This window comes from Dioscorea cayenensis, chromosome 8, assembly GCF_009730915.1.
Source record: "Dioscorea cayenensis subsp. rotundata cultivar TDr96_F1 chromosome 8, TDr96_F1_v2_PseudoChromosome.rev07_lg8_w22 25.fasta, whole genome shotgun sequence".
In the NCBI taxonomy this organism is placed as follows: domain Eukaryota; kingdom Viridiplantae; phylum Streptophyta; class Magnoliopsida; order Dioscoreales; family Dioscoreaceae; genus Dioscorea; species Dioscorea cayenensis.
In genome coordinates this window covers 842464-981369 of record NC_052478.1, presented here as the reverse complement: position 1 = coordinate 981369, position 138906 = coordinate 842464, and the positions used below count along the sequence as shown (strand labels likewise).

Below are 138906 nucleotides of genomic sequence, written 5' to 3'. Positions count from 1 at the left end.
CTACCAATCACCCGCGATCACTAAAAAAATAGAGGGCAGACGCAAATCTGCGGAGCAAGAGGAGGAGGGGTCCACGCACACGACGCTAAAACCACTACTTACACTTTCAGAAAATGTGTCTTCACTTGTGATTCAAATTCTCACCATTTGTGAATGATTCTGTTGTATATGGCTCATATACAAGGGTGAATGGGCAAAAGCTGGAGCGGAGCGGAACGGAGCGACATGTATTTTGTTAAATTGTACCGGGTAGGGTTTGTATAAATATTCATGTAATATGTAACCCTAATCAATTATACCGCGACAGGTAGTTTGTTGAAGATGCACAAAGTCGTGTCCCCCTTGCGAGGGGACTGCGTGGTGAATAACTGAGGTGGTAGAATAGTTGCCGGTAGTCAGGATAGGGAGATTTGGCTGCATCGACTCGAACTAAGTATGACCGGGAGGTTAACTCAGTCAAGTCAACAATTAAGGCCATGTTGCAAGTGTAAGTAGTGGTTAATGGGTTTAATCAGTGTTGTTAAACCCGGATTGGCCTGGTCGGTTTAATCAGAAAAACCATGAACCGGTCATGAGGCTGATCCGGTTATACTTATCAAAGAAAACCGGCCAAAAAACAGGGTGATCCTGCCAGTTAACCCGAAAATCGGTGAACCCGGGCGGTTGATGGGTTGGAAAAAAATAATTTTTTCTAAAAAAAAAAAACAAAAGATAGGCAGGGAGAAGACAAGAGAGAGGGCGGTTGTGAGAGAGAAAGAGAGAGGAAGCGAGGGAGAAGAGAGAGCGCGCCTGAGAGAGAGAGAGAGAGAGAGGAAGTTAGGAGAAGAACAGAGATAGGGTGGCCGAGAGAGAGGAACTCAGGGCAAGAGAGCGACTGAGAGAGTCGAAGTGTTTTTATTTTTTATTTTTATGTTTTCTGTGAGTCTCAGTGTAACCCTAAAAGAGATATATTTTTTTAATATTTTATATTTTTTAAAAACCAATGATAAATGATAGTATATGATAAAACTAAAATTTTAAATATTAAAATTATATTTTAGATATTTTTAAAATAAAAAATATATAATTTAAATTTTAAATCTAATATTAAATTAATTGTGTTTTTTAATTATTAAAATATAAGTTATATTATTTTTTATTATTATTAATATTAATTATTATTATAAATTTTTTAATATTTTATTATTGACCCGGTTCGACCGGTCGAACCCATCGACCCTTGACCCGTTGCCTTGGCCAGGTCAATGCCTGGGCCGGGTCCGACAACCTTGGTTGCAACAACTAATTTTGGAATGTTCTAAAGTTAGTAGCCCCGGGGATTCTAAAAGAGGTATGGATTATTTTTGGGACGTTGAGGCACCTATATAAGCTACCTTGTTTTGAGATTATGCGATTGATGAGACCTTGAGATAGTTCGGACAATAGACAATCTAGAGAGGGTAGTGATTTTTATTTGTGAGTGTGAGTGACAAAGTGTTTGTACTCATGTATTTTCATCTCTTTTAGTGGATTGTTTATCTCCGGGTTTAGGCCCCCAAATGTAAGTGATCGAGTTGACGCCGAACTGGGTTACCAACTTTGTGTCCCTCTTTTTGATTTGGTTTGTGTGAGATTTCTATGAGTGTTTAAGTGTTCACTAAATCGACAAACCACACCAGCGGAACTAACACAAATCACTGAACAAGTGATATATTTCTGACTTCTTCACAGTTACATACAGTTAGACAAAATAAAATTTTGTCTCCTAATCAGTTGGCTTATAAATATGATATAATACATGTATCATTGTAAACCACAAAAAAAATTTACTAAAGATTAAGAATTTTAGCTATTGAGATTTCAAGAGAAAACCATCCATTTTCAGGATACATGTGAATTTTATATCAACTATCTTTGCTTTTAGTTGATATTTAATAAATATAAAAGAAAATAAAAATTACATAATATATACTTCTTAGATATCATTATGATCTTTTCCACATATAAATATTTTTTATTTGAATAACTACTTCTTTGTAATTACTTTTAATATTTTTTCATACAATTAAAATATTTTTATTTGTCTTCCATAAATAATAATAGTAAAAATTTGGTAAATTGAAGACGAAATCTATGTTGTCACTGCTTAATTTAACCAGCGGTGTAAACACGGGCTCCCTCATTTTGTTTGGCATATATGCATGTCTGTATATACATACATTTTCTATGTGGCCATATATATTGGTAGTGGTGGGCACAGCTCGTCCGGAAACCCAGCCCAGCCTGTACCCGGTACATGCAGAACCGGCCCACCGTGCCAGTAACCTGGCAGGCGGTTCAACGAATTGTAACTGGCTGGCCGGGTCAGACCCGGCTTGGAACCGGGTTGCAACCCGGTTCCCAACTCGGCAGGTAACTCGGCGGGTTGATAGCCGTTGTTCCGCAACGGCTTTAATAGCCGTTGGGGATTTTTTATTTTTTTAATTCAAAATTTAAATTTTGAAAAAAGTCAATTTTGTTTAAATTTTTTATAAACTTCTATATATACCCCTCATCCCCACATTATTTAGTTTTTACCAATTATTAATCTTTCCAAACTCTCTGAGTCTCATGCTCTCTTAATCTCATTATTTCTCAACTCTGCTACTCTCAATCTCTCTTATTCTTATGATTTAACAACTCCTAATAAAGGCTAATTGATTAAAATATTGCACTTCTTCAAATTATTTCTCAAATTACGAATTTCCTTAATTATTTACGGAAATAAATATTTAAAAATAAAAACTTAATATTAAAAAAAATAAGAGGCCCTCTTTCTTTTAAAAAATAATATTTAAATATTAAAAAAAATATAGTGGAACCTTTAATTTTAAAAAAAATATAAAATACTTAATTCTGTAAATAATTTTGGAAATACGCAATTTAAAAAATAATTTAAAGAAATGCAATATTTTAATAATTAGCCCCTAATATAATCTTGTAAAAAAAATATTATTCATCTCACATAAAAATTAATCTACACCAAAATTGAAAAATATAACTGAACCTAATCGCAATATATATAGTGGATTATTCACTATATATATATATATATAGTGGATTACTACTAAACTATCAGCGGAATTATTCACCAAACTTCACTTAAAGTATTTTACCCTCCGTTTGGTTCACGGAATAGGCATGGGATTGGGAATGGGAATGGGAGTGGTGGATGGGGATTGGGGATGTAAATAAAAATATAGGGATATGAATGAAGATAGTGTTTGGTTGGAAGGAATAAAAAGTGGGAATAAAAAAAAAAGTAAGAAAGAGAAATCATGTAAAATTACTTTTATATCCTTTAATGTAAATGAATAATATTAGTATAGTACCAAAGTTAATTATATTTAAGAATAATTAATTTTTTAATTTATAAAATAATTTAAACAAAATTATTCATTTTTATTATTATAATTAAATATTTTAAATAAAGTCTAATTTAATTATTATATGTTTTATTATAATTATTAAAATAATTAATCCATTTAACTACTATCTAATTTAATTTTTATGATTAAATATTTAATTAAATATATATTTTAACTACGGTTTCATGAAAATTAAAATGGACAAAATTTTTACTTTCCTAAAAAAAATTTTGAAGTCTATTTTAATTATGATTAATAAAAGTTTAAAAATATTTTTATTTAATTATACTAATTAAATATTTTAATGACATAAATTAATTTAATTATAGGATGTATTTAATTAAAAAAATGATTTAGTTATAACATGGGGTGTATTATAGAAATAATTTTTTTATTTATTAAAAGTATATTGGTAATTAAAAAAGCAAAAAAAGGGAAGGAATGCAGTTGCAGTTGCCGGTGAAAAAGGGAGTGATCATAATTTTTTTTATTTATGATTACTCCCTCAATCCATATAATATTTACTGGAAGCATGCAGTTGCCGGTAAAAACCCCACCCACCCTTTTGCTTCCTGTCGTAAATCACCGAGCTCATTGTTTTGTTTTTTACGGCAATCAAATCAAGACATAGTGAGTGGGAGTATAATTAAAAAAAAAATAACAATAATTTTCATCCGTGCATTGTATGGTTTGAAGAGCATGAGTAGGATGCAAAAGGGCACTTTTCCTGTCTATATAAACACCTTCATTGAGCCTCATTGCTTTCTCACACCATTCACAACAAGCATACAAGCCATTACTATCGCTGCTGCTAGCTGTTACTGCTACTATTACTCCCATTCTCCTTTTGTGCACCATGCAGGAAGCTCCCAATACCTCCACCATCCCCAACGAGCACAAGAAAGCACTTGAGTTCATTGAGGACGTGACAACCAATGCCGGTGAGGTCCAAAACCGTGTGCTGTCAGAGATCCTGAAGCAAAACTCCAAGACCGAGTACTTGCATCGCCATGGCTTGAACGGTGCAGGCGATGACATCGCCTCCTTCAAAAAGCTCATGCCCATGGTCAAATACGAAGATCTCCAGCCTGACATCCTTCGCATCGCCAACGGTGACAAGTCTCCCATTCTCTGCAGCCGCCCCATCTCAGAGTTCCTGACAAGGTATCTCTTTTTCGCAATTATGTATAAATATATAATATATCTAATTAAGAGATTGGTCTAAATATACCATACCATACATGTTGATCGATGCATATTAAGAGGTTGAAGTTTATGTATATGCAGCTCTGGCACGTCTGGTGGAGAAAGGAAGCTGATGCCGACTATTGAAGACGACCTTGATCGGCGGTCACTGATTTACAGCCTCTTGATGCCGGTGATGAACCAATACGTGCCGGGGCTGGACAAAGGCAAGGGAATGTACTTGTTGTTTGTGAAGTCAGAGGCAAGGACCCCTGGAGGACTGCTTGCTCGTCCAGCGCTCACTAGCCAGTGCAAGAGCCGGCATTTCGTTGAACGATCCTTTGATCCTTACAACGTTTACACCAGCCCAAACGAGGCTATTCTATGCTCTGATTCTTATCAATCCATGTATGCTCAGCTGCTTTGTGGGTTGCTCGAGAACTCTCTGGTTCTTCGAGTTGGTGCTGTGTTTGCCTCCGCTTTCATTAGAGCCATAAATTTTCTTGAAAAGAACTGGCCACGGCTGGCACATGACATCCTTACAGGGACATTAGACGAGGAGATCACGGACAGCGCCGTGAGAGAAGCTGTGATGAAGGTGCTCAAGCCGAACCCAAGCCTCGCCAGTTTCATTGAAACTGAGTGCAGGAAGGAATCTTGGCAGGGAATCATTCTTCGCCTTTGGCCTAATACTAAGTACGTTGACGTGATTGTCACCGGAACTATGTCACAGTACATACCAACCCTAGACTTTTACAGTGGTGGCCTCCCCTTGGCTTGCACCAGTTATGCTTCGTCTGAGTGTTACTTCGGTCTTAATCTTAATCCAATGAGAAAGCCTAGTGAGGTCTCCTACACTCTCATTCCCACTATGGGCTACTTTGAGTTTCTTCCCGTCCACAGAAACAACTCCAACGATGAGACTCTAGACCATCATGACCTGGTGGATCTTGTAGACGTGAAGCTTGGCCAGGAATATGAGCTTGTTGTCACCACCTATGCCGGTAATTCCTATGTGTGCATATAATAGTTTCAATCATATCATTCTTCCTAAATTTTGATGTTATATATATATATATATATATGTTGGTTCATTGTGTTGATATATGTATAGGTTTGTATCGGTATCAAGTTGGTGACGTGCTTAGGGTTGCCGGATTCAAGAATAAGGCACCACAATTCAACTTCGTTTGTCGGAAGAACGTGGCATTGAGCATAGATTCAGACAAGACGGATGAAGTAGAGCTCCATGCGGCGGTGAAGAATGCTGTGAACCACCTGGAGCCATTTGGAGCAACTCTATTTGAATACACTAGTTATGCAGACACAACCACAATCCCAGGGCACTATGTCTTGTACTGGGAGCTCCGGCTTGCTTCCAGAGCAATCCCTCCTTCTGTCTTTGAGGATTGTTGCCTTGCTATTGAGGAATCACTCAACAGTGTGTACCGCCAGGGAAGGACGGCAGATGGATCCATAGGACCATTAGAGCTTAAGATTGTTGAAGATGGGACTTTTGATAAGTTGATGGACTATGCCTTGAGTCAAGGGGCATCCATTAACCACTACAAGGCTCCTCGTTGTGTGAAGTCTGAACTTATTGTTGAACTTCTGGACGCAAAGGTGTCGTCAAACTATTTCAGTCCAAAATGCCCTAAATGGGTTCCTGGGTACAAGCAATGGATCAAGGACGACTAGAAAGTAACTGTGGAGAAACTGGTATTGGTTATCTTTGTCTTAATGAGCTTATTATTATTATTATTATTATTTTTTTACTGTCGTTATTGTTATGTTTAATTAGAGCATCGAGCCAGGGCTGTGAGGCGAGGCCGGCACTGGACTACAAAACCAGCCATTTGGCGGGATGGGGTGGTCCGGCCCACCATTTGGCGGGTTGAGCAGGCCGGCCCACTAAAAATATTAAAACATTTAAAAATTATATATTTTATATATTGATTTTTTTTTTAACAAACCAAACCAAACCAAAAGATATTTATTAAAACACAAAACATAATACAAAAGACATATTTCAAAAAATATTTTACATATAAGGTTATAATAAATCACACAACTAAAACAATAAAACAAGTATATAACAATATATCCAACCAAGTTAACCAATTAACCCAACATTCAAAAGTCCCTATGAATTGAACAACTGTAGATAAAAAAAAAAATTAAGACCATGATATTACATAAAGCACCTAAAACATTTATCCTCATTTAATCTTTTTTTTTTTAAAAAAATTTAGTAAATTAAAGGGGCGGGCTAGCCCGCCCCGCCAAGCCCCACCCATAACCCTAACCCAAACGGGTTGACCCGTTTCGACAGCTCTACTACTACAAGAAAAACTACTTTTTGCTATGACCAGTGACCGTCGCAAATGCTTAAATGGCGTTTAAGTTGGTTTCTTTTGTTGAAGGTATTCAGAAGCTAGATGCTTGTGTCGCAGCCATGCGAGTATGTTTCTTATGGTCAGATGGAGAATGTGCATTATAATTAAGTCAAGAGACTTGGTCATCAGTTTGTTATTAATGCAGTTCCTAGAATAATGATTTGGTGAATAGGGTTGTTAGTTGAACGTTACCTTTATCTTGTAAGCCTGGTTAAAAGGCATATGATCTTTGTCTATTTGAATAAGAAAAACTAGCCAATATCTTCTAGCATTGGTACCATCTCTATATTATACCTACCGGCTTAATTATTACTTTTTGATCTCAAACAATTATGGTATCAAAGCCATCAGACCACAATAACAGCTGGTAGTAATGTCGTGAGTGCATCACAACCATCTCTACCTATTTTCATTGGTGACGGTATGAGTTTTGGTCTATTGATAGTAGACGCAATTAGCATACGCTCCAATTAAAAGTGTGCTCAAAAGCAAGGTATCGATCCACAGAAAAATAGAGCGTACTTGTACTAATTCTAATTCTGAAAACTAGCTTACCAAAAAATATGATGTGTGAACGTGAATAGAAGAATGAAAAATAGAAATCACAAATACGGAAATAGAATCGATCGAGTAAACAAGGGGAGAGGGGATGCTCGAGCATAAAATCCCTCTAGGGTTTTATAAGTTTAGAACAAAGGTTGTTAGATAGCAATCCTATTAAACTGAGAGAAATCCTAAAATATACTACTCCCTCTTGCAATGGTGAATAGTAACTAATCCAGCACACTGCTAATACAAACATCCAACGATTGCAATGCACTCTATGAAATCTAAATGTGAATTAGCAACAATTCAATAAGTAGACAACACTTCTTGCAAAGCGATTGCCCTTAATATCATACAAAATAGAAATATGATTTCTCATAATATCTATTCAATTCCCTATACATGCTAATTCACTGAGGAGGTTTGTTATGATTCTATTCCCTATTTCTACGCTTAGTTATGATTCTCTTAAGTCAAGGCATGTCTATGCTATGTGCGTCTTTCGACTCGTCACACAAGCAAATCATACATGAAACTACGGTTTTTGCCTCGATAGCATTAAAGACATTGATAACACGTGATTGAATTCAGATAATACGGATTGCAATTACAAAAACAATTAAAAAACAAATATCCACAACCGATGTCAAAATACATGAAACCCTAGAGTTCATCTACACCAAAGCATCTACAAAATTAGTTCTCCATTAATAGAGAACAACAATACAATTCATAAGGTGCAATAAGAATAAATGAAAACATAGAAATCCCCTTCTTAATTATGCCGTTGAGATTGCCGCTAAATCTTTCCAAGAACCTTCCAAAGACGCTACCAAGAAACTCCTTAATTAATGGCTAAAATCTTTATCCTCCAAGCTCTAGAGAATTTCCCCCTTACTTTCCCGTCAAAATAACAAAATATACCATCAAAACCCTATTCAGGAATATTTATACCTAGCCACTTACGAGCTGCTTACGGGCGTAAGACCACGGTCATAAGGAGCTGGAGATGATGGGTTGCGAGCTTTACGGTATTAGTTACGGCTATAACACCCATCGTTAGGTCAGCTATTTGGTGTTTACATTAATGTCCATGGATTTAATTTTTTTTTTGTAATGTAAAAATAGATTGCAAATATTTTAATATTTTTAAAAAATAATTTTTAAAATTTAAATTTGTTAAAATACATTTCAGAATTTAAAACAGATTAACAACGGAATTAAATCTGTTTTTGAACTTTGTAACGGAATTAATTGTGTTGCAAATATTAAAAACGGATTTAATTCCATTGCAAATGTTAGCAACGGATGTGTAATCCGTTTTAATATTAGCAACGGATGCAATCCCGTTACAAATATTATCAACGGATTTAATTCCGTTGCAAATATTAGAAACGACTTTAATTCCGTTGCTAAATCCGTTCCTGAATTTTGAAACGGAATTAAATCCGTTGTTACAAAATTAGCAACAAGCTTTTTAGAAATAGAAAAATTTCGTTGCTAATCTGTTTCTAAAATGAATTAGCAACGGATTAGAAACGAAAACTGTTGTTTGCAAATTACAATTTTCTTGTAGTGTATGGTCCAGCTTGTGAAAAAATTGTCCATAATCCATACAGAATAAAAATGTGATTTCTCTTAAAATCTATTCCCTACGATTGCAAAGAGCATGGAATTACTTGTTAATTCACTTAGCAGAATTGAAGGAGGAGAACTCTCGACTCCAAAGTAAACTATTGGTAGGGTTACTCACAATCCCCTCGATCCAATTGGGGCTTGCCTATGCTAGGTGTGTATTTTTACTCGTCACAAAAAAATAAAAAAAGAACACTAGGGCTTTCGCCTCAATAGCATAGTTATCAGACCCGACCCAAGCATTGACCTGGTCCAGGCTTTGGGTCTCGGGTCAATTGGTTCAATCATCTAGTTATTCGGGTCAATGATGGCCTAATAGAAATATTTTAAAATATTTTTTTTAAAATTATAAATTATTTTTTAATATTCGTGAATTATTAGTTATTAAATAAATAATTTGATGGAAAAAATTAAAAAAATAATGTCAACCGGGTCAATCAGTCCGACGGCCGGGCGGGTCCTGGTTTAATAACTATGCTCAATAGCAAGGTTGTCAAACCCGGCCCGTGCATTGACCTGGCTAAGCCAAGGGGTCAAGGGTCAATGGGTTCAACCGGGTTGAACCGGGGTTAATAATAAAATATAAAAAATTATAATAATTAATAATGAGCAAATATAATATTAAAACCATAATTATAATAGGAAAAAATATTATAATAATTAACAATGAGCAAATATATACACTAGTGTTTTCTAATTATGTCATTTATTTTTACATTTTTTTAATTATTTACAAACTTAATATATTAATATATAATTATCGAACCTCTCTCTGTATTTTTTATTTATTTATTTGTTTATTGGTTGATTTGGTTAGAATAGATAAGAAATTTAATTAACTAATTTTTATCCTTTTATATGGATATACATTTTATTAATAAATTATATAACTTGCCCGATCACAATTGAGTTTTTTTTGTTTTAAATTCTCTTATATTTTTTTTATTTAGTTAGAATATTTTATTTTTTATATTTTATAATAAAATTACACTCATTTATTATTTTATTTTCTTGAATAAAATAAATTTTAGAAAGTATTTAACATAACATATTAATGGATTTTATTTTTAAATGTTAATTTTTGTTTTTATGATTATGATATATATATATATATATATATATATATATATATATATTTGTAATTCTATTTGTTGATTATAAATTGAAAGTTAATATTAATAAATATATACGATTTTGTGGGTTTTAATGTGAAAATAATAATAAAGTTTTAAATATTGTAAAAAAAATCTAACATTGTGACTTGGTTGACCCGCCCGGGTCACCGGGTCAACACTAGGTTTTTCCATGCCCGGTTCATTGGGGTATACCCGGACCGGCCACATGGCCGGTTCCTGGTTTTTCCGGTTAAACCGGCTTGGCCTTTCCGAGTCTGAGTATCTTGCTCAATAGTATTGGAGATATCAAAAATACACAATTAGATATAATTAAAGTATAAAAATCTACAACCAATCTCTCTAATCTTAGCTAGGTGGGTTGATTCTAACTCTTGATTCGCCTCCAAAGCCCTGGAGATCCACCCCTTTTTCTTCCTTAAGCTTCGCCGTTGAATTAAGTTCCTAGCTAGTTTTTCAGACCTGGTTGCTAGGAGATTGGAACCAGTAGGCTCCTGAATTCCTCCGGTCCAATACTAGAACGTAATCGTCATAACGTATCTCAGATCATAAGTAATTGTTAAGTAAATTCTCATGCAATCACCCACTTCTTCCAATTGCACTTAACAATCATCAATTGTATTTTATTAATTAAATTGTAAAAGTAAACTTAAGAAACATTGTAGACATTTAGGCTATTGATTAAGCGAAAAGGAAGTAATAAGAGCCTCTTGCCTTTCCCTGAGGAATACGACCATCGTACTCACCCACGGGTATTACTTGACGACCCTTGCGCGCACTTGTGGTATTCACTGACTTAATCTTAGGTTGTGTTTGGTTGGTGGGATATTGTATCCCATAAATGGGGACATCCATGGATGAAATATTCATAGAAGGGGGATATCTGATGCGGGATGTATTGAGGAGATGGCATGCGCGTTCATGCGGAAGTGGGACGCGAAGTAATAAGGGTATTTTGGTAATTCGCCGGGCAGTGGAGTTTTTAGTTTACTTGGGCCTAGTCTGATGGGAAACGGGCCAACAAACACAAGTCACGAGTTTGCTGCGCAAACTCGTGAGTCATGCATGATTTCGGCCAAATTCCATCGTTTAGGCCTCGAAAACCCTAATTTTGCTATTTTTAGTAATAATTGATTTCGCCATTTCTTTGTCTAGAAATCTCTGATTTGTAAGCCGTTTATGGCGTTAGTCTTTATTTTGTTCACTCTTTTATTTCTTGCCGATATTTGAAAATTTACCAATTTTGGTATATTTTCGAATTATCTCCGTTTTAGGATTATTTTCATATCTTTGATTTTTTTTCCCTATTTAATGTAAGCCTATGGCAAGAGGAATTCAGTTTTGTAATAGTTATTCTCTTGGGTAATAAAATTTACTCTTTTTTTCCAATTCTTGGCTATCTTTGATAAACAGGTTTTGAAGGCTTGTACTGGGTATTCGTGCGCGAATCAACAGTTCGAGTATACCGCTGCATCAATATCCATGAAAAGTGTTTGGTTGGTGGGATTTAAAAGGAAGAGATAAAGATTGTTTGGTATTTAGTTAGAGTAATAAGGGTATGTAAAGTTTTGGGTATCCATTTTTTAGTGTTTGTTTGGATGGATATATATGGGAGTGGTATGGTAAGCCTATCCATAAGGAGGTGAAGTTACCCTTTTATTTAATTATTAATTTTTAAAAATAATTTTTAAATTGTTTAATTTAATTTAATTAATAGATAATTTCTTTAATTTATTTAAATTTAAATATTTTAGGAAAGTATTTGACTTTTTAAATAATGGATAATTAATAGATATATTTTATTTATTTAGCTTAAAATGTTTTAGGATGTGTTTGGTTATCGATTAGGATTGGATTGAGAGTGAAATATGGGGTAGTGGAGTATGAGTGAGAAATGAAGAATGCGTTTGGTTGGTAAGGTTTGGAGTAAAGAGAATATTTATTAATTTTTAATTGGATAAACATGATCTAGCCTTGTTTCATTACTCACTAACCACACCTGCGTGGTTAGCAAACCCCACCTACGTGGTTGTTGTTTTATTGTTTTTTTAAAAACAAATCAAATATTTTAACCACACTTGTGGGGTTAGGGTACCACGTCTGCGTGGTTAGCTTACCAAGCCTTAGAATACCCAACACTCATTCATATATCTTTATTATTTTAAATATTTACTTTGGTATTGGGGTTACTAACCCCGATCTCGGAGTTACCCTATTTCCTACATTAACTTCTTGGTCAATATAATATATATATATATATATATATATATATATATATATATTTGTGTAGTGTCCAGGCAGCGTGTGTAGTTCAGAAAGAAAAAAAAAGGACACAAAGAAGCATCTTTGATTTCCTAATAACAACAAAAGCTTTCACTTACAAAGGACAAAACAAGAACATTGTATTCTCTTTGTTGCATTCAATGATCAATAACAACAACTACAATAGAAAAGCTGCTTATGTTGCTCTAACACCAAGAAAGTCTTGCAATACAATCCATAAAAAAACTTTAAAACAAACACATTGTTCTTGCAATACATAAGCATTAAACGCTCAAGCAAACCACATGCCACATTTACATTCCCAAACTAAGAAATCTGTCCTGGTGATCCTACAAGTTCCTCTGCCATGTATTGGCGGAGAATATCTGGCACTCCCAAGAACTTGAATATTCTAGTCTCACTGTCTGCATAATACGAATAAACTTTGGCAACATCACATGTTGAATAACCAACCTTAATAGTAAGCTTCATGTATGTTTCACTTAGTTTGGTGGTAAGAGTGACTGGGTTATGCTCCTCAATTTCAAGTGCAAGTCTACTCAATTTTTAAACCTATAGTTTGTGCCAAGTCGGAATCAGCACTAGCATCCCTTTTTTTCACCTTTCTTTCTGGTATGTGCTTCTTGAAATGTATGGCAAACGAAAAAAATAATGATAAAACTTAAAAAAAGGAAAAACATAACATAATTAAGCTTTATAAATAACTTTATCTATTTTTCCACATATCATGCATTATCTTATCTCTTTTGTCCAATTACTCTCTAAGATCTTCACATTGCCCTCTCCTCAAAGTATGAACTCTTAGCTCTTGTTCCCAGTCCTTCTTAGAGGGTATCAATCTATCACCACCCTGTCTAATAATAAAATTGTGAAGAATGCAGCATGCAATCATTATATCAACTTGGGTACTATATGGAAAAAAGGGCCTAGATATGAGAATATTAAATTAACTTTTCAAAGAGCCAAATGCACGCTCAATTGCAGTTCGCGCTGATGAATGCCTAAGGTTAAACATCTCCTTAGGGTTTTTTAGGAATATGTGACCTGAATTCTTTCAAATAATATCTAACACCTTTAAAAGGTGTTATTAATCCAGGTCTTGTAGGATATTATGCGTCGACGAGAAAATATTTTCCTGAACAACAAAAAGGAAATAGAATTATGCTATATAGTATAACAACAATTTATGGTTTGTATATTAAATTAGGAAATAAATTGAAACATATACCTTGTGGCACTTTAAGACCATTGGGTCTTTCTAAAGCATCACGTAAGACCATCAAGTCATGTGCTGAACCTTCCCAACCAGCAAGCACATAAGTGAAGTTAAGATCAAAGTCTATTGTGACAAGTACATTCTGTGTTGGAAAACCTTTCCTACCATGAAAAGATGCAACCATTTCTACTGGAAGACTCGGATGTATATGTGTCATTAATGGCCCTAATACAATCTTAAGAACACATAAGTTTGTTGGGTCATGCTTAAAGTACGATTGTTTTATATTTTTGGTAACATATAAATACAATTGTGTACTTTAAAGTATGGAAAGAATCTTGTGTGTTGTGCAATGTAGGTTGATAAAGTACTTAATAGATGCCCAATAAACTCTTTTTGTAACTCTCTGATAGCATGTAAGACAAATTTAAAATATTTGCTAACAGTTTCGCCTGACCTAAGAAAATTGTGTCAGATGATCCTATTTGGTTGGTTGTGACTAACAGTATGCAAGAACATCAACAATATTCTTCCATGTTGACATTAATTGAATCTTTGAGCTATCCACGGGATCGTAGTAATGAGCACAATCTAAAGAAAGTGAATTTATTTATTCTAACCATGTAAATACATGTTGTGTCATCACCATTTATCAAGCGGTCAAGTGAATTCTCTCTATCCAAGCTTCTACAAGAATTTGATGCATGACTTACTCAACTCTTAAATGTATGTGTCACTATAATTCCCATAAGTGTAGCTACAATTGTTGCTGCCTCTCGTAATTTCCTTGAGGGTTTTTTTTTATTCCTCTCCATAAAAAATCACCTAGCTACCTGACACAAAAGTTAATCAATAATTGAATTGGATGGAACTACCAACAATTAAGGTATGGAATTAGGAGAGAAAGCAACATAATGATTGTGTTTAATAATAAAATCAATATGATTTTATTGTATAGCATATAGTTACTATCATAACATATGATTGTATTGTATATCATTGTGTTTAATAACAAAATCACTATACCATGTATGATTTTTTCTAACATATGGTTTACTACCCAATCTTCTCGAAGTAAGATAGTTAATGATTCAAAATTGCAAGCATGATGCTATCAATGGCTACTAATTACCGCCACTACATCCCATTTGGTGTTTTGCTAGCATGTACTAGGACTAAAGACCAATTTTGCAGTGCTTGAGTGCCATTTTATTAAGTAAATATTTCAGTCTATCAACATCAAACTTTTTGTACAAGGTTAAAGAAATAAAATAAAAGAAACTTAACATGGCCATGCAAAATTGGTCAACTATCAGGTGAATACATTCATATGCTTTAATTGATGTAGGGAGAACTCTTGATGTTCAATATATGAGTAGATGACTGGTGCATTTACCTACTATGAAGTAAAATTTAGACTCTAGATAAAGGCAGTTTATCAAGTTTTATGATAAGAAGAGCCCTGGTTGTGTATCAGGTTTGAATGTCTGGTGTGCAATTTACTTTATCATTATAATTGATTTTAGAGTTTCAATGTTCAAATTCATGTCATAGATTCACATGAATTCGAAGATGATGATTTACATGATTAGTGTTGATAATTACCAAATCTTGGGATGAAACTTATCTAGGAAACCTTGGAGTTTGTTAGGAATCTGTTAGGAGTTGTTAGGCTAGTTGTTGCTTCTATATATATATTCCAAAGTTGTTTTTTTGGGTATTAATTGAAGAGTAATTGTTCCATTGTTATTGTGTGGAGTGTCTTCTTTAGTATGTGTTTTTCTTTCTGCTTTCTAGCTGCAGATTCTGGATCCATCTAAAGTCATTATTAAGTCTCATTCCTTCTTGTTTGGGACAATAAACTAACATTTCTGAAAATATTTTAAACTGTTTACTTCTTGAAAATGGAAATTAACTTCTTTCTTCTCTATTTAAACGGAAATATAAAATGATCTCTTTTTCCATTCTCTATCCAAGCACTCACTGAAATAACTATTACTCAAATTCAAATTAAAACATAAATTAAAATTAAAACAGAAAAACTATGACAAACTCAAGGAGAAAAAATTAAAACAGAAAAACAAAATCAAAATCAAAACAAATTGGAAAACAGGATGCGATTACCTCTAGCAGTCATAGACTTTCCCTCAAGCTCAAGATCAAAACACTTGGATCTAGAACCCTTAAGATCAAGAACATATCAGTCTAAAAAAAAGAGAAAACCCCTTGCGATTTAGAACACCTTGTATCAATGAATTTGAGAGTAAAAAAAAACAAGAAGAAAAGAGATCGGATCTACCGGTATATCTGTCGAGGCTCTCAACGGCGAACATATTTGACTAGTCGGGAGGGTGAGCTTTATCTCTTGGATGGCTCAAGAGAGAGGGATGGTGATGGATCGAGAAAGGATGAGATTGTGGGATGAGCGGCGTCCCATCGATTTAGAGGGACGCCACTCATCCAGTTTTCAGGGATGGCGGCCACCGGCCATCCCCATCCATCCCCATCCGAGAAACCAAACACCTGGATGAACCTATATCCCTGGATATTCCATCCCCTATCCTAAAATATCCTTGGCACCAAACACCGTCTGTTACAGTCCCAATATAATTTTTTCCACTTCTTCTTTCAAACCAGAAGTCATATTATTTTCGCTCTCATTTATGTTGATAACATAATTCTTACCTGGAATGATATATCATCACTGCAAAACTTCATCAAGCAGTTGAATCATATGTTTTCTCTTAAAGATCTTGGTAAAGTTCATCATTTTCTTGGCATTGAGGTGTGTCAAGATCAGTTTGGTTTGTTCTCTCTCAAACTAGGTATATTATTTATATTTTTTCCAAGTTTGATATGATGAATTGCAAGTTATGTCCTACACCTATGAGTACAAGGAAAATTATTAGTGTGAGTGATCATAGCCCTTTGCATAATCCTACAATGTATCATAGTAATGTTGGTGTCCTTCAATACTCCACTCACACAAGGACTGATATTGCCTTTGTTATTAATAGATTAACTCAATTCTTGGCAGCTCCTACTGATGAACATTGGAAACTCTTAAAATGTATGTTCAGATATCTACAAGGCACACTTCACCTTGGGCTACACATTCAATGCAATGAAAGAGTAAATTTGACAGCTATTTTTGATGTTGGTCGGGTGTCATGCCCTGATGACAGTCTCTCAATTGCTGGTTATTGTGTTTCTTGGAGAAATTTTAGTTTCATGTTTCTCTAAAAAGCAAAATGTTGTTGCTCGCTCAAGTAAAGAGGCTGAATATTATGCTCTTGCCCATGTAACTGCTGAAATTACATGGATGCAATCATTGTTCAAAGAAATTACCATTCCTCCTACCTGTGCTTCAGTTACTTTGTGTGGTATGTGCTTTAGTTACTTTGTGTGATAACATGAGTCCCAAACGCTCTTGCTTCCAATCCAGATTTCTACTCTCAGACGAAACATATAGAGATCGATGTTCATTTTATTCGAAATAAAGTGCTTAATCGAGAGCGTGAGGTTTTATTCCCTTATATGACCAGATAGCTAATTTATTTACGAAGCCACTACACACTCTCTATTTCTGTTTCTTCGTAACAAACTCGGTGTCAGCATAGTACCCTCTAGTTTGCTGGGCATGTTAAGATATTTACAACAGAATGATAAGCAAATGACATCTAAGTAACAATAATCGTTTCTATATTTTTTTTATTTTGAAAAAGTGGATAAACCACTTACTATTAAAATAAAATAGAAGTACAACATCACCGACCCAAGTCGGGCCGACAACAAAGCTGAATTTCTATATTTCCTTGACTTTGCTAAATTAAATATTGTGATATTTTCATTAAACTCCAACTCATGTTGCCTTGTATTTGTACTAGTACTTCTTAAAAAGTTGTTACCTATTTTTCAGTGGGTACAACTTGTAAGTGTTGTAAGTATTGTACTTTTAGTTTTCCTTGTATATATAGCAATACTTGAAGCTTAATAAAATCTGCATGCAGAGTTTTATTCAATTTGTGTCCTATCTATGTCCTTCTTATTTGTATTTGTGTTTGACGTCTTAAGGACTGTTAGGAATTATGTTTTGATGTACTACAGTATGGTGTATATGTACAAGTACTTTAGTTATCGTGGTTGTTTTGATGATACTATGAATGAATGATATATTCATCACTCACATAAGATTTATACTGTCAGATCAGGTCTGGTCGACTTCAATTCAAGATCTCAAATCATGTCTTGCTTCCATTGTGGCGATCCAATCCATGACAAAACTGTGGTACAAAACTACAATTCTTGAAATGAACCATGTCTCCTACTAAATTGTGGTTACAGCTTGCTTCTAAAGGCATGTACTGTTTTGTTTTTTTTTTTTAATTTTGAAATAAAAAGCCAGAAAAATTTCTCACTACATTTCGAGTCAGATCAAGTCTAGTCAACTAGTATTATATATTTCAGGCCTCAAATCATGTCCGTGGTTCCAATAATGGTTTTCCAAATCTCTTTTAATGGCAGGTTCACCATGGATACAGTTTGAGTTCTTTTTCAATGCTTATAACTTGACAAAGTTAATAAGGTCGGCACGTGATAAGTCTGTTTTGGAAGATTCATTAATGGAAACAAAACCAGCTTTTCAATCAGACTTTTATGATGAAGGAGACAACATCCATCACTCATTTCATGGGCCAAGAAAGGCATGGAAGAAGCCAAGTCGATCTCCAACTCCAGTATATTCAAGCATAATGTTCAAAGGTTTCTTCATGTGTGTTGATTGCACAACTACTTCTTATCTTCTCATTAATAGCTTATGACATGTTTCACAGTCTGCAACGCCCTTCCTCCCTCTTGGTTTTGATCCTTAACAAACTATTTATTGACACATGGCAACAAGACGTCCATGCATGCCTTAACTTTCATAGTTGGACAACCACCCCCATTGTCCCTTCAAGTTTATGAACACCAAGGGACAAAGTCCTCATTGATGTCTTTGTTGAACTAAACAAGAAAAAATGGGGAGGTGCCCGGTTCTCCTTATCCACATAGAAATGGTACTACATATTATATGTCTGTCCTGATTAATTAAATTCCATTTATGGATGCATCCTGTGCTTGCATGCAATTCCAAGGAAAAGAACTCAAAGCAAGATATATAAAATCTCTCACTTTTTTTCAACACCCCTTAATTAAAATCTTTCATTGAAAACTTAATTATTTTTGCAGAAGCTCCTTCCAAGTTGGGCTTGATCTTGACAAATCTAATTAATGGTTGCTTTCAAGTAGAGTTAACATGGACCTTATATCCTATCAAAGGTTTCTGGTTGCCCCAACTTGTCAGATTGCCTATCATACAGATCTATCAAACTCATCATCTGGAATATATATATATATACACATATATACATACTCGTTTTGTTTGGCATATATGCATGCATGTAAATACATATATTTTTCTGTATGGGCCATATATATATTGGTGTATATATACTCATGAATTAGCAACGCACGCGTGTAAGCACATGATGCCCGGCGGTTATTTACTGAGAGATTGAGATAAACGTGTGTCATAAATGCATGGAGATGCATGGATGCAAAGAATGTGTGGTTTTCAGCGTCTGATGGGTTTCTTGATATTCAACTCTCTTGAATGAGTCGTGTGCTGGGGACAAACTCCCCGCACCCCACACCCCTAATTTTCCTCAATAGAAGGGAGGATGGTCTTTGGTTGTAGACAAAAGGAAGGCTAACACCACAAGGCACAATTATATGGCTCTACAACCGAGAGACAAGAGACCCATCCTTTTTTGGATGGCACTACTACCCCAGTAGCTTCATCTCCTTACAAACTCTATGCATTTTGGTCAGCGTTTAATTTAACTCACCAGGCTTCCTCCGACCATCTACAGTGAAAAATATATCCTTAAAATGCAATCTATAAGAGCACTAGCCAGACAAAAGCCATAGGGTCCATCCAATGAGACCATCTATGGTCCACTCATTCTTTCTCTCTGTTCCTCCCCTAGTGCCATTTTTATTGGATTGTATATATATATATATGATCATCATCAAGTCCCAGTGCAGTAAAATTGTTGCCCCACCATTTTGCATATGTTACAGAACCTAATGCCTACATTAGCCATAGGTTATGACTCTTTGTTAAATTTCCATTGGCCTTATTGCCAACCACCAACCCAAAATGGATGAAAGACGAATATTTTACGTAGACTGTCATCTTCTTAGTTTCTAGGCTACATGTTCTCCCGTAATATTGCACTAATAGACTGAAAAGAATCCTCCTTTGAAGATTAATATATATTATTGCTAGTAGCTAAGGATGACATTTATGTTAATTAGATAATTAATTTTTGCATCTTATACTCTTTAATTAGAAACATAAAGGATTTAGTCACTAAGACAATTAAGACTAGCTAACTAGAAGAGATCAACAATTAAATAATAGATGAGATATCTCTCATCATGCTTGGCGTTTGACTCCTCTGATAAACAACATTTCCGATTTTCTCTCAAGTTTGGGCCATCCTCAAATTCATGTCATTCCCAAAGATTGGATGGTTGCCGCGAACAGCCTTGCTCTGTATGGTGTCAATTCGCATTCGTTCACCTTATTTCATCAAGGAAGGGACCTTCCTAGCTAGCTCATGAAGCAATTCCTCAAGCTTGGCTTGAGCTTTTAACCGTTGCTTTGCTTTCGCTTTTGGTTTTTTTTTATTTTTTCTTTCTTTTTCTAACTATTCATTTATCTTTTTGTTTATTTTTGTTGTTTTGCTTTGGTCTATACTCTAAACTCTTTTTGTACCTTTTTTTATTTTCAATAAAATTAGCTCTAAAAGCTCTTTCCCTAAAAAAAATTAATTAATAGATGAGAGTAGTGCTATGCATGCATATACGTATGGTAGTAGAAGAAATGTGGTGAAGTTATATTATATATATATATATATATTGTATATGGCTCATATACAAGGGTGAATGGGTAGATGTTGCCCATTGGAGGCCATTGGAGGGAGACGTGAGAAAATAAGTTGGGGGTTAAGGGGCAATGGTCCCGTGGTCCGGTACATGAATATTTTAATAAAATTATACTGGATAGAGCTTATATATATATATATATACATATATATATTCATGTAATATGTAATCCTAAATTTTCTAATAAGAGAAGCTACCACCGCCCCAAAGATATATAGTAAGCATAATATGCCAAACCTCATTAAATCTTTTGTGTTTTTGTGTGATTTTTTTTTCTTTGATCTGTGTTATATTTCTTCAACAATATATATATATATATATATATATGTATGAAGATGAGCATGCAGATTTCATCTTGTACGAACCTCCATTCTCAGAGCACCAAAGTGATGCATTTCTCACATGCCATGGCTGCCAATATTCCCAAGGGCCTACTGCATTTGTCCATATTCATGTCCAAAGCTTCACTAGAGTTGTTGTCTAGCTGTCCTATACCATAGACCCAATCACTGACACACAACAAAGAGAATCGCATAAATCTTATATGATTTTGTTTGTTTATGGTCTTGCTTTCTCCCAGCATTTTGTTTGTTCTTTGCACCACCAGGCAATTCTCATTGAGAGGTCCACATTCCACCAAGAGAAGTTTCTTTTGAGCTTACTCTCATCACAGTACCATATCTTACATTAAAAAAGAAAACCAGTACTATTGTCCATCTTAATTAAGAATCCTCCATTACTTTGATCACACACTGCTATGTGCTAGCTATATATCACACAATAACATATATATGCACCTCTCACTCAACCACAATACTAGTAACCCTAGCTCATCTAGGATGACGACCCTTGTCTGCCCATAGCTAAGAGAAATGCTCAAGTCATATGAATGGTTTCATCATATATGCAGACATTAAAGATCATACTGACATATGAATGATTCAAAGATATTCCTTCAACAATGACCAGTCGACGGAAGTGTCGCCGTACTGGTGGTCCTCATCCTAAGCCATGCATATATGCATGCACCCGGCATTAGTGTCTACTGAGCCAGACGATAAAGACACCCCACCAGCCCCAAATATCACTAGGGAAAGGCCAAAAGAGAGAGGTGATGGAGCCCTTCACAGACCATGGTGATCAATTAATATTCATCAAAGTTACAAAGATAAACAAAGTGCACTATGAAAGGCCATAGTCACACACTCACACACATCTTTTCTTTCAAGAAACCTCAAGATGGGGACATTCAAAAGTATGAACAAGATGGTGTCAATTTGGAACAATCACATCCACGCTGATGCTAGCACTGTTTGGCCTTACCATGCCTTTGGTGGGAGCTAAAATCAACAGAAAAGGATCAGAGGAGTGTCTAATATGTCTCCTCTTGATCCAAGGTCACCAGTGATTCATCAACTGTAAAATTTTATTGGCATGATGATAACAACCACTAAAGGTAGTAGACATTACGGAGCCTTTGATGGCTACCCTTGACAACCATCCATGCATGCATGCATGACCCTCTTGAAAACAACAGTGAGTAAACTTGTGTGACTCCACTCGTGCAAACTTCAGTACTTCAGAGTTCTTATAAATGTACTTTTAATCATTTGAACTCATGCCATGGATTTGCTTTTGTTTAACACGTAACTACTCTGAGAACTAATTATTTCTTCATATAAATAAATTAGACAAGGTAGCTAGTAATAGCAAGTATAAATATACTATGACTTCTTAGATGTATATTAGTATATATATATATATATATATATACATAGAATAGATATATATACTATCTAGTCTCATATATACTACACATGCAGCGTGATTATCGTGGAAAATTGATCAATGACAACCTTCCTTAGATCCCGGAGAGTACGAAGGGTGGTTTCCTGGCCACATTGACAACCATACATGGATGACACACAGGGACCACTGGCCTTAAAGGAAAAATCACAGTATAGCTAGCTAGACAACCACCAGATGCTGACCTGATTAATTAACAACTGTGTCACTCATGATCTGTAGCTCATACATAGGAACAATATATAGGTCACCTCTCAAGTATATTATTTTCCTCGCAGAAGACAGCAATATCTCTTTCTTTACTCCATTATATACAATCAATTGCATTTAAAAGAAACAAGATTTTTCAGATTTCTCCCAGTGGGGAATCCTCAATCCATGATCTCAATCCATTCTTTTGTATAAAATAGTGCACTTGTGTCTTGCTTTTATAGGATCTGACCTACTTAATTAGCTTACTAAACAATGACAGTAATAATAATTATGTCCTGACATGAGCTTGTCATGAGATGTAGCAAGCTTATAGATAAAGATCAACAAGTCAAATTACTAGACCAATATTCCTACCTGTATGATTAATGCATATATAGGTTGGGAGCTAGCTGAGCTTTAATTTCTTATGACCTTGGTTTAGTCAAAAATCCCTTCAAACACTAAAGTTTTCACGATAAGATAATGCAATTTGCACAAATAGTTATACTTTTGAAGCCTCGGAAACCTCCTAGGTAGAGCTATGACCAGGGCTCGAAGCGTTCAAAGTTATGGGGCAGGGGGTAAGTTGCATGTGATTTGAGATGGCAAACAGCTGTTAAAGTTGGATTTGCTTGCATAATATATTAGTTTAAGCTGATGGTAAGTTGTTAAACTAATGATCCTCTGAATTTTTAATCGTCCTCATATAGGATTCTTCCCCACAGTGCCGGAACATATCAACTTTAGAAGTAGATAATTATTTCCTTGTCTCCAATACTGGGAGACATAGGATAAGTGAGCCCTAATTAATCAGATTCCTCAAATTATAATTTAATAAGACATTGCAAGTTTAAAAGCAAAAGCTTATAATGAAGGTGAACTGAAAAGTTTATTAGCTTTACAGCAAGCCAAAATTGTCGGACCATATATTCCTCCCCTGACAAAAATATCAATAAATTAAACTAGATACCGCTAGTACTCTACTCATGGATCATGCCATGCATCTTTGAATTTACTAATGTCATATAAACAAAATAATGTTGATAATATATAATATACAATAATAAATTAATTACACAAATCATGAAGAGTTCATGTTCATCCTATCAAGTTAGATTTAGACTTATCCATAGATATAATGCATCAAACAAAAGTAAAGCCTAGCACACGCAACCATTAATGTGAACAAGAAAGGGAGACAGTGAAAGAGAGACGGCATAGAAAAAGATTGACAATGAGAGTGATGCTATTAAATTGGGTAATGAACAGAATTATGGGAGACAAGAGACACAATCAGGGATTTGAGGAGAGACTTACACACTAATTCTCATCTCACTCTCTCTCTCTCTCTCTCTCTCTCTCTCTCTCTGTGCAACACTCCAAATTGTCTTGTAAGTAAGGTGAATGGTCAAACTTTTATGTCTCGTGTGAGTGCATGCAGTCCCCACACACCCTCCCAAGGCTTAACATTCATGGCCCACTTCATGTGACTTTTACAATTTTGTGGCCGTGTGTGTATACTATACCCTATACAGAGGGCGAGAAGAACAAAGAGAGTGAGAGTGAGTGAGTGAGAGAGAGAGAGAGAGTGCACCAAGCACGAGAGAGCCACGTCCCCGCATTGTTGGGCTCACTCGCTTATGACTGAAAACGTGGGTCCATGCATGTGAGCAACGGTAGGATGACGTCATCTGAAGGAACAAAAGTTACAAAACATTGGCGGTCTAGTGAGGGGTTATTGTTTTTGTTTTATAAAACCAACAAATGATTTTAAATCTATACATATACTATTAAGTAGATATATAATCTAGTCCGAAAATATTTCAATGACCAATTTTATTTTTTTTCTGTTCCACTGCTTGTGGTTTGTTTTGGCGCCCCTCTTTTTTCTGTTAGGGGCTTGGCTGTATCGTTGTTTCTTTTCCTTTTGTTTTTAATAGAAGTGGTTTATCCACCTTTTCAAAAAAAAAATAAAAAAAAAAAATTATTTTTTTATAACATTAAAGTTTTTATTTATATTACTTATAATATTAATAATTAAAAAACATTAATTACACTTAATTATTTATACAATAAATTTTCATAAGACTTTTAAAATCTAAGGTATAAAATAGTTTTCATAATAGGAGTTGTTTAATTATATTATTTTATATATGATATTAACTCAAAACTCCTCACAATTTTAAAAACTCCGATGCAAAACCAGAAAGAATGCCAAGTGAATAATTAAGTATGAAACTACATCAATTACAATGATTTAATTAATTTTGGATGGAAAAAATAATATTTCTCTGATTGGATCTACACCAAAATTGATAAATATTATTGAACTATGCTTAGGTGGTCTGTAAATAGTACTAATAAGTAATATTACAAGAGTAAAATTTTAAATAATCGTCTCTTTACACAGTTTGTGATGAGTTAATATTAAACTATCACTGAAAATTATTCACTATACTTTACCACTACTTTTAAAAAAAAAAAAAATTGAATGAACCATCAACGTATTGAAAAAAAAAAGGTACAACTCAAACGCCACTTCACCGGGGCATTTTATTTGTTGAACTCTTTTTCTTGTTTTTTCTTAAAACCTACACATGCAATTATAGACATAAGTTTAGCATGGGTAGCTAGCTAGCTAGCTAACCAGTAAGGAGAATGAAACATAACAAGAAGTGGGTGAGTTTGGACTAGTATTAGGAATGAAAAAGATAGATAAGGGTGCATGGCTATAAAACAATGGAGCCGTGCAATCAGTGTGGGTAGAAGAAGTTGAGGAAAAGTTGGCAAAAAAAATAAAGGAAAGTGGACACTTGTGGCCAAAGTTTGTATAGGCTTGTCAACCTTTTTGCCCCTCCTCTATACTTTTTACAAACATATATAGGACACTCTTTTACACACAAACTCTTATTTCTCATTTCTCATTTTTCTAGTTGGCCGATTGGACAGTTCAGTATATATGATCTGCAATATCCATGTGAGGATGCTTTCCGAGTGGTGTCCTTTGGAGTTGTATATCCATGGAGTCCATACCTAATGAATCAACAACTAATATTTGCTCCTAGTTAAAGCTTTTTCCATATATCTATGCATGCATGCAAAGACTTAAGGTTTTGAGCAGTGCCATCACTTTTTCTCTTTTTTGCTACAACACTTATTGTGTGCTGTTCTCCATCTTATGGAAGGCATCAACTCACACTAACATTGTGTTTCTCATACCATATTGGTGTATACTTGTAAAATTTTCTTGTCCCCTGGCGTTGTTCATCATCTTTTGGCTCTTCTCATTTGAAGCAAAGGTAGATCGATCCACATGGCTTTCTTGTGCTCAAGTCACATGATATTGCATGCATATATAGCTAATATATAATGTTCTTCATACTTTAAAAGATAATCACATTTGCTTTTCTCTTTTATATTGCTTATTCTTAGATAGAAAGAAACTCAAAGTGGATTTAAAAAATAAGAAACCACTAGAACAAATCCTAAGAATGTTTTTCCCTTGTAATGCATATGTATCTTATTGAATTCATTATTTTATGAGAGAAAATCAAAAATTGTTTGACTTTATAGAGTTTCTAATTAATTCCAACTCTCACGAGTTACCAATCATAAAACACTAAAAATCCATTTCTCATCCCCCAAAGGATAACACGTTCTCCAGAAAGGCCACTGGAGACTGCCAATCGTCGGTAAAAAGTATTTTAAAGTTGTATAACGTTTACCGGGAACAGAGCCCGTTGCCTGAACTTTTACCGACACCCACAGTACAAGCACCCATGCACCCGGTCGACCTCACGGCGGATCCACAGGGAAATGCCGGTAAAATCCCCAACCCACCCTTTTGCTTCCTTCCGTTAAACACCACGCTCCTTTTTTTTTTTTAATAATTTTTTATTACTATTTTTGTACTGCAATCAAATCAAAACAAAGTTCCATACCATTTATCCAAAAACAATTCAATAAAACTTACCAATTTAAACTCATATAAGTTTCCAGTGTCTATAGTAATTTACAAAAAAATAATAATAATTTTCAATTTTTGCGCTGTATGGTTTGAACTTTGGAGCATGAGTGGGATACAAAAGGCCACTTTTCCTGTCTATATAAACACCCTCATTGCTTTCTCACAAACCATTCACAACAAACTAGCACACAACCCATTACTACTGCTAGCTGCTGCTGTTGTTACTGCTACTATTGTTTCGGTTCTCCTTTTGTACACCATGCCGGCAGCTCCCAAGACCACCACCATCCCCAACGAGCACAAGAAACCACTTGAGTTCATTGAAGACGTGACAACCAATGCCGGTGAGGTCCAAAACAGTGTGCTTTCAGAGATCCTGAAGCAAAACTCCAAGACCGAGTACTTGCACCGGCATGGCTTGAACGGTGCAGGCGATGACATCGCCTCCTTCAAAAAGTTCATGCCCATGGTCAAATACGAAGATCTCCAGCCTGACATCCTTCGCATCGCCAACGGTGACAAGTCTCCCATCCTCTGCAGCCTTCCCATCTCCGAGTTCCTGACAAGGTATGATCTCTTTTTTCACAATTATGTATAAATATATAATATAACTAATTAAGAGATCGGTCTAAATATACCATACCATATATGTTGATCAATGCATATTAAGATGTTGAAATTTATGTATATGCAGCTCTGGCACGTCTGGTGGAGAAAGGAAGCTGATGCCGACTATTGACGACGAGCTTGATCGGCGGTCACTGCTTTACAGCCTCTTGATGCCGGTGATGAACCAATACGTGCCGGGGCTGGACAAAGGCAAAGGAATGTACTTGTTGTTTGTGAAGTCAGAGGCGAGGACTCCTGGAGGACTGGTTGCTCGTCCAGTGCTCACTAGCTACTACAAGAGCCGGCATTTCATTGAACGCCCCTTTGATCCTTACAACGTTTACACCAGCCCCAACGAGGCTATTCTTTGCTCTGACTCTTATCAATCCATGTATGCTCAGCTGCTTTGTGGATTGCTTGAGAACTCTCTTGTTCTTCGAGTTGGTGCTGTGTTTGCTTCAGGTTTCATTAGAGCCATACATTTCCTTGAAAAGAACTGGCCACGTCTGTCACATGACATCCTTACAGGCACATTAGACGCCGAGATCACTGACAGTGCCGTGAGGGAGGCTGTGATGAAGGTGCTCAAGCCGAACCCAAGCCTCGCTAGTTTCATTGAAACTGAGTGCAGGAAGGAATCTTGGCAGGGAATCATTCTTCGCCTTTGGCCTAATACTAAGTACGTTGACGTGATTGTCACCGGAGCTATGTCACAGTACATACCAACCCTAGACTTTTACAGTGGTGGCCTCCCCTTGGCCTGCACCATGTATGCTTCTTCTGAGTGTTACTTTGGTCTTAATCTTAACCCAATGAGAAAGCCTAGTGAGGTCTCCTACACTCTCATTCCCACTATGGGCTACTTTGAGTTCCTTCCCGTCAATCACAGAAACAACTCCAACGATGAGACTCTAGACCATCATGACCTGGTGGATCTTGTAGACGTGAAGCTTGGCCAGGAATATGAGCTTGTTGTCACCACCTATGCCGGTAATTCCATATAATAGTTTTAATCACATCATTCTTCTTAAAAGTTTGATGTTTGGTATATGTAAATATATGTTGGTTCATTGTGTTGATACATATATATATATATATATATGTATAGGTTTATATCGGTATCGAGTTGGTGACGTGCTTAGGGTTGCCGGATTCAAGAATAAGGCACCACAATTCAACTTCGTTCGTCGGAAGAACGTGGCATTGAGCATAGATTCAGATAAGACCGATGAAGTAGAGCTCCATGCGGCAGTGAAGAACGCTGTGAACCACCTTGAGCCATTTGGAGCAACTCTGTTTGAATACACTAGTTATGCAAACACAACCACAATCCCAGGGCACTATGTCTTGTACTGGGAGCTCCGGCTTGGTTCCAGAGCAATCCCTCCTTCTGTCTTTGAGGATTGCTGCCTTGCTATTGAGGAATCACTCAACAGTGTGTACCGTCAGGGAAGGACGGCAGATGGATCCATAGGACCATTGGAGCTTAAGATTGTTGAAGATGGGACCTTTGATAAGTTGATGGACTATGCCTTGAGTCAAGGGGCATCCATTAACCAGTACAAGGCTCCTCGTTGTGTGAAGTCTGAACCTGTTGTTCAACTTCTGGACGCAAAGGTGTTGTCAAACTACTTCAGCCCAAAGTGTCCTAAATGGGTTCCTGGGCACAAGCAATGGTTGAAGGACAATTAGAAAGTAGCAATGACAATAACTGTGGAGAAACTGGAATTGGTTCTCTCTTGGTCTTAATGAGCTCCTCCTTTTATTATTGTACGTGTTGCTACGTTTAAATTGGTTTTTTCTTGGTCTAGTTTTGGTATGATAATTAGGTCTTGATCTAAAACTGTGTAAAAACATTTCATCCTACTCATGAAGTAAGCCATTTTCCAAATATTTTCCTTTCTTGTTTTAAAGTAGTACTCTTTCTAGCTACTTCGATTCATCTAGTTTTGAGTGGTTTATGAAATTGTGGATGGTATAGTAGTAATGCTCACCAAACCCTCATGGGTTGTCCAAGAAACAGCCATGGTGGACTTCAGCTCCATTTAAAAATTTCTTAAGTTTGATAGGCAAAGAGAGTTGCCTAACTAATATTACAATAACAGGTGTAGCACATGACTACAATATCAACCACAATAAAACCAAAACAAAGATGTATTTTTTTATTTGCAACGCTAGTTCAGGTATATGCCACCTTTTTTTTTTCTACTCTTGATCTGTACTTTGGAGAGGGGTTTAAAAAAATGTTAGCATAAATATAATATATAAACAAAGACAAGATTAAGCAGATCATTACACTAGAAAACAAGAACAAGCTAAAGAAGTCTTTGAGAAACATGAGCAAATCAACTACTAATTAAAACTATGAAACATTGATCAACATATATATTTATCCTGGGAAAAAGATATACATATATGTTAAATCTAAAAAATTAAGAAGACGAAGGTGATTTGAGTCTCCAGAATTCAATATCACATGCATCTCTCCTTTTAATGTCCTGCATCTATTCCAAAGTAAGGAAAACATATTCTTGGTGAGCACTGTCATGTCTGGATAAGATGTGGAGCTGTTGCAGAAGAGATGTTTGTGTGTGTTATCAGACAAAGTTTTCAGAGAATCAATTCATTCCCCTCCCCCTCTTTTTTTAATACATAAAAAAAAGATAACTTAAATAAATACTAGTTTGAAGAAACAAATCTAGATCTCTAATTCTGAAAATAACACATATGAAACAAAATTAAAAAACAGATGGAAAAGCAAAGATTAAAATAACAAGAAAGGGTTGGGCAACCTTCACGTGAAGGCCGTAGGCTTGTCGTGAATCAGTTGACCTTCATGCACGTGCGGAGTGTTTGACTGTCCAAGTGAGGAGAATATCCATCGTGTCGTTTTCACCCTGGCCCACACGTGCCGAACATACACGTTGGGTGTCGCGCCATTTATGGTTGGAGGTGGACGCCAAGACAGGGCCCAAGAGTGGTTGGTTGGGCTTGGGCTTTGCTTGTTCTCTTGTTCCCTCTTCAGCGTGCCAATCACGTGAACCATTTTTATTTCTTCTCCTACGTGTGACTGTAGGAGAACTGCTTGCATAGCATGCATGCATGCATGCATGCATGAATAAGGTCTCACCTTACTTGTATTATATATATAATATGTACATATATATCTTAAACGAATTAAGGCAACATGCTTTTGTTTTTTTCTTCTATTTCATTTCAATCTATATCCAAGTCTCAATCTCTCTTTTATTCTTTTACTTGTTTTGCTGCTTGGAGAACCCAACTCAAAAAGATTTGCAAACATTGAATGGTTGGTTGGTGATTAATAATGAAGATATATCATCCATTAGAGGGTATTAGATGCTGAGGTACAACCCATGCATTTTCAATGCTAGATTGCACTTCAGTCATGATATCATCATATACATTGATACCTAAAAAACATTCTCTTTTAAAAGCAAGGTGTAAGTTATTGGAAGAACAATAAAAGATTTAGATAAGAAAGAATTCAGCATCTTAATTAAATCATGAGCTTTAAGCTGCGTCACATTTTCAAAGTTTCTTGCTTTTGCAATCACTTCACCAAATGCAAATCCTAAAGTAATGGTTTAACTTTCATTGTGCCCCATCTAAATTGATCTTTAGCAAATTTAGGGACCTTATTTTATGTTATGAGAGAAGCTTAAATCATGTCACTAAAAGTACATTATTCTGAGAGAATTTCTTTTTCTCATATGGCCTATGGCCCCTTTTTATAACCTATTAATAGTTTATGAGAAGCTTATTAGATTTGTTTGTGACTCCAAATAACTAATGATCAACCAATTAATGGTTACATCACAAGACAGATATGAATGCATGGAGAGGCATTAGAGTGATACATGCATGCACCACTCTTTATGAGAGTACTGATAAAAGGCTTAATGGCCACACTTGTCTCCATGTAATTAAACAAAAGACAAAACCAAAGCAATACATTCTCTAAACTTCTAAGGCAAATAAAAAACATTAGGTTTCTAGAAAACAGAAAACAAACGAAAAATCAAATTGGCAAAAGAAATTTTATAATTTTTGGAGTATAGAGATTGTTTTGATTAAATATTTAAATCTTGATCAAAGCTAGGTAATGATACAAATGGGCTGAGCCCAATCTTATTGAAAGTTGCCTATACAAAAAGGCCTTGTGCCATAATCGAATTTGGCCTCTGTATTAATAGTATATATATGGGCTTCTTGTCAGACCTCTATATTAATAATTTTTATTTTGATAATTAATAAGTTAGGAACTTTCTAATTACAATTCACCACATCGTCTTTTGACCATTGGCCGTTGTACCACATTTAGCGGACTGTTGTTCTTTTTCGGTTTGCTTTCTCTTTTATTTTAATTGAAATAATTTATCTATTTTTTCAAAAAAAAAAATCCATCACATCCACATGAGAAAAATATTAATTTTTTCTCTTGTAAAGTGAGAGGTTAAAGAATCAACAAATTCTTACAATATTGGTTGAGATAAGTGGTTTGTCCATCTTATAATAAACATATATATATATATATAAATTCTTATTTAGTTATTTATTAGCTACAGTGTTATGTTGTTGTAGTAAAATAAAAAAAATAATTAAAATTGCCCTCAATTCTTCATTTTTGACAATTATAATTTTTTTAATTATATTTTTTTCCCAGTGAAAATGAATAAATCACAACTTAAATTAAAAAAAAAAAGACTACATCCATTAAAGATGAAAAAGAAGTACATTAAATAATAAAAATAAAAAAATAAATACGATTAGGTAATTGGATAACTGGATTTACATCCTCGCTTGAAGCGTTAGGCGTTCATGCAAAGGCGGTAATAGAGGCCTTACACAGTCAAGACTCCTCTCAATCGGTGCTCTTCTAGTTCAGTTTTTTAATTACAATCTAGTGTAAATTACTTATTAAATGGTTTTTAAATGGAAAAATAATAGGTTTATTTTGTGGAAGTGAAATGAACGGCCAGGATTACATTGATCAAACCCAGTGAAAAATATCTCATTCCCAAATATAAATATCGAGGCTTCTTCCAAACGTTATCTGGGTCCTTCTTCTCGAGTTCTTCTAATGGCGTCGATAAGCCAAGCCCCCTCCTCTTCCGTCGTCTGCCGGATTTCTAGGTCTTCATTTCCATCCTCGATGATTCCTCGGGCTTCCGTTGCTCCTCCAATGCTTCCGAATCTCACAGCTCAGCTCTCGTCTCACCGTGCTATGGTTGTTCGGCGGAGGAACAGGGTTTCTGGGGTTAGAGCTATGGCGACTGATGGAGAGTACTCATCGAGGAGGAGCAGCAGTAGCGAACCGAGGGAGACGATCTTGCTTCCTGGATGTGATTATAACCACTGGCTTATTGTGATGGAGTTCCCCAAGGATCCGGCTCCGACTCGAGAGCAGATGATTGAGACCTATCTCAATACCCTCGCCACAGTGCTTGGGAGGTAAACATTTAGACAATCAAAATTTAATTTTTGCTCTTTTTCTTCAATTTATGGGAAAGCATAGGTTTAGTGATGTTTTCGTCGAGAAATTAATCATATCTGTGTTTTGAGTGTCTGATTTCTACTTTGCCTGAGTGCTTAAGATAAGAAATGCATTTAATCTACCTTTTTTTTTTCCCTGAGAAATTGCTAGTGGAATAACGCCCTATGGCATTCATGTTAGATGGCTTGTATGTTTATCTGTTTGAGATTCTCAATTGAGGATTAATTGTTCATTGTATTTGATGAATTGTTTGCTGGCATGCTCCTTATCGCAAGGAAATGGATTTAGATTAATGATGGCAATTGTAGAAATTGAAATGGACCAAGTTTCTGTAAATGTTGATTTATTGTCTACATATGGCACACATTTTGATGGATTCTTTTGCAAATCTTTTTTAATACATTTGAAATACTTACATACCGTCCACATGGATAAAAACCATATATGTGTTCTTGTGTGTTTGTACATTCTTTAGTTCTTTTAATAATTTAGTCCTAGTGTTAGTACATTAAAATTTGCATATAGAATGACATCTTCTTTGTCACTGATCGGCACCGCTGATTGATTCTGATGAATGAGAGAATGATGCATGTACTATCTCTATTAGTTTTGGTATGCTTTTACTGCTTGTGTAACTCCAGTCTTCCTCATGATTCCATTTATTACTCTGAAGCAGCAGCTTTTGTTCTTTCATAACCATGGTTGTGGACATTATGAACTATATTTGAATGTGGTGATGATTATTGGTACATGTTGGGGTAATTTTAGGATCGCATTCAGCAATAACTTTTGCAAGATAAATAAGGAAGTGGATGGTGTTGAAGTGCATACATGTAAATTTTTTCTTTATTCTTTCTTGGTTTTTAGTCAAATTTATATCTTTCTATGGTTCCTGTGATCCATAGAACATGGTAAAAGATGCATGTGAAATGAGTTTTGATCACTTTTTTCATAGCCCTATAACATCGTTTTCTTTGGTTTATTAGCTAGACAGTTCCATTTGGAATCTGATTTTTGGATAATAAGACATCATAAGATATTAACTATAACATGTTAAGATACCACCAATACTAACCCCTCCATTTGATTCAGCCAGCAATGCAATCAACTCGATTTCTATCATATGTTCTGTGATCCCTTATCTGATTAAAAATTTTAGTAGTTAATTGAAGCATCAATTATGTAAAAGAAATACAGGAATAATGATCAGTTGATAGAGTGTGGCAATATCCTTCATGCTGTTCTAGTTAATCAGTTTTTATCACATTGCAGATTCAGTTCTTATTTCTTGTGTATCCCCTGCAGCATGGAAGAAGCCAAGAAGAACATGTATGCCTTCAGTACCACCACCTATACTGGCTTCCAATGCACTGTATCTGAAGAGACATCAGAGAAATTCAAGGGTAAGCTCAAACTTTTGACAATCAAGTTTCTTAATCTTTCGAGCTATATGTTTTACTTATTTTTGTGATTGATTTTGCAAATTTCTTTTCTGTAGGTTTACCAGGTGTTCTCTGGGTACTGCCCGATTCCTATATTGATGTAAAGAACAAGGATTATGGAGGTCAAGCTTCTAAATCATAAACCTTCACATTCATGCTGAATTTTTATCATAATTATTGATGTGAGGTATTATATGTTCAGGTGATAAATATATCAATGGGGAAATAATACCTTGCAAATACCCTACCTATCAACCTAAACAACGTACTTCGAAATATGAGAGCAGAAGGTATGAAAGACGCCGAGACGGCCCTCCGCAGGAGCGGAGAAGACCAAGACAAGAAACTCAACCCAAGCCAGCATCCTAATTGGTAAAACAATAAATAAAAATAAAAAAACCTAAGTACGTTCTTTAAACATTTGACATTGTTTCTCATTTCAGGTCGAATGTTTACTGTGTTTGTTTCAGGCCACTTGATGCCATCCAGGAAGGGATCAAACTTTATGTCCAAGTCTAAGTTGGGATTAGTTAATGTGGTCTGAGTGGCAGTCTTAAATGGATGTTTATATCTGATCTAATTTTGGATGCGATATTTATGAGTAGTGAGGACCATTGTTCCTTTGATGCTATTCTATGTAATGAAAACGGTGTCTCTATTGTTTCATTAAAGGATTAAAGGATTCAATGATTGGTGTTTAACAGAGGAAGAGTTGGAGAATCTTCCACCTTTAAACCAAAAGAGCACCCAAAGCTTGAGGTTAGGATGTTCTACTAATTTTTGGCCTCTTAGGTACTTTTTTTTAATTAAATAGTTTATTCTCTTATCACATGATTAATTGAGCAGTCTCATCAACTTGCCTTCTTATTCCCTATTTGGATGTGAATTTTAACATTTCTTTTGTCCAGATTAGCATCATCTCTTTTATATGCTTGTATTATATTATTCCCTTGTCATTGTTACGAAATCAGCAGTTTTTTTATTTTTTTTGAAAAAAAACAAAATATATATATTAAATGACCATTGATAATGGGTCAAGACAACATGATTAAATCAACCCGTAAATTCTTAAGAGACATCTCATTTTGTCATATCAACAGCAAGTCTTTTTGTTTGTTATTGATTAAATAAAAATAATAATAATAATTTAATCTTCTTTTCCAGAAGTATATATATATTTTAATTAATTGCGCTAGAATGAATCATTTAAAAGAAAAATAAAATTATAGGAAAGTTAATTAATCATCATAATTAATTAACTAATATATAGAAAAGGGCAATTCGGTCTTTTTACGATGACAAAAGCCCACAGGCTAAAACCCCAACCTTTTTTTCTCCTTTCTTGCTCGGTAACCTCCAAAAACATGGTTCTGAGTCGCCTGACGATCCTCTTAATCCTCACCGTCCTCGCAAAGATCTCATGCGCCTCGTCGGCCTCCTCCTCCTCCGGCTCCATCCACGATCTCCTCCGTAGCCATGGCCTACCCGGCGGCCTCCTCCCTAAGTCGGTAGATTCCTTCGTCATGGATCCGGCCACTGGTTTATTGGAAGCCACGCTCGACAGCCCTTGCTATGCTAAGTACGACGGCCTTGTTTACTTTGATCGCGTCGTTCGGGGGAACCTCAGCTTTGGTGAGCTGAGAGGCGTCGTTGGGCTCTCTCAGGAGGAGCTCTTCCTATGGTTGCCGGTGAAGGAGATTAGGGTTTCGGATCCGGGATCTGGGGTTATTCTCTTTGATATCGGTATGGCTCACAAGCAGCTGTCGATGTCGTTGTTTGAGGAGCCTCCGGATTGCCGGCCGGACGGGACTTTGATTTTAGGGGGCGGTCAAGGTTGGTTTGCCGTCTAAAGTTGCGATTTTGATTGTTGGTTTCGCTGAAAGTTTGATTTTCATTGATGGCCGTAGGAGATTTGATTTTTGATTTTTGATTTGGAAAAAGAAAAAAAGGTCTTCTTTTGCTGCGTGTTCATGATGTATGATTTGAGAATTGATGTGTGGTTGAGTTCAAAATTGTGATTTTTTTTTAATGATTTTTTGTGTCTATTGAATTTGATGTCTGTGGATCTGTGTGGCTGGATTGTTCTTTTGAAGAAAAATAAACCGTTGTTTTTCTTTGATATTCCCTGATTTTATGATTGTGGAACAGGGCAATTGAATTCACTTGATGGGAATCTGATGGGATTTTTGTGTATAACTTTAACTGTTGTATTTATTGGTTGGAAGTGTTTACTTATGTCTGCTTTTTCACCGGCAATGAAGAAGAAAAAGCTTCTGCTTTTGCTAGTTTTGATTTGGTTCTCAGGTAATTGTTTGTGTTCTGTTATGCTGGTCATGAACTTCATCTTCACAGTGATTCCATTAAAAAATTGACAGTGGTATCCACTAAAGAATTTTGATGCTCCAGTCCTTCCTTTAATCCTTGTCGTCAAGCAATTAAAAATTTCAGACACTTTACCGTTTCATAGTGTACCTTCCCCTCTTCTTTTGAATGAAAATATTTTTTTCATATACTTGGGAATCATAAAATCAGATTCTGTAAACATTATTTGTGGTTCCCAGGATTTCTTTCTTTTCACTCTTCCTCTGGTAGTGTGTATAGTGTGTAGTGTGTAGTGTCTTTTTGACACTGCAAGTGTGTCAGACCCTTTCTTCAGTCACTTTGGAATCTTTTTATGTTTTCTCCTCCTCTTCTTCCCATGTTGACTAACTCAGACATCTCTTTATTTTGCAGGCGTTCTGAGCAGCAAAGAGAAAGCATCTCAGTACTAGGTGTGCAAAAGTTTACAACCCAAATGTAATAGCTCTTCATCATTGTAATTGGCCTTCTTAGATGCATTATTATATATCAATCAACCAAACATTTCAACTCATCCATCCTTCCTAACTCTATCTGTTCTTTATTATATAGTATAAGGGAGTAATATATAAAGGTTTGGTGAAAATAGTCTTCTACCAAAACTTATACTAATTACTGAGGATGTGATTTGATTTTGTCACACTGTTTGCTACTATTTACTACAAACTTTGCCAGCGGCAACAAAACACAGAAGATGATAAATGAAAACATCACACCCAGCTGCCTTGAGATTCACGTTCACAATCAACAAGTGTATTGATCGGACGGTCAGCAACAGATCAGATGACGTGTGGTTCCCAACCCGAAAGTAACGGGGGATACCGTGCACCACTGCTCCCCGTGTTGTATACACCTCCGGCTCCGTGATCTGAACCCCATTGATCATCACCAACCCTGTATCACCACTCGCGGTGATTGTAAGCCTATCGTCCTTCGCCATCGTCCTGATCTCCTCGCCGACCTTAAGCGACATGAGATCACGGTAATCGTACCTCCCAATCACCACGTGTCGCCTAATGGTTCCCTCCAGCGTCGCGCGGGAACCGGTTACTTGGTGGAAACCGATGTCCTGCGGTGCAAAAATGGTAACCTGGTCCAGCGTCCTCGCCGTGGGCTCGATGGCGCCGAGAACCGTGAGCAAACCCACCGTGAACGCCACGTAGCCGCGCGATCCCAGGGCTCGTGTCACCCGCGACCACGGGATCGGTGTTGCAGGGCCGCCGCAGGCGACGTCGGGGAACCCGCCGGTGATGCCGTGGATGGCGTGGGATTCGGACAAGTAGAGATCTGGGTGAGAGATCGCAATACCGTTGATGGCGATCGAGTTATTGGAGCTGAAGAGCGGGGAGATGGTGAGTTCTCTGGAGAGGCAGGAGCCTTGAGGGAGTCGCCGGAGGTCGGCCAGGGTTAGGAGGATAGGAAGGGAGTGGCGTTGGAGAAGGGCGGCGGCGGAAGTGAGGGAGAGGTTGGTAAAGGCGGGATCCGGAGGGGCGAAGAGCGTGGCGGGGCGTGAGGACGGGAGGGGAGAAGAAGGGGAGAGATGTAGAACGGCGGCGGTGAGATGGAATCCGGCGCGGCGGAGAGCGTCATCGGCGGTTGGGGGTGGCGAGAATCGGGTGGAGCCGGAGGCGGATATGGCGGCGACGACGAGCGCGATGGTGGCGGCGATGTAGACGGGGGCGTGCCACCAGTGGGAGCACGATGACGACATTGCCCTTTCTTGGACTGTGACTTCTTGGCGGAGTTTGCTTCTGATTATCAAATGTGAAAAAAACTTGGAGGGTGTTTTCGTCTTCTTGAAATAATATTATCTCTGCGCGTACAATGTTCCGTGGGAACTCAAGCTTCTTAGCGCGGGAGCATTTCATAGAGCGCCACGTCGTGCGATGTGTCTGTCTAGATTGGAGTTCTCATGTTAATTAAAGACGTGACAGGGAGCAACGTAAACGCTCACATATTTGAACCTCGAGAAGTGAAAGGGTGCCTAAAATAATGATAGAGCTATGGGTTGTGGAACTCAAAGCAAGCAAAGCAAATGACGACCATTGAACTTCTGACTTCTGAGAGTATGACTTGTATAAATATTAAATTCTCAGGGTGTTGTGGCTTCAAAAGTGGATACAATCACCAGGCAGTAAGTACTACTGTCATGTCTTGGAACAAAGAAGAGGCTGAGAAGGCAAAGGCAAAGGCAAAGGCCAAGGCAGAGGAGAAGTTTAAGGCCAAAGACTATGAAGGTGCTAAGAGAATGGCTCTCAAGGCTCAAAGTATGGATGCCTCTCTTCCATGTCTCCGTCAAATACTGGCAGCTTATGATGTTCACATTGCAGCAGCTTCCAAGAAGAATGGACGTATTGACTGGCATGCTGTTCTCGGCGTTGAACCATGTGCAGACTTTGAAACCATTCAGAATCAATATAAGAAGCTACGGTTCCTCACACACCCTGATAAGAATCCCTCTGTTGCTGCTGATGGTGCCTTTAAGCTGGTTGTCAGGGCTTGGGAGACTTTATCAACAAGTTCGATGAGGAATGGAAGTGATGAAGGTCCTGCAGGCAAATCTTCTGCCAGTTCTGCATCTTCTTCTTCATTTAATAAACCAAACTACTCCAAAGCTAGTTCTGGACGTTCAGACAACTCTTCTGCCAATTCTGCATCTTCTTCTTCTTATTATAATAATAAACCAAGCTCCAACGCTAGTTCTGGGGGTTCAGCTTTATGTCCTCGTTGTGACCGGAGATGTAAATACTTGGACTCTGATCGCATTGTGATAATGTGTAGCAACTGTGATTTGTTTGCATTCCGTGGCCATGAACAAGAAGGTAGCTCTTCCTTTGGTGTGATTATTGAATCTGGAGATACAATTACAGTGCATGGAGTCAGTGGCTTGAGCATCTTCGTAGAGGCTGCAGAGAATGTCAACGTCACCGGAGATGGTGGCAGGATCTATATTGATGGGTGGAATTACGTGCATGTACGTGGTTGTGAGAGCATCTTCATCAACAAGTGTAAAGATTCAAGTGATGCATAGACGACATTAATACTAATTTTTTTGCAATTAGATGAATCAAACTGCACCATGGTTCATGCAGTTGCTTGGGCATGGCATTGGAGAGCCTTTACAACTCTTATGATTTTACAGATCATTAAAATATTATCTAGAATCTGATCATCAACTCATCAATTTTAGAACAATTTACTTTCAGAAAATTTCAGAACTCTCTTTCCGCAGCTACATTCTGCCTCTATAACACTTGAGAAAAAGACTCATAAAACTAAGTTTTTTAGTTTTCTTATGATTATTATTATTATTATTATGCAGATGAATTGATTAATGGTACACAATTATTTCACTAAAATAGTAAACAAACTTTGTCTCAACTCATTTGAAAAAGGAGAAATTTACAAACAACTGACAAAGGTTTTTGCTGACTATTTTCATATTATAAACTACAAACAACAGGGGCCAAAAAATTATAAATTAAGTCAAGCAAATCCATCTTGATTAGCTGCCATTCTATATCATGAGGTGTTGATCATATTCCACACAACATCAACCTATGGCCTCCAAGTCTGAAGAAAGAATAAACAAAATAAGGACAATCCCATATTAGCTTCTGATGATGAGTGTAGAGATATAGGAATTATGGGTAATGAGTTATACAAATTGTAACATACCAACATGCAAAGAAAAAGCTGCTTCACAATCAATACAGAACATGTAAAGTCATATTACAACTGCATAAAAGTTGCAGTACCATGTCCATGGCAACCGCAGTGGTATCATTGTTTTTCATAGTTAAATAGCAAAAACAGTAATACTGGAATAAGAGATAAGTCATCAATGGAGGCATTAACATTTGCAATATTCTTACATAAACACAAAAGATATGCGGAACTAACGGGATGTTCAAAACACATTGTTTTCATAAGTGATGATGCAGACAAAAATACAAATTGTTCAGAAAGGTTTCAGCAATATAGATTTAGATTTGCTTGCTTTCTCCATAAGAGCATGAATTTTAATGATCATTAATCATTCAAACATCAAACAATCACAAAATCAAGCTGAAAGCTCACCTATTATAAGAGCATATGATCAACTACTGCCAGCCACTCTATGTATTGCCAGTCTCCCGCACAAGGACAATCACACCGGATGATCCAATCCTCACCGCAATCTGAACAGTAATCAAAAGGTGCCCCCTCAAATCTTGAGTTCCAGTGGAATACCTTCAGACGGGAAGCCTTCTCAAGAACAGTGCCAGTGATTCCAGGACTCTCATACCCAGATATGTCAAGATACTCAAGATCCTTCAACTCATCCAAAAATTGGAGAACTGCTCTCCGTGGGATTGCGCAATCCATTGCTTCAAGCTTCCGGAGGCGTGGAAGGCATTCACAGATAATACATGCCATTATTTCATCAACTGCATCAGCAAAAATTTTTAGCTCAGAGAAACCACTGCAGCATCGGTTAACATGACCAAGCACTTCTTCAGTAATGAGATTCTCATGCACTGCCATGCCCTTGAGACGCTCTGTTTTGCTAATGGCCTCACAGAACTTATCTTCATCTAAATCTGGGGTACTCAAGGCTGAAATAAAGTAACCCTGGGCACCTGAAATTCCATAAAAACACAAGTTAAAATCAGTTTATACAACAAAATTATGAAAAAGATTTCTTTTTTTTTTTCTTTCAACCTTATCTACCTCAAATCATACTGGAATGACAGACAAACGAATGAACAATGCACAAAGAAACAATGAATAATACATGAAATTGCTAAATTTCACATTAATAACCAGAAGTAAGCAGAACCGATACCAATTTCTAACCAAGAGAACCAAAATAGCTGACAAGCAAAAGAAAAAGCTTCTCAGAAATTAAAAAAAAAATCAAATTTGAAGTTCGATCAGAACAATAAGCAGCATCAACAAACAAATCGATGGTTTTAAAAGATTACGAACCCAAATATCAATTATATCAAAGCGAAACCTAAATATACTCGAAAGATCAACAACGAAACCATAAATTCTCAATTGGGTCACCTATGTGCGACGAAAAGGAGATCTTCTTCTCCAGCGAAAGGGGGAAAGTGAATGGAATTGATGGAATCTTGGTTGGCGCGAGAGACACAGAAGCGGATGAGATCGGCGAAATCGACCTTAGGATCGCGGCGACATTTGAGGCGACGAGATATGGTCATCCAGTCCTGGAAATCGAAAGAATGCCAGCACGACCGGTCCTTTGAAGCGTCGCGCCATGCCTTGCAGACATAGGGCGCACCGTCGATCAGATCCTCCACGCCAATCCTTGAGAAGATCGATACGAGGAGGTCATGAGAGAGATCTTCCCATCGCCGGCATAAGGCGGCGCCGGAACCCTCACCTCCGCCGTGCGCCGCGGCCATCGTTGTGAGGGACCTGAGCTTGATGCAAACGTGCAAATGGGCTTGGTTTGATCTACTACTCAATTTGATTGTAATTTAATTTAATTTCCCCAAATCTTTTATTTCTTTGAAGAACATCCCCATTTATCTGATGTAATATTATTTTTATTTTTATTTTCGCATATAACATATAACTAATTTCTTTTGTGTGTACGTATATATATTAAAAAAAATTAATTAAACCATATTTCATTAAAAGCAGGAAACCAGCAAAGGTGAGACTCGTCTTAATCTTGGGGTTGGCCTCTTTGATAGAGTACTTGATTGATTACAGAGCTGATGCATTGAGGAGAAAAGCAATTGATCAATTTTATAAATCTAAAACCGCACAATTAATGATCTTAAAAAGCACGAATTATGAGGTTTTCCAATGGCTTAGGGCACATGCTCTTCCTGAGCACCCAAGACAAACCAGACCTTAAAATATACTCCAAAATGTACCCAAATACATGTTGAAAAAGGACAGCTGATATATTAAAAAATTGAGAAGCTATTTAATATGATTAGAAAAAAAATAAAAATTATATATATGGAACAATGACATGCAGTACAAATGTAGTATAGATATATAAACAAGCGCTCCTTAAGCTTCCTGAGCTCCAGATCCACCGACTTCCAGTGAAATTTGCGCCCATCAAATCGTGAGTAATCTGTTACATCCGCTTTTACTGACGGCCTATGTCTTCGAGATGATTGAGCCCTGCACTCCAGATTTTTCCCTTTATCATGTGTTTTTCATGTTTCCTCTCGCTCTGCTCTCCTCATCTCCCAGTGAGGGCTTTACGATTTATATCTTTCTAGTTTTTTTCTCACTGCTACTATCTGATCAGATCTTCAGTATTCTTTTTTTAATAAATTAGTGGTTTATCCACCTTATTCAAAAAAAAATAAACACTTGAAGAAATGGTCACTCAAAAAATCATTTATATATGATCACTCTATTAAATTGAAATGCAAGAATCGTTAATATGATCTTGAGTTTGAAAAGAATCCCCATTAGTACTAGCAGAGGTGTACTAGAAATCAACTATGCATTTAATAATCGTTACAAAATCTCCTCTTCCATATCTCCTTTTTTTTGTTATTTGGTATTAGTCTATGAATGGATAAAATTTTATCCACCCATTCCTCTTCATCTCTTGCTTCTGGAATGCCGCATTTGAGGTAGGTGGAGCAGGTTTCTTTTGCTCTAACTCTAATTATTCAATTTCCATGGCAGGTCCTATCCTATACATGCAATGAATGATGCTGAAGCTGAGATTCTAGCGGTCAACCTTGCTCTTCAAGCTGCTATGGATTTGGTCTTCATATCAGTCATATTTTAATCAATAATCCTGATACTTGTAGAATTCTTACTTTGAGTCATGCACCGTGCAGCAGACGATTTATTTAGCCTTTGGATCCCATGTATCAATCAACTCCTCACCATGATGGGCTGTCCTAATATGCATATTATTCCAAAGACCTGGCCATCTCCAGCCTTCAAGCTAACCATTCATGCTGTCAATCTTCATATCCTTACCTTATTTTTCCAAGACCATGATTTACCTCATTGGATAATGAAATCCTTCATTAATTCTAGCTTTGTTTTTTGAAGTTATTTCCTTGTTGCTTTTCTTGTTCTGGCTTTGTTTTCTTGTTTTTAGTTGTAATTCTATTTGTATCTTTATCTTTATTTCAATAAAATTAGCTCTCGAGCTAATTTTCTCAATATATATATATATATATATATATATATAATCTTGAATCAACCAATAGTGTAAATAAAATTTATTTTTCAAGATTTATTTTTGGATAAAAATAGGTAAATCATTAATTCATTAAAAAAAAATAAGAAAAAAAATGTAAAGAAGGGTTGAGATTAAAAAAAAAAAGTGACAAAACAAAATAACCAGGAAAGAGTGATTGAACTTCCTACAACGATTGTAAATCAATGATAAAAGTGAAAAAAACTAGCAATAAGTGATAACATTTACGTAAGTTTAACCAATTGTGGAATCAATGGAGGCTGATAGTGGTGGTAAAATCACTCACCGAAGTGTTCTGGACTCTTGACCATTGCACAAAATTATTCTTTGGCGTCTATTAATAAAAAGAGAAAATCCAAATTATGTTTGATAATGGATATGTATCGTGTTTTTGAACTTGTGTCTATGAGATTCCAAAGTTATGGAGAACCAAAGGAGAAATATGTAATTAATTTTTATGATAATTGAGATTGAAGGTAAACAACGTTTGATTGAAAATACGTTTATTCCTTTCCAACCAAACTATTTTAAAAAATCAACCTTATCAAGAGCCCCTTATTAATCTTCTTTTAGCCTGTGAATCTGTGATCAAGGCCATCTCCCCAAGAGGTCCATGTCCATGTCTTTGTTATGGATGGGGCAATGTGTTATTCGGAAGATCTAGTTGAAATGACTCCAAATATGAACTTCAAAATCACAGAACAGAAATAAGTAGTTGATAGTTTCCATAGCTCTTGCACAAAACACACATGTGGCTGTGGGTAAGCCATTGCAATGTTGGAGGGTTTTTCTACTTTTTCTTTAAACTCGAAGTTAAACAACCTTTTATTAATGTAGCTGGAACTTACTTCCAGTCAATAGTAAAATTCAAAGCCAATTACAAAACTAGGGGGACTGAAATTTCCACTTTCAAGAAGAGCAGTAACTGCACCCCCAATGGACCCTCATGCATTCTTGGGAAGGTGGACAGATAAAAAAAGCATCTTATCAAGTCAAGATTCACACCATGTAATGTCTACACAGCATTCCCAGTCATTTTGAGAACCTTGAGTTCCCATACAACATTTATAAGAGGATTTTGATGTTAGATTATTCAGATTTTTCAAAAGAAAAAAATCTTGAAGCAATGTATTGAACTACTGCTATCTTATGCCAATAATTTATGTTGTCAAGGGATAAATTAGACTAGTGATTAGAAATCTGGCAGAGATTCTGACATTCCTCCCACTCAATGAATGCATTTTTATTGAAAAGAAAGGTCCAATGAACCCAGTGAGGTCTCATTGACTGAAAAGATTTCATGGTATCAAGAACGTTAAAGATGAACTGCAGTATGATGACAGAAATCCTTTTGTACAGAGGAATCCTCATGAGATGGGACTTCTTTTTTGTCTGTTCTTCCATTAAGAAGCCAATCAACAAGAATCATGACAACATGTTCTTCTCTTCCACAAGATAGTATTCAACTCCAGTTAATCAGAAATGAAAGCGTGGGTTGGGAGGGAGCTATCAACAGCTAGAGAGGCAGCCCCAATCACCTGATATGGTCCTTGTTGTAGGACATTGTCCTTAAATTCTTGGACTCTTCTACTTCACAAAAACAAGTGTCTAATTAGACCCCACACTCACACGTGCACGTCCGAGAAACCACATGTCATCTGCTCATCTCTGTACATTGCTCATTGCTTTTGGTTGGATCCAATCTATCTGACATAGACATAGTTATCAAAGCTGACTGCCAGATTTTTTTTTTTTTTTAAATGGATGAACCACATGCATGAAGAAAGAATTTGCTTTTGTCTCAATTTCTTTTATTTTCCTTATTCTAATTTACTTTGAATAAAATGGATAAAGTATGAATTTATTTAGCATAAGTCTTTGTGATGCAAATTTGTGTGAAACCATAAGAGTAGAAGAATGCCAATAATAAACTAACAAAATGGAAGAATGACACTTGGGTGAAGTTGAATTTGAGGCAAGGTCATTGTCTTTCACTTTCTAGTAAAGCCATGGCTGATCTTAGAACTAAGAACATCAACAACAAATAAACCATCCAAATGAATTATGGATGCAAGTAGTATAGCTGCTTTTGCTTTTTAATCTTTTAACTGTTTGTCACAACTGTTGTGCCTCCAACCAAATATGGTTCAGTATCAAGTATGAGTTGTTTGTTAAAGCTGGCTTTTAAATGAATGGTTTCATGTTCATAAGTGGAGTGAAATCATGAAATGGAAATCAGAGACAAGATGAGCAAGAAAATTTTCTGAAAACTCAATTGATTATTATTACATCCTATATAACCATATGGTACAAATTCATAATTCAGAAGCTCAAGATTTGTCATCTGAGTCTCTTTTTCTGGTGACTCGAATATAGCAAACAATGGCAGCAAATGCTGCCATGACAAGACCGCAAAGTATCACTTCACCTCCGGCAACTGAAGGCCGGTGCTTCATGTGCTGCTCATTCAGTGGAGCTCCAGCAAAGCCTGATTCTGAGCCACCACTTGAGTTACACTTGAAGAAGGAGGCTTTGCAATAGAAGGAACATGAAGCTGGAATGCTGCAGTTTGAACAAGTTCAGGTACTGACCTAGCCATCCCAAGAGTGATGAAGAAGAGATTAATAGCCAAAAGATAACATAGTATCAATTTAGCCATTGAGAACTGATCAGAGAGATGATACAAGGGGAAAAACTTTTAGAATGATTTTATGATGTGTCTCAGAGAATAAGGAGTTGTGTCCTTTTATAGTGTTGGAGAATTGGATTTCTTGATTCATTTAGGCCTGTGCTTGTTCAGTGCCTCACTGTCTTGCATTAATGAAGACAAGGACTGTTTCTACTGCTTGTTGGTCCCATCTTGATTGATTTTTAACCTATTTATTTATTCATTCATAGGGTGTTTTGGATTGTTACCATTTACTAGGAAGCTTCATTGATTTGAATTTAATTTGGATGGAGTCTAGGATTCACTGTATTAAGTGATGCCAAAATTCATGCACATCTCTGAAAAAAAAACATCTCTGTTTGTTTTAGCTGATCAAGTACTTTGCTTGTCTGAAGAAATGCCATTTAAAATTTTAAATGGGGAACATTAACCTTTTTTAATTTTGGTTAAAGATCCAATAACTCTGCATTGCTGGTAATAAAATTTATTAGCATGTGTACGGCCATTCATTAATTTAATCTCCTCTGGTATTAAAGAGATGACCAATCATTAGCTAAGATAGATTGAAATCACCAAGGAAACAATATGCTTGAACTGTTTGTCTCCTTCTAATGCTGAAGCATATATATATATAATTCATGTGCTCTAACATGTACTGTTTCTGAAGTTCACTGATTGAACTTGTTGATCAATGCCAAAAGAACTGCAGACAAAGATTTTCATGAATATCAATTGAAAATTATATTTATTTGTCTAAACAATATATGGTTACTGTAGCACTGGATCCATCTAATGAACAGTTGAGCAATAGATTACTAATCAAAATTAGGTGACAGTGCTTCATAATTAACATCCAACCATGCAGCTTGTTCCATTTTTAGTCCATAGAATCCAATTCAGAAGCATGTGACTCTGTTACCCAAACATGAGGTGTTCTTCAGTTAAAAGGGACAACAAATGAAAATATATAATTTGTTTCTTTTTAGAGGATTTGCAACGGCTCCATTCATTGTCAATTAAATATTTAGAAGAGAAAAAAACAAGTGGTTGTATCATAACATAATTATTTCTCACTGTTGTTATTGATATGATTGTACATTAGAAAAGATCACAAGGAATCAGAAACACTTTGTCTACTTGTTCCATTACTGTCTCCCAACTCTCAACTTGTTATTAGCAAGTATTTCATTTCTGTCCCTTCTCTACTTCTTCTGAAAATTAAATTGCTGTGACATCAAGTGACATACATTAAGATCATAGGAAAAATATTTCATGATTCACTGTAGATTTGTGAACATTTTAGTCAGGAGAAGTTTCTCAATGATTCATGTATCAATAAACATAACAAAGTTGTCGTTCAAAAGGAAACAATAGTTGTAAATATAACCATTAAGAATGCAAGTACTTAACATGGAATCTCATTTATAATAAATTTCAGAAGATCTCAAGGTTCCCTGATGCACCAGCATTGGTTCATCCTGCCTCTTTGATAAATCTAGTTATCTTTATACTTTAATTTATATCCCTTTCTTTTCAATCTTAAATAACAAAGTACTCTGAACTCAATGAGAAGTAAGCATCAAATCTAACAAGATGGATTCTTGGTTGATTAAGCAACAGTGTCTTGCTAGATCCCCTTGTTACTCCTGTTCTCATGTCTTGGAATCTAATGTAAAAGAATGCTGGGCTTATTTAAGAACACGGGCCGTGAATCTGTTTTGGGCCGGCAATCTCTCTTGTTCGCTTTAATGTTTAACTATCTGTTTCATCCTTAGACTTCCCTAATGCATAACTATTTAAGACAAATGAATCCAATGCCGAGATTGGGGATTGTTGGGTTTTTGGACCTCACATTATGAAGGTGCTGAGCACTCTAACAATTGAGATTCAGAATTAGGGGTTCCTCTGAATTAAGGTTCTCATTTTTAATTTTCCCATTCTTAGTGTACTCATTGTAGTTTTTTTTATTATTCTGGATATAATTTATCATGTCGTTTAATTTTTTTTTATGTTTTCATTTTTTTAATAAAATGTGATTTATTTATTTTTTTAATATATATACATATAAGATCCTTTGAAGGTTTGATGGTGATATCTATAAATAAAAAAAAAGAAAAAAAAACTCAAGGTTTCCATTAAATTATCCTTCATGGCACTTGCCATTGCAGTGTTTTTTTTAATGATAAAAAATAAATAAATCATAATTTATTGAAAATCTAAATATTGGTACAAGGACAGAGATGAAGATAGATAAATTTTTTCGCTTACAGGAAGTAATTCCGTATTTGTATGTTTTTAACGTAATTTATTTATTTTATCAAAAAAGCAAACAAATAATTAAAGGTAAAAAAATAGATATAGATAAAAAACAAAAGGAAAAATAATCCACCAAAACCATGGAAAAAAGCACAGTCTAATAAAAGTAAGTACTACACTGCTCTCCTATAAAAGTCAGACAACATTATCTAGTGGCTCCTTAAGACCAGCGGCTTATCTCCAAATAGCTCATTATAGTGAATTTTTGTTGTTTTATTAAAGAGAAATATGTTTTTTTTAAATTAAAAAAAATGACAACCTAACAAAAGTAAGTAGCACACTGCTCTCCTATAAAAAAGCCATGCAGCATTATCTCATGGCTCCTCAAAACCAGCGGTTTATCCCTGAATAGCTCATTGTAGTGAATTTTGAAATAAATAACCAGCTCAGCAAATATCTTGTTCTTTTAAATAATAATGGCACCTTGTATAAGAGTCTTCTAAAGCATATGTTCATAGATAAATGTTTTATTATTATTAATTTTTAAGTTCCGCATAAATTTTTTGAGCATATCTTTTTTAATTTTTAAGTTCAGCATAAATTTTTTGAGCATATCTTTTTTAATTTTTAAGTTCAGCATAAATTTTTTTAGCATATCTTTTGATTGTTTTTTTTGTGGAGAAGGAGCGGGATAAACCCATTAAAGACCCATGGACGTGCACAAGTCTTGGTGAAACAAATGGGGATGGAGCCGTGTTCATGTGGGAGCAGAAATTACCTGTACACAACCACTATTTATAACTCTAAAAAATGTGCCTTTAGCCGAGAATCGAACTCTCACCGCTTCTGATTGTTATAATATAAATAAAATTTATAATTGTTCTTAAAGTATATGGTTAGTTTATTTTGGTTCTGAAATAAAAAATTATTTTTTATTTATTTGAGTGTTTTTATCTGTTTTAAATATTTAAATGTGTTTTTATTAAAGTTCATATATTAAAGTTTGTATCATGTTATGTTTTTTTTTCTATTTTGTTGCTTTGTCTGTTGTTTTTCTATCATTTTGTTAATATTTTGTTTTATATGTCCTTATCCATTTTTATAGATGTGGTTAAGTTTTTAGTTTTTTTGTGATTTTGTTTTTACAAAATAATAAAATAAAAAATAAAATAAATAAATTTTTTTTAATGGATAAAAACCACGGTGTTGGAAAATGTTGCGATCAAATCAATGGTCGCTTGGTAATTTGGTATTCTAATTTCTAACGGGTTTAACGCTTATCGGGTGATACGTTATGGATCCGATCCGATAAGATCCATTCCCCACTAGCAACTCAAAAGGGCTTAAACCCGAAGCCCTTCTCCTCCTGAAAAGCCCCAACTTCTTCAACCTTCGAGATGGCGATGGCGATGGCGGTGGCGGTGGTGAGAGCTTTGAAGGCGGGGAGGTCCGGAATCAGCCGCTTCTCGACGTTCTCCGCCTTATCTCCTCCGCCACCGGCTGAAGCCCCGCCGAATGCTGAGCCCGATACCAACCTCTTCGTCTCAGGCATGCCCTATATTTTCCCTCTTTTTAATCTGTGTGTTTCTTCTTTGATCTGGGTTCAAGTATTAGGGTTTTTTTTTTGTTGTTCTGCCTTCTTTGATACTCTTGATTTGATGCATATACGGAAAGGTTGGATCTTTTGGCGCGAAGCTATTGGTAAACTTGGTGCTCTTTTAGTGCTTTATAGACATTGCATCATAATTTAGTCGATGATTTTCTATTCTAGATCGATTTTTTTATTATTATTATTATTTTTTTTTTTTGTAGTAAATTTAGCAAAGTAGCAATTGGGTTTTGAACCTTTTTTTTTTCTTTCTAGCTTTTGATTTGTCTGGAGGAACTGCTTCCTTTTTAATGAACTTTTAAGTCCCATTAGAATGCATTGTAACCATTTGGTGCTTCATCAGACTTAATTATTATCATTATTTGACTTGGTTTCTGGACAGGAATACCTGAGTGTTATAGTGCGCTAAATTTATCATATACTATGACTTTTTAGTGAAAGATTTTACCATCCATCTTGTTTTTACGAGTTTTCGCAAGTGTTTAGTTTATTGGTTCAGGTGTGATGAATTCAGCTTGTTTATGCAAAGTACTGTTGAGAGTCCGGTGCTTATTGGGAGATCATAATCCATCTGTTTGCATGGTTTGACTGACTTATCATAGATTTGTATAGATTTGTATATAAATCACTCCATGGTGATCTTCAAAATGTTCTAGAACGTAGAAGAAATTTCTCACCATGCAGAGCAACACAATGGCTGCTTTCGGTTGGATATTTTGTATTCCTGGATGTATCTTATTGAATTAGGTGTCAAAAAATAGTCTTTATCATCTTCCAATAAAGCAGAATTCAGTATTAGTTGTGCATATGTATCCTATATTTATGTTTCTAACAAGTGAGGTTGCAGGGCTGAGCAAGCGCACTACTTCTGAGGGTCTTAGAGAAGCCTTTGCAAAATTTGGTGAAGTTATTTCAGGTCTCACTCTCTGACACCTCCTCATCAGATCTTCCATGATTGCTTATTGAATGTGTGTGGATTGTCTCCTTGCCAAGGCACCTACATGATATACTAATCGTATTTTTTTGTGTTTCGCAGCGAAGGTTGTGACTGATAGAGTTTCAGGTTACTCAAAGGGATTTGGCTTTGTTCGCTATGCTACACTAGAAGATGCAGCAAAAGGAATAGAGGGCATGGATGGCAAGGTGAGTAGTTTTGATCTAGTGAATGATTACTCTAGAATTTAATAAAATTGCTAAACTATGTCTTCTAACTCTGAATGCTAAATTGCACGTTAGCATTTCATAACTACTTTACCTGGCGCAACATTTTGCTTTAGCTCATATTTTTTTTTATCCACTTTTTTTGTTGATGAGACAACCCACAACTCACAGTTCTTATCAACTTTAGTTAATTAATCTGTTATCATCATCAATCTAGCTTTACATTTCCTGTGGCCCTGTTCTGCTGATTTCTGCTCTGATGAAATTAGCTAAAGGTGTCCAGGGACTGTATAAAAGTACCCATCACATGCTGCCCATATACCAGTCCAGATTGATCTAATCATATAAGAAGAGCTGTGAAGGTGCTTGGAAACAGCTCGAGGCTGGTTCTGTATAGCTGGAGCTTTGGCCGAATGGCTCAAAAAATAATAAACTAAAATTTTATACATATTATTATGGTATATATCATTATAATATTATATAGTGATGTTCTAAAATCTATTACACAAGGAAGTAGCCTATATTCCCTAGCAAAGATTACATACTTGCTTTTCCCGCCCCTTCCCTTTCCGGTGAGGTTCACACTGGAGCATGTGCCCAGTGTGAGTGAACTCGCACGGCAAGCTGGTGAGATCGCTTGTGCAGGAGCCCTTGCGTGCCCTGGTGAGCTTCTAACATGCTCGCTGATGTTTTTCTATGGGGAAGAAGAAGAAAGGTAAGAAAAACCAGAAAAATTAGCTCAAGTGAGAGGATGAGTATACTAACCAGGACCAACAAGGAAGTTTTTCAGGAAGTAGGGAATTAAAAGGGAATTGAAAATGTAAGAGATAATATCTGAAGGAATGTTAATGCTAGTCACGTGCAATAACACATTACATTTAACACGGACCATTAGAGACCTTGCCAAACGCCCATGTAGAAAACATGAAGCTCATGAAGTCTTTTATTCACTCCCTTCTCCATCATCTAGTTGTTTGTTCCTTATTTATCCACTCCCTTCAACGATTTTAAATTTCTTGTCCTTCTGTCTGATCTAATTCTAGTAATTATTTTTTTTCTGAGTTCTTCACTGCTAAAGAGAACTCTTTGTTTTGTTTTCCCTATTGGTTGTACTTTTGGTTTGCCGCTCTTCTTTTTCAATAAAGTAGTGGTTTATCCACTTTTCTAAAAAAAAAATTCTAGTAATTAATGTTGGTCATTTACTTGCAGTTTTTGGATGGCTGGGTTATTTTTGCGGAATATGCTCGATCAAGACCTACAACACCACCACCACCACCACCGCCACCATCAGAGGGACCATCAGGCCATCAGACTTAGAACAATCAAACACCTACTTACTAATTAGATTTAAAGCTCTATGTAAATTCATTGATTGAAGGAAGCTGGAGAAGTTTTTGCTCAATATGCTTTTGAGACTTGTACTTTTCTTATAGTGTGCATATCCATGTTTTATTCCAAACATAACTTTACAAAGTCAAAACTATAAACAATTATAGTGATTTATGAGGACAAAGCGGACATGACTGTTAACAAATTATCATCTATGTTGTTGTGCTGTTAATTGACATGATTAGTGAATGATGTTAATCATGTTGTGCAGCGAAATTAGATGAATTGTTATAAGCTTCAAATCAAGTTACTATCATAAGCAATTATCATGGGTGGGTTGGTGGTATCACTTAATCAGCATAAACATTTCAACACGTTCCAACAACCATCATTATATGTTAATTAAAGAGTTAATGAATCCACTGACATTAATTAACGAAGTTTTCAATTGGTGAAACCAAGGAGTGACCACAGCCTTAGACACTACGACAGAATTAATGCTTCACTAAACCCCAAACCTCTTACTCTGCTTTCCCTTCCATTCATACGGAGGCATGGTTAGAAACACAATGCAAGACCCATAACTCTCTTTCAATCCATAACTAAATTTATATTTATGTAAGTCTAACACTGAAGCATTGATACTTTGATTATTAGTTCTTTATTACTATATCAATGGAGAATCAACCTTCAAGCAAGGTTGTCTCATGGTACTCCCTTGTGCCATAAGATTTGGTTACCCTGTTTCTAGGAATTCAAATTTTCATTATCTTTATTCTTAATACATAGTAATTTTATTCTGGAAAAAGAAGATGGATGGTGGAGTCCATGTTGGTGGTGCTGTATTGGTACTAGCAAAGGACAAGATGAGTCCATCCAAAACCCTTCAAAGTGCTTCTTATCGTCTCACATGACCTCATGTATTCATTTACATAGTTATCATGCATGCACTTGTCCTTTCTCATCACTACACCTTGGAAAGATGTAAAAAAATGTTTATGAAAACTTATTATAAAAAAAAAAAGGAAAGAAAGAAGCTTCTTTTCATAGTTTAATTTAATTCATGCATGCATTTAATGCTCTGGATTTTATATGTTGGTTTGTTGTGATATTCTGCAGGTTTAGAGATCCTCAAAGCTACATACATGCATGTCCGGTACGGTACCACCATCACCATCAACTCCAAGATTTCTTCAGTTAAGCAAAGTTCAATACTTAGAATTGAAATGCAAGGTATGATGAGGATGAGTAGATTGATAAATATCCATGTATAAAAGCACTTGCTTTTGTTTTAAGAGTATTTAAAGACAAGATTAATTAGAACTGACAGCCATGTGCTTCCTATCAAAGAATTAGAGAATCCAAGTTTAAAGGACATAGTTTTAGTTTAATCAACAAGTCAACTGCTCTCTGACCAAGTCTTTTACCTCTTTATTATATTTAGGAGACATTTAGCTACCACATGCTTCAGTGTCCTCTGAGATCTTCTCCTTCATTCCAAGTAATACATTTAACTAATTAATGTCAGGATGATCACCATCTTTTCTTTTCTTTTTCCCCTTTTTTACATTCAACTTTAATTCTCACACAAATACACACATTTCCAGTTGCTGTACAACATTATATGTGGATTAATTTGGAGAAAAATTCATGAACAAAGTCTTGGGAGTGATCTTCCTGCAGTTGAAGAACTGGATAATTTGGTTTTCTTGACTTGTGTCAGTTGTGTCTGCATTTTTCTGCAAACTTTCTCCAGCTCCATTACTCTGCATTGCATACCTTGAAGATGAGATTTTAGCTTCTCATTTTCCATTGAGAGATCCAGTCTGTTTGCATGAAGATTGACATGCTGCTCATTGTCAGCACTGTGTCTGCTGAACTTTTTCAGGTTGTTGTTTGTGGTGTTTTGTAGCAGGCTTTTCAGCTTTGAATTTTGGAAGATGAGAGCTTGAATTGCTGTTCTTGATGGAAATTTTAAGCTCTGAGTCAAGTGCTTGCATGATTCTGATGATAACTTCTCAAAATTTATACCACAACAGATCTTCACCTTCTCTTCCTCTGATAACTGAGGATGAACCTGAACAATTTTAATGGAGGATAAACAATAGTAAGTAAAAACACAATTAAATTCACAGATTAATTATAAATGTAAAATATACCTGAAGATACATGTCAATGGCTTGATAAACAGCATCATAAGAATCTCTTGCTGCATCTGGCAAAGCAGTGGTGATTGCAGCAAATTTTAAAGGTTTCAAACTGGGATCTGGAGCAATTTCTGCAATGTATGAATCCATCAGGCTTCCGAGCCTTTTCAATCGGGAAACCGATATTGATTCACTGTTATTCAGAAAATACTTTCAAGAACCTCGAGATCAGATTAACATCATAAAGACTGTTGTTCATCATCCCATAAGGAGCTGGAACAAGCAGATTATCCAATGTTGCATGATCAATCTGACTGCCAATCATGCTCTCCAATCTATTTCTGCATAATTTACTGACATTCAGTGATGAAGAGACTGGCAGAATTCCAAACAAACCTTTGCAAGAAACACACTTGTTATCAAGAGAATGCAGTAAATCAACAACAATTTCAGTGGCTTGTCTCTTCTCATCAGATGTTGCATTGAGGTATCGGTGCTTGAGGTAGTAAAAAAGAAATCTGCTTATTGATGCATGCTCTAACTTCTTTGAAACCATGCAACTGATAGCCTTGTTAATTGTATCAAAATTCAGAACTGAAAGATCTTCAAACCACCATGCAAGGTTGCAGCCGTTTTTCGTACTAATTGTGCTTCTCGTATCGCATGAGAAGCGAAGAGCAGAGCTCTCAGGAGAGAAACCTGAAGGACTAGTCTCACTGGCTGACATAATCCTTCCAACTAGAGAATCTAAGATCTTATCAAGCACCCCTGAGGAATTGGCTGCCTCAAAGCAATCTTGGCATTGTTTCAATGCAGTTAAAACATCAGACCATGACCAGTAAAGGATGCAGTCTAGAGATTTTTCAGTCAGTTTCATCAAATTAGTCATCTCCATGAAATCAGCAACAAAGTGGAGAATGCAAGTGTTTGTGGGATTTATCTGAAAGTTGCCATTGTTGTAACAGAACCTCGTTATGAGCTCAAATGCTTCTGCACCTCCTGGAAAGCCATGGAGTATAAGATTCACTGTCTCTATGGCTCCTGATTCTGATGGTTTTTGTAATAACTTCCTCAACCTCCCTGAAAACAGTGAAAGAACTTGCTGCAAAGAAATAAACACAAGTAATTGAATTCAAAGAAATATCAGATAGATTTTTAACTTTTGAAATATCACAAGATGAAGAAACAGCGAGCAATGAATGCAAGATGGCAAATTATCAAAGTTATATTATTTACAGCAGGGAAGAAGCAAAGAAGGTGACCTGTAGTTATAGTAATTGAATGGAGACAACGAAATGAGGAAACAAGAGAGAGATACAAAGCATTATTCCCACAGAAGTGGAAAGGAAGGCATTAACAACAGTCACTATGAGGCTGGCATTCTCTCATGAGAAGGTCATCAATGAGAAGAAAGAGAAAAAGGAACAACCAAATTCAAACATGTCCCCATAACTACATCCAACCTCCCATTTGAGAGATGATATGGATTTGATATGCCAACAGAAAAATTAAAATTAAAATTAAAAAAAATAATAATAATTTAAACTCTTCAAACAAATTAACAGCAAGATGAGTTCCTTACCTTATCTACAAAGAAGCTCTCTTCTCCATTAACATCTATCCCAATAGCAGAAGCCATCACTGACACCAAGCCAACAACTCCAAAGAGAAGAAGGAAAAACAATGATGAGAAATGAGACTCACAAGATTAAAGCAAGCCACAAAGTCATATATTCTCTCAGAAGGTGGCCAACAGAACACACATGAAAACAAAACCTCTCTCTTGTTTTGGTCAATGGAAGGGAAAGCAAAGATAAAACATAGTCACATTTCTTATGCCATATGCTTTGCTATGTTTATACACCACACTCTGTTACTCTGCACTCAATCTCAAAGCTTTTCCTTCACCTTGTATCTCACTATCTCTGTCTTGGCTAGTGCTTTTCCCACAAACACTGTGCAAGTCCAGCTCTTCAACAAACATTAAACAAACAGAGAATACCAACCAAACAAAACATCTTTCTTACTTAAAGTGCATTGCCTCTCCCATGTGAACCCTTGGCATACTCAGTCTCTCCCCTGCATTCCAATTAAACAAAACAAGAATCTACCATTCAACCATAAACCATTTCCTTGTGAGTTTCAGAGTATTCCACAACCTCTCTCTCTCTCTCTGAACTATATATATATAAAATATATTAAGGTATTTGTGATGAGCTTTGGTGCATTGCTTTCCTTTCAGCTTTTTCATGGTAGGGACTGTAAGAATGGGGACCATTTTTATCACCATGACTCCCATCTTCTTTTTAGGTCATCTTTATTATCATTTTTTTGCATGAATAAAAATACTCAAGAAGACTTGATTTGTCAAACATAATGGTTTCTTCAACATATCAGATTACTTTTAATGAGTCACACTCCACAACCAATTATTATAATAAATTCTTAGTTGAACTTGCTATGCAGAACAAATGATCTCAAAGATCTTCATGGATTATGTTCTTTTAACATCTTCTGCCTAATAAATTAAGCATACCATTAATGACTTCTTAGTGGGTTTTTTGTTTTTTGTTTTTGTTTTGTTTTTTTTGGTGCTGTTATAGCATCTTCTACATGGATGGTACCACTATAAACTTAAATATATTAATTAAAGGTAGCTTGATGGATAAATTGAAGGAAGTGGCCACTAAGCTCAATTCTTATGAGGACTTAATGATACATTATCCTTTCTACCTAGAATTCAGATATATATATATATATAGATTATTCTCAAACTGGTAAAATTATATATTCTACTCCATGAAAAGCTTGCACTTGGCTGTGGTGTGTACTTGTGTTCACTGGAACCTGAACCAGTGGTCCAAGTTGTGTTATGGGCCCCAATCAGCCCACTAACCATGAGTCACTTTTAGGCTGGGCTGGGCCTACTGTGCTTGTTCATCTTAAATTTATTAACAGTGCTAATCTTGTTAAGGGAAAATAAATTCTTGATTTTAATAGTTCATTTAACATGATTAACACCATAAGAACATCAAAAATTTTCAATTAATTAAGCATAAGTTGGTATAATTATATTCATTGGGGTCATTGAAAACGAGGATGTTTTGTTTTGAAAAGCATACCAAATTTGTTGGATTTATTTTTAATTTTTGGAAAAAAGGAATAAATCATTTAGATTAAAAAGGAACGAGCATAAAGAAAATCTAGGAATATAACATTGAGGATAACGATACAATCTCAATGAAAGTGGATAAACTCGACTCCAAAAGAAAAAACACATGAGCATCATGGGACAAAAATAAACATTGTCTCTATCCCAAAAGATAAGTACTAATAATGGATCAGCTAAACCCCTTGCCCTGTCCTGTGGAGGTGTAGGTGGATTAGGATTACTCTCCTCTCCCTAAATTTTAAGAACTCCAAATGTGCGCTTTGTTGCACTGATGGAGCCCTCTAATTTAACTTTAACTTTTTCATTTAAACTTAGTCACGCAAACCCCCACATGATAAATGTGTTATTAATCATGGGCAACATTAAAATTATTTTCTTGTTATAAAAAATAAATCATTTTAAAATCAACAACATCGGACTAGAATACCAAATTCAGATTAGTTTGCAAACAATGTTAAGCATTATTTATTAGATTATTAATATATATATATATTATTATTTGGTTGTTGATGTGTCAAGTTATACATAATTACCAACAAAACATAAATTATGTCATCATCAAATAAAATAATATAAAAACAAATAATACCAGACATGCGATATCGGTTACGTCAAACCATGCATAATTTCACAAAAGCAAAAGAATTATATTCAAATCTGAAGTGATGGATGAATTATATACCTCATTGGAAATAATTCAAGCCCAAGAATCAAGTTCACATTATTATTATTATTATTATTTTAAATACAAAATAAACACAGAAGTATAAATCTAGGAATAATTATAAAAAAAGAATAATAAAACTGTGTCATCTTAACGAAACAAGGTTGCATTAGAGGGTTGTTAATTAGCTCATTTATTAAATAATTATCAGGTTAAGTTAAACATTAATATATTAATTAACATACTCTTCATAATCTTTTTTCACTATGTAAACCTAATCATACTACTTTTTATCTTTCCAAACTTTAGGGTGACAAAGTGAACATCCCTTTGCCTCATGATTCAACTTGTACAAAAGAGATAACTATAAAATATTATTCTCATGCCAACTATGTAAAGCTATGCTGCCTCTCAAGATTAGCAACTCAACCATTTCCTATTGGTTACACAAAAAAGTAAAAAAAAAAAACATTAAAAATAATGAAAAGAAAGGAAAAGCAATTGAGAAATGAGATCAATGACCAAAACAGTATATTACTTTAAATAATTGAGCAAAGTATTGGTGGACTAATCATCTCCACAAGAAATGGAAGTTCTCTTATATATTATTAATAAAGCACCTTATGTTAATATATTAATAAATAAAAATAATAATAAAGATACTCTTCTAAGAAACTCAAAACTTCTATCATGATTTTTTACACTTGTTTAAGGCCATGATGATAATATTTGTGCCTTCATATTAAACTCATTTTTCAAGTGTCCATTACTATCACAGTATATATATATGAATCTAAAGTTTTATTGGATGATCTGATTTAATTAAAATAAGAGACAAAGTTGGTTTCCCACTACCTATCTATCACAACTATTAAAATGAGATAGTTATATATACAAAAATTATAAAATGTACAAATTATAATACATATAGCCCCATTTATTTAATTAGAAAACAACATGAGAGTGACAAAACAAAATAAATACATAACCGATACAAGCCATTCATCCGTATGAGTTGGCATATATAGATACATCATACATCTTGTATAATTGAGTCCACTTACTAGATTTTTGTAACCCAAATATGTGAACTTAAAGACATCATCTGAGTCACCACCTTAATTTGAAAGCTAAAGCAAAATAAGTGAACCATATGTTTCATTTCTAATATAATAGCTCACAACAATTAATATATCAATGTTTTGGGCTCCACTTGCTTGAAATGTTCTTTTAGACTCTGCAAATTGAAAGAACTCTCTAGTTATACTATGGCTATCATTTGATTTAATACACCACTAATTATCCTTTTAATTAATTTTATGTTTCTATAACTAAGTTTTGATTACTTTAATGAAGTTTGAGTTTAATGATCTTTGTTATCTTTATCTTGGGTTTTAGAGCACATGGGCTGCTTATTAGTTATTAAGGTGCCTTAGAAAGTAACAAGTTTAAAAAGAATCAATATATATATATATGCCATTAATCTTTAGTGTCACCTTTTTTTTTTTTTTAATAAAATAGATAAACCACCAATTTATTAAAAAGAAGAGAACAAATGAGTACAACAGAGAGAAAACAACGAATAATAAAAGACTGAAAGTAAATAACATACTGGAATCCTCACTAGTGATGAGGAGAACAGTGAGCAAAAGTAATACAAGAAGAGAGAGAAAATGAAACAATAATATTAGTGTCACTTTTCATGTTCATTGTATATATATATATTATTATATTTTTATATATTTTTTTCCATAGTTTTACATTGTTTTCATTACTCAAGATTAATAATCTAAATCAATGTTTGGTTAGAAGAAATCTCTCTCACAAATAGACAAGAGGAAATTAATTAACAACTACCAATCAATTATATATATGTATTGAAAGTGAGTTGAAATAATTAAACCATTGATAAACCCTCATTGACTTTTTTCATCCTTAGCTATGGATTCCCTGCATGCTCGGCAATTAACTAAACTCATTATTTAATTAGATCATAATCTCATTATTTAATTATACTTTTAGCGTGTAAGCAAGTCATGAGGAAGTCTTCTCTATATGAACTTTTATATATCAATTAGGATTAGAAAGCCATTAAAATAACATAAAATAGTGACAACCATTCATTCATCTTTGATTGTTTGTATCTATCATTATAACAAGAGCAAAAAAACAAACACTAAATTACACAAACTTAAAATTTTATAATATATATATGTATGTATATGTAGACCAACAAATTTAATCAAAGGTGAAAATAGTGAGCTAAAAAAGATGATTAATAATGTTCTTAAAGTGGCATTAATACAAGGAATTAATCTTTAATGATTTATTTCCTTCATTATTAATCTTCCTTTTTTTGCATTAATTAATTAATTAAATTTTTTATTGATTGTGATCTTAATTCATTCTCCCATCTATATCTCTCAACTTCAGAGAATTTGTAGTTATTAGATGCGATCTTGATCGTTCACGTGGAAGACAAAACTATCAGAGCCGTTCATCGTGACCAAATCACCCTCACGTTCCCTCAACTCACAATACAGTCGTTGTCTCTAGCTACATTGCGTAGCAGCAACCGAGAACGAGGCTTGACCGTCCGATCACAATCGAACGGTCACCTTTGTCTCGGACATCAAAACCTAGTTAATTTTACTGAAATTATCGACGTTGAAATCACCGGCACGTAAAAACAAAATCATATTTTTATGAAATATCAAAAATACCCTCAAAGACTCCGATCACAATGGGGGCAATATGGTCATTTAATAGTTCGTTGGCGCGGCTATATAAAGGGCAGGCCAGGGCTCGATCTCTCCGTACATCGGCGGTGGCGAAGGTCGGAAATACTCAGAGATGAGGATTCTAGAGCTGGTGTCGTGCGGCGGCCGGATGGCGGCGGCAGTGAAGGACGCACCGGAGGAGCCGGTGACGGTGCCGATCAACCCGATGGGGTGTGGATCGCCGGAGAAGCGGTGGAGGAGGAGCAGCAACGCCTCCGGATCATCGTCGTGGAGACCATCTCTTGGATCGATCGCTGAGGATGGCGTCGCCGTGAAGATGGCTGCTGCGGCGAGGAAAGGCAGTGAGAAGACGAAGCGATCAGGGATGAGATCGACGGCTAGGGCTTCCTCCCGCCGAGAGAGGAGCGATTTTGGGTAATGATATGAAATACTTATTTTTACTTATATGATTTTGTCCATTTAACCCCCAAAAAATCAATTAATTCGTTTAATTTGGATTAATGGTTTTGAAAATTTTCAGGCAGTATAGTGTTCCTCCAATGATGCCAGCGTTCACTCCAACAGCCTTTCTCTTCTGATGCTTCCCTTCTTCTTCAGATTGTGTGAATGTTCTACTTGAAATACTGAATTGAAGATGAAGATGATGATGATGATGGTGATGAAAACAGATAGATTATCCTGGTTTTGGATTATTTGTACATGTTTTCACCTCCTCTCTCAGTCTCTCTCTTTTTATTATATGTCCAATAATATAATATAATAATATTATTATTATTTTATTTGGGCACTGATATTTAGTTATTTCTGTTTCTATTGAGTCAATATTTCTTATTTATATATCTATCTATGTATGTCATTGTAGTTTTTTTTTTTTAAATAAACTTGAAATGTTTGATGTAATCAAGCGTGTATTATTAATGGATAACTCAAGTGGTATAATTATAATTTAATGTTAAGAAGTGTTTTTTTAAATTATTTTATAATTTATCTTGGTCATATTTTTAAAATTAAAATAAATTTATTTTATTTAAAAGATTAAAATGAACAAGAAAACAATTAAGAAAAGAAGGGAGGTGTTGACATCTTTATTCATAGCACGTAGACTGGATTTTTGGGGGATTTGATGGCGAAGAGCTAAATAAATTTAAAAGAATTCATGTTTATATATAAAGTCATCCAAATTCATACTAGGCACAATAAAACACTTGCCACTTGTAATACCCTGAGAATTGGGCTAACCAAGAGAGTGACTGTTGATGATGATCATGATAGATGTTGACTACTGTTTGTTCCAACTTGCAAGTGCATTGAATCCAATACAATAACTTAAAAATCAGACTGATTCAGTTTCTCACGGAAGCATGAATTAAAAGACAAAAACAAAATTGACATTGCCTTGTGGACTTGAACTCAGTGAGATGCACTTAATGACTAACCTGGAAAAAAAAAAAATAAAAAAAAAATCAAGAGATAGAAAACATAGTCAATTAAAACCATTGGTTGCAATCTCTGTGACAACATAAAAAGTACTCATGAATAACAAAGACTTGAGCAGTCACACCACAAAGTCATCTCTACAGACGAGGGCATTACTTGCAAGTCTCCCAAAACAGTTGTTAATCCAGAATTCTCAAGAACTGGTCTGTTTCATTGAACAAGCTAAATAACAAGCAAACGTTAACTTCAAAAAAGATGAATATAGAACATTATATAATACAGACACCTGTCATTGGTTTAATGCAAAATCATTGATTGTATACAAGCCTCTATGCTATGCATGACTTCAATATTTTTTCTCTCAAATTCTAAGCTAATAACCAATTTATTTGGAAAACCAAAACTGAGAAACTAAATATTTAAGGGTTTACTACCACCGCCACAACAAGTCAACAACCACAATTTGAGAATTTGAGGAACTTAAAGAATAACAGTTATTTCTTTCATGTAAACATGAGCTCCATAATCTCTGCCTTTTGAAGACATTCCAACTGAGCTGGCAGTAGAATTTTTCAAGGACAACAGAAACAGAAGACAACACTAATAAGAGGTTAGAGGTGAACCATCAAAGTGATGAAAGCAAATTCTTCTGCAAGAAGAGCAATTCATCAACCAATACTGCTATTGTGAATGTTCAATAGCCATTGATTTGCCTTTTTGCCTGCCCTGAATAGAATTCCCGGGCATCTGTCAGCCTGGAAAATGGCACCTGAGTCCTCCCAGGCTGGCTTCTCTGATTGCCAATGCGGTTATCAAGTTTGGCATCAGAAACAGATCTTGAAAATGCTTGAGCTAGCTCCAATGCAGAGGCTACCTTTCCAAATCGCTGCCCAGGGACTTCAGGTTTTGGCTCCTCAACAGGCTTGCGCCAAGTTTCAGGCTCCTGGCGAGGTTGTTCCCGTGGTTTCTCAGTCTCCTTGGTGTTCCTCCAGTTGTCGTTCTTCAAAGAATTCCTATGCACTTCAGCTTTATCAATGTTGGCACGATAATCTTTCCTTTCGAGTGATTTTCCACTCCTAGCATCATGGTGGAGAGTATCAGCCTTCTCAGCTACACGTGAAGTCGGGGTGGCAGATTCCAGCTTTAATCCAGACTTTGGAGAGTCTTGCTTAGGGCCTTCAAAAAAATAGTAGGACAACTTCATTCAGGGGACCTCTCAACAAAAGACATGAAACCGAGAAGTGTAACACAAAAATAGCACATGGTTTTCATGATTTATCCACCTTTAAAAAAAAAAAAAAAATGCTTCACACGCAATACAGCAGTGCAATTTGGCAAAAAAACTAGCGACACTATCTACAGGTCATGAAATCACTTGTAAAATGAGGGGTAACAACTATATATATTTTTTTAAGATGAGTTAATAATAAAGAATACTTGAAGATGTTCTTATTGGGACATTGTAACAAAATTTCCATTGGACTTAATGAGGACAGTAGCATGAATCAGCAGGCAGCCCATTGCCTAAAGAATCTCATTTAACCGCAGATGTCCTTACACTTAACGTGTGACAAGAAATTTATCATACAGCATTTATTCAAACAATGCCAGATTTGCATAGCCAGCAGGACATGCTGGCTTGCCATACAGTAAACCAATAGTGAATTAATATTAATTGGGACCACCAATTCTATCATCTCAATAATGTTAGAGCCTCTATATAATTTTCACAGAATTTTCTATATACTCCAAGTTGATAACCATTGCTAGCCTCTTCTCTTGAATAAAAACAGGGTAGACATGCCATAAGAGAGAACATTAAAGTAACTTGCACCTATTGCTAACTGGAAGCAGATCCTGATTGTCTACAGCCACAGTATCTATTCCTCGTTCCTTTAGAACCTGCAACAAGAACCTACATCAATATCGTCCAACAACAAAAAGTAGGCTGGTGAGAAGGACAAAATGGATATTGTGCATATCAGTGATTCAGAAAAGACAATCCTTGCTTGGAAAATGTGGAGTAGAGGAGACAATTACAAGTTCTCGTGGGCGAGCACCACCAAATACAGATTTCCTGTAGCAACAAAAGCAGAATGGTCAAGCGTACAAAAACCTAGGAAACAATTGGCAAATGCTTATAGTGAATTTGAATAAATAAACATGACACAAAAGGCTAGCAAAAAATTCAGCACGCACAAACAGGAATCCAGATTTAATTATTGAACAAGCTAAAAGGATCATGTAGAAGCAATATTTTAGGTCAACAAACTTCAACTCACAGTACATGAAGAGAAATTGCAGAACAATGAGATGTGTATCACTGAGGAAAAGTTATCAGATTCAGAGGTGCCAAATTTCACATAAAACAGTGTATGTCACCATATATCCATGTTTCTTGCATAAATCCAAATGCAATACTTTAAATGACTTTCTAATGATGTAGGAATAAGCATGTAAAACTCACAGCTGTTTTTAAACCAACTTCAAGTATGAAAATCTATTTAAAACACATGAGCCATCCTCCACCATTCCATGGTTGCTGTCAAATACAGTTTTCACAAGCATGGATCCTGGATAACTTTTTTAGTTCAGTCCAAAAGCTTGTATAGAGATCATAATACAGATAATGTTGATGGGTCATCAAGAAGTCCTATCTGGGGCAAAAACCACCTAAAGGCAGGTCATATTTTGTTTATTAGATACTCATAAAAAAATAAATTGGTGACTATGGCTTCTAAGCAGAAATCAAGTTGGGAAAATGAAGGCTTCAAATAAGCAGCTACCGACTTGTAAAACCCAGAATAAGTTAAGGGAATGATCCCATCAAATAGTCATTCCTATCGGGGTCATAATAATAATAAAAAAACTCCAAAAACAAGTCATCCATGCTTCCGTTTCAACCAAAGCACGAAATCCAGAAAATAGACAACAAAGAGATCAGATCCCAGTTACAGGGCTGAGAGTTCAATAATAATAGAAAGGGACAATAATTGCAAATTGATTGCAAACATAAATATGGCTAAATTTCTAACCTGTCCCATTCAATGCTTTCAGCTGACTGCTCAAGAGGTTGTGATCGTGGCTTCAGATTCAATCTTGGTCGTTCAACTGGCTGGCTCCCCCCATCAGACCCTGCGGAGCCTGGTTTGGGCTGATTCATGCTTCCATGGATTCCATAAGCATTTGCAGTATGTCCAGCTTCCACTGCTGGCTGATAGCTCTGCACCTTGGCAAACTAAATTCACATAATTCAGCATTGCAAAACAAGAAATCCACAAGATTTGCAGCAACATAACCAAATTAATAGCGAAAGATTCATTGCAAATCAAGATCTCATCAAGATCATGTTTTTCATGGTCAGGGATAAACTAATACCTGCTTGTCTTCCAGAACTCGAGCCTCGGAGGGTTCCATTGGCTTCGTTCTCGGTAGGAGCTTCAGCTTTGGACGCTCAGGCACCTCCTGAAGGCCCTGTGGCACACCGAATCTTCCCTCGTTAGATCTCGGCCGACTTCCACCACTGTTGGGACCTGAGATCTCTGCGAATGCTAAAGATCTGGCTTTCTCATGCTCTCTAGCCCCAAATTCTACCATAGTATTCATCTCCTTCTCCTTCTCCTTCTCCTTGTCCTTCTCCCCAACATCAGCTACTCGAACACTCTCTCCGAATCTCCGTTCGAGAGCGTCAGTTTCCTGGACTTGAATGACCTCCACATCAGGCGGCTTTGACTGCCACCGGCCAGAAGAGATCTTCTCGATCGCACTCGCCTGCGCGAATCTAGACGCAGCGACCGCAGCAGTCGAGTGGATTCCAACCGTTTGATCCACGCCCGTCTCCTTCTTCAAACCCCAAGCATTCATAGCCGAACCAGAAGAGGGGATGTGAGGAGCGATAGCGTTCTGAGAAGGATGAGAAACGGGGACGCTTTGGTGGAAGTGGGAAACAGGGCGGATTTGCTCGGATCGGAGGGAAACGGCATCAGCAGCAGGGCGCCGAGGAACAGCGTTGGCCTCGAAGGGCTTGCGCTCGTCCTCATCGAAGTGGCGCCCGATGTGGGAAGGATGGGAAATGAACGGGCCGCGATCATCGATCCCGCGTGCCACCGCCGCAGCCCCAACGCCTCCGGCTGATCCCGGCCGCTGACGGTGGTACTCCGGTCTCACCGCTCCTCCCCAGCCACCGTTTCTCTCCGCAGGCCTCACCGAGCTGCATAACAAAGAGAAAAAAAAAATTAGGGTTTGAGTAACAGGGGAAAATCAAAGCTGCACTTCCAGAAGAGAAAAAAAGTACACGCCGGGAGCCGAGGGCAGAGGGAGGTCGGAGGGGATCGATCCGCCATGGAAATCCTTGAGGGTCATCGTCGATCCAGCGTTCTTCTTCTTCGACATCGGGAAATTTTTGGGCAATCAAATTCCTTTTCTTTCTAATAAAAAAAAGAAAAAAAAAAAAATCTCTCTCCTCGCGACGCGAGAGCGACGAGGGGACGGGAAGGGGAGATGCTGAGGTTGATGGACCTCTGATAAAGGAACGGAGGAGATCTTCTTGGACACAAGTTAAATTACCAAAATGACCCTGTTTGGTTACTGTTTATTAAAAACAATTTGGATGTCTTATGAGGTATACCAAACAGGATCTACCTGTGAATGAGGATAAGACACACTTGTATTTAATATTTATATATTTTGGCATCTCTTTTATTAGAGCATTTTAGCAGTATCACAATCTATGAGTTTATCTTTATTTTAAAATAAACAAAATTGATTTGATAAGCCTTTTCAAGCTCTCAGATTGAAGTCTATAATGGTAATTTTTGGGCAATAACAAAGGCATTATCAGTAAGTGGCCGGATCGGGTCTGGCTTGATCGTGCGTTTCCCCGAACACAAGGCACCTTCAACTTCAAGAGCGAAATTCAAAATATAACTATTAAAAATTTAGGAACCAATAAAACTGGGCCACGTATCAAATTTCGATTTGCTGTTTGGTTAGAATCAGCTGATCCGCCATCCATCCAATCCAGTCAGAGATCTACGCAAAGGGACGCGGGTCCCACCTATGTAGGCAAACCAACGCAGGTCCCTTTTCTTGGTCCTTATAGAATTCGCTATAATGAAGATGATTTCCCAAGATTAGCCCTCTTTGTTCGTTGGAAATTACGATTTCAACCAGCCGACCGCTAGCGGTGCCTTGGCCCTGAACCATATAACCCAATCGAGGGGCATTGAAGGGAATAATAAGACACAGAGAGAGAGAGTAAAACGAAATAAAAATAATAAGACTTCGTCGTCTCGCCGAGCGAGAGCGAGAGAGAGAGAGAGAGAGAGCGAGCGCGCGAGCGAAAGAAAGGAAGATAACGGCGAAGGAGAGCGAGGGCAGAGCTCGCCGGAGAAGGAGTTCATACGCAAATTCCTCGGCGCTGTCGCATCCACTCTGTAGATCTCTTGATCGGTGTTTCTTGGTTCGGGATCCTCCTTTAGGTAAGGAGCCATTCACCGAATCCCAATTCTAGGGTTTCAGTTATCGGGTTGTGAGTGTTGTTCGATTGGAATTGGGAAATCCATTTTTGTTTTGTTGTCATTAATTGATTTCGGTTCTCGTGTCTGAAAATCTCTGAATTAGGGTTTTGATCCGCGGAGCGGTGATTGGTCCAGGAATCGAAGGATAAAGTATGAGCATCGATAGCCCTGGAGCAGCGGTGAGGTAGGAATTCTGACCTTGGTTTGGATCCGAACTAGGGTTCCGGCGTGAGGTCCATGGGCGATGGGGGAGTTGCGTGCGCGCCTTCGCAGCTTCCAATGGTTCCTGAGGCGTTATGCGGAGCAAACGGAGCGTTCGCGTTCAAGTCCGACAAGAAGATGAAGAAGGCCGAGAGAGAGGAGGAAGCCGTGCGGAAGGGGGATTCCATCTCTGAGAGAGGACGCAAATTGGAGGAGAAGGTGAAGACGAGGGAGCTGGAGAAAGGAGAGTTTGTGCCTGACAGGCGCCGCAAGGAGGAATTGGAGAAAGGGGAGTTTGTCCCTGATAAATTGCGGAAAGTAGAGTTGGATAAGGGAGAGTTTGTACCTGATAAATTGCGGAAAGGAGACTTGGAGAAGGGGGAGTTCGTTCCTGATAAATTAAGCAAAAGTGAGTTGGAGAGGGGGGAGTTTGTACTTGATAAATCAAGGAAATTCGAGTTGGAGAAGGGAGAGTTTGTCCCTGAGAAGTGGCGAAAAGGTGAGTTGGAGAAGGGAGAGTTTGTGCCTGAAAAATGTCGAAAAGGAGAATTGGAGAAGGGGGAGTTTGTCCCGGACAAATCGAGGAAAGGCGAGTTTCTGCCAGACAAATGGAGGAAAGAGGACCTGGAAAGTGGGGAATTTGTCCCAGATAAAGTACGGCGAGGCAGTGAAGTTGAAAGAGGTCAGAAGGTGGAGTTGGAGAAGGGGGAGATCCTCCCTGATAAATGGAGGAAAAGTGAGTGGGAGCATGAACGCTCACCTGAGGATTTTCATAGGAGAAAAGATGTTGTCCGTGGTGAGAATGATCACAGAAAGAAGCCCTCTTTGAAGTGGGAGAGCGGCACACATGAGAGGGATTTAAAAATTAGTTCTCGAAACACTGATGATGATTTGTGCCAACCCAGGTATGATCACAGCAATGGGAAGGTCCATGGGAAGGAGCACTTTTCAGGAAACTTGTGGAAAAGGCATGGCTTTGAATCTGAGACCAATAGCCGCAAGCACCATGGTGAGTTTGGTGACTATCCAGGGTCAAAGAGCCGGAGGATTTCAGAGGATGTCAATCGTTCAAATTATACGGAAAGGCAAGGCAGAATTTCATCTTCTTCTGTGTCGAAAATGTCATCAACAAACAGGTATGCTTCTTCCAGGCACCATGAATCAGCTTTGCCATCTCGAGCAGGCAATGATAGGCAGGTTAGGAGCCCTGGGCTTTCAGAACGATCACCACATGAGCATGTCCGCCACCATGATCATCGTGAACGGACCCCAGGATATTCAGAACGGTCCCCTCATGACCGGACTCGACACCATGATCACAAGGACCGCAATGTGAGTCACTCGGAACGATCTCCATTTGAACGAGTTCGGTATCATGATCACAGGGAGCGATCGCCTCGTGATCGAGGACGGATGCTTGATCACCGAGAGAAGAGCAGGAAGAGTGGAGGAAATGAAAAGCAACCAAACATTCGATGTGATGATAAAGTGAGTAGGAGGGACTCTGATGGAAAAGATAGTTACAAGAGCTCAACAAAACTACCAAGTAATTCTAGCATTACTTCTGAGAAAAGTTCTGATGATAAGTCAAACAAGGAAAAGAAGTCGAGGACTTTAAGCTTGGATCATGGAGAAACCCTTCTCCCTCCTCCACCCCCGCTTGCTCCTCCTCCTCCACCCCCTCCCCCTCCTTCCCAGCCTCATGTTAATGGGATCATTGAAGAGCAACCGTCAATGGAGGAGGATATGGATATATGTGATACTCCACCTCATGCAATGTTGCCTTCTAATTCTGAAAATGGAAAATGGTATTATCTTGATCATTTTGGTGTGGAGCAAGGACCATCCAGGTTAGGTGATCTGAAAAGTCTTGTAGAAGAAGGGGTGCTTATTTCTGATCACTTGATAAAGCACTCTGATAGTGATCGGTGGGTAACCGTTGAAAATGCCACTTCTCCCTTGGTGCCCTCCAACTTACCCTTTATTGTTTCAGATGCTGTGACTCAGATGGCAAGTCCTCCACAGGCTTCTGGAAATTTACTGGTTGAGGCAGGAGACGTTAGTGAGGAAGCAGCCATCCCAGCAGTGCAGCAGGACTTGCCTGCTGTCTGTAGTTCTCTTTCTCTTGGTGTACTAGAAAATTTTCAAATTGATGAGAGAGTGGAAGCCATATTAAATGGCTATAGTATTATTCAGGGAAAAGAACTAGAGACTATTGGAGGTAATTCCTTTTATTTATCACTCATCTGCACATTCAGTCACCAACTCACCCTGAGCATTTGAAAAATTTTTCTGTGCAAAGTTTTTTGGGTAGCATGTTATCATAACTTTTTACTGATTCCTGGTAACTTATGTCACTGCAGAAGCATTGAACACAGTTTTCCAGCACGCAGATTGGGAGAAATGGGATCAGTCTGAAGGTATGAGAGTTGAAGGTGTCAAGTTGGTTGTTTTCTTCCCATTTTAAGGTTCTTTTAATTTAAAATACCTGTTGCTATTACCTATACTTGTCCAGAGGAGCTGAGAAGTTATCCCAATTTTAAGGTGCATTGAAATAACAGAAAATTATTCGAGTGTAAACATATGGAGTGAGTTACTGAGTGCACTTAGGACAGTTTTTGATGGGGAAGTGATTTCAGTTGTGATCATTGCCCAGGCTTTTTGCTGGCTGGCAAATTTGTCATTTCTGGACTTTGACGGTTTTGATATGCATTTCTTTTTTTGCCTTGAAATAAACTTTAAATGAGAACTTGAAGAACATCTGATCAGTATCTTAAACATATTCTCATTTTCTCTGAAGAAAAATTAAGTTGACTATTCAATGTTCATTTAGTTTTTTTAGGAACACCATGTTCTTTTTGGCAGTTATCGTGGCAAATTGAGGTACTTTGTTTTCTGTCAGAATATGAAAATGTCATTTAGAGTGGATTGTATGTGTGTGTGTGTATTGTTTTTTGGATCTATGCTTCATACTTTATTTATTTATTTTTCCTTTTTAATCATAAATGCATGATGTTCCAAACTGCAATGCAGATTTTACAAGATCACGTTGTCGTCCTAGTGAATTGAACATTCATTCAAGAGGCGAAGTTGTTGTGAAAGAAGCTTCTGAAATCAGGTCTGGTGTGCTCTCTGAGGAGTACTCTTTTCTCAATGTCGATCCTAGTTACTGGTTTGCGGGACGTTGGTCTTGTATGGGAGGTGACTGGAAGAGAAATGAAGAAGCTGCTCAAGATGGATCTTACAAGAAGCGACGCGTTCTAAACGAAGGTTACCCACTTTGTCAGATGCCAAAAAGTGGTTATGAGGATCCTCGCTGGCTGAGAAAAGATGATCTGTACACCCCTTCACGCATCAGAAAACTTGATCTACCTTCATGGGCTTTCTCGTGGACAGAAGACAAGAATGACAATAGCAATGACACGAGCAAATCCATGCTTGCAAGCAGACCATGCCAAGTGAAACCATTAGCTTCTAGGGGTACTAAAGGAATTATGCTTCCTGTTATTAGGATAAATGCATGTGTTCTTAAAGACCATGGTTCTTTCGAACCTCGCTCACGAGCAAGAGGCGGTGAGCGCCAAACTCCTAGGGCATCTAGGTCACAGTCTGTTGGTGGTGATAGAAAATCAATTTCCGAGGCTTCCTTTCCCTTAAGGAAGCTTCATGATCGTGATTTGCAAAGCTTACACAAGTGCAGGACAATCCTTAATGCTCCTAGAGACCATGTTTACACAGTAGATGAGCTTTCATTACATTTGGGTGACTGGTACTATTTGGATGGCGCTGGCCATGAACATGGTCCATCATCATATTCAGAACTGCAAGAGTTAGTTGCAAAAGGTACTATCATGAAGGAAAGCAGTGTTTTCCGTAAGGATGATAATATCTGGCTTCCAATTAGTGACAATGCAATGGTCTCTGGTGCTATCCAGAGCCAGGAAGAAGAAATTACCTCAAGTATGAATTCTTCTTCTGATACACTTCCTAAGTTGAAGGAATCCAACAAGAGTGTGGGGGCTGCTTCTCTTCCATTTCATAATTCATATCCTCAGTTTGTTGGATATACACGGGGAAAGTTACATGAACTTGTTATGAAATCTTTCAAGAATAGAGAATTTGCTTCGGCAATTAATGAGGTTTTGGATCCATGGTTAAGTGCAAAGCAGCCAAAGAATGAAACTGATAAACATTTCTCATTCAATTCTTCTATAACTCGGAGCTCTGTTATGCTACCTCACAATTTGTCTGTGGACAAGTTCTGGAAATCGGGTAAGAAATTTTTTTTTCTTTGGCAAAGTTCAACGTAAATGCATTTTCTTGTGTACATTCTGCAAATGAAATTTATGCTTAGGCTATTGCTTTGATTTTGACATTTCACTAGCTTGCTGTCATCAATGTTTGCTAATCTGTATTTAAGATCTTAAGGATTGAATCTATCAGTGGGCTTGAGTGGAAAAAGAATAATTTTGGAAACAAGATTTGAGAGAAAAAGGAAAATATTTATATAGCGTTTTTGGTGAAATAGGCAGTGTCAGCACTCAGATGGGGTTTTAATTTTTCCTTGATACCTCTTTGATTTTCCATAATATTGCATTCAAGATATATTTTTTGGTCAGTGTTAGTATTTTCAGTTATCAGACTTGCCACTCATGCTTTTGAGACATTCTTTGGTATCTTCTCTTCTTGGACCTCTGATAACTTATTTCATTATGTTAAATGCAGAGGATGGTGTAGACAATGTTCGTGCTGGGAAAAGGGCTCGACTGCTGTTTGATGAAAATGGTGAAGAAATCAATTGCGAAGAGGATCTTATATATGGTCAATTGAATGGCTGTGCTTTTGAGGATATATGCACTGAAACAACATTATTTCCAGTTTGCAATATCAGTTCTCAAGCTGAAAATGAGAACTGGGGTCTGCTTGATGGTCGCATTCTAGCTAGGGTCTTCCATTTTCTGAGATCAGACATGAGGTCACTTGCCTTCTCTGCTGCTGCTTGTAAGCACTGGAAAATTGCAGCCAACTTCTACAAAAGTATATCAAGATGTGTTGATCTGTCATCTGCTGGTCCTGCTTGTACTGATTACATGTTTCGTGCTGTTATGGTATATTCTCTTATTTAATCGTAGCTTTTAGCCCACTATAGTTTGACTATGTTTGTTTTATGTTTTGACTCTGAGTCTCTTTGCTTGGCTTTACAGAGTGGTTATGACAAAAAGAACGTGACATCTGTCAACTTATCAGGTTGCTCCAACATTAGTGCATCAGTACTTGAAGAAGTCCTCCAGTTATTCTCTTGTATAAATTTGGTTGACATCCGAGGATGCAACCAGTTCAAGGACTTGAAATTGAAATTCCAGAATGTGAAATGGTTGAAGGATTATGGTTTATGCAGTGCTAAGAGTCTTGAGGATTCTCATTCAAAAAAATCAGGAGCCTTAAGCAAATAAATGAGAAGAGTAACTATGCTTCAAATTTGGATGGGAAAGATTCTTCAAACTACCCTTTCCGGCAGAGTGATTATAAGAGAACTAAGATATTTGATGCTAGAAAATCTTCCGCCCTTCTATCAAGGGATGCACGGATGAGGCAATTGCTACGCAAGAAATCAGAAAATGTATACAGGAAAATGGAAGAATACATCTCCTCTAGTTTGAAGGACATCATGAAGGGGAACAGATTTGAATTCTTTAGATCCAAGGTACTCTTAAAAATTCTTGGCCTGACATTGACATGAATAATTCCTGTTTCCTGTTTATAAAACTCTTGGGTCTTTTGTCCTTTTGTCCTTATAAGTTAATGCTTTCATTGTTCAGGTTGCATTAATTGAAGATAGGATGACTAAGGGTTATTATGTTCGTCATGGTTTGGATTATATCAAGGATGACCTCAGACGAATGTGTCGGGATGCATTCAAGTAAATCTTTCAAACTTATTGAAATACAATACATTAGCTGTTTTTGGTGCTGAAAGTGATTGTGAATTATCTATGTTGCTAATTTGCTTGAAACCATTTCATGAATATGACGGCATGTACTTTGTTTTCCAATGAAATATGGCTTGTGACATTGATTGTGGACAGTTTGTGCTTCTTTACAGATCTAGAAACCGTGCTGATGCTGCAGATATGAAGCAAATTGTCATGTTATTCAACCAGTTGATCAAAAGTTTGGATGGAAAACCTAAGTCATCCAATGAAAGAGATGATAAGATAAAAATGCTTAAATATGATTCAGATGATGCGCTCAATTCATCAACATCGAAAAATGGGAAAAAGCCTTATAAATCCTTGAACGAGAAGAGATTTGTTAGCGGTAGTACCCACACATCCTATGGTAATGGTGGGACAGAATATGCTGCTTATGATTTTGACCGTGAAACTAGAAAGAGCCTCTCAAAACTGAATAAAAGGGATATGGATTCTGAAACTGATACATCTGATGATCATGATGACGACCTCTTTGAAGTTGCCAAGGGTGAAAGTGAAAGTACTGATTCAGATACCGAAAGTGACTTGGATTTGCATACTGGTCGTCTAGACTATATTAAAGGCAATGGGTACTTTGTGGAGGATGAGGGCTTTGATTCAGTAAATGATGAACGTGAATGGGGTGCCCGCATGACAAAAGCAAGCCTTGTTCCCCCAGTTACTAGGAAATATGAAGTTATTGATAGATATCTGATTGTAGCAGATGAAGAGGAAGTTCGACGGAAGATGCAGGTAGCTTTGCCTGAGGATTATGCTGAAAAACTCCTTGCTCAAAAGGAACAGCACTGAAGATTCCGACATGGAACTTCCTGAAGTTAAGGAGTACAAACCTAGGAAGGTGCTAGGGGAACAAGTTTTAGAGCAAGAGGTTTATGGCATTGATCCTTATACTCACAATCTCCTTCTTGACTCAATGCCAGAAGAATCAGAATGGTCTCTCATTGATAAGCACAAATTTATTGAAGAGGTATGTCTCAATAAATGTTGATCATGTTGCTTCTTTTACTTGTTGCAATTATGGAAGTCATGTAGCTGAGTTGAAATGATGTGTCAGGTGCTTTTGCCATCCCTGAATAAGCAAGTTAGGCATTTTACTGGTACTGGAAATGCTCCAATGGTTTATCCTTTGCGACCAATTTTTGAAGGAATTCAGACGGCTGCAGAAGAAGAAGGCAACCTTCGCATTGTGAAACTGTGCCAGACCATCATAAAAGCCATTCACAACCGCCCTGATGATAAATATGTTTCTTATAGAAAGGTGTTCATTTGCCATACTTAAAAAAAAGTTTGTTTCGATTCAGGATTTTTGAGCATATATTTACCAGCTAGTTTTCATTGCATTAGGGGCTTGGAGTCGTTTGTAACAAAGAGGAAGGATTTAGTGAAGATGACTTTGTTGTTGAGTTCCTGGGAGAGGTATGGAATCTGGAATGCTGCATATTCAAATTATTATTGATTTTGATACAATACTTTATCTCTGAGAACTTTTTAAAGCAGGGTATTTAAATTTTGGATATCATTCCATGTCAGTGAAAGCTTGAAAATTTAAAATTTTGATTTTTAGTTTGAGAGGAGATAAGATTGTCAGAATTACCATGTGGATTATGAATTGGCCTGCAAATTATTACAGTGTTCTACAGCATGGTATTTTAGCCATTATTATATTCTTGTTAAAATAGGAGTCTGTAAATAAATTCTTAGTAAACTTTGAAAATTTTATATAGCCCCCTTCTTTTTTTGTGCTTATTGTGGGATTCCTATAAAGTTCATATGTTTCAACTTTACATGATCACCTGATTTTACTGTTGTAGTGTTTAAAGCTAAAATTAATGTAACACTAACATATATGTGTTTCATAAATTTTTAGGTGTATCCAGCTTGGAAATGGTTTGAAAAGCAGGATGGGATCAGGTCTTTGCAGAAAGACAGTACGGATCCTGCACCTGAGTTTTACAACATATATTTAGAGAGACCAAAGGTTTGTCATCATTTTGCTTTCACTGTTGTGCTCGTCTTATTTCCAATTGGATGCGTTATATAGACATTCATTATTCACTTCTCTATGGCAGGGAGACCGTGATGGATATGATTTGGTGGTTGTTGATGCTATGCATAAGGCAAATTATGCAAGCAGAATATGCCATTCATGTAGGCCAAACTGTGAAGCAAAGTAAGCTCTGTAATGCTATTCTTTTACCTCCTCACAGCCAGATCTGTAGACCAAATGTTCCATGCCCTATTTATTATCTTGGTATTTACTTGCCATACCGACAGGCCATTGCTGTTGGTTATCGTACATGTTATATGTGATACTCAAAATACAGTTGTCTGAAATAGATGTTCAAATTTACATTGTTTGAAATATAGATTACTTGTTTGTTCAGGAACAAACATGTTTTGAAGTACTAACTGGTTCTATAATTAGTGCTTCACTTTTTCTATTTGTGTATATGTTGCTTGTTGCCTCTGCATCACTCACAAAGAATACTCAAATTTACCATTGCTTGTCTGCCAAGTGTTGTGTTATAGGTAGACATGAAAATATTTTTATCATAGAATCTTCTTGATTCAAGTGGCAAGGCAAACCTGAGTTTCTTTACCAGTGAAAAGTGGTTTTTTTTTTAACTTTTAGTCGAGGAATTTTTATCCTTTTATCCTTATTGTTTCTTCTCATCTGATTCTATTATCTAATTATCTGATGCTCTATTGTTTATTTTCATTCAAGTTTTCTAGTAAATTTATTTGTTTTATCCAATATTGTAAGTTTGTAACTGCCAAAATTTTCAAACAGGGTAACTGCTGTGGATGGTCATTACCTGATTGGAATATACTCTGTGCGGCCTATTGGTTATGGCTGAAGAGATTACATTTGATTACAACTCGGTAACCGAGGTATGCGACTGCTATTTGTTGAGGATGCTCTTCAAACATTTCCTTGCTTTGGTCAGATAATATTTTGACTCTTATCCCGCTTGCTCTTCTCTTAAATAGAGTAAGGAAGAATATGAAGCCTCAGTTTGTCTGTGTGGTAGTCAAGTTTGTAGAGGAAGCTATCTGAATTTGACTGGTGAAGGGGCTTTCCAGAAGGTAAGAATGTCAGAACATCATTTGTTATTTAATTGAAAAATCAGACATGTTTGAGCAAGATTACTTATCAAAATCCCTTAATAATATGCAACCTCTTGTATCTCAGCAACCTTTTCTAATTATTTCTTAAATGGCTTCCATCAAGATCATGCATGCATTATTTAACTTGGTAATTACTAACATGATTTCAAATGTGGCAGGTACTAAAGGACTCTCATGGTATGCTTGACCGGCATAAATTGATGTTAGAGGCTTGTGAAGCAAATTCTGTTTCTCAAGAAGACTACATTGACTTAGCGAGAGCTGGTCTAGGCACTTGTCTGCTTTCTGGCCTTCCTGAATGGCTAGTTGCATACTCAGCTCATTTGGTAGTTATTTTTGTCTCTCTATCTTATTTTTCCGACACTTTTTATATTTGATGGTTGACGGTCATTTATTTATCATAAATGAAGGTGAGGTTTATTAATTTTGAGAGAACAAAACTTCCGGGGGAGATTTTAAAGCATAACCTGGAAGAGAAGAGGAAGTTCTTTCCTGATATTTGTCTTGATGTTGAGAAAAGCGATGCCGAGATTCAGGTAAATTTTGATTGATCTTGTGATATAGGGAGGATTTCACTGTTAGATGAGTTTGTGGGTTTAAGTGAAAATGTAGTGCTTTAATTTGATTTCACATGTTTCTATTTTTTTTGTATATTTTCATTATATATGTAATTTTCTATTTGTGTGACTGTGTGTTGCTGTGGGAGTTTGATTATAAATTTTTAACCTTTACTTTTTTTGATGAGTCAGGCTGAAGGTGTTTACAATGCTAGGCTCCAAAACATGGCTCTTACTATTGACAAGGTGACTGCTTCTTTTGTTATTAGCTTTTTTATAGTTTGTTGCTGAGAAGAGCTGCTTAGCTGGCAATAGCTGTCATATTCATTCGTGAAAAGTTTTCCTCAAATTGCTGAACTTCTATTCTGTCTGCAGTCATTTAATTAACTATGTCATGAAGTCTTGAAAAAAGTCTTGATTTACAGCAGTAAATTGTTATTGTTCCTGATTTCAAGGCCATCAAAGATAAGATACCGAATTTTTGATGAAATACGTATATGCCTTTTCTATTCAAACAATTTTCCTTTATAAAACCTAAAATAAATCAAGGGAACATGACCTAGAGGTCCTTGGCCAGTTCCAAAAGGGCCTTGAGTTCCCTACAAGTTTTCCCGTACCCAATAAATCTCAATTTTTAAAAACAAATACCTTACTCATCCCTAGTTTATGTGGTTTATATAAATGAAGCACTTGAAGTCTTAGCTGCAGTTCAGGGCAACAGTCTCACCTGTTTATTCTTTGCAGATCTTGTTAACTTTTTGTCTGATCTAACTACTTGTTTGTCTTTACTTGATTGTTGCATTATGTGCTTGTGATTGTTGATATTCTAAAGAGGATCATGGCTATTATATGTCAAGCTCATCTACATGATTTTATTATCTCACTTTCCTCTAAAGCTGATCCTATACATCCAGTGTTATTCACAATTTCACCTCAATTGTACCTGAAATGTTTTTAATGTCCGGTTCTACAGGTAAGATATGTCATGAGAAGTGTGTTTGGAGACCCTACAAGTGCGCCTCCACCATTGAAGAAGCTCTGCCCTGAAGACATATTTTCTTTTCTTTGGAATGGGGAAGGCTCATTGGTTGATGAGCTACTTCAGTGTATGGCTCCACATGTCGATGGGAACGTGCTCAATGACCTCAAGTCTAAGATTCATGCTCATGATCCATCAGGTTCTGATGATCCCCGTAAGGAACTGAAGAAGTCTTTATTGTGGTGAGCTTTTACTGCTGAAAGATTCCTCCTGTTTGTTTGTTCTTCTGAAGTATGCAAAGTGCAAAATTGAATCACTGTTTGTGTTCATCACCCTCTAGGTTAAGGGATGAGCTCAGAAGCCTTCCATGCACACATAGGTGCCGGCATGATGCTGCTGCTGACTTGATCCACATGTATGCCTATACGAAGTGCTTCTTTGAAGTCAGGGTAAGTTTCATACTGTGGTTTCTTGTAGTGTAGTTTTGTTCTTAATCTTTAAAACTGACTTGAGTTAAATTTCATTCCTTTTGCAGGAATACAAGACTGTCCAGTCTCCCCCAGTTTACATCAGCCCTCTTGATTTGGGTCCAAAATATGTTGATATCGATGGGGTCAGGCTTTCGTGAATACTGCAAAACATATGGTGAAAACTATTGTTTAGGACAGCTGATTTATTGGCATAGCCAGACAAGTGCAGATCCAGATAGCAGCTTAGCTAGAGCTAGGAGGGGATGCTTATTAATGCCTGACATATCCTCCTTCTATGCCAAGTCTCAGAAGCCATTAAGGGAAGATGTCTATGGTCCGAGGACCTTGAGGTTCATGCTTTCCAGAATGGTGAGTGCTTCTCAGCTAACCATGGTCCATATCACTATGGTTCATTAGTTTCATCCTCAAATATTCATTCGACATTCTCCACAGTAGCATAACCTTTTATCTTTACAACTTTATTTACGTGATTAATTGACAACAATTTACTTAGTTGCAGACTATATATTTCATTTTCATATCTACTTTAGTGAATAGTTCATGCAACTAGTTTGATTAATGATATTAGTTATTCCCATTACCTCCAACTAATGGACATACAAGTTTTGTTAGTGCTCTTTTTTCTTTTCTCTCTAGCTCTCCTCTTGTCCAAGTAATTCGTTCTTTTAAAACTCACACGTGAAATTGTGGATCAAGCTTAGCAATGCTTTTTCTTCTGGTAGTATCTTTTTAATTCAAGTGAGTCCCTGAAAACCTTGGATAGCCTAACTGAAATTTGTGGGTGGTTGTCACAGGAGAAACAACCTCAGAGACCTTGGCCCAAGGATCGGATATGGGCGTTCAAGAGCAACCCGAGAATTTTTCGGGAGTCCAATGCTGGATGCTGTGATGAATAAGTGCCCCCTGGATAAGGAGATGATGCATTGGCTGAAAAGCAGGCCGAGTGTACATCAAGGTGCGTGGGATGGTTAACAGCTTCAATCTTTATTTCTTTATATTCCTGATTCCTGAATGATAGATAAGATTTACTCACCCAAGTCGTTCCCATTCTATTGGCTAACTCCCTTCCCAAACGCTGGCATTGCTGATCACTTGATCAAGTCCACAGCCTACTCCCCCCTCTGTACAGCGTCCTCTGTAATTTGTATTCATTATTGGGTAGCACAGCATTGGTTTTAAGTTAGATGTCATTTTGATTTTTGCTTACTCCCAAGGTTGCTCATTCATTTGTACAATCTCATGTTATTAACCAGAAGTAGAGAGTTGCATGAGCATGTCTCTCCCATCTTATTTCCATGGGAATGCTCTTCTGAAGCTTGCTTGTTCCATTTCTGTGGAGAACTCTATATTCAGCTCCTCGTAACAATCATTATTTGTTCTATTCCACATGCGTGAGAGGCCAATTGACATTTTGTCAGCAAGTAATTGGCTTGATTAGATGTGCTTTTCACATAGATTAATATTGATAGCAGTTTTAATTGGATCTGCCATTTAACCAATCTTTTGAATCACTATTTTTTTTTTTTTACCCATTTAATGTAGTGTGTTAATTAAAACCATGCGTTAGTTATAGATGCTGATGCATATAAATATGAAATTTTAAAATTTAAAACATATACAAACAACCCCGAGAACAGGACTCATTGCCGTTACTGCCTGCCGTTTTAACACACTTGGTGACAAATTATGGCAGAGCTAAATCCGTTGCTGAAAGGCTCATGTCCTCCCTTCATTACGTATTTACGTTCGAAACCGTATTCCCCCCTTTACTCCATAGTCTCCATTCGTGGCAATCTCGTAAATTAACTAACCAACCTTGGAAGAAGGAGGAGAACAGGTGGGGTCCTCTGGTTGCGCGCCAACAACACGTCAGACATAACGCGACAAAAGGATCTCTGCAGGCGCCAGTTCCTCTAATTGGTCCCTTGTCATTTTCCCATTTCCCTCCATGCCCTCTCACTCAAATAACGATACTGCCACACAGACTTTTGCCACATATTTATTAAAAGTTCCGATAATCAGTGGCTTTGTTGTAATTCCCACCAACTTCAACTCCTCTTTTTAATCTTTGGTGTTTAGCGCAACGTCTTCACTGCCCGAGTCGCCATCCCTATTCACCCACAGCGCACGTGCACGCCGCACGTCCGACAATCGTGTCAGGCTTCCCCATCCTCCACCGCCCGATTTGGTTATTTTCTAATCAAAATGCTATGAATCAACGGGCAGATATCGCTGAACGCCTCCTCCCGTGCTGTTTCTATAAAAGAAAAGCCAAGGCTGCAAGGCATCATTGCGCCAGGATGCAAACCGTCCAAAAGATCCATCCATCGTCCATCGTGATGAACGCATCGGACGATCAGGATTCATTAAACGTAAGACAATATATGAATGAAACAAAAAAACGAGTAGGGGAACCGGCAGGTGCCGGTGACGAGCATACGTTGCAATCATATGCGGATGGTGTTGCGCCGCCTGCCAAGCCAGCCATGGAGAACCGTCATATAACGTCCGTACACCCCTCCTCCCCACCGGGCCCCACGCCACCATTCCCAAATATCGTCCACGTGTCCACCCACTCGCCCTCTATAAAATAAAACCGTTATAGAGAGTAGTGTAGTGCTTCACTTCATCTCCTTCCTCGCTGCGCTCCCTATTAGGGTTTTGAGAGCAGGAAAAATGGAGCGACATCTACGCACTAGGATCCTCGTTTCCCCGTCTCTCATGGCTCCTATCGCTGATGAGGGTTTCCCGACTGTCTCCATGGCTTTCAACGCCGGGGATTCATCCTGCTTCGGCTATGACCACGGGAATCTCCCACCGTTTCCGGAAAGCCTCGCTTCTATGGATCCCAGTCCCAAGCTCAAGGCTCCTAAGATCGAAACCATGCTTAATGAGAAGCAGCGCCGGTTCCATGGATTCACAGAGCTCCCCGATTACCAATCCCTGGAATCGCCCAACCTCTCTTCAGTCACCGCCGAGTCGTCCCACAAAAGGTACCGATCTCCTCCCCTTGCTCCCCCTTTTCCGAAAACTCCGTCGGAGATGAACTTCCAGCTGAATGCCGGTCTAAGGCCCTCAGTGGTGCCGAGGAGCGACATTGCGAGATCGAGGCGAAACAGGATCAGCGATCGTACCCAGATCCTACAGGGGCTGATGCCGTGGGAGAAGAAGATGGATACGGGGACAATGCTTTTGGAGGCGCACAAGTACGTCCGATTCTTAGAGGCCCAGGTCACAGCCCTCCAATCCATGCCGGTCTCTTCCTCGGGATTCAACCCTTCACCGGTTCCATGCCGTGCCGGTGGTCTAGACGTGCTGAGCCGCCAACAACTCCTGCAAGTCATGGTGAACTCCGCGCCAGTGCAGGACTTCCTCTACAAGAAGGGCTTCTGCGTCTTCTCAGCCGAGCAGTTGGCCATGCTTCGCCAAGTCATCCAGCGCCGCCCTCAAATCCTCCTCCTCCTCGACTCCAACTCCAACCACAGTGAGTTATCCTCTCCTAACTAATACTAATCTACAAAAAAAAAATTTTTTTTAAAAAAAAAAACCCAAAAATCTTAACCTTAACTACAGTGGATGGTTTTCAAATTTTCCTTACTTTTTTTTTTTCTCAAAGTTTTGTCAAGTTTAATGGTTTTTCTTTTTCTTTTCTTTTTTTTTAAAAAAAAAAGAAAAGAAAAGAGAAGAACAATATAACTTCTAAGTGAAAGTATTGATGCTTTTGTAGCAGAGTCAGAGATGGTGTCCACCACCACCGCTTTCCAGTGTGTGTTTGGTTGTTTATAGTTTTTTCAGTAATGGCAGCATTGTTTGCTTTTCTTAAAATAGTAATACAAGATACATATAAATTTATTTTACATTAAAAAAAAAATAAAAGCTTCAAATAAATTCATAGATTAACAATGAAATTCCAGTAAAAGTAAATCAATGCCATGCGGAGGCTGAGATCAAGCTCCTTCCTTTCCAACCCAGCAACAATGCACCATCCTTCTCAACCAGTGTATACTTATCAGAGTAACAAGCCATTAATTTTTTTATAACTGAGTTCACGTATGAGCTAAGAGGACACTGCTTGAAGCCAGCCATACAAAGCCTTAACCTCCATTTCCCCAGTAATTCATGTCTTTCCACTCTCTCTTTTCCCTCACAAGCTATCATATTCACTATGTCCTTTCCCATACAGTGCTGTTCCACACCTATCCTTTCCTTGCTCTCTCTTGCAAGACTATCATCAATGGACTCCATCATTGCTGAGTAGTAATCCATTGTCTCTGTGAACCTTGTCAAGAATGGAGATGTATTAGTGTTTGATTCTTGCTCTACCAGTGTCATCACTTTCGGAGATAACCTTTTCACCATCCTCAACAAACCATCTCTCGGGTTATTCACATCCACACTCTCATCCGGTGTATGGTGAAGCTGGAGAGTGAAATTCACTGCCAGTGCTTCCCCTCCCCTGATCTTCAGCATATCTTTAGTTACCACTTCACAGGGCACCGCCAACGGATTGAACTCAAATGGGATATTGAATTTCCTAGACATATCATGCAATATCTTCCCAACAAGTTGCAGATTGTCTCCCTGACTGATTCCTGTGATCCTTACATGTGGTGGACCTCCCGGTCTCGCTGCTAATGCTTGTATCAATGTAGTCCATTGAGTGCCTTGAGCTATCTGAAAATCAATTATGTGGATTCGATCCTCTGTTCTTAAAGCTTCTGCAATTGCTCCATTAGCAGCCATGTAACCGAATTTGAAGTAGGGACACATGTCATATAATATCCGCATGCAGTATAAGAGCTCTCTGCTGCTATCTGGTTCGTGACATTTGAGGCCTTTGTAGATGTTTGTGCCTGATTCTTCATGCCTGGCTACCAGACCTTCCAACATATAAGCACCGAGACGCTGAATGGGATCGCCGTGGATGGAAACCACACATCGAGCTTCTTGAACTAAGTATTGGAATTCTTCGATTCGGTCATCTGACATTGCCTCTGCGCACTTGATCAGCAAATGCTTAACTCCATTGTGTGGGCAGCTGTCTGGAAATTGTTTCAGTCGTTTGTGAGGGCGAGCCTGGGGTTGAGAGTTTATCAAGGTTTCAAGATGAGCCCATGTCTTTGTACTTGTGGTCATTGGTTGTTCATCAGTGTCTGGAGCCATGAGAACAGTCTCCAGCTCTTGAAGGGCATGCCTAATGTCCTCACTGGTAACTTGGGTACTATCTGGAGGATGAACTCCTACAGGCATGGATGGGCTTTCTCCTGTTGAACTGTGGCCGGAGAGAGGAGAGTTTGGTGATCCATTGAGATTGAATTTCAGGGAATTTAATGTCCATTCAGAGAATACCGGATTGCTTATGGATGTCAAGTCATAGTTTATGACTGAATCAGTGGTGTATCCATATCTGAAAAATTGTTGTGAGTCCATTCTAAGCTATTATAGCATCAAATTCTTTTGAAAAAAGTCCTGCATGATCAAAAGTACAACTATAACAATCAAATTCAATTTTTTTTTTTTTAATTTTCTTCTTATTTTAAAGAAAACGAGGTTTGATTCTAGTCATAAAAATTATAAAAAGAAATTAAATAACTTTGAATTTCTTAGATTCAATGGTCTCAATTGTATGACAAGGAAAACAAACAAGAAAGTAGGAGAGAAGAAATTGAAAGCATTTCCAAAACAACACTTAGGAACTCCTCCCAAATCAATCATCCATGCAACGTATAAATAAAAATTCAAGGAATTTAGCACTACAGTACTCCATCCAAACACAGAGTTCACTCACTAATAATTCGTTTCCTAAAATTAATTTTTTATCTCTTAAAAATTCAGAGAAACAAAGAAGACCTTGTGTGGTGGCTCTATCTTCATGAGCAGAAAAACAAGCTGAGAATAGAAAAAGAAATTCCAATATTAAATCAAATAAATGCAATTATAATCTATAAAACTCACCAATTTCAGCAAATATATATATATATATATATATATGAATATTTTTCTCCTCGCCTTGCTATTATCGTTCCCCTGGTCTCCAATTTCCACGCAGGTGGTGATGCTATATTTGAGAAGCCAGAGGGAACCTTACGGAGTTAACCCCGTTATGACACGGCACATGGAATTCCACGTCTCATCTGCTTCTCACTTTTGACTCATTGACACCTCCGTAACGGTCCACGCCGACCTGTCATCGGCCACGTGTTATCAGATCCTTCAAGTTACCCTTCTCATCCAACGGCCATCCTTCATCCGTCGGCCACGTGCTCAATTCCCTCGTGTTTTGAGGAATCCACGTGTGGACTCCATTAGTTCACCAAACGGCGGGTGTAGTGGATTCTCGTCCTTGATTTAGTGTCCACCGTTGGATTAGATTTCAATTGGTGCCGACCCAATACAAAGAAATAAAGCACATGATTCCTAAGAAAAGAAGAAATAAGAACCACATCCAAGGTCTTAGATCAAAATCGTTTTCAAAATGAAACTTGGCTCAATTTATTGCCACCCAACCCAACCCTATTTCATTGATCTCATTGTCGAGCATAAAGAACATTTGGCCCAAGTCAAGTGGGAAATATTTCCATTACTATCAACCAATTTCTTGAAAATGATGTTTCATAGAGTACCACTTCATCACTCTACTCCCATTTCCTTTTTAAGTTCAATATTTCAAATAACATATGAGTTTTTTTAACCACTTAAAATATATTAATTAGAGACAAAAATCATTACAAATACAATGCATATGAGACATACGATGGAGCCTAACAACAAATGATAAATTTTTAATGGTCTTTTTATAACTTTTTAAACAATAGTGGCTTTTATTGACTAGTCACCAAAAAAATTTAGAATGGTATTTGCTGCTCCTGAAAATTTAATCTTTTTTTAATTAATTTATTTGAGATAATTAAATTCTCACACTTGAAAATATAGTTCACAAAGCTAATACATTATTGACACTTACATGCGTACTTTGTCACAATGCGATTGAATCAGGATTTCATCTTTTGATTAACTAGCCCTTCATTCGGCAAGTATGGCTATACTATGCTGAATTCCTTAGTTATTATTTTTTTAAAAAAATATATATATAAATAAATGTAAAAGACCAGGCACATGTCAAAGCCCAGATGGTTGGGTGCCCCCAACAGCAGAAGGTATAGATTTCAGGAAATGACAGCCTTTTAGTGATCATTCATCGATCTTTTAGACTGTGTATTTAAAGTGATTACTCTGTTCCTCAATAGGGGAACGCCCACTAATTGTAGGCTAAGTCAAAATTGGGTTTGGCTGTTGTCCCAGCATCCTCTGGTTTAACATATAATATTTGTATGTGATATTTTTAAATTATGATTGAAATCCTCATTTCACCTTGGATCTTGAGTGAAAACTTAATTTAGTTTTCCCAAAACTCACCAACCAAACACAATACCATGGACACTAATTTCATGAGAATTCAGACCATTAAAACCAGAATTAACATTGTTATACTAAGTTTTCTTTTCTTTTCTTTTCTTTTCTCTTTCTTTATTGGAGTCTTTGTGTGGAATTAAGTGGAGATTAAACACTGTTACACTTGAGTGAGTGATTGAGTAAACTTTTGGAGTGGGAAGTGGGAACACAACAGATCGTCAGAATAAATACTGCAAATTTGAGTGGTGGTGAAAAAGTCCCTTTCATTATCCTTTCATTTGGCATATAGACTTTTGTAAGCTCTCTAGAGAAAAAGGACCACATGCTCTGAAGGCGACATGCTACTAATTCACCAGCCAAATAGTTTTTAGACATGATATAGGTACCAAAAGGGACTAATAGCATTTGCAGTTCAAAAAGCTAAACAAAAAAACCCAAGTATACAAAATGGCTGAATTAGTTAAGGTTTACAAATTACCACAAAGCATGGTAAAAGCGCACGAGTATTAAGCAAGTAAAGCTCTTCAATGTTGGCATGCAGACCAACTTTCCCAGCTAATGAATCAAACCCTGATTGAGAAGTGACTTCCTGGATGTTATCAAGAGGTTTATGAACTCTCCCAGCAATCACTCTACAGACCAGCAATGCTTTTCTGATGCAACGTTCATCAGCATCTTCATAAATCTCAACAGACTCAAATGCTCTTCCACTTGTTGAACTTGTGAAAACACCAACTCCTCCTTTCATTTCCTTCTTTGCAGAAAAACCATGTCTTATGATCCTGCACACATCACATTTCTCTAATACACATAGACTTGATGAGCCATTCATGCCTAAAGAACAACCAATTGTGGTTCCGTAGAAGCGTAGTAGTTCATTGCCATCTGCTAAACAACGAGGGTGCTTCTTTGGTAATTTGCTTGCTCTGTTCTTGACCATTTCCCGGTATTCTTCAAACCGAGCAAGTGTTTTCTGCATGTTGTGAACCTTTAACACTCTCTCTATTCTTCCAAAACTGTTCTCAGTTTTTAACCAACTTGTCCTGCAGATTATCTCAACAATCCTTCTTGAGGAGTCACCTTCTACAAGTTCAGTAACTGGGTGTAGTCAAATGCAGAGATGCATACGTTTATTAGCTTTTCAAAATCAATAGAAAATCAATCAAGATGGAACATTGATTACTAAATCAATCAGAATAAATCTACTGAAGTTTATAAAATGGCATTTGTAAAATGGTTCTGACCTGCATGTTTGGAGACATGGTGAGCTTCCAAGGCCTCCCATTTGGTAAACAAGTCCCCACACTTGTGGCACATGACAACAGGAGAAGGCCCTTGAGGAACAGGGGCTGTGGGAATGACATTGTGAGGTTGATGAACACCAACACCAAAAGCACCATTGCCAAAGACTGCTTTAGAGAGTGAAGAAGAAGACCCCACAAGGGAATGAGCCTTCCTAGAAGGAATGGGATTGTTATACTGCCCTCCAGGGCCTGGTGTGCCAGGTCTAAGGGTACCCACATAGTTGACATCAACTCCACCCTCATGACTCTCATGGTAAGATCCAAAACCAGTAATTTTAAGCTCACACTTTGAGTTGCTGAGAATCACCTCATGGGTTATAGGATTAAGAAACTCATTGCTCCCAATGGACCTTGGACTGCAAGTTGATGGCCTTTCCAAGTGCCTCCTGCTTCCATGGATGACATCTTTGAGGTTGGCTATGGATCTAGAGCACCCAGACCTGCTTCCTTTCTTTGTTAAACATGGTGCTCAGTTGCTGCTTCCTTGACTTTGGCTCATGAACTTCAGATGGTTCAGTCTTGCAGTCAAGGGACTTCCTCAGAGATACCCATACTGTAGGCATCTCTCTTTCTCTCTATCTGTTCTAGTTTCAACGCTCTATAGAGTTCTTCCTATCTGTTTGCAAATTTTTGAACTTGAGAGAGACAGAGAGACAGAGACAGAGACAGAGAGATGACAGTGTGAGTTAGAATAATATTACTACAACATTCAAACTCTGTACCGTTTGCTCTCATGCATCACGTTTAGGAGTGAAGAACTCCATAAAAGCTATTCATTTTTTCAGAAGAAACACAAGTCCAGTCACATCTAAACATCCTATAGCTACTCCTGGAAACTAAAAATGCTAATAAATCTACAAAAAAAACGTGAAGTTTGAAACACTGAAAGCACAAGACAAAGAGCCATAAATGAGGTATCAGAGCACTTGGCAAAATTGTGAAAAGGACTCACCACCACCAGAGCTGCAAAATTTTGAGGCCTTAAAAACCTACAGGCTTGACTTCCCAGAGAAAGGAAAAGATATGGTTTTTGATAAGGATCCTTTGGCTCATAGGCACCATTAAAATCAAGTCAATGGTAACAATAGAATGGTAAAAACATGGTAAACTAAAAGATAATCTTAAAAGATACTGGAAATGACAGGTTCATGCTTACTAAAACATTACAAAAACAATAGCCATTTTGTCTTTTCTTGTGGCATTTATATTTTCTTTACTATTAAATATTGGCTCTTCTTCTTGAAATTGGAGCAGACCTCTCTCTGACTTCTGAGAAGAAGACTAATAAATTTTCTTTTGTACTGGAAAAGAATCTCCAACAACAGCAGTTACAGCATGCCTTGTTTGTGCCTGAACTAGGCTTTATGGGCATGGTTGATTCTCTGATTATCATATATATATATATATATATATATATATATATCATACATATATATATATTTTAATTTTTGATATACCATCGTTTATCAATTTCCTATATATAAAAAAAAATCTGCAGGAAATGTTTTTAATGTTCAGAGATCTAGGCCAGTAGGCCTTTTAAAGAAACGAACTCCAAAGTGAGTAGTGTGCGATTGCAATGAGGCGAAGAGCATGGTGATTAATGTTGATTACTTGATGATGAGTTTTGAATGCTAACTTTGAAGGTGCTTTTACATTTTGAACTTCCAAAAGGCAGATTATTAGATTGGAGTTTGTACCACTTATAATGTTTGATTATTCATAAATTTTGGGCGCTTTTTTTTTTATCTTAATAAAAAAGTTTGCAACTATATAAATACAAGGTTTTATAAGAAAAAAGAAATTTGAAAGGCCTAACCAAAATCACTTGATTCAAACAAATGACCGTTTGGTCTATTGGCATCGGATCTCTTGAGTAGGGTGTTCATCTCAAGTGTCAATGGCTTCCCGAGTTCGATCCCCATCCCGCGCAAGATGAGAGCATGATTCGATGGTGAGCGTGGCTCCTCCACGTATTTGTTTTTGAGTTCCAGCACTTGTTGCCATCAAAACAAACACTTATTGCCCTTGAATATATATATATATATATATATTATTTAGTAAAACTCTAAGCTTAAGAAACATTAACCTTCATGAGAAAAAAAAAAAGCATGACAAGGTTGGTCCTCTCTGATTATTTTACAAAACAAAAACCAGAAAAAATGAGTTTTAAAGTGATATACAAACAAAACAATATTTTCTTCTATCATTCCATGTAAATAATTTGACTACCGCCAACGACTTGGTTTATTGGCATCAAATCTCTTGTATAGGGTGTTTACATTAAATGTCGAATGTGGCTCCCCGAGTTCGATCCGCATCTCACATAAGATAAAAGAGAGCACGGTTCGGTAGTGAACGTTGCTCCCCCACCTATTCGTCCTGGGTTTCGGCATTTGTTGCCTTTCTAAAAATAAAATAAAATAAAATAAAATAAAATAATTTGACCACCTCTAGTGACAATTATTGCTTTCTTGAATAAAAACATTGGCAAGATAAAAACAAGTACATGACTTTCTACTTCCACTTCATTAATCAGTTATACGAAAAACAGGATTTTTTACCATCACAATTTTTTTATAATAAACTCTCAATTCACACTACTGCAGAAAGAAATGGTAAAATTTCAGTCTGACAAAATCTCTGGCTCCTCACAAACAAGACAAAACATTCAAACAGACACATTTGGACAAACAAAGACTAAAAATGATTAAGCTGTTCATCACAGCATTCACCATTATCAAATTATACTTATCACAACCCCCCTCAAGATCAAACAATTTCCACAGCAACCACCCCCACAAATCAACTAACTAAACTAATAATACATCAAATAAAAGATTAAACAAGTTGTATTTTTTCTTAATCTAGTTATCATCATCAGGAGCAGACTTGGATGACCCAGCACCAGTCTTCTTCGGAAGGAGAAGGTTGTGAATATTGGGCATCACTCCACCATTAGCAATGGTTACTGTACCTAAGAGTTTTGAGAGCTCTTCATCGTTCCTGACGGCCAATTGAATGTGCCTCGGAACAATCCTTGTCTTCTTGTTGTCTCTTGCAGCGTTGCCAGCCAATTCAAGAACCTGAACATAGGGCACAAAGGAAGAGAAAAATTAGTCCCAAAAAAATCAGAACCAATTCCTTAAATTAAAAGAAGCGAACTTTTCAAGCAACCAAACAATTTCGGATACACAAAACTGAACAATGAGGCGATACAAATGCTTTCTTTCTCAATTACTAAATTTTACAACTGAATCTTTTTCCTTGACTTTATGATTATCAATTTGAAAATCAAGACGAAACCCTAGAAAAGGCAATTCCACAAATAAGCAAAAGAATGAGGTATTGGGAATTGGAAATAAGCAGTAAGCTATATACCTCGGCAGCAAGATATTCGAGAACAGCGGCAAGGTAGACGGGAGCCCCAGCGCCAACACGCTCGGCATACTTGCCGGCCTTGAGGAACCGTGCTATCCTACCCACAGGGAACTGCAGACCAGCTTTGCTGCTCCTCGATGTCGCCTTCTTAGAAGCCCCGGATCCAATAGCCTTGCCTCTCCCAGCCATTGCGAGAAGGAAATCTAGGTTTAGGGTTAGGGTTAAAGAGAAAAAAATCGAGACTTTGGAACAGAGACTAATTGATTTGGGGGAAATCCTTGGCGCTATTCTGATATTTATAGGAAATCCTTCGTTTAGATCCAGCCAATTAGAAATAATCCTACATGGATCGTAATCTTTCACCGTTCATTTCTTAATCATGGACGGTTGGATGCTTTCGAGTGGTGGATTCGATTTGCGCGATCACAGCCGTAAAAAAGGCCTCGAGACTCGTATTGATAAAAAGTTCTTTTTTTTACATACAAACCCCTCATAAAATGAAAAATGGATAATTATATAAAATCCCCTTAAAAAAACATTTGTATAAACAAAAAGATTAGGGACTTGTAAAGCCTGCAATTGAGCTTTGGGGTGTGACTTCCCTTTTGTTCTTGCTCTCTTCCAGCCAACCTTTTGCAGAAACAGATACATAATAAATCACACAGAAGAATCCATGAACAAAACACAAAACTCCTCCAATTGATAGAAAATGCCTTCTGCTCAAACCACAAGAAACTTTTGATCTTGAATTTGCTGTGGCTGCAATCATCAGCAAACTGAATCCAACTCCAAAAGTCACCCTGAAAATATTTGATTTTTTTTTAATTATTATTATTCAGTCAAGGAAAATCAAGCCATGTAATTTTTTTTAAGATACCATAGCATCAGGAAAGTGATTGCAGCTATTTGCTGGTCCACTGGTGCTCTTTTGAATTTATCTTTGGAACAATAACATACACAACCACCAAGGATGTTAATCATGGTATGAACAACAGCTAAAAGCACTACTGCAGCTATGCCAAGATTATAAGCTTGATGAACTGTTTGCCTGCACTCAATAAGAAAAGCCTTGTGGTGTTTTCCCTGTATCACAACCATGTTAGTATGTATGTATGTGTGTGTATATATATTAATGTTTTCATTAATTGATCGACGTAGCATGCATGATAAATGATAGAGAAATACCTTGTTTTGAGCTATCTCAGCTTCTATTCCAAGTATTCCGGCGACTATATCAATGGTCAAGATGAATGAACAGATGATGATGGCTCCCGTTTTTGCCATTTTTATATTTTGTTTCTCAGGTTTGATAGATTGGTTGGAGAAGTGCTCAGGGAGATATACTCTAGTAATAGATGTCTTGTTTGTGATGAAAGAAAAGAACTCAAAAGCAAAAGCGAAATCTTAAAGTGGAGAGCATCAACTCTCAACACCATGAGTCGTTGAAAGTTTTGCGCGTCTTATTTTTTTACTTTTTTTCCTTTCATCTTTAATCCTTTTTTTCTAATCAAGTAAAAGCTTAAAAAGAGAGCAAAGCAATGGCCAATTAACACAAATGACTCTTCTCAGGTCAAGGGGCTTCTCTCTTGTTAATTTTTCTTTCTTTTGATGATTACTTTTTGAAGTAGATTTACCGTGTTAATCACAGTGTTGATCATAACTGTAACGGAAATAACTGTACTTCAGGTCACGAAAACTTTGGTGATTGATCATTGTCCTGTCCTGTTTGCTTATCACTATACCATGCTTCATTTGGAAGTAATTTGATTCTTGTTTTCTCTCTTTTTATCATTTTCAATCATGATTTGAAGAACTTCAATGAACTCTAATTGATCTAAGATCTAATTACAAGAAACAATTTGGTAAGTACAACAAAGAAGAAAATGGAGAAAATGATAACATGAAGAGGAGATGTTTCAATTCTTTCTTTCAGTTTCTTCCATTGATGCAGTAGCCAAGACAAAATATGCTACGCAAAAGGCTCCATGAATGAAGCATAATATGCCTCCATTCGATAGAAAATGAAGCTGTGAAATTCTGCACGGAAGTCTTGCCCCTGGGGAATTATCTATTGCTGCAATTATCAACATCACAAGTCCTCCAAGAAAAATGAACCTGTTGAGTTATGCCTTTAGCTAGTTAAGTTTATACCATGACAACAAAATGTCAACAGTATAAGTAATGGGCTTGAAGATTACCATGATAAAATCAAGACAACAAAAGCCATTTTCTTGTTTCTTGATGATCTCTTAGACTTATCCATGGAGAAGACAAAGGGGCAACCACCAAAAACAATAGCAATGCCATGAGCCAGTGACAGCAGAACTGCAGCAGTAACACCTAGTATGAAGGCCTGATGCACTGGTTCTTTGCATCCAAACACTAATTTTCTCAGGTGTGTGGACTGTAAGAAGGGGCAATTCACATGGTTGACAAGTGAAAACAAATACTGAAGAAATGCAGTTTAGTAAGTACCTTGTTTTGAATAATCTGTGCTTGGATTCCGATAAGACCAGCCACTATGTCTATGAGCACAATCAAGATGCATACAAGCATGCCTCCGGTCCTCTCCATTTTATTCAAGATGGAGAACTGAATAATTTGGGTTCTGGTGGATGGTTCTTTGATAGAATATAAGAGCCAAAAAGAAAAGATCAAGACTAATGTGTCAGGATAAAGAGAGTTTTAGGGTCATCAGTGTGGAGATGCGCTTTGTTGTTTGTTTATTTTAATAAAAATGGATAAATCACATTCATTGATATAAAAGTACAAAGCATAACTGATATAAGAAATGATCGCTGAGATGCTTGCTTTGCTTTTTAAACAGAATTTGATTCTTTTGTCGCTTTGGTTGCTTTCTATTCATCCAGTGTGCTTCAAACCTTAGTTGACATTGTATAAATCAAGAAAAGTAACACAACAAGCAAGGTATAAAAGGAAAAACACAGAACACGGAGAATCTTAGTTGCATTTATTCCATTGAATCTGTTTTGTCTTAATTATCTGGACCTTCTCTGCAAAATCTCAGAGCATTGCTTGCCATATTGCTGCTGCAAAACTGCAGATCAAGATACAAGAATCCATGAATTTAATTGAAATCCTTTTTAATGACTTGCTAATCATTAATTAAGGTTCTAATAAAAGTCTCGCTAGGAACAGCAAGAAAGTAAACAAAACTATTAACTTATGATGCTTAGGATCTCCAATCAACATGGAAAAGCCTGTGGCATTTTATGCATAGGATGAATTGGATTGTAATTATGTCCAGTTTGCTAAAGCTTTCAATTCATAATTTATTATGGTTGGGCTGGCAACAGGAAGCTTTGCTTGTTAGTCATGGTTAACTATCCAAGCTAAACAAGAAGTAAGGAATAAAGCAAAACAAATACAATATTTTAATACTAAGATAATATTATGGTATCTTCTTTGTTTCCTTTTTTTCATTCTTATAAAGCACCACCACTTCTTCCTTCATTTGAGTTACATCTTTCAGTGATCAATAACCATTCAAGAATGTGGAATTTGAAGCTCTTGCTTCTGTGCCTTTCTGTCATGATCACTGACATAGTTGCAGGTGTTCTGGGAATAGAAGCTGATAAAGCTCTACAAAAGGTAATGGCTAATAAGCTTTTAGTTGTTACATGGGTTAAATGAGATTCTAATTACTTCTATTGCTTTGAATCCAATTACAGGGTACTCATGTCTGTCCACCTAAAAAAGCAGGACCTGCATATAAGCTTGGTATTGCTTCTGCTGTTCTCGTGGGACTGACTCTAGCAATCAGTGACTCCTTGTCAAAGAGCACTAAACCACATACTTTGTCCGATTCTACAAGGTCATCACCAGCCAGGACGGTGGCTACTGCCACCTTTTGGCTCTCATGGTAATCATCATCAATCAATGGATAATCTGTTTCTACGTTGCAACATGATAACTGAGATTAATCACTACATATATATACTTGTTCATTGGACAGGGTTGTATGTGTCCTTGCAATAATGTTTCTTGGCATAGGTGTGTCCAATGATTACCCAGTCTCACATATCCCCTGCTCATTCTCAAAGTTTCACTTCCTAACCGTTGGTGGAGTTCTCTGCTTCGTTGATGGTGTAATTTGTGTAATTAATCAGGTGTCTTCTGCTTCAGCAAATGCTGAAGCCTGAAGGAGAACGTTCGCATGAAGAACAACCACATCCATCTACGGCATTGGAAGTTTTCTATCTGTTAATAAAAATGTGGTATTATTAACTATGACAATAATAATATTCTATTTCATTGTACTCTACTTTGTAATGGTGTTCTTTCGGACTGGATTCCTTCACATAAAAGCCATAAAACTTTGTAATTTTCCTTTTTTTTATTTTAGAAATAAAAACTGGTACAATCAACAAAAAGGATTTTTGATAAAAATGAATAAACCACTGATTTATTGCAAAAGAAGGAGTACATGATAACACAACGGAGAAGAGACAGCAAACAAAGAACTAAAAAGAGAAGAACTACCAGAAATCCTCACTAGAGATGAGTAAAGTAGAGGCGGTACAGAACAATAGCGTGAAAAAAAAAGCTAAAAGAAAGCAAGCTGGACAGGCGAAGGCTACCATCTGGAGGATCATTTTTTTTTAATGGAGATAAACCACTTCAAATAAAAGGAAAAACAACACATAAACAGAAGACTAACAAAACCTCTCACATCGCAAGACGTGAACAAGGGCAAGCCAAAGAAAAAAAAAATCAAAATACAAACAACCCGAGGAAACCCAAGTTTTCCTCAAACCACAAAGCAGGAGGACGGACTATCCCATGGCTAGGGTCGGGTGCCTCCTCGGCAGCAGGGATCACCACTAGCCAACTGACTCCTCGACCCAAGGAACTCGAGGCCGCACTGACTGTGGATATGGAGTCTTCGATTTTCACCTTAGCAGTATCTGCAAGAGCATCAAACCACGAGAGTAGCATGCAATTAATACTCAGGATAATACAATGTGTAGGAAGAATTTTAGCATTAAAAATTTTATCATTTTTCACAAGCCAAATATTCCAAACTAATGCCTTAATCACTAAATCCACATAAAGCCTAGAATCCGCCCATCACAGACTTTTCGCCAAGTAGACTAGATAAGTCGCATTGAATTCGGAGGCCCAGGCAAAGACATCAACCTACAAAAGAACACCCACACCTCCTAGGGCAAACGGACGGTGAAGGAACAAATGGTCAACCGACTCAATATCAAAATGACACATCAAGCACATTGCAGGTCGGGAGTTTGTTACAGCATCTTAATTCCAGATTTTCTAACGATAAAACCTTATTTTTCCAAACCAGCTAATTGAAAATGTTGATTTTTTTAGAGCAATAACTTTTCCACAAGAAGTTTGCCACATAGCAGCGCAGCCCACCATCTAAAATGAGCTTTAGATATTGCACCTTAACTAGGTCCACTATTAGGCATCATATCTTTAGAGTCAGTGTGGAAAGGAGCTAAGACTGTTAAGATAGCATTTGATTGTTGAGGTGGCTTGCTCCAACTTGATTTTTTTTCCCTGTGGCTATTGCAAATATCTAGAGAAAAAGGCATATAATCAATTTTGATTAGAATCGAACTGCATCTTATAACAAAATTTAAGTATACAATTGTTTTGTTCTAATGATATATTCTAGAACATTGTATGGACCAAGATTTCCTAGGTGCCCCAAAGGTGTTCCCTAAGTTACGTATCCAAGAGGACCACACTTCGTCTATAGTGAAAGGGTACCAAGAGTGTCTAAAAACATGACTGAAAATGTGCCCATATGCAGAAGGTAAGAGGCAGATGAGGAGTTTAGGAAAAAGGGGTTAATGGAAAAAGGGGTCATGATTTTATTATTTAAAGCTAGTTAATTAAAAATTTTGATTTTACAAGAACAATGCCTTTTCCACATCATCAATCCCAACAACACTTATGCTATGTTTGGATTGAAGGCCGGCAAACGAAAGTAAAGTAAAGCGAGTGTTTTAGAGAGTCAGAGTGAGCCTTTCCTCGTTTAAATAGATATTTTTAATTTCACAAAGAAAAATGAAGGATTAACTCTGACCCTTTGAAATCCCTCCGAAACCCCACTTTTTGTGGTCCCCTAATTTGGGTGCCGGGAAGGGAGAACATCTTAAAAATTTTAAATTTTTTTAAAATACTTTAATACCCTTATTTTTTAAACTTTCATTTTTTTCTAATTTTATTTTAATCAAATATTCCCGTGACACCCATCACAGATCCTTGTTTATATATATATATATATATATATATATATTGTTTGCTTATTTATTTGTTTATGTTGTATTTTTTATTTGTCAATTCATTTTTAGAATTATTTGTTTCAATAGAATTCTTTGCTATCCAAATTTTATTCTAAGTACAAATAAAATTAAAAATTTCTTTGAGCGAGAAAAAAAAACTAATAATTATCTAATTCAACATGATTATTATGCTATAAATTAAAATATTAGAATAGGTTTACTAATAATATGATAAATTGATCTTGTGATAATCTAATAAAGCTGTAGAAAGAATTGGTCTTTAAATAATGTATGATATATTTACAAAGGAAAAAATAAATAATGGTATTTGAGAAAAAACAAAATTAAAGTATGAAAATCAAAATTAAAATAATAATGATAATTATAATAATTTAATATTTATTAAAAAAAAATCTGCTCAAAGTGTGAATTTATTTGGGATATTTATCATGCATGTGTTTAAATAGAAATAAGTAATTTTTTATTTAATAATAAGGGTATAATGGATAAATCATATTATTATATATTTTTTTCTTTCCTTTCTCTTCCTTAACCAAACAAGGGTGAATCCTTTCTTCTTCTTTTTTCCCTCCCCTTCCCTCTCCTTACTTTTCCTTCTATTTTTGAATGAAAACACTATGTTAAGTTAATTATTGTTTAGGATCAATAAATTGGCGTCAGGGTAAAAATAGAATTCCTTCACAACACTAGAGTAGTCTTGTTCTATTGAAAGGCCTTGAGATGTTCAGGTAGAGATCCACTAATTTCATTGTATTATGGTTAGGGGGTCTTTAATTAATATCATTGGGGATTGCAATTCCAAAAAGGACCCAACAAAATAAATCTAGGTGCGTTCCAAGAAGGCAGCCTTCTATGTGAAAGAGTGACATGTATGTGAGATCAATATTTACAAAGAATTGGAGACTATCTTCCACCACCATTTGTCCAACATGACATTATTAAGGGCAAAGCCTTCAAAATTTATGGAGAGTACTATATAAAAAAGAAGTCCTGGATAAAGGATTACTGTTAGGAAGTAGATCCGCATCTCAAAAGATTGATCTAATTGAGGGAGTAAGGGGAAAGTTTTTAAAATCAAAAGAGCAAAAAGCTAGGAAAAAAACTTAGAAAAACATATTTTTTTTAATCGATGGTGGTCTCAGATGCCCGGTTTTGCAAGTTTCTTTTGGCGTGGAGGATGCCCGAAGAAGATCAATCTATTCAATTGGCTTGCGTGGAAAAATACAAAATCCTTTCTTTGGAGAACTTGACAGTTAGGAGATGCAACAGGCTTCCCACTGATACATGCGTCTTGTGCCACGCAGGATCAGAGTCGTGCGACCACTTGTTCATAGATTGCTCTTATACTAAACAGGTCTAGGAACATTTCATCATAATCTTGCATTTTCCTTCAGCTCCGACTTCGCTCGAGGATCTGTGGGGACCATTGGAGGACGGGTCTAGCTAACGAGAAAAGGGTCTTTGGGGATTTAGTAGCGAAAGCCATTGTCTAGAATATTTGGCTTGCTAGGAATGATTGCATATTCAATGCCATTGTTTTGAATATAAACTGTCTCATTTTGAAAATTGCTCGTATGATCATGTCTTGGTGCTCTTCTATCTTAGAGGGACTTAGAGAGAAGATGGAGTTCGACATCAAAATCGTCAGACGTAGCCTGGAGTTTATTGGTTCTAGGGTGACGGACTTGGGGGAGACTCGGTCTTCTGAGGAAACATATTTTCCTGACTCTGGCTAGTTGCTGAGGATTTTTGGCTCTGGGGGGCCTCTACCCCTGTGGTTGTCGACTTTCTGTTGTATCTCTTTTGTTTTTGTTTTAAACCACATCTAGTGGTTGTCTCCTCTGCACTCCTTTCTTCTTTAATCTAAGTGGTTTATCCACCTTTTCAAAAACAAATCTTCAAGCCAGGTGGGACGGTCCAAGCCCTGGAAAAAGAGGGAAGGATGAGGATTGAGTCTTCCATGTTTTGCAAGGGCATCAGCAATGTTGCTATTCTCTCTATCAATTGTGCTTATAGAAATACTGGGGCAGGCTTGCAAAGAAAGCTTGAGTTTTTGAAGTTTTTCATCAATAGGCCAGGCAATGCAAGGAGTGTAGTTCTTTAGTAGTTGGGCCACACCAGGACAATCACAAAGGAGCTTATCAGGGCACCAACTATGCTTCCCATAGATCTGGAGGGCGAAGTTAACAGCGGCAAGCTCGGCCTTAAGAGAAGAATCCATTTTTGTTCTAGAGCATCCTGCCAGCAAAATGTTACATGAATTAGCAATAATAATGAAACCAAGCCCAGCTTCATTTGTAGAGATCTGCCAAGATGCATCCGTATAGACTATAATAGAATTTTGAAATTTAATGTGATTGGAAAACTCCCTGGAAATATGACCAGAAGCTTTGAAGAAATCCGAGCACAAAGACAACTCACAAGGAAGGATGTTAGCTAAGTTGGGAGGCTTAGCATTAAAGATTAAATTACAGTGATCCTTCCAGATAAGACTGGCCATAGTAGCAATCAAAGCCTTCACCCAATTGTTGCCTGCCCAGGAATTATACTTGGCCAAGAGCCGAGAACCAGTATTAAGTAAGCCGAGCTGATAAACATTAAGCCAAGAGAGCAAAAAAGATCAACCCAAAGCTGGGAAGTTTTAGCCCAATGCCAAATTAAATTCTCTGCAGTTTCATCACAAAGAGAAGAAAGAAGACATAATGTATAAAGGCCAATGTTGAGGTGATAAAGAAAGGCTCCAGTGACTAGTTTTCCATGAGCCAACTTCCAAATAAAGGTTATGATACGGGGTAAGGTGTTCAGCTTCTAGATTTGCTACCACCCAATCTAAGAGTCTTGAGAAGGGGAAAGTTGTCCAGCCCCTTTGTAAGCCTAAGAACTCTTTAACACATCTGATGTGGTACTAAACTAGTTAATGGGTCTGTGATGATAGCCATGTAAAGATGTCACTAAATAAAAATACTATCCTATTATTTATAAGAGCAACTCAATTTAAGGTTGTGATCAAAATAAAGTAAGAAGTATAAAAATGTTGCATGTACTCTCATTGATATAAACTATAGAAAGTACACAACATAATATATATACAAATCACTCATGCAAGAAGAGGGTTGGTATTTCATTATTTTCACAAATCAAAGATTGAGGTTTAAATCTATGATATGTCCACATTTCATAAAAATATAAATTTTTTTAAAAAAATAACAGATACAAGCAATGACTGTAGAGATGCTAGCTTTGCTTTGTAAACCGAATATGATTCTTATGCTGACATTGGGTTAGTCCAATAGTTGAGACACTTTCCTCCCATGCTAGGATCACGGGTTCAAATCCCACCCAAGCCCATAGCGAACAAGGGCATCCCTGTGCAAGGGCAATGGGATGTCCTCCCTTTACATGGTGCGAAAAATGTTCTCTAGTGTGAAAGTGGCTTGTAGCTCAATCTTTGTATTGCTGGGTGAGGGTGTCTGACCAAACAATGAGTTCTAGGTTGTGTGCATGACCCTGATTGTTGTGCTTGTTGCATTTGTTAAGGAAAAATTTCTTCTGTTGCTCTGTTTTGAGTGTTTTCATTGTATTCAATCCACTATGCTTCAAACCCTAGTTGACCTTATATAAATCAAGCTAAGTTGTATAAGATGCTAGCTACAAAAGGAACAACGCAGAGCACAGAGAATTTTAGTTGCAATAATTCCATTGAATCTGTTTCCTCTGCAAAATCTCAGAGCATCGCTTCCTATATGCATGCAGGGGAATGTTCAATATGTTTTGTCTTAATGATCTAGACTTTCTCTGCAAAATCTCATATCATCACTTGCTATATCCATTCAGTGGCGTGATGTAACACAGAATGTTTAATCCGTTGTTGCTGCAAAATCTGTAGATAATTACGATATAAGAATACATGAGTTGAATTGAGATCCTTTTTAATGACTTGCTAATCATTAATTAATGTTATATTAAAAGTCTTGGCAGTCTTACTAGGAACTGCAAGAAAGTAAATAAAAACTTTTATACCTATGAATGGTCAGGATCTCCAATGAAAATGGAAAAGCTTGTGGCATTACATGAATCAGATGAATTGGATTGTCATCATGCCCGGTTTGCTAAAGCTTTCAATTCATAATTTATTATGGTTGGGTTGGCAATAGGAAGCTTTGCTTGTTCCTCATGGTTAACTATTCCAAGCTAAACAAGAAGCAAGGCATAAAGCAAAACAAATGCAATAGTTTAATATTAAACTAGCATTATGGTATCTTTTTTTAAAAATTTTTTTTATAAAACATCACCACCTCCTTCATTTGAGTTACACATTCAGTCATCAACAACTATTCAAGAATGTGGAATTTGAAGCTCTTGCTTGTGTGCCTCTTAATCTTGGTATCTGACATAGTTGCAGGTGTTCTGGGAATAGAAGCTGATAAAGCTCTACAAAAAAAGGTATCGACTGATGAGAATTAGTTGTTTCTTGGGTTGATGGATAGCAAACAAGATTCTAATTACTTTGTTTGCTTTGAATCTAGTTACAGGATACTCCTCATACCTGCTGATGAGTATAATTTGCACTTAATATATAGACCTTCTTTAACTCATAATGAATTAAATTTGAATTATTTTAAACATATTTTACTCCTAATTTTAGTATTATTGCATTATAGGAAAGAAAGAGAATGATTCGAAGGAAGAACATGTAAAGGCACAAAATTGGAGAAAGAAGAGCAAAGTTTCAACAAAGAGGGAACAAGCAAATCAGAAAATCTAGCGCCTAGGCGCTAGCATGCAGTGCTTAGGCGCTACAACATTAAGAGGTGCAAGAAACTATAGCGCCTAGGCGCTACCCCGATTTTTATGTTATAAAAAGGGCTAGGGTTGAGACGAAAAGTAAGGAGAATTTTGGAGATCAAGAGACCCTGAGCGAAGATTGGGCGTGGATTCATTGCCAGGCTTTAGTTTTTAGTTTTTCTTTGTTTATTTGATTATGAACCTTATTCATATGTCGAACTTTGCAATTATTATGTTCTAAATACTTTTTTTCTAGGGGCTACGATGTAGCCAGACTATGAAACTCTAGATTCATCTTTGTTTAATTTAATTGATGCTTGTTTCAAGACTATGTTGGATATTTTAATCTATGTTTAATGCTTGTGATTGCTTGATCACCAATTGCATGATTATTAATTTGATTTGAGGCCGCGAGGTGATAATTGAATTAGGTCTTGGTTGAAATATTTTACAATCATCATAAGATAGAGATATTTATGAGGTTGTATGCATCATTATAAATTTCTAGAGCTTAATGAGTTCCATAGGTTCACAGTTATCTCAGAGATGATGTTAACTTATCTAGTGGAATATGCTATTGATGCTTGAGAAAGATCAATATGTAATTTAGGGAAATTTGATGACAACATAAGAAACAAACATTGATTGATTGAATTAGATCATCTAAGTAGAATTAATCTAGGTGAACTCGGAAACCCTAGAATCTCTTGACATTGATTTCTCCTTATCTCTATCTCTCTCTCTAGTCCTTGAATTAGATTTTCTAAATTAAACTTCTTCAATATCATTAATCAAGTAGAATTAGGGTTAGTAATTTTGGTAATTAATAAGCTCAATCCTCGTGGGAACGATACTCTCTTATCACTATATCACTTGTTTGCGATAGCGTATACTTGCGTTATATAAATCAGAACCAACAAGTTTTTGGCGCCGTTGCCGGGGAACAATGTAAGCTTGGTATTGCTTCTGTTGTTCTCATGGGGTTGACTCTAGTAGTCAGTGACTCCTTGTCAAAGAGAACTAAAGCGTGTACTGTGTCCCACTGCTACAAGGTCATCACCAAACATGAAGGTGGCTACTGTCGCCTATTGGTTTTCATGGTAATTTTCCTCAATCATGGATATTCTGTTTTTATGCTGCAACATTATTATTAAGATTATTCATCATATAATACATATTCGTTGGTCAGGGTTATAGCTCTCATTGCAATAGTGTTCCTTGGCATAGGAGCGAACAATGATTACCCTAGGCTCACATATCCCCTGCTCATTCTCAAAGTTTCACTTCCTAACCGTTGGTGAAGTTTTGTGCTTCGTTGATGGTGTGGCTTGTGTAATTAGTCAAGTGTCCTCTGCTTCAGCAAATGCTTAAGGTAAACAACCTTTGCATGAAGAGCAACCACATCCATTAAGGCCATGAGAAAGTTATCTAGTGGTTAATAAAAAGATGCTATTTTAACCATAATAATAATATGCCATCCCGTTGTACTATGTTTTGTACCAGTGTTCTTGCAGAGTGGGTTCCTTGACATAAAGCCATAAAACTTTTGTTGTAATACATATTTTGCATTTTTGTGGTGGCTAAAATTGAATTCTAAGGGGAGGATTTTATTTTTTAAATAACCAAAAATGGATAAATTATTTATTTATTTTTTTTTTTTGAAAAGTTGGATAAACCACATGCATTAAAGAAAAGGAAAGATACAAAAGTCTCCCGACCTAGCGGGCAGCAAAAACCAACAAACAAAAGAAAACGAGCCCACTAGAAGTGGGCACACACAACCAACCCCCGGCCACAACAAGTGGCCAAGACAACCGAAGGAAAGGCACTACCCCAAGCCCTGAACAGAATCCCCTCCACCAGGAGTAGCTCCACTGGTGGACACATCATGATGCCCGGAGAACGCCAAGCTGCGACGGATAGTGGAGGCGTGCTCCTCAAAACTCGCATGAGGAGAAGAAGGGGCTCCTGCGACGGATAAATTATATTCATTGATAAACATAAAAGGTTTATTTTATTAATTTATGATTTATCTACTTCATTAATAATAATAAAAAATTAACATCAAAAGATAAACGAAGCTCAAAGTCTTCAAAATATTATTAATATATATATATAGATATATGTGTATGTGTGTGGAGAGTAGCACATCAAGGAGAGAAGTTCAAATAAAAAATAACTACAAAAATAAATAAAAAATAGACAAGCATACCATCCACATATTTATAAGAACAACTTAATTTAAGGCGATGATTGAAACCAAGTAAGAAGTATAGAAAAAGTTGCTGAGTAGAGAAGTCTTATTCAAGTTTTGTGAGGACTTTTATAAGGTAATATCAACCTAAAGAGGATAAACTCATGAACATTGCTCTCATCCCTAACTGCATCTCATATTTTCAGCCAATTTAACTTTATCAACTTGTCCCTCCAAAATTATCCCTACGATATTGGCATTTTATATTAGCAAGGTGTTAAACTCGCTAGTGGAAATAACTCATTTAGCCTTTTATCAAAAGAAGGTGTATTATTGACAATATCACTACTGTCGAAAACTCATATTTAGTTCAGTTCAGATTTATATTCTTCATCCCTGGTGAGGAAAACAGTCTTTTATATTTTCTTATATCTTGTACTTTAATTTTTCTTCTGTACTTGGTGTTCTCTGTTACATTTTATCTTTTTTAATAAATCTGTGGTTTATCCACTTTATTAAAAAAAAAAACTCATATTTAGCCTCTAAAAATATAGGATATCTGACAACCTTATAGTGGACTTCACCAATGCCTTTGACACAGTAGATTGAGATTTCCTAACAGTTTTGTTCATTATTCTAGGCTTTGGACTTTACTAGGTGGCTTGGATCAATATAAAATTCTAAAGCATCCATCTTTACCAATGAATCCCAAAGCAAATGCATATGGTATCTTCACAGACTGAGATAACGAGACCCTATATCCCCTCTTTTATTTGCGTTGATCACTAATTTTTAGCTTTATGTTTTCACTAATTCCAAAACTGGAGATTATCTTTCATTATCATTTTGCTCAATTTAATATTATTAATAACAAAACCTTGAAAATATATAGAGAGTAGTACATTGAAGAGAGAAGTCCTGGATAAAGAATAACTATTAGGAGGCGGATCTATGCCCTCGCCCGGGGGTGGGGGTTGGAATGGGGGATTTGATGTGATATTGAACTTGTTAGTGGATTTGTGACAATAGTCATGTAAAGATGTTTTTTTTTATTGAAAAAATGGATAAACCACAACTACAATAAAAAAAGCGAACGAATGGATAGGTGAGAAAACAAACAGGGGAGAGAAACACACCAAGAAAAAGAACAACAACAACCATAGGATGTAGTTTACAAGCCCAAAAGACCTGAAACCGTAGAAAGAGAAACAAACTCAAGAGACACAAACATAACCACAGGCAGTGGCGAAACACACAGAGGGAACATATGCATAATAAACCAAACAACGACATGAATGTCCACCAGGGGTAAGAGACCCCTTAGTAGGCGCGCCAGGAAGAGGGCATGAGTACTAGCCGGTGGACGCATCAAGACCATCGTCCAGGGTTGCACTCATTGCGCGGAGATGACCTTGAGAACTGAATGCTATGCCTAATGGTAGAAGATGTCTCCTCCAATTTTTTTTTTTTTGGTGGCTGGAGCTGTATTGACCCAATAAAGAAATATATGGCAAATTTTCAGGAATAAGGAAGATGCAAATAAAGAAACAATTAAAAATGCAATCATTTCTTCCAATCCAAATTTGCCAAATGATAGCTTTAGCTAAAAGAGAGCATGAAAAATGGTGTCGGGGCCCAAGTCCTTAACCCAACCATCCCAGAGGTTAGACCTAGAGATCGGAGCCCTTGTGAAACCAATAACAAACATAAAGAGATGCCAAGTGGATGAGGCAACACTACAACCAAAAAACAAATGATCCACTGTCTCGGTGTCATTGTGACAGAGAGAGCAAGTTGTCGTGGGGAGCCAATTACACTCTCTAGCAAAGAGATTATCCAGAGTAAGGATTTTATTGTCTCACGTGAGCCAGAGGAACGCGTTGATCTTATGGGGACAAAAGCTTTTGAATATGCTCGGACTAATCAAACATTGCTTCCCCGGTTGATTAGAAAACTGTAAAGGGATCTAACCAAGAAGATACCATTGGTGGTCAATTTCCAAACCCGGTGGTTGGATCAGGACACTAGTGTGGAATTAATCCAATTTTGGGTGTCTTCCAAGATCGGGTCAGGCTTAGGCAGAGCTAACATGGAACTCACAAAGCTATCTTTGACTGTCGCCCAAGGCGTAGACATGAGCTCGAAAGCATCAAGCCAAGTGTATTTAGGAGCTAAACTGGTGTACTAGTTATCAAACCAGAATAAGGCGGGAGCTCCATCAACAATGATCAATTGAGAGCAATGAAAAACCTCAATAAGGCGGGAGCTCCATCAACAATGATCAATTGAGAGCAATGAAAAACCTCAATAAGGCGGGAGCTCCATCAACAATGATCAATTGAGAGCAATGAAAAACCTCAAGAGATGATTGAATGCCTTTCCTTACACCGCCTTTTGTTTTTCTTGAAAAGAGACTCCAATCTAGTGTGCAATGGAAATAGTTGAACTTGTTTGGGAGGTGGCCACACTAGGAGTCATCCTGAGAGATTTTTCACCGCCATTTACTCAGGACAGGAGGGTGCAGTTAAACTCCTCAAAATTGATAATGCCCCAACCTCCTTGTTCTCTTGGCCGGCCATGTAAAGATGTAACTACATAAAAATACTATCCTAATATATATATATGAATATCTCAATTTGAGACAATGATAAAAATGAAGTTAGAAGTATAAAAAAACTGCATGTACTTTCTTTGATATAAACTGCCAGAAAATAAAAAGCATAATGGATGCACACCACTCCTCTAATAAAAAAGAAATTAAAACTAAAATTAAAATCAAAAATAAAAAAATAAAAAGATAACAGATACAAGAAATGAATGCAGATATTTTGCTTTGCTTTGTAAATAGAATTGATTTTTCTGTGGCTTTGTTTGCATTGTATTCATACAGTACTGTGCTTCAAACCCTAGTTGACGATTTTATAAATCAAGCTAAATTGAACAAGAAGCAAGATATTATTAAAGGAACAACACAGAACACGGAGAATCTTAGTTGCATTAATTCCATAAAAATCTGTTTTGTCCTAAAGATCTAGACTTCCTCTGCAAAATCTCAAAGCATCGCTTGTTGTATTTATGCAGTGGAATGTTTAATATGTTGCTGCTGCAAAAGCTATTGATCAAGATACAAAAATCCATGAATCGAATTGAAATACTTTTTGAAAGACTTGCTAACCATTAATTAAGTTTTTATTAAAAGTCTTGCTAGGAACTGCAAGAAAGTATACAAAACCATTAACTTATGAATTTTAGGATCTCCAATGAACTTGGAAAAGCCGACATCCTATGCACAGGATGACTTAGATCGCATTTATGCCTAGTTTGCTATACATTTCAATTCATAATTTATTATGGTTGGGTTGGCAACAGGAAGCTTTGCTTGTTCCTCATGGTTAAACTTGAAGCAAGGTATAAAGCAAAACAAATACAATAGTTAACACTAAGATTATATTTTGATATCTTTTTTCTCAATCTTATAAAGCATCACCACCTACTCCTTCATATTGTTAGAATTAGATGATCTCATTATCAATCAGAGCAAAGGTTACATGAATATGTATATACACAGATATACAAGGTATTGCCTAATACAGGTATACAAATATGGCAGATATACAAAGATGGATAGACAGAGTATACACAGTTGTATTGCCTTACACATTGAAGTTGCACTTTCTGTCATCAATAGCTATTCAATGATGTGGAGTTTGAAGCTCTTCCTTGTGTGCCTCATTATCATGATCGCTGACATAGTTGGAGGTGTTCTAGGAATAGAAGCTGATAAGGCTCTACAAAAGGTAATGGCTAATGAGCATGAGTTGTTAATTGGATTGATGGAGATTAAATGAGATTCTAATAACTTCTCTTGCTTTGAATCCAATTACAGGGTACTCATGTCTGCCCACCTGAAAAAGCAGGACCTGCATATAAGCTTGGCGTTGCTTCTGCTGTTCTCTTGGGACCGAGTTTGGTAGCTGCAAAGCGCTCTAAACCGCATACTTTGTCTGATTCTGCAAGGTCATCACCGATCATGAAGGTGGCAACTGCCATCTTTTGGCTCTCATGGTAAATCATCATCGGACAACGGATAAACTGTTTTTATGCTGCAATATGATAACTGAGATTATTCACTGTTTATACAATATCTTGTTCGTAGGTCAGGGCCATAGGTGTCCTTGCAATGGTGTTCTTTGGCATAGGAGTGTCCAATGATGACCCAGGCTCACGTGTCCCCTGCTCATTCTCAAAATTTCACTTCCTAACAGTGGGTGGTGTTCTGTGCTTCACTGATGGTGTGGTTTGTGTAATTAATCAGGTGTCCTCTGCTTCAGCAAATGCTGAAGGACAACTTTTGCATGACGAAAATGATGAACAGTTACATCTATCAACAGCATTATTATTATTTATTATTAAAAAAAATAGATAAACCACTTCAATTAAAAAAAAGTATAAAAAATTTTCTAATGGTTAATAAAATTATGCTATTATTTATTAACCATAATAAAAATAGCGTGCTATTCCATTGTACTCTACTCTATACCAGTTTTCTTTCAGATTGAATTCCTAAACATGATCACATAAAACTTTCATAGTTTTTCTTTTTGTTGTCGTTTGTTTTTTTTTGTTGGGTGGCTAAAATTGAATCCCAAATTAATACAGGATAATTCACTGCGAGGGCAAAAGCTTCAAATTATATGGAGAGTAGTACATCAAGAAAAGAAGTCCTAGATAAAGGATAACCATTTAAAGACAGAACTAAACAAACATACCATTCTGCAACTTGTGGGCAAATCATCTGCAGTTAATGCAAGCTAGTTAATTGATCAGGGGCATGTGTTTCTTCGGAGCAGTGATAATAAGCTTTTCAACATGGACAATCTATCCAAAAAATGAATTTCCCTTGCTCTTTCTCAGAGCATCACTTCATCATTGGAGGAGTGGAGTTGTGTCCGTGTAACTTATCATGTTTCCTCCGGAAATCAAAAACCATGGAATGAGACAGGAGGACAGAGACAATGATTTGGATTAACCATCATCTCATCTTCATCAATCCTTTTGTTTTATACTTGTTTACTACTTGCGTTTCCTACCATGTTTTTACCCGTTTTAGATGATGCAGCCATTTGTATATTTTATGCTTTTAATACCCAAACAATAATAAAAGCACTATTTTTTTGCACCAACAGACAAAAACTAGAAGACTTGCTTTTGGCAACATGAAGTTTTGAATGTTTCAGAATATAAAACATCCAAGCTAAGTTTTTTACCACCCTAAAAGCAAGGTATAAAGCAAAATAGAATACTGATCGATCGTATTAAAATCAAGGTGTCTTCTTTTTTCCCTATTCTCTTCCTATATATCATCAGCTCCTCCATTACTGAATTAGTATGTTCTGAGAAAAACTATACAAAAATGCAGCGCTGGAAATTCTTGTTTGCTTGCCTCTTCATCCCGATTGCATATGTTGTTGCTGGTGTTCTTACAATCATAGCAGATAAACCTCTACATGAGGTAATTAAACATTTAGCTTCATTTTGGTCGATGGTGATTATTTGAGATTCTAACTATATCATCGTTTTCTTTGATTCTAAATACAAGGATGGGCATAATTGCCCACCTGATTCGCCAGGAAAGGCATATAAGCTAGGAACTGCTTCTCTTTGTCTCATGGGAGCAGCTCTCGCAATAACCAATGGTATGTTTAAGTGCCCTCGAATTCGTTCAAAATCTGACTCTGCAAGGCCATCAACATCCATGAAGGTGGCTTGGATCACCTTTCTTCTATTCTGGTAATCATCAATGACTACTCTGGTTCACTATTTCTGTTCTGCAACTTGTTAACTGAGATCACTGTCAGAAAATGCTAACATGTTCACTGATCAGGGGTATCACTCTCACTGCAGCAATATTGATCGGTGCAGCAATTTCCACAGATTACCCAAAGTCAAAAATCTGTTCAGTCACGGATCTACATCTCCCAAGCATCGGTGGAGCTCTCTGCTTCACTGATGCTGTGGTTTCTACAATTTATGTCATTTCCTCTAGTATGTTAAATACTGAAGAATAATACTTTAATGAAGCGCAATGATGCCCATCTTTGGCATGAGAGTATAAATAAAATACGTTATTCCTCCATATTACCTGCTTTAGTTAATGAAACAAATTATATCTTTTATGCTTTTGATAAGAAAACATTTTAAGGTTTGAACGCTTGCTTGTTCTTCCTGATTAAGTATCTAAGCTAAACAAGAAGCAAGGTATGTCTAAATGAAGACATTTGCAGTATATTAATACGTAAAACCTTGTAACTTCAAAATACTAACATGAATGTCTCCTCTTTCACTCTTTGTGCTTTTCCTTTGTTATATAGAGAGATCACCTCCTCTTCCCCTGTTCAAGAATGGCATCCTGGCTCAAACTCTCTCTGGTATGCCTCTCAATTGTGACGTTAGACGTCGGTGCTGGTATCCTTGCCATTAAAGCTGAGAAAGCTCAAAGCCAGGTAGACAAACACTCGCACACAATTTGGTTTATAAAAGTCTGATTGCATGACTTGTTTTAAATCCATTACCAGGAAGCGAATCCCTGTGAAGCAAAATCAAAGACACTGGCTTACAAACTAGGCTTGGGTGCGGCTATCCTAATGCTAGTGGCTTTCATCATCACTGACACATTCACCAACCGCCATCGGTTTAGGCAACAGTCAGAACCTGCAAGGAAACCTGCAAGCATGAGAGTAGCTTCAGTCACCTATGTTCTTGCATGGTGATCATCAATGATAACTTGCTTACAGTCTATAGTTGTCTTGTTTTAGCACATTAATATGGTTTATTGAGGTCATCCTCATTGTTTCAGGGCCATATTTATCCTCGGAATAGCTTTAATGGGCGCAGCAGCATCAACAGGTGATCCAAAAAGGCGTCTTCCCTGCTCATTCTCAAAGCATCACTTGCTAGCTATAGGTGGAGTTTTGTGCTTCATTGAAGCAGTGGTTTGTGTAACATATCATCTTGCTGCAAACACTGGAGATAAAAATTCTTAGAATGAAACAAAATTATGTCTGTCTTTGGAATTTGCTCATCCAATTGTGATAAATTAAATTAAATCATAAAGCAGTCAAAAGTGAAAATATGACTAGTTTGCAAATTTCACCTCCAGCATCAAGTATGACCAATATCTATCAATCTAAAGACCATGCATATTTTGAAAGGAATTTGTTCAATGAGAGTAAACATAACTATTAATTAATGCAACAAAAACAAAAGGAAATGCACAAAGATAAAAGAAGAGTAAACAATATTGGAACCCATGGATTTCAGTCAATCTCAGCGAATTGGTAGCCAATCAGCATGTGAAAGCTCCAGAAAAAGAAATATTCTCTGAAGCAATTCAAGAGGAATATATCCTCTGCTTTTCTTAAAGGTAACCTCACCCTGTTAACTCTCTATAAAGAAGAATCCAGCACTCCATTCTCTTCTGTTCAACAAGTTGCCAATGGCTCCAAGAAGAGTGCTTGAAGTCCGGTCAGGAGATCAAGACACACAAAAATGGCGAGTGCCTCTGCGAGAAGATGTGTTTGAGTCGTTCATAGCCCATGCAGGGGACACTGCTCACAAGGTCTTTGCTGATGGATCGCTTTTCAATCCTTTCCTCTTCCGCAAGTTCTTCGACCCTGCTGATGCTTTCCCTTTGTGGGAGTTTGATTCCGAAGTCCTCCTCAAAGCAGTTCGGACTGCCTCTAATTCAAGTGTTGATTGGCAGGAAACAGATACAGAGTATATCTTGAGAGCTGAACTTCCAAGTAAGTCTTTGTAAACTTCTTCTCATGATAAAGAAAAAAGTTATAAGAAGGATTATATCTTCTTCCATCTTTGTATTCAACCTTGTTGATCATAGCATCAAACGCTAAAAACATGATAGATGATATACTATTCTCAGTCTTAGTTCATCTGATTAGAAGCCAAAAAAAAGAAAAAAAAAAAGAAGGTATGTGCTTTATCATTGTATATGTTATTCGAGTCTCAGTTATTCCCTCTCTTAGCTCTTATAGTTCCATCACTTGCACTTGCTACTTTAAATTATTATATGAAAGTTGTCATTTATGATAATGAAGAAAAATGCAGTGTTTGTCTTTAATTATATTCTAAATAAACTCTTGAAAAATGCCATGGATTCTTGATTAGGTACAAAGAAATGTGAGGTTGAGATCGCTGGTGAAAAGGGAAAGGTTGTTGAGATAAGTGGGCAATGGAGGGGCAGAGAATCTGAATCAATGGATTGGAAAGCAGGCCGCTGGTGGGAGCATGGATATGTTAGATGTATCGAGCTGCCAGAGGATGCGAATTGGAAGAAGATAGAGGCATACATTGATGATGAGAACCTTCTTCAGATAAAAATACCAAAGAATAATTCAGACTCTAATGCTCTTCAAACCAGTGCTGTGGAGCCTAAGGAATCTGAATTTGTATGAATCACGGCAAGCATTGGAAATTTCACTATAAAATTACTTTAACACAATGATACTACTTCATAACATATGTACTAAATAATACTAAACCTTTACTATAAGCCTACATTTACTATAAGCCTCTGAATCTCTTTGTCATGGATGATGGACATAAAAGGTGTACTTGGTGTTGGCAATTACCATACAGTACAAAATGCAGAAAAAGAAAATGGTGAAAATTGTTTGAAGAACACCTGTTTTCTATCCTTCTTAATAAGAATGTAAACCGAAGAACACTAGTTAAACAGAAATAGAGATCCAAGAAGTAAGAATTTCCAAAGATTAAGAGAATGGCATCTTAATCAAATCTGCAACTTGAGAAGCATTAATCAGAATCGAACATTTTATCTATTGATTCTCGGCACATTCAATGACCCATTTGAAGGGACAACACCAACACAATTGTAGAATTAGACATATTGATTGTTCAAATGGGAAATTAGATTTTTCACCTCTAGTTGCATTATTAGAATGCTAATTATACAAAAAGAAACCAATCGAAGGGATAAAGCCAACCAAAAAATTGATGGAGACTGACACTATATCAGATAAAGTTCTTCAAGATGCACAAATCTGGATCACTGGATTGGTTGTGTCTGATACACGCATTTGACTTTTATATAGAGAGATGTAAATCATGGTAGAAAGGAAACATTCTCTTTCAGGGAAAAAAAAATCATCCAGAACTTTGCAAGGTGGAACCATAAGGAGAGCATCAACAAAAAAAAAAGCACAAAATGTCACGCTAAAGCTGGTTGATGATAGTTTGTTATACAAAAGAGAAGTGTAAGTAAAATAGTATTGACATGAAGTCACTACATGAAAGAAAATAGAATTTCAAAACATCACTATGACAATGTATTTCTTCAAAAATTCAGCATAAGATAAAGTAGCTGAAATATCAATGGCCATTCAACTTTTGGCATCGACAAACAAAGAAACTCAAAAGAAAATTCAGAAAAGGTTCTCATATTTATCCAGATAACTCAAGGGGCCTCAGCCAACGACCTTCGGGTCTATTGGTATACGGGTCGCCGATAGAACTCTCACCGAGTGGTGAGAGTTCGATTCTCTGCTGAGAGCATATTTCTGGGAGTTGTGAATAGTGGTTGTGTACGGGTGGTTTGCAGCACGTGAGTGCGGCCCCGTCCCCACTTGTTCCACCGAGACTTGTACACGTCCCTAAGTCTCTAGTGGATTCGCCCCACTCCTCTTTCCCAAAAACTCAAGGGCCCTCAATGAACATGTGAAAGATATATTTGCTTTTATTACTAGGAAATCACATAAAACCGGTTCCATCTTGCAGAAAAAAAAAAGGGAATGAAAGCATGGAGAACAATATACAGGGTATGAGTTCTGCACTAGCCAAGCTTTTTAAGGACATCATCAAGGGCGGCCACAGTCTTTGCATAGTACTTCTCAGCTTCCGCGGTGCTCTTAATCTTTGCAGCATGATCAAGCTACATTCACAAACAAGCAGGAAAAAGAAAACACAGAGTTAAACATAAAAAATTTACAAAAGCAAAAGATAAACACCAAACAGAACCCAATCATACTTCAGCAATAGAATCAAAAAGCTTCCCAGAGAGATCCTTGAGGGTTTTCTTCTCATCCTTAGGCTTTGCAGAGATGATGGTGTTCAGATCATATCGAAGGTATGAAGCCCTGAGGCGAAGGTCGTTCATGACATAAGGCCATTTCCTTCTTGGCAATATATTCTTTAACACCCAAGATTTCCTTAGCTGACACTATGGCTCTTTTGACTGCCTCCGCGGGAGGGATTGGTTGTATGAAGAACCTCTCCTTCAATGGAAGGTCCAGGTCTCTTGGCTCGTCGGAGTTCAGCGTCCCAGCTGTAAATCATGGCCAAAAAAAGAAACAGATCTTTAACATAGGAAAAAAGGAGCATCTTTTAATAAGACTTGTCAGCACTTACGGAGACCACCGGACGGCGGTGGCGCCGGGCCGAGCTTGATAGATTTGACGTCAGCGAGCACGGCGTTCACGAATGATCCTCCGGCGAGCCCGGCAGCAACCAGCCCGAGCACCGCCCGGCGGCTGCTCTGGCTCCCGGCGTCACCTTCGGCTTGCTGGGCTCTGACGGCGAACCCTGGTTTGTTGAGAGCCACTCTGCTGCCGCTCGGCGAGATGAGCCGGCTGGAGCCGCTGAGCTGAAGACTCCCTTCCAAAACTCCCTGAGTGGAGCCACGAAGTCCAGCCATTGAAGCCATAGCTTGCGCCATTTGTCACAGCTCCCTCAATCTCAATCTCTTATCTCTATCCCATTCCAATCTGCTGATCTTATTTGACGGCGTGTCTGAGTTCGTGTGGCTTCGGACATCCCTTATCTTCCACTAGATAAGATCCCAGCCAGTTAATGCATGCCACGTGTCCATCCACAGATCTAAGCTAGATTAGGTTGTCAAGTTCCGATAATTTCATCTGCGCTCTTCGGTAAAAATTCGGTTTTTATTAAAAATAAGAATTTTAGGAATTGGGAATTTTTCTCCCATTTCGCTTTCGGTCGTATGAATGGCTGTTTTGCACCCAAATCTCTCAAACTCATTCACCAATCCACCGCCATCATTAGAGAAGCCCTTAAAAACCACAACTTTCTCACCTCCCTCCAATGCGGGCACCTCTTGCAAGCCCTGACAGCCTCCAAGTGCTTCAAGAAAGCATTGCAGCTCCATGCCCACATGATCACTTGTGGTGTTCTCATCCAGAACACCTACTTAAACACCAAGCTTTGTGCCATGTATGCAGCTTCTGGGAACATGCCTGCAGCCAGAGTGATCTTTGATGGCATTGTGTTAAAGAGCTCGTTTTTGTGGAATGTGATGGTTCGTGGATATGCTTGCAATAATTGTTCTCTTGATTCTCTTGTTTTGTATCTAGATATGCTTAGCTTTGGCAGAAGGGCTGATAATTTCACTTACCCGTTTGTTCTTATGGCGTGTGGACATCTTTTGCTTGTTGAGGTTGGTGAGAGGATTCATGGAGAGGTGGTGGTTAGTGGGTTTGAATCGGATGTTTATGTGGCCAATTCACTTGTTTCGATGTACTCGAAGTTTGGTCAAATGGGGATTGCTCGGAACCTGTTTGATAGAATGCCTCAACGAGACTTGACTTCTTGGAAAACAATGTTATCTGGTTATGTAAAGAATGGTTATCCGGATGTGGCTCTTTCATTACTCTCTTTATTGAGTGTGAGTGATGTGAGAATGGATCGCGCAACACTTGTTGGTGTGCTGCCTGCTTGCGCTGCTTTGGGTGCAGTGAAACAAGGGAAGGAAATCCATGCTTATATTCTGAGAAGCAGTCTGGAATTCGATGGGTTTTTGGCAAATGCTTTGATTGATGTCTATGTTAACTCTAACTTTGTGATCGGTGCTAGACGATTATTTGAGAGGATGAGTGAGAGGGATATCATTTCCTGGAATGCCTTGATATCTGGTTGCGCTCGCCACGGTGATCCAATGGAATGCTTGAGTCTTTTCTGTCTGATGAACTCTGAGGGTTTGCTGGTCGCAGATGTAATCACACTCATTGCAGTTCTCGGTGCATGTGATCGAACATCTGCCTTGCAATTTGGGAGGATCACTCATGCTTATCTCATCAAAAGGGGTTTTGACAAGGAGATCATTGTGGGGACTGCATTGATAGATATGTATGCCAAGTGCGGGAGTTTAGCTTGTTCTTGCCATGCTTTTGATGAGATGGAATCAAAGAATTTGATATCATGGAGTGCCATGGTTTCTGGATATGGACTTCATGGGAAAGGAAAGGAGGCTATATCTTGTTTTACCGAAATGAAGTTAAAAGGATTAAGACCGGACAGGGTTGCATTCACCTCTGTTTTATCTGCTTGCAGTCATTGCGGATTAGTTAATGAAGGCAAGGAGCTCTTCAACCAGATGTCCGATGAAAACTCGATAAAGCCTAGCATAGAGCATTACTCATGTATGGTGGACCTTTTAGGTAGAGCTGGTCAATTAGATGAAGCATACAAGCTCATCATGGACATGGACATAAGACCTAATGCTGATGTCTGGGCTGCTCTTCTTTCTGCATGCCATACCCATAGGAATGTCGAGCTAGCAGAAATTGCAGCATTGCATGTTTGCCATCTTAATCCAAAGAGAATTAGTCCTTATGTAACTCTATCCAACATCTATGCAGTTGAGAACCGATGGACTGATGTCGATAGAGTCCGGAAAGCAGCAAGGCGAAATGGTCTGCGAAAACCACCGGGCTACAGTTTTGTGGAATTAAACACAGAAATTCATAGGTTTATGGTTGGAGATAAATCCCATCCACAGTCCAAGTCTATCTACACCATGCTAAATGAAATACGCAGACAGTTAAAGGAAACAGGTTATACTCCAGATACAAGTTCTGTATTCTATGATGTTGCAGATGATGCAAAGGAAGACTTGCTCTGGGATCACAGCGAAAGGTTAGCCCTTGCTTTTGCTCTTTTAAACACATGCTCTGGGACAAGTATAAGGATCACCAAAAATCTCAGAGTGTGTGGAGATTGCCACAATGTTACTAAACTCATCTCCAATCTCATACACAGAGAAATTGTTGTCAGAGATGCTCGGAGGTTTCACCACTTCCAGAATGGCTCTTGTTCTTGTGGTGATTATTGGTGACTTCAAAATTTTCCTAATATATTTTATATTTTAAAATTACCAAAAAATATACACAAGGAAAAAAAAAAGTTGACAGTTTACTTTAAAAAGGAAACCTAACTGTCAACTGTCAACCGCCTGTTAATTTTGGCGGGAAGGAACGGTTCACCGTCTCCCGCGCTAATTTACGACCTTCATCTTCACCTCAATAAATACCCTTAGACCTGCCGCTCCTTCATCATCATTTCCAGCCTCCTTACTGTCCTGCAACGCCGGAAACATGTCTCGCCTTCTTGCATTCGTCATAGTCCTCCTTGCAGTGGCAGCCTCCGGTGGAGCTCAGGAGCCGGCTGCTTCCCCGGAGCTCTCCACCACCACTTCATCCCCAACCTCCATCCCCATCTCATCTCCAGCTCCTATCTCCTCCACTGAGTCCTCCCCTACTCCATCTTCTTCTCCAGTCTCATCCCCATCTCCATCCACATCTCCATCGTCATCCCCATCCATTGCTCCAACCACTTCTTCACCTCCACCGGAAGTTAGCTCCCCAGTTGAAGCCCCGGGGCCATCGAGATGACGAGAGCCTTCCCGCAGATAGTCCTGAAGCCGACTCCCCGGACAATGATAGTCCAGCCTTAGATGAGGATATAGGGACGCCTGAGGGTGCTCCGGCCCCCTCTGAGGAGGATGAAGATTCCGGCAGCTCTAATGTGCGTGTTGGTGCTGGGCTCTTTTTGACCTCTCTGGTTGCCATTTATGCTATATGATTCTCAATAATTCAATTTCATGTCATTATTTGTATTATTTGCAATCTCATGGTTTGAATTTGCATGAGTTTTTTTTTTTTCAATGATGAATGGAATTGGTTGTTGCAGGATAGTCTTTAAAAAAAGAAAAAAACAATTTGATAAACCACAGTAGAAAAAAATTGGATAAATTACAATTTTATTAAAGGTACCGACCTAAAGAGAAAAAGCAAACAATCACATAGAAAAGTAGAACACCACAGGTTTTATTAGAAAACTAGAAGTTAAAAAAAAACAATTAAAAAAAGGATAATAAATGTGCTTAATGAAAAATAAACAGAAAATGTGGTTTATTTAACGCATGTAGTTTATCAATTTTTTTAAAAAATAAAAATAAAAATAAACAAAAAATTAAAAACTCTGTTCTTAATTTTGTTTTAAATAAAAGACAAGTACCTACGCTAAAAAAATTTTTACATTCAATAAACCTTTTCCATCATGTTTTTCACAAATGTTTTTTTATTATTTAGAAATAGAACTTACTTTTTGAATAAAATGGATAAATCACGAATTTATTGAAAAAACCAGTAAACAGACAAAAGCCAATCGACAGAGCAACAAACAACAAAACAAAAGAAGGAAGGAAGAACCAAGAAAAAAAACAACAAAAACCCACAAAGCAAAATGGACGCTACACCAGCAGTGTGGCGAATCAGAACAAGCAGACGAAAAGAAAAACAAAAAGAAAATGGTCCGAGACTGAGGTGACGAAGTTCACCAGAAGGTAATAAAGGCCAGCTCAGTTAGGGAAAAGGAGGATCACTCGTGGGGCTGGGCGTGGGTCGAGCTGTTGGCGACGTCAGCAGATCTAGCGATCAGGAACTCAAGGGAGCGCTTAACAGACTGGAAGGAGTTACTGGAGAGAAGTTGTGAAGAGTCTCTGGCTGCAGAACACCAGTCAGTAAACATATGAGATATTTTAAATAAAAATTGTATCTGTTGGAAGAAAGGTATGATTAAAAATGCGGTTGTTTCTTTCCAACCAAATGTTCCAGAAAATTGCTCTGGAAAGAAGATCCCAAGAGGTGCGCGAGCTCGCATCAAGGGAAGGAATCCAGGTGGTCCAAACCTGCTCAAGCGTAACTGGCAGCGAATGCAATTTAAGATAGGTCTTGAAGAAAGACCAGATACGGATAGTAAAGTCACAGTGAATCAGGAGATGATCAGCAGTTTCAGAGTTCTGATAGCACATAACGCAAGTATCAGTTGCGTTATGGAAATTGCAGCATTTCTTGGCAAGATTGGACAAAGTTAGAATTTTATTTTCATAAGCGAGCCAGCAGAAAAGTGTGACTTTGCTCGGGCAATCCACTTTCCAGAAAGATGGATAAAGTGGGGTACGCAAACCACGAAGGAACGAACGGAAAAAGATCGGTTTCTTTCAAGAGTCCAAATACACATGTCCTCTTGAGAAGAAGAACAATCAGGAAGAGATTGTAAGATAAGTAGGAGAGCATCATTAGTGGTCTCACGAAAGAACGACACTCTGCTAATCGAAGAAAGATATCTAATAGTAGCCCAGGGTGATAAACAGTCATTAAAGAGGTTAGGCCACAGGTCTTTAGGAGCTCGACCACCAAGCCAATTATCGAACCAAAAAAAGGTGGAAGCGCCGTTATGAACAGTTTTAGATGTACAAGCACGAAAAGCAGGTAATAATGGCGTAATGCCCGCCCAGAAAAAAAGATTTATTTCTAGGCGGGGAATGGAAAAGAGGCCCAGGAGGATCTCGACTAAGATAGTTAAGATGGATGATTTTGGACCAGCACCCATAATGCCCAGAAAAAATTTTCCACCACCATTTTGCAAGAAGAGCATTATTAAAGGAGTGAAGGTTAAGAATTCCCCAACCACCCATACTACGAGGATGACAAAGTCTGTCCCAGGCAACCAATCGCATACCTTTAGAATCAAGGTCCGGACCCTTCCAGAGAAAATCTCTACGGATTTTGTCTATTTCCTTAATTACCCAAGAAGGTAATTTGAAAACAGACATCCAAAAAGTGGGAACAGAGGAGAGGACCGAGTTAAGGAGGGTGAGGCAACCCCCGAGAGAGAGATAGGTAGATTTCCAAGATGAAAGTTTGGCACGAACCAAGGAAGTTAGTTTCGTCCAGTCTTCACGCTTAGGGCGTCTACCAGAGATCGGGACACCCAGATAAGTGAGTGGGAGACAGTCCCTAACACAGTTTAAGATCGAGGTGGAGGCAGCACTGGGTTGGAAACCATAATTAGTGGAATAAAGGCATCTCTTGTTAAAGTTAATGGTAAGACCGGAGGCACCTTCAAAGAGGTATAGGATAAGCTTGATTATGAGCAGATCATCTTGGCCTCCAGCCGAGAAAATGATAAGGTCATTAGCGTATTGAAGATGACAAATACTGTCTGAGTTGCCGATGGGAACACCCACTAAGATGCGGCTGCGAAGTGCGTGAGAGAACATTGCACTTAGGGTATCTGCAGCAAGAGCAAAGAGGAGGGGGGAAAGAGGGTCTCCTTGATGCAAACCGCGTTTACAACGAATGAAGCCATGCGGTTCACCATTCACTAAGATTCGGGCTTTAGAAGTGTGAAGGATGATGGAGATCCAGGAAACCTAGCGAGGACTAAAGCCACGATCAGCTAGGATATCGAAAAGAAAATCCCAATCAAGTGAATCGAAGGCTTTAGCAAAATCCACTTTAAAAGCATAACCAAGGGCCTTTTGTTTTTGAAGATGAAAAACAAGTTCTTGGGCAGCGATAATGTTATCAGCAATACATCTACCCTTGATGAACGCCGATTGAGAGTCATCAACCAGAGAACTTATTACATTTCTCAGCCTGTTGGCAAGAATTTTGGATAAAATTTTGCAAGAGGAATTAATTAAGCTGATAGGGCGAAAATCAGAGACCTTATCAGGAGAATTGGATTTAGCGATCAAAGCAATATGAATCCAGTTAATGCGCTCAAGGTTGGCATTCCCATCAAAAAAGTCCTTGCAAAGAGAAATCAAGGAGTCTTTCACCAGATCCCAATGCTTTTGGAAGAAAAAGATTGGGAAACCGTCAGGACCTGGGGCTTTGTCAGCCCCCAAGTCAAACACAGCCTGTTTAATTTCTTCCAAGGAAAAAGGTAGGTCCAGGAAGGAGAGATCAGTAAAATTTTTAAAGCTGAAAAGATGATGCCAGTCCAAAAGGAAACGAGAGGATCTAGCAGTTCCAAATAGGTGACCAAAATGATCTGAGAAGATTTTACCCAAATTATGATTACCTTCGATCCAAGAGTCGTTATGAAGGATTCTAGGAATGAAGTTTTTGTTGCGCCGCCCGTTGGCAAAAGAATGAAAGTATCTAGTGTTAGAATCTCCTTCTTTAAGCTAGGTAATGCTGGATCGTTGTCTCCAGTAGATTTCTTCTTTTTTATGAATGGAGAAAAGTTCCTCACGCAACAGAGAAGCTTGGAGCGTTTCAGAGTCAGTCAATGCTCTACTTTCACTAATAGAGTCTAAAGAATTAAGTTCCAGTAATAAGGCTTTTTTATGAACTAAAATGGAACCAAAGTTCTCGGTCGCCCATACCTTTACACGAGATTTAAGAAAAATAAGTTTTTTGGAAAGGACAAAAGCACCGCAACCATCCGGATTAGAAACAGACCACCAGTCATATATAAGAGAGCATAAGTGTTCATTAGAATACCAAGATTTCTCAAAATGAAATAGACGAGGTCTCTGGGAGTGGGATCCGAACTCTAAGCAGATGGGTGCGTGGTCCGAGCCAAATCTAGGGAGAGCAGATTGAATTGAATTGGGGTAAACAGTGAACCAGTCATGAGAGAGGAGGAAACGATCAAGACGGGTCCAAGTTGGATCGAGCTAACCATTAGTCCAGGTAAAGCCTCTGCCATGGAGAGGAAGATCCGCGAGATAAAGATCGTTAAGGAAGTTTTGAGCTAATGCGAGGTCACTAGGATAGGTAGTGTGAGTATGTGGTATAATTAAATAGGTGATGTACACACCTGACACATGCCTTATTTACATTTATTAAAAAAAATTTGAAGTCATCTTTAATTAGGGATGTCAACGGTGTTACGATTCACAGGGAATATATTCCCCATCCCCGATTTCAATTTGCCAAACCCATCCTCGACCCTATCCCTGAATCCGGGTATGGGAAAAAAATTTTCCTCATCCTCATCCCAGCAAGGATTACTTGGGTTTAGGGATTCTCCGTTTTTTTATTTTTTTCATCTATTAAATACATCAAATATATTAATTTTTAAAAATAAATATATTCATTTAATATAAATAATTTTCTAACATTATATATATATATATATATATATATATATATATATATATTACATTATATTTTCTGAAAACAAACATGGCGTAGAAGGGATTCTCCATCACCATTCCTATCCCTGACAGGGATTTGAATTCCCCCCTCAGCCCCGCCCATTCACTGAATTTTATTCCTGGTCGTGGCCTAGTCAGGGAGGGGAATCAGGTTCCTCGTAGGATCCAAGGTAAATTGACAACCTCATCTTTAATCAAAGAGCTTTTATCCAATTACTTAAATAATAATAATAATTACTATTATTATTATTATTATTATTATTATTATTATTATAATAGAAAGATTTTAAGGGAAAAAACTTTCTATTATAAGGGAAAAAACTGCATATAAAATCAAATGAGAAGGAACAGCGTCATCATGCGGTTCCTGGGCGGCGCTCGTGTTCCTCACGGCGCTCGGCCAACCTCTCAGTGGAGCTCGTGGTGGAGTTCGTCATTCACACGGGGGTTCACGTGGTGGAGCAAGTCAAGCATTCGGTAGCATCCGTAGAGACTTTCGCCTCCCCTGTTCTTCCTCAACGCCCCTGTCAACACCTCATCTTCGGCCCCCAAACCTGCACCCCTCGCTAGAGACCTCCTCGAAGAACAAAAAAATTCTCCCGTGAAGGACGGTATCTCCTTCGCCGACGTTGCTCGAATATCTCCTCCACCGAGCGCTCGTCGAGCCGCCGCCACCCGAATCAAGAAGTGTGCAAACGCCTTAGATCGGGACATAAAAATCGATGATCGTCGCCATCACTAACCCTGCCGCCGCCTGCATCGGGCACTATGTCGCTAGATGCCCACCGAAATATTCATCATCAAATACCCTTTGGAGAATAATTCTTTGAAGAAACCTTTGCCACCAACCAAACCACTCGCTACAAGTCCCAACTTTTTCGTCCAAATCCAAAGCTCCATTCTCTCGTGGTGTCCCTCCCCATTTCGTGAAGCTATCATTCATTCAAAAGAAGACCTTAAGAGACGTACTATCATCTCGGTTATTTCAGGGAACACGAGTATACAGCCTCTCCATGATGTGTCACGGCCACCGAAGACGGATCAATGCGAAAAATATCACACCGCTTGGAGATAAATTCATCCTCACCCTTTATTCCGTTAGAGCGACCATTGCTATCTGCCAAGAGGGGCCAGCTCTCATTCACTTCCAAGCATGGTCCTTGCACCATTAACCTTTCTCACTGGACGCCGGAATTCGGGTCACACGCCGTTGCTGCTGGGAACTATAATTGGATAAGATTAACCAACCTTCCCCTGCATTGTTGGAACTGGGATTCCATCGTTGAAGTCCTTAAGCCGCTGGGAGAACTGATCTTTGTTCAAAAGAAAGAAGATGTTTCTCTTGAACATATGAGAGCTTTGGTGCGACTTAAATCACCAACCTCATTTCCTATTGAGATGATTGTGGATGTGGGTGTGAGAAGCTTCAAAGTCCGACTTTGAAGACGACGGTGTTCCGATCATTCGCTCGAATATTATTCATGGAAATGCTCCCCGCTCCTCCGAATAATCCCTCGCTGACCGTTAACTTCAACGCTTAAAACCCGTTCCACTGTTGAGAACTCAGGTAGTCAGAGTTCCTCCGATCTCTCGCGAGAGAAACAAGGAAGGGGACACACTGCTCATGCACAGTGGCTACGTGATGGCCACCATGTAATGTACCGTCGGTGTGCATCGTGATCATGATTCTTCGGATCATCTTGGAACCATGTCGGTGATCGACTAGCCTCGAGATCGTATCTCCACCGATTCTCTCAATAATTCAAAAATAGGATGAGAAGAATTCTCGCTTGAATGAAACCGCATGTGATGAGAAGATCAATTCTCGTGGATTTGAATTCTTCAATGATTAAATCATCTTCCCTCACCGATCCGATCTTGCCTCGGATAAGATCATGCCCATTAATTCTCAAACCGATGCAACCCATTCAAATTCAAATTTCAAACCGTGGCTCAAACGAGAAGGCTATGCCTCGTGATATATCCCCATCGAGATCATTTCATTTCCTTTTGTTGAATCAAGTCTGCCTCGGGATAAGGCTATTCCTTTTGATTCTCAAACCGGTTCATCTCATCCATTTTCAGTGAATCCAACTCCAAATTTGATTAAGCTTGATCAAATTGCGAATCTTAATACAGAAATTATCCATGATCATTCAATTTCTGGTCATCTACCTAAATCTAAAGGAAAGGAGATTTCTATCCCGCTGGATCCTGATATTTCCAACACTGACAATTTACCTACTCACTTGAAACCCCGACCACCGACGATCTCTATACCAGATGGATACAAATGGATCTTTATTCATGGCGGTTGGTCTTTGATCCCTTGTATCAACTCAGATAAGTTCTACTCTCAAGATCCATCCCCCCCTATCACCCCTTTGAATGATCATTCTGATGAAGAGCTAGTTGATTGGGGTGATGAAGACGACCTTCCTATTGATGCGATAGCAGAGGATGATCATTTTCTGAGTGAGGAGAACCTCTCTCAGTTAGAAGCTGAAATACTCAAGGAAGACCCACTTGTGGATCATTCGATTATACCCGGGCACTCTTCACTCATTGAGAAGGAATCTTCTCCAGTTAATCATGCGAATGTGGCTCCTGACATCTCACTACCTAATATTCAACCTGCAAAGTCTTCCACACTTCGTCAGAATCAGGAACAAATTAGAAGGAGCAATTGCAATAAGAAACCTTCTGGTCGTTGGAACGAAGAAGCTGGGTTTATTTCTCATCCTCCCAGATCTTCAAAGAAAAAAGTCCCGGATGATCCCAGAGACGGTACGTCTAATTCCATTAATGCAGTTATTTTTTCGTCCTGGACTGATGCTCAATTCTTTAATTATAGCAATGCTTGTGGTGTTAATTTCAAGGATCTCCTAACCATAAGTTTAAATGCTTAGACAATATTCGTAAAACTTGAATCTGATAGGGGCCGGAAATTTTTCTTCTCAACCGATCTCCTTCGAGATCCAACCGCTAGAACCCTACTGCTTTTTCCTAATGATTGTTTTATGTTGAATGTTCGTTGTCTCAAGGCACCCTCTAAACGCCATTTAGTTAAAGACATCATATTTTTCTTCCCGAGATGATATTGTATGTTTACAAGAAACCAAACTCCAAGATATTCATACCTCTATCCGGAGATCTATCGTGGCTCGAGACCCAACTCCTTCGAGTGTCTCCCCCGCCATAGGCTCCTCTCGTGGAATCATTATCGCTGGGATAGTGCCCTAGTGTCTATGGTAATCTAATTCATAAAGGAAATTTCTCCATTACTATTGATTTCACAAATCTTTTCACAAACATTAAATGGGTTTGCACTAGCGTTTATGGACCTAATGCAAACTCCATCAGGACTGATTTCTGAAACGAAATTCGCACAATAAAAAACTTACACAATTTGCCATGGGTAATATGTGGAGACTTCAACACTTCATTCACTTTGGAAGATAAAAATAAAGGAGACCCTAATCCTAGGGACATTGCTAATTCTCAAAAGCTTCTAGATGATCTCAATCTTATTGATCCTCCTTTACATGGACGAAAATTCACATGGACTAATGGACAATCCGATCCAAGTATGGGTCAGACTGGATAGATTCCTCTACTCTCACAACTGGCCGTTGTTATTCCCCAGTTCCTACCAAAGTGCTTTACCAAGAATTGGTTATGATCATTCCCCTATTTACCTGGAATTTGGTTATCATCCCACTCGGGCTAAATTATTCAAACTTGAAAAATCTTGGTATACCAATGACCAATTAGAAAACTTAATCCAAGATTGGTGGTTGAATCATGACTTCGCTGGTTGCGGTGCTTACAAAATTTCCAAAAAACTCGCTTTTTTAAAATCAAATCTTCGCCGTTGGGCAAAAGAAAATTTTGGAGCTTCCAACATCCACAAAAAATCTTTGCTCTCTGAACTGAATTCACTTGATTCCTTGCAAGAAAGAGGGACACTTTCTGTGGATGATTCCAATCGTTTAACCCATATCCGATCTGAACTATACACTTTACTAAAACAAGAGGAGATCTATTGGAAGCAGCGATCCCGAAATACATGGCTTAAAGAGGGAGATGCAAACACAAAATTTTTTCACTTACTTGCTAATGGCAGAAGGAATAAAAATTTTATTCCCCGAATTAAAAGTAACGGGAGTTGGATAGAAGGAAATCAAGATATTGGGAAAGTCTTCACAGTACATTTTCAAGCCCTACTTGGAACCCGAATAACTCATCGTTTCATGTTCAACTGGCATTATCTTTTTAATTTTAAAGATAGAGTTGATCTTTCTACTCTTGAACTTCCATTCTCAACTGAAGAAATTAAAAATGCCGTATTTGACTTAAACGCGGATAAGGCCCCAGGACCAGATGGATTCCCAATTTTCTTTTTCCAAAAACACTGGAACCTTATCCAGGAGGACCTCATCAACCTGTGTAGAGATTTTTATGATGGCTCCATTAATTTTGAACGAATTAATTGGGTTCACATTGCTCTTATTGCCAAATCAAATGCTTCTACTGAGGTCTCCGACTTTAGACCCATCAGTCTTATTAACTCTACCTGTAAAATCATTTCCAAAATTCTTGCTACTAGGCTGAGTTATAAGATGGGGGATCTAATTGACAATTCTCAATCTGGATTCATAAAGGGCAGATGTATTGCAGATAACATTATCGCTGCCCAAGAAGTGATTTTTAATCTTCAAAAAAAGAAACTCCTCGGCTTTGCCTTTAAAGTGGACTTCGCTAAAGCTTTTGACTCTCTAGACTGGAATTTTATTCTTGAGATTCTAAGAGAAAGAGGTTTTGGCAATCGCTGGATCTCTTGGATACACACCATTCTCTCAACTGCTAAAACTCAAATTCTAATTAATGGTTCACCTCAAGGTTATATTCGATGCAAAAGAGGGTTAAGACAAGGTGACCCTCTTTCCCCTCTGCTTTTTGCTTTAGCAGCTGATACTCTTAGTGCTATGTTTACCCATGCTATCAATTCTAAAGTATTAGTTGGAGTTCAACTTGATCATTCAAACAGCATCTGTCAACTACAATATGCAGACGATCTTCTGATTTTCTCGGCGGGAGGGCATGAAGACCTTAAAATTATCAAATTAATACCTTACCTCTTCGAAGGTTGTTCCGGTCTTTCAATTAATTATTCTAAAAGCTGCCTGTATTCCACTAACTTTGGTTATCAACCACATTTTTCCTAAGCTAGAATACTTAATTGCAACAGAGATTGTCTCCCAATCACATACCTGGGTTTACCACTCACATGATGAAGGCCTAGACGACAAGACTGGACAAAGTTAATCGAATCCATTCGTTCTAGGCTCACTTCATGGAAAGCAAATTATCTTTCCCTTGGGGGTCGTCTTACCCTCATCAACTCTGTTTTATCTTCTCTCCCAGTATACTGGATGTCGGTTTTCAAATTACCAGCTTGGGTAATCCTTGAAATCGATAAAATTAGGAGAGACTTTCTTTGGAAGGGTCCAGATCTGGGGTCTAAGGGTATAAGGTTGATTGCATGGAAAAGAATTTGTAGACCCCGTTACATGGGCGGTTGGGGTATCCTTGATCTCCAGATTTTCAATAATGCTTTATTAGGAAAGTGGTGGTGGAAGCTCATCACCAAGCCGGTATCCTGTTGGACAAAAATTGTCTTTGCAAACTATGTGATAAGAGATGCCCCTGATATTCTATATCATCATCCTCCAAGAAATAAATCTTTCTTCTGGGCTAGAATTAATACCATTCTACCCTCCTTTCGATTCTGTGTATCCAAATCAATTGGAAATGGTAACAAAACTCTATTCTGGTATGATAAATGGCTTGAAGGTCAATCCCCAAAAGACCGTTGGACATCACTTTTCTTGGACTGGTCTTATCCTTGGATCACTTTAAGACAATTTATATATATAATTAATTCCGGTTGTAATCCATTCAGGACAACCTCTGTCGATGACTTCACCATTTTATTGAACTCTATTCCGGACTGTACAATTGATCAAGAGGACTCTTATACCTGGTCTCTTGATAATAACGGAACCTTCTCTGTCAAATCTTTCCATAATTTCTTAATTGATGGAGGCATTCGCAGTCAACTTTATTCCAAATTCTGGAAGACAAATACCCCTAGTAAAATAACACTATTTTGTTGGCTTGCCTGGGAAAACAAAATTCTTACTCTAGAAAACCTTTTTAATAAAGGCTGCAATCCTAATGCTACTGACACATGTATTCTATGCCATAACAGCACAGAAACAGTAGATTATCTTTTTATTAATTGTTCGTTTTCGGAGAGAATTTGGTCCTTCTTCCGAGGTTTGTTAGATGTTGCTACTCTCCCATTCTCTGTTTACAACATCTGGACCACTTGGATCCCCTCCTTAAATTCTACCTCAAGGACTCTCTCAGATTTTTGCTCTAGAGCCATTTTCTGGAACATCTGCCTGGAACGCAACGATCGTATTTTTAACCAAAAATATTCATCAATTACTTCTATACTCCATAAGACAGCTAACATGCTTCTTTCTTGGATCACTGTAGACTCGGTGCCTCTTCAGCAGGAACCATCTGATGCTGCTTAGAAGATCAAGCGTTCTCTTAACTTCCTGAGCTCCAGATCCACGGACACTACTGGTGAAATGGCGCACACCACAGACCGGGAGTAATCTGCCTCTCTTTTGTAGCTGGACTGGCCTTTGTCTCCAGACGGTGAACTTCGTCAGCCCAGCTCGCTATCTTTCCCCTTTTTTATCTTAGTCCTGTTCACTGCTATTCTCATCCCTGGTGAGGATACCACCTTTTATTTTATTGTCTGTCAGTTTGTTTTCTTACTTCTGTACTTTGTTCCTTTTGCTCCTTCCTTTTCTTATTAATAAATTTGTGGTTTATCCACTTTATTCAAAAAAAAAATGCATATTTTTCAAATTATATAAGTTTTTTTTTACAAAATAATCAAATCATATATATTAAAAGGTAAACGATAGTCACATGGATTGCATGAGGAGGGGGAAGAGTAATGCATTTCCATTAGGCATGGATGATAAAAGGAAAAGAGGACACAAAAAATTGTAGTTCTGCATTTAGCTTCTTCCATCAGGTTAAGCAAAAAACATTTTTCTTAATTATGAGTACAGTGTTTTCAAAGGTGGTCACGCTCCGAACCCGAAGCGTTGACAAACGGTCACTCAAAACCAGTCTCACACTAGAAAGAACAACATCTAACAAAAACAATAAATTTCAAAAACAAAGGAAGCTACAATGCTCAAAATATAACGAAAACACATAACACTGTCTGACATAACCATTAAACAAAAACAAAAAGAGTTAAAGTCCACAACAAAAGGGAGTTTATTAACTCGACAACAACTAGACAGCGACTTTCTCAACGGCCCCGCTAAGCTGTTTATCACTCAACCCTACTCCTGATCTGAAAAGAAAAATGAATAACTTAATGAGCTTGGGAGCCCAGTAAACAACCACTAAAAATATAGGGATCACAAAAAGCTCAATAGTTTCAAAAATATTCACAAGTGTGATATTGTACAATGAACATCAAAATGAAACCCAGAAATCAGAAAATTTCAAACATATATAAATTTTCAAATGAACGAATATATAACTCCCCCAAATAACTAATGTCAAAACAAATAACATAATTTATTTGTTTAAACTCAGTGACTGAGTCGGATTTCAGAGTTCATTTGTTTACCCTCGGTGATCCGAGCCCAAATGTCAGAGGTAGTTATTCTTCACCGACGGAACGATGCGAAACTATAGTTTCTATGTCAGAAGTACGTGTCGACACAGTCAGTGTTTAACCACAGTGACAGGGTTAGTACATAGTTAATTGGGGACTAATTTTCCAATATCAAAATACTCCATGTCCGCAAGACAGCAAACCATTAAAGTCAAGACCAAGCAAATATAAAGTAATTCGCCATGCAAAAATATCCGTATTCATATGATCCCGTATTTTTATATTAAAATAATCAATTATTTAAACTTAAACTAATAATTTATAAAAATTATTAAATGACTGAATAATCCAAATATATATATATATATATATATATATATATATATATATTCTTCCAGCAATTCAAAGGATTGTAAATAATCACAAATTAAATAAACTAATTCAGAAAAACATCATGAATCCTTATATTCCTATGATAATAATAAATAATAATAATAATAATAATAATAATAATTATTATTATTATTATTATAAGGAAATAACTAAATGAGTATGAGTTAACATAACATTTATAAATACACAAAATATCATAAATCAAATAAGTAAAAATTATATATATCACTAACTAGCGGAAGAAATGATCAACAGTCTCAAAAGTAATAGTATATGAATTATTTTGACAATAAAATCCAAATTAATTAAATAATTATATAGATTATTATCAGAAATCAGAAATTTGCATATACATATATATATTTGGACCTTTTGGATAAATTCTTTAAATTTTAATTGCCGGATCATTTGGGATCACATTTCCAGAGTAATTATATGGAATATTTGGTTAGAGCGAAATAATCGACTTTTTCAATTTAATTGCTTACCCTTACATTCTATTTTATTCAAGATTGCTAATATATTTCTATCTTGATTTTTTGCAGCTCTAGATTCATCTCAGCAAACCAACCTTGAAGCTTCTCAGAGGATAAAGTGCTCTCTCAACTTCTTAAGCGGCAGGTCTGCAGATCACATCGGCGACCTAGAGATCAACTTCTCTCGAAAGTAATTCACTCTCTTCGGTAGTTAGGGTAGGCTTGTGTGTCTCCATGAGGTAGCCTTCGCCTACCCAACTATCTCTCTTCTTTTCTATTTCTGTTCTTACTTCTTTTGGGTTTTGCAAACCTCCCCGGGGGTGAGGTATTAGTTTGTTTTCGTTGTTTTGTTATGTTCTCTTTCTTTTCAATGTTTGTCATGTTCTCTTGTCTTTTTTTCAATAAAACTGTGATTTATTCACATTTATTCAGAAAAAAAAGTGCTACATTGAAACAACAAAAGTTTTTTTATAAACAATAGTTTGGTTGTTTGTAGTAAGAGGGATTAATTTTACCATATTTTAAAAAAATACAAACTTCAGATGTATTCTTATTAGTTAAAGTATTGAAAATCTCATATATTTGCTATTGGTAATAACAAAATTTTAAATTATACTTTATATTTTTTTAATATGTGTATTCAAATTTTGGTTATATTAACACACTATTCTTCATTTAAAATAATTACTTTGTTGGATTATTTTTTACTTTCTATTTTTTTGTTTTGCCTTTAGGCTTCAGCTCCCCCTACCATCAAGTCCTGGTTCTGTCCCTGCAGTTAGCCTGCTTCCGTTTTGTTGTGTTTTGTGTGTGTAGCTCCACGTCTAATGAACTGTTGTTGTATTGGCTTCTACTTTATTTTATATGAATGTGGTATATCCACCTTTTCAGGAAGATAAGGAAACTTTGGATCAATTCCTTCCTATAGATCTAATGGATTTTATTTTATTTTTTTTGAAAAAGTGAATAAATCACTGATTTATTGCAAAATTAGGAGTATAAGGTAATACATTGCAAAAGAAGGAGTATAAGGTAATACAACAGAGAAGAGACAGCGAATAAACTAATAAATCTTTTCAAAATAAAAAATAAAAAATAAAAAAAAAAGAGAAAAAAGGAACAAGATCAGGATGGGAATGAATGTGGTTTATCCATTTTTTTCAAATCAGGATGGGAGAGGAAGAAGATCAAAGCATCCATATACAAACCTTCCTTTGCATAGAGAAAAAAAAGGGAGAGAGAGAGATGCAACCTTAAAGTAAGTTCTAGCGCTGGTTGTAGGTCCCCACTTACACATCATCGGGGCAGACTTCGTAATTAACTTGTATTAAATTTATCATTTATATTTAACAACAACAAGTAATTACTTCAAACTTCAATCTTAAATATTTTATTTAATCCATAAATATTCATTCATCAATCCAATAGAAATATAACACCACACAGAAAACAACCAACAAATTAACTTAAAAGCTTAACATAACATGCATGGCTCATGGCAAGCCAACTCTTCTGTTCAAATAAGTGGATAGATAGTGGTTATGGTCTCCCTCGCTGCAGCTTCTCCATCTAGCGAATAGTTGTTGTGACGTCTGGGGAAGCATTATTCAAACCATGCAGGGTTTGTGCAAGGCCCATGTAGTGGTAACGATTCTCAATGTTGCCATCTCTAGCAACTTCAAGAATCATATCTTTCAGAACATTGGATTTCCTCAGCAGAAATTTCAGAAATGCTAACTCATTAGCAGTCCCTTTAAAACCTTGCACAGTGACCTTTTTCAGATGGCGATTCAGGCATGTTATGGTTGTTATTTGTGAGTCCCAAAAAGCAGCAGCATTTGCAGGTCTATTGTTGAATGGATAAGTATATCCCTGACCACAGACAAATCAAATTAAATTTCAGAAATTATACTAATGACACCCAAAAAAATAAAAATGTGTAAATACCAGTTATGAAATTAATTAACCTACAAAGTTCACTTACTTCAATCAGTTTGACATCATCCATTATAACAGTAAGGTTCTCCAATTCAGGGTAACTTCTTAGCAAGAGCACAACGCCAGGCAGCTCATTTGGATGCATGGCTACCCTTTTCAGTATCAAATGCCTAAGCATTTGATTTAAAGCGGGCAGGCGTAGTGGATCATCTCCATGAGGTAACACCTTCAGAAAATATGATAAATGTCATTTGTCAGTGAAAATGATTTTGATCAACATTTAAATTGAATATATGCATTTATGGGAATGAGAATGCCAAACCTGACTGGTATAGCTGCATACAGTGATCTCTTTCGCTGTGACAAATGAGCTGATAACTTCTGATAGGAGACACCCCTCATCACCAGTGAATTTTTCTTCTGAAGAGAAATCAAATGCCACCTCATCCACTTTAGGGGCTTCAATGGTAAATAACTTGACTTTGCCATGGTAGTTGAAGTACTTCAAGTTCCTAGCCTCTATCTCAACAAATCCGGTTTCTTCAGAATGGCAGTGTTCTATAGTCAATCTTTTGAGCACTCCTTTTTCATCAGCGATTCGAATTATATATGTTGCAGTCAATCTGATCAAAGATAGGTCCTCCACGTGATCACAATTCTTGATTAACTCTTGCAACATTTCATCCTCCATGGCAATCCTTGCAATGGTCACATTGCGAAGACGCTTAAATTCTTTGAGCTTAGTTGGATCAAAATTGCATCCGGTGAGCCTCAATGTATCCAATGAAGATGTATACATATCATAAAAGTCAGAGACTAACTCAGCACATGCATCGTTGTCTTCTGGGAACTTGTCATGCAAGTTGACATCTGAGAAATCAAGATCAAGCTCCATAACACTCCTTGTGCGTCCTGCAACTCGGATCCATTCATTTGCATGGGCTATGTAGTCACCTGGATTTGAAAACCGGAGATGAAAAGAATTGATGCCGGATTGTTCACATGAGACTAGAACCCTTCTAGCATATTCGATGAAGGCTTGCTGACCACGAGATTTGACGCCATCAGCCAGGGCTTGACGACCATCATTGATAAGTTGCCGGCAAACGTCCGGCTTGGTAAAAGGGCTATCATCGAGGTAGACATTGAGTGGGTTCGAACGAGAAGAAGAGGCAGCCATCGACAATGAACTTGATTTAATACTTCTTTTGATGATGTCGATGGCTGAACTGAAGAAAAAATGAATGAGGGGGAGGAATATATAGGATGAATAACCAAGAGAAGCAACTGTTGGGAAACTACTAGCCGTGACATCTATTCATATTCAATCGGTTCCTAAGTGTGATTTGATGAATGTTTGCAAGTGTTTTGAAAAATAATTGTGTTTCGCGCCTCCTTTGGGTGACAACTGACTGTCGCACCTGTTCAAAGATAACGGTTCGGATGTGTGATTTTATGAACGTTTAGCGGCGTTGTTGAAAAACATTCAGGTTTAATTTCCCTCTTCGACCAACTGTCGCGCCTGTTGATGGAAACGGTTCGGATGTGGGATTTTACGAATGTTTGAGAAATTTCATCCTTGAATCGGTCCGGATGTGAAATTTTATGAATGTTTTGGGGTGTTTGCGGAAAACAGTGAGGTTTCCCTCCAAGTAATCCTTAGCCGCATGCAAAATACAATTTATTATTATTATTATTATTATTATTATTATTATAAACGGATAATCTTTGTTTTTTATACATAAAATAATTTGAAAGGAAAATTTTGAGATATTTCATTAAAAAATTTGGGAATCATCTTATAGTTCAGGAGGATATTTCATAGGGCTAGCAATAAAATATTTTTTCTATCAAATGTTTTGAGCAAATTAATAATAGGATCTCTTATAAAGTGAATGATCGAAAATTTAATTCCCTTTTAATGCAGTTAAGGATAAATAATAATAGATGAAATATTTGGATTATATTAAAAATAAATGGAACTAAGAGATATTTAATTAATTACATAATTAAAAAGGGAGCCCATCAGAGAGAACTTCATGCGCGATATATACTAAGCACTAAATACATTAAAGCATTCGCACGGGCGTTGGGAATTAATCGTCAAACTCTTGCACCTTTAGTTAGGGAAGAGGGTTTTAAACTGCAAGCCTGCACTCACAACCGGTGATCCGTCACTATTATTATTTTCAATGAATCTTGAACTTAAGACTTTTTGATTGTTTCACCCTCATTTTCACAATAAGACCAAGTACTACTAGGTTATGAGTCATTTGGTGATATACACTTTGATTTTTTTATTTTATTTTATAGTTTTTATTCTCAACTCTATCAATGTAGGTAGTTGTTGTTATTATAGTTTGTACCGTTACAAAATCTAGGCATGCTACATTTATTTTTATGTCTATCTAATTAATTTTTTATTTTATACAATGGTTTTTTTTTTTGAAAAACATTTGATCTGTTTATTTAACCAAAAAAAAAATTGCATCTATATATCATTCTATGTGGAATGTCTGTATCTTCAAAGAGGTGCTGTCCTCTTGATGGAGAAGTCACAACTATACTTGATTATATTGGTTAAAGCCTCAAGATTAATTTAATTAGGATCAGTGTCTATGATGAGATCATGTAACATAAAAGAAATTGGGACTTTCGTTCTATTAAAATGAGATGTCATGGGAATCCTCTTTTTAAAGTATAATGGAATATGCATGGTTGAGAACCATTCCATAAGCCCCGGATTCATCAGTACTCTTGCTCTAAGTTTACATAAATAAGAAAAAAACCCAATACCTATACTACTATTAATTTGTTCATTATGCGGGATGAGATTACTAAGACTATTGCCAACAACTTCTTCTTTTATTAGCATCGGGTCCTTTACATAGAGTGTTCATGTCTTGTCCGGAAAACGAGTTTGAATCTCAATTCACGCATGGTGAAAGCATAGATGTGTGAGATATTTTCTCTATATCTATATATGCACACATGTAGCTCACATTCATTAAAAAAATTATGTGATGAATAATATTTAACGGAATAATCTCCTCTTAAAATGAGAGGCTGTTGAGTTGAGAGTTTGAGATATTTATGTTGATGTGAACACGAAAAAAAATTTGAGTTGTCTATACAATTTTATTAATATTTTAATATATAAGAAATCTTTGTTTATTTAATATGTAAAGTAAAAATATTCAAATCCATGTTTTTATTCCCAAAAAATCTATAATATTATTTTTATCTATAATTAATTATAACATATAAAAAATAGTGTTGATCGCTTTAAAAAAATAATAACATATAAAGAAAAATTATGTATATGGACATTGCGGAGCCAGAAATCACAAAATAAAGGAGTAAAAAAATTTAATAAATCAAAGTTCAAGTATATTTAAAATTATATAATAACATAAATTAAATAATATATTTAGTTTTTATATAAAAAAAATCTTTACATAAACAAGTACTATAAATGACCGGTAAGAAAAAAACTCATAATTGATTTATGTAAATCTTCGTATTTTGAAATCAACAAATAATTTAATTATATAAACAATCAAACATATTTTTTTCAATATTTTTACTAAGCAATAAACTAAAATTAATCACCAAGTCTATTACGTAGATGAGTCTTCATAATTTTATGGCAAATAAAAATCCAAAAAAGAGATGAAATTGATAAGACATTAAATTTAAAGATTAGTTTTGAAATTAAACCATATAAAATTAAATTATTTTTTATTTTTATTTTTATTTTTTGGAATTAAATGTGGATGAACCACAGATTTATTGAAATAAAAGTAGAAGTACAAGGGTAGAGACATCTCTTGTAATACCCTGAACTTTTGGATAACTGTTGGAAAAATATATTCAGGGTATTACTACAGTTGCAGTAAGACTTTTCTACAGAGTAATCTTGTTGAGAAACCCCAAGTGGAAAAATAAGGACCTAAATGTAAAAGTTTTTAAAAGATTTTGGGTTAAAGAGTAATAGAAAAAGGATTGATATGCAATGTTTCTGAAAACTAAGGACTGAAAGGTAAGGCAGTAGGGACCTTTTTGAAATACTTTGTTATACTTCAGGGACCATTGGATAGTTTGAAAGGACCTTTTGAGAATACTATTTCATAATTCAGGGACCATTGGTGAATTCTCCAGGGACTGTTTTGTAATACAATATATTTTGAGGGACTAAAAGTGAATTTTGGCTGAAAACATAAGTTGGAGAAAAATCTAGAATTTGAGGTTTGTTCATCTTCTTCTCCTTCATACTGCTACAGTAACTTAAGAAAAAAAAAGAAATGAGAAGAAAAATGGGAGATTTGAGGTGGAGGATTGGAGATCGCCGGAGGAAGCTTGCTGGAGAGATGACTTTACTCGGTAAGAGTTTTTCTTTGCGTATTTTTCATGAATGAATGAATGTATGTATGCATGTATATATGTGTATTTGGTGGATTTGATGAAGAAAAATGATGGATTTGAGTAAAAAAACATGTTTAATTATTGTAGATGATGAGTGTTTGAAATTGTTTTGAAAAAACCTTGTATTCATGATGAATCTAGCTTGAATGGAGGATGAGTTTTTCGGTTTTACTGTAGCATCAAAATTAGGGTTTGGTTTGGTTAATTAAGTTGATGATTATGATGATTAAGATGTTAATGATGATTATTGGATTGAAATGGGTTGAGTTAGTTTGGTTAGATCAAACCAAGTTGGAATTAAATTGGTTGAGTTGGATTGAATTGATTGAGTTGGGTTTGATTTGGTTGAGTTGGGTTTAATCAAATCAAGTGAA

The 138906-nt window shown here is 37.0% G+C and overlaps 23 protein-coding genes and 1 pseudogene across 31 annotated transcripts; 13 read left to right on the top strand and 11 right to left on the bottom strand.

Moving 5' to 3' along the window:
* The first annotated feature begins 4170 nt into the window (after positions 1 to 4170).
* LOC120266433 (indole-3-acetic acid-amido synthetase GH3.6-like) lies at positions 4171 to 7224 on the top strand. Of its 3 annotated transcripts, none has more exons than XM_039274061.1 (4): positions 4171 to 4550; positions 4674 to 5575; positions 5686 to 6290; positions 7003 to 7224. In XM_039274061.1, exons 1-3 carry the CDS (start codon positions 4243 to 4245, stop codon positions 6267 to 6269), a joined length of 1794 nt encoding a protein of 597 aa, XP_039129995.1. In that variant the 5' UTR covers positions 4171 to 4242; the 3' UTR covers positions 6270 to 6290; positions 7003 to 7224. The 3 variants fall into 3 exon arrangements, with proteins under 3 accessions (XP_039129995.1, XP_039129993.1, XP_039129994.1); XM_039274059.1 differs by having other exon boundaries at positions 6995 to 7224; XM_039274060.1 differs by lacking the exon at positions 7003 to 7224 and having other exon boundaries at positions 5686 to 6335.
* Positions 7225 to 26831: 19607 nt separating this feature from the next.
* On the top strand, positions 26832 to 29240 carry LOC120267889 (indole-3-acetic acid-amido synthetase GH3.6-like). Its single transcript, XM_039275568.1, has 3 exons — positions 26832 to 27305; positions 27433 to 28337; positions 28456 to 29240. The coding sequence occupies exons 1-3, from the start codon at positions 26842 to 26844 to the stop codon at positions 29037 to 29039; spliced, it is 1953 nt and encodes a 650-aa protein (XP_039131502.1). The 5' UTR covers positions 26832 to 26841; the 3' UTR covers positions 29040 to 29240.
* A 3191-nt stretch (positions 29241 to 32431) lies between these two features.
* Positions 32432 to 35008, top strand: LOC120266474 (DAG protein, chloroplastic). 3 transcript variants are annotated; one of them, XM_039274107.1, is made up of 5 exons: positions 32432 to 32822; positions 34171 to 34268; positions 34364 to 34429; positions 34510 to 34679; positions 34778 to 35008. In XM_039274107.1, the coding sequence occupies exons 1-4, from the start codon at positions 32452 to 32454 to the stop codon at positions 34674 to 34676; spliced, it is 702 nt and encodes a 233-aa protein (XP_039130041.1). In that variant the 5' UTR covers positions 32432 to 32451; the 3' UTR covers positions 34677 to 34679; positions 34778 to 35008. The 3 variants fall into 3 exon arrangements, with proteins under 3 accessions (XP_039130041.1, XP_039130039.1, XP_039130040.1); XM_039274105.1 differs by having other exon boundaries at positions 34138 to 34268; XM_039274106.1 differs by having other exon boundaries at positions 34138 to 34268; positions 34751 to 35008.
* Positions 35009 to 35648: 640 nt separating this feature from the next.
* On the top strand, positions 35649 to 37179 carry LOC120267575. Its single transcript, XM_039275254.1, has 2 exons — positions 35649 to 36140; positions 37041 to 37179. Exons 1-2 carry the CDS (start codon positions 35672 to 35674, stop codon positions 37076 to 37078), a joined length of 507 nt encoding a protein of 168 aa, XP_039131188.1. The 5' UTR covers positions 35649 to 35671; the 3' UTR covers positions 37079 to 37179.
* A 55-nt stretch (positions 37180 to 37234) lies between these two features.
* On the bottom strand, positions 37235 to 38400 carry LOC120267573 (fasciclin-like arabinogalactan protein 21). The gene has a single exon (XM_039275252.1). The coding sequence runs from the start codon at positions 38374 to 38376 to the stop codon at positions 37318 to 37320; it is 1059 nt and encodes a 352-aa protein (XP_039131186.1). The 5' UTR covers positions 38377 to 38400; the 3' UTR covers positions 37235 to 37317.
* Positions 38401 to 38674: 274 nt separating this feature from the next.
* On the top strand, positions 38675 to 39794 carry LOC120267574. Its single transcript, XM_039275253.1, has one exon. The coding sequence runs from the start codon at positions 38701 to 38703 to the stop codon at positions 39694 to 39696; it is 996 nt and encodes a 331-aa protein (XP_039131187.1). The 5' UTR covers positions 38675 to 38700; the 3' UTR covers positions 39697 to 39794.
* Positions 39795 to 40024: 230 nt separating this feature from the next.
* LOC120266488 lies at positions 40025 to 42167 on the bottom strand (annotated as a pseudogene).
* A 7976-nt stretch (positions 42168 to 50143) lies between these two features.
* Positions 50144 to 53100, top strand: LOC120267115 (organelle RRM domain-containing protein 2, mitochondrial-like). Its single transcript, XM_039274818.1, has 4 exons — positions 50144 to 50338; positions 51247 to 51315; positions 51436 to 51542; positions 52770 to 53100. The coding sequence occupies exons 1-4, from the start codon at positions 50188 to 50190 to the stop codon at positions 52875 to 52877; spliced, it is 435 nt and encodes a 144-aa protein (XP_039130752.1). The 5' UTR covers positions 50144 to 50187; the 3' UTR covers positions 52878 to 53100.
* A 1158-nt stretch (positions 53101 to 54258) lies between these two features.
* Positions 54259 to 56729, bottom strand: LOC120267114 (BTB/POZ domain-containing protein At3g22104). The gene is given in 4 exon segments (XM_039274817.1): positions 54259 to 54966; positions 55049 to 55249; positions 55251 to 56138; positions 56619 to 56729. Coding segments are annotated over 4 exon segments (1575 nt in total). The 5' UTR covers positions 56676 to 56729; the 3' UTR covers positions 54259 to 54537.
* A 4949-nt stretch (positions 56730 to 61678) lies between these two features.
* LOC120267592 lies at positions 61679 to 62302 on the top strand. The gene is made up of 2 exons (XM_039275269.1): positions 61679 to 62027; positions 62134 to 62302. The coding sequence occupies exons 1-2, from the start codon at positions 61726 to 61728 to the stop codon at positions 62189 to 62191; spliced, it is 360 nt and encodes a 119-aa protein (XP_039131203.1). The 5' UTR covers positions 61679 to 61725; the 3' UTR covers positions 62192 to 62302.
* A 1117-nt stretch (positions 62303 to 63419) lies between these two features.
* LOC120266964 lies at positions 63420 to 67448 on the bottom strand. 2 transcript variants are annotated; one of them, XM_039274627.1, is made up of 6 exons: positions 67345 to 67448; positions 66429 to 67260; positions 66086 to 66288; positions 65091 to 65127; positions 64884 to 64952; positions 63420 to 64224 (listed from the first exon to the last, which is right to left on the bottom strand). In XM_039274627.1, exons 1-6 carry the CDS (start codon positions 67440 to 67442, stop codon positions 63745 to 63747), a joined length of 1719 nt encoding a protein of 572 aa, XP_039130561.1. In that variant the 5' UTR covers positions 67443 to 67448; the 3' UTR covers positions 63420 to 63744. The 2 variants fall into 2 exon arrangements, with proteins under 2 accessions (XP_039130561.1, XP_039130562.1); XM_039274628.1 differs by having other exon boundaries at positions 66086 to 66273.
* An 892-nt stretch (positions 67449 to 68340) lies between these two features.
* LOC120266912 (histone-lysine N-methyltransferase ATXR3) lies at positions 68341 to 81304 on the top strand. Its single transcript, XM_039274566.1, is given in 26 exon segments — positions 68341 to 68530; positions 68673 to 70991; positions 71134 to 71190; positions 71804 to 73042; positions 73496 to 73878; positions 73975 to 74196; positions 74199 to 74474; positions 74590 to 74690; positions 74873 to 75536; positions 75538 to 75729; positions 75817 to 76020; positions 76107 to 76178; positions 76630 to 76740; positions 76832 to 76932; positions 77554 to 77617; positions 77619 to 77654; positions 77754 to 77849; positions 78050 to 78217; positions 78302 to 78427; positions 78641 to 78694; positions 79422 to 79669; positions 79768 to 79876; positions 79963 to 80031; positions 80033 to 80266; positions 80713 to 80778; positions 80780 to 81304. Coding segments are annotated over 25 exon segments (7188 nt in total). The 5' UTR covers positions 68341 to 68530; positions 68673 to 68806; the 3' UTR covers positions 80891 to 81304.
* Positions 81305 to 82594: 1290 nt separating this feature from the next.
* LOC120266783 (transcription factor bHLH117) lies at positions 82595 to 83425 on the top strand. The gene has a single exon (XM_039274442.1). It carries the CDS (start codon positions 82595 to 82597, stop codon positions 83423 to 83425), a length of 831 nt encoding a protein of 276 aa, XP_039130376.1.
* A 214-nt stretch (positions 83426 to 83639) lies between these two features.
* LOC120266326 (chitin-inducible gibberellin-responsive protein 1-like) lies at positions 83640 to 85947 on the bottom strand. Its single transcript, XM_039273947.1, has 2 exons — positions 85874 to 85947; positions 83640 to 85387 (listed from the first exon to the last, which is right to left on the bottom strand). Exon 2 carries the CDS (start codon positions 85346 to 85348, stop codon positions 83843 to 83845), a length of 1506 nt encoding a protein of 501 aa, XP_039129881.1. The 5' UTR covers positions 85349 to 85387; positions 85874 to 85947; the 3' UTR covers positions 83640 to 83842.
* Positions 85948 to 87650: 1703 nt separating this feature from the next.
* On the bottom strand, positions 87651 to 89643 carry LOC120266627. Its single transcript, XM_039274270.1, is given in 4 exon segments — positions 87651 to 88429; positions 88576 to 89084; positions 89086 to 89251; positions 89588 to 89643. Coding segments are annotated over 3 exon segments (1260 nt in total). The 5' UTR covers positions 89199 to 89251; positions 89588 to 89643; the 3' UTR covers positions 87651 to 87791.
* Positions 89644 to 91239: 1596 nt separating this feature from the next.
* On the bottom strand, positions 91240 to 92291 carry LOC120267904 (probable histone H2A.3). The gene is made up of 2 exons (XM_039275580.1): positions 92017 to 92291; positions 91240 to 91721 (listed from the first exon to the last, which is right to left on the bottom strand). The coding sequence occupies exons 1-2, from the start codon at positions 92203 to 92205 to the stop codon at positions 91503 to 91505; spliced, it is 408 nt and encodes a 135-aa protein (XP_039131514.1). The 5' UTR covers positions 92206 to 92291; the 3' UTR covers positions 91240 to 91502.
* A 125-nt stretch (positions 92292 to 92416) lies between these two features.
* Positions 92417 to 93362, bottom strand: LOC120267902. The gene is made up of 3 exons (XM_039275579.1): positions 93202 to 93362; positions 92894 to 93099; positions 92417 to 92816 (listed from the first exon to the last, which is right to left on the bottom strand). The coding sequence occupies exons 1-3, from the start codon at positions 93298 to 93300 to the stop codon at positions 92573 to 92575; spliced, it is 549 nt and encodes a 182-aa protein (XP_039131513.1). The 5' UTR covers positions 93301 to 93362; the 3' UTR covers positions 92417 to 92572.
* Positions 93363 to 93845: 483 nt separating this feature from the next.
* On the bottom strand, positions 93846 to 94710 carry LOC120267797. Of its 2 annotated transcripts, none has more exons than XM_039275481.1 (3): positions 94492 to 94710; positions 94215 to 94420; positions 93846 to 94131 (listed from the first exon to the last, which is right to left on the bottom strand). In XM_039275481.1, the coding sequence occupies exons 1-3, from the start codon at positions 94588 to 94590 to the stop codon at positions 93933 to 93935; spliced, it is 504 nt and encodes a 167-aa protein (XP_039131415.1). In that variant the 5' UTR covers positions 94591 to 94710; the 3' UTR covers positions 93846 to 93932. The 2 variants fall into 2 exon arrangements, with proteins under 2 accessions (XP_039131415.1, XP_039131416.1); XM_039275482.1 differs by having other exon boundaries at positions 94215 to 94383; positions 94492 to 94698.
* Positions 94711 to 95514: 804 nt separating this feature from the next.
* LOC120267968 lies at positions 95515 to 96314 on the top strand. The gene is made up of 3 exons (XM_039275648.1): positions 95515 to 95628; positions 95709 to 95899; positions 95993 to 96314. Exons 1-3 carry the CDS (start codon positions 95530 to 95532, stop codon positions 96177 to 96179), a joined length of 477 nt encoding a protein of 158 aa, XP_039131582.1. The 5' UTR covers positions 95515 to 95529; the 3' UTR covers positions 96180 to 96314.
* A 14345-nt stretch (positions 96315 to 110659) lies between these two features.
* Positions 110660 to 112433, top strand: LOC120266816. Of its 3 annotated transcripts, none has more exons than XM_039274473.1 (5): positions 110660 to 110803; positions 110891 to 111081; positions 111196 to 111794; positions 111867 to 112057; positions 112148 to 112433. In XM_039274473.1, exons 3-5 carry the CDS (start codon positions 111693 to 111695, stop codon positions 112332 to 112334), a joined length of 480 nt encoding a protein of 159 aa, XP_039130407.1. In that variant the 5' UTR covers positions 110660 to 110803; positions 110891 to 111081; positions 111196 to 111692; the 3' UTR covers positions 112335 to 112433. The 3 variants fall into 3 exon arrangements, with proteins under 3 accessions (XP_039130407.1, XP_039130406.1, XP_039130408.1); XM_039274472.1 differs by having other exon boundaries at positions 111176 to 111794; XM_039274474.1 differs by lacking the exons at positions 111867 to 112057; positions 112148 to 112433 and having other exon boundaries at positions 111176 to 111667.
* Positions 112434 to 112756: 323 nt separating this feature from the next.
* LOC120266815 (22.3 kDa class VI heat shock protein) lies at positions 112757 to 115022 on the top strand. Its single transcript, XM_039274471.1, has 2 exons — positions 112757 to 113093; positions 113476 to 115022. Exons 1-2 carry the CDS (start codon positions 112787 to 112789, stop codon positions 113760 to 113762), a joined length of 594 nt encoding a protein of 197 aa, XP_039130405.1. The 5' UTR covers positions 112757 to 112786; the 3' UTR covers positions 113763 to 115022.
* Positions 115023 to 115037: 15 nt separating this feature from the next.
* Positions 115038 to 116113, bottom strand: LOC120266812 (oxygen-evolving enhancer protein 3, chloroplastic-like). The gene is given in 4 exon segments (XM_039274470.1): positions 115038 to 115258; positions 115355 to 115498; positions 115500 to 115651; positions 115735 to 116113. Coding segments are annotated over 4 exon segments (702 nt in total). The 5' UTR covers positions 116042 to 116113; the 3' UTR covers positions 115038 to 115159.
* Positions 116114 to 116239: 126 nt separating this feature from the next.
* LOC120266811 (pentatricopeptide repeat-containing protein At3g26782, mitochondrial-like) lies at positions 116240 to 119000 on the top strand. The gene is made up of 2 exons (XM_039274469.1): positions 116240 to 118257; positions 118381 to 119000. The coding sequence occupies exons 1-2, from the start codon at positions 116327 to 116329 to the stop codon at positions 118454 to 118456; spliced, it is 2007 nt and encodes a 668-aa protein (XP_039130403.1). The 5' UTR covers positions 116240 to 116326; the 3' UTR covers positions 118457 to 119000.
* Positions 119001 to 133738: 14738 nt separating this feature from the next.
* On the bottom strand, positions 133739 to 135287 carry LOC120266782 (F-box protein At3g62230-like). Its single transcript, XM_039274441.1, has 3 exons — positions 134430 to 135287; positions 134154 to 134333; positions 133739 to 134041 (listed from the first exon to the last, which is right to left on the bottom strand). Exons 1-3 carry the CDS (start codon positions 135285 to 135287, stop codon positions 133739 to 133741), a joined length of 1341 nt encoding a protein of 446 aa, XP_039130375.1.
* Between the last annotated feature and the right edge of the window lie 3619 nt (positions 135288 to 138906).

Coding starts and splice junctions, on each gene's coding strand:
- LOC120266433 (XM_039274061.1), top strand. CDS start 4,243: ATGCAGGAAGCTCCCAATACCTCCACCATCCCCAACGAGCACAAGAAA. Junction 4,551..4,673: donor ATCTCAGAGTTCCTGACAAG/GTATCTCTTTTT, acceptor ATGTATATGCAG/CTCTGGCACGTCTGGTGGAG. Junction 5,576..5,685: donor TGTTGTCACCACCTATGCCG/GTAATTCCTATG, acceptor ATATATGTATAG/GTTTGTATCGGTATCAAGTT.
- LOC120267889 (XM_039275568.1), top strand. CDS start 26,842: ATGAGTGGGATACAAAAGGCCACTTTTCCTGTCTATATAAACACCCTC. Junction 27,306..27,432: donor ATCTCCGAGTTCCTGACAAG/GTATGATCTCTT, acceptor ATGTATATGCAG/CTCTGGCACGTCTGGTGGAG. Junction 28,338..28,455: donor TGTTGTCACCACCTATGCCG/GTAATTCCATAT, acceptor ATATATGTATAG/GTTTATATCGGTATCGAGTT.
- LOC120266474 (XM_039274105.1), top strand. CDS start 32,452: ATGGCGTCGATAAGCCAAGCCCCCTCCTCTTCCGTCGTCTGCCGGATT. Junction 34,269..34,363: donor GACATCAGAGAAATTCAAGG/GTAAGCTCAAAC, acceptor TCTTTTCTGTAG/GTTTACCAGGTGTTCTCTGG. Junction 34,430..34,509: donor AAAGAACAAGGATTATGGAG/GTCAAGCTTCTA, acceptor TTATATGTTCAG/GTGATAAATATATCAATGGG.
- LOC120267575 (XM_039275254.1), top strand. CDS start 35,672: ATGGTTCTGAGTCGCCTGACGATCCTCTTAATCCTCACCGTCCTCGCA. Junction 36,141..37,040: donor GATTTTAGGGGGCGGTCAAG/GTTGGTTTGCCG, acceptor TTTATTTTGCAG/GCGTTCTGAGCAGCAAAGAG.
- LOC120267573 (XM_039275252.1), bottom strand. CDS start 38,376: ATGTCGTCATCGTGCTCCCACTGGTGGCACGCCCCCGTCTACATCGCC.
- LOC120267574 (XM_039275253.1), top strand. CDS start 38,701: ATGACGACCATTGAACTTCTGACTTCTGAGAGTATGACTTGTATAAAT.
- LOC120267115 (XM_039274818.1), top strand. CDS start 50,188: ATGGCGATGGCGATGGCGGTGGCGGTGGTGAGAGCTTTGAAGGCGGGG. Junction 51,316..51,435: donor ATTTGGTGAAGTTATTTCAG/GTCTCACTCTCT, acceptor TGTGTTTCGCAG/CGAAGGTTGTGACTGATAGA. Junction 51,543..52,769: donor TAGAGGGCATGGATGGCAAG/GTGAGTAGTTTT, acceptor ATTTACTTGCAG/TTTTTGGATGGCTGGGTTAT.
- LOC120267592 (XM_039275269.1), top strand. CDS start 61,726: ATGAGGATTCTAGAGCTGGTGTCGTGCGGCGGCCGGATGGCGGCGGCA. Junction 62,028..62,133: donor CGAGAGAGGAGCGATTTTGG/GTAATGATATGA, acceptor GAAAATTTTCAG/GCAGTATAGTGTTCCTCCAA.
- LOC120266964 (XM_039274627.1), bottom strand. CDS start 67,442: ATGTCGAAGAAGAAGAACGCTGGATCGACGATGACCCTCAAGGATTTC. Junction 65,128..66,085: donor GAAAGCATTGAATGGGACAG/GTTAGAAATTTA, acceptor TTGTTGCTACAG/GAAATCTGTATTTGGTGGTG. Junction 64,953..65,090: donor GTGCTCGCCCACGAGAACTT/GTAATTGTCTCC, acceptor TTCTTGTTGCAG/GTTCTAAAGGAACGAGGAAT.
- LOC120266783 (XM_039274442.1), top strand. CDS start 82,595: ATGGAGCGACATCTACGCACTAGGATCCTCGTTTCCCCGTCTCTCATG.
- LOC120266326 (XM_039273947.1), bottom strand. CDS start 85,348: ATGGACTCACAACAATTTTTCAGATATGGATACACCACTGATTCAGTC.
- LOC120267904 (XM_039275580.1), bottom strand. CDS start 92,205: ATGGCTGGGAGAGGCAAGGCTATTGGATCCGGGGCTTCTAAGAAGGCG. Junction 91,722..92,016: donor TCGAATATCTTGCTGCCGAG/GTATATAGCTTA, acceptor CCCTATGTTCAG/GTTCTTGAATTGGCTGGCAA.
- LOC120267902 (XM_039275579.1), bottom strand. CDS start 93,300: ATGGCAAAAACGGGAGCCATCATCATCTGTTCATTCATCTTGACCATT. Junction 93,100..93,201: donor CTGAGATAGCTCAAAACAAG/GTATTTCTCTAT, acceptor GTTGTGATACAG/GGAAAACACCACAAGGCTTT. Junction 92,817..92,893: donor ATCACTTTCCTGATGCTATG/GTATCTTAAAAA, acceptor AAATATTTTCAG/GGTGACTTTTGGAGTTGGAT.
- LOC120267797 (XM_039275481.1), bottom strand. CDS start 94,590: ATGGAGAGGACCGGAGGCATGCTTGTATGCATCTTGATTGTGCTCATA. Junction 94,421..94,491: donor CACAGATTATTCAAAACAAG/GTACTTACTAAA, acceptor CCCTTCTTACAG/TCCACACACCTGAGAAAATT. Junction 94,132..94,214: donor GTTGTCTTGATTTTATCATG/GTAATCTTCAAG, acceptor ATAACTCAACAG/GTTCATTTTTCTTGGAGGAC.
- LOC120267968 (XM_039275648.1), top strand. CDS start 95,530: ATGTGGAATTTGAAGCTCTTGCTTCTGTGCCTTTCTGTCATGATCACT. Junction 95,629..95,708: donor CTGATAAAGCTCTACAAAAG/GTAATGGCTAAT, acceptor ATCCAATTACAG/GGTACTCATGTCTGTCCACC. Junction 95,900..95,992: donor GCCACCTTTTGGCTCTCATG/GTAATCATCATC, acceptor TTCATTGGACAG/GGTTGTATGTGTCCTTGCAA.
- LOC120266816 (XM_039274473.1), top strand. CDS start 111,693: ATGGCATCCTGGCTCAAACTCTCTCTGGTATGCCTCTCAATTGTGACG. Junction 111,795..111,866: donor CTGAGAAAGCTCAAAGCCAG/GTAGACAAACAC, acceptor ATCCATTACCAG/GAAGCGAATCCCTGTGAAGC. Junction 112,058..112,147: donor GTCACCTATGTTCTTGCATG/GTGATCATCAAT, acceptor TCATTGTTTCAG/GGCCATATTTATCCTCGGAA.
- LOC120266815 (XM_039274471.1), top strand. CDS start 112,787: ATGGCTCCAAGAAGAGTGCTTGAAGTCCGGTCAGGAGATCAAGACACA. Junction 113,094..113,475: donor CTTGAGAGCTGAACTTCCAA/GTAAGTCTTTGT, acceptor ATTCTTGATTAG/GTACAAAGAAATGTGAGGTT.
- LOC120266811 (XM_039274469.1), top strand. CDS start 116,327: ATGAATGGCTGTTTTGCACCCAAATCTCTCAAACTCATTCACCAATCC. Junction 118,258..118,380: donor CTCTGGGATCACAGCGAAAG/GTTAGCCCTTGC, acceptor TCTCATACACAG/AGAAATTGTTGTCAGAGATG.
- LOC120266782 (XM_039274441.1), bottom strand. CDS start 135,287: ATGGCTGCCTCTTCTTCTCGTTCGAACCCACTCAATGTCTACCTCGAT. Junction 134,334..134,429: donor TATGCAGCTATACCAGTCAG/GTTTGGCATTCT, acceptor TATTTTCTGAAG/GTGTTACCTCATGGAGATGA. Junction 134,042..134,153: donor ATGATGTCAAACTGATTGAA/GTAAGTGAACTT, acceptor GTCTGTGGTCAG/GGATATACTTATCCATTCAA.